The 144,179-nt window shown below is 36.1% G+C and overlaps 2 protein-coding genes across 2 annotated transcripts; one reads left to right on the forward strand and one right to left on the reverse strand.

The window, feature by feature from the left end:
• Positions 1–6,116: 6,116 nt before the first annotated feature.
• MICU3 (mitochondrial calcium uptake family member 3) lies at positions 6,117–58,486 on the reverse strand. The gene is made up of 14 exons (XM_039699955.1): positions 58,348–58,486; positions 45,144–45,297; positions 41,452–41,483; positions 40,574–40,652; positions 37,079–37,126; positions 35,673–35,755; positions 30,658–30,729; positions 29,282–29,320; positions 26,721–26,816; positions 21,572–21,672; positions 21,091–21,262; positions 17,081–17,189; positions 15,965–16,122; positions 6,117–7,797 (listed from the first exon to the last, which is right to left on the reverse strand). Exons 2-14 carry the CDS (start codon positions 45,190–45,192, stop codon positions 7,687–7,689), a joined length of 1,149 nt encoding a protein of 382 aa, XP_039555889.1. The 5' UTR covers positions 45,193–45,297; positions 58,348–58,486; the 3' UTR covers positions 6,117–7,686.
• A 5,262-nt stretch (positions 58,487–63,748) lies between these two features.
• Positions 63,749–68,422, forward strand: FGF20 (fibroblast growth factor 20). Its single transcript, XM_039700133.1, has 3 exons — positions 63,749–64,328; positions 66,527–66,630; positions 67,343–68,422. The coding sequence occupies exons 1-3, from the start codon at positions 63,803–63,805 to the stop codon at positions 67,586–67,588; spliced, it is 876 nt and encodes a 291-aa protein (XP_039556067.1). The 5' UTR covers positions 63,749–63,802; the 3' UTR covers positions 67,589–68,422.
• Positions 68,423–144,179: the final 75,757 nt, after the last annotated feature.

Here is a 144,179-nt window from a genome sequence, read left to right on the forward strand (position 1 = left end):
CCTTAATTAATTGTCCAAGTCATCGCTGAAGCCAGCATTTTAACAGAACAGTTAAAGGATTTTGCTTTACTATGTTTTAATGAAAACATCTGTGATTATTCAACACAGATTTTAAAAGCAGAAGGAATAAGATTGCCACTGCCTGAAGGCAAGCCCCATGCTCTGCTGGAAAAAGTTAAAAGAAATGAAGGCAATTAAATTCATTTGATGGCTTTTTGCACTTATTTGGAAATACGTGACAGTGACCTCTCTCAGGTACCAAGGATAATGCATCTGTTGTAGTCTGTGTTTCCAGGGAGACATGTCTGTACCTTGAGAAGTTTGCAGCTAGATGCTGTGTATGTAAGGATGAAGTAGGTTTTGCATTGTCTTAGAGGCTATGAAAAGAATTCTCCTGTAAACCATTTTAAAATGCTGTATGTGACATGGGGCTTATTAACAACACATGCCAGGAAAACACAGTAAACACTAGAGAAAACGTCATAATATAGTCATTTATTCTTTGGGATCATAGTTATTATAAAATATTATGCATATAGAGAGGTGTTAGTTTGCCAGGAGTGTGGGAATAAAAAGATGATGTGTTACAAAGACCTTAAATTATATCATACAAATTCTGTTCAGAAGCTTTTCATTATCCCTTCATGGAAATGGGCTTGTGTAGTTCAGCATTCTACCTTTTCCATGGCCACTACCACCCTCTGCTCACTGCTCAACTTTCACAATAATCAGAATTCTCTTATTTCCTATGCTAGTAATTACATTAATAATTGCTATAGTGTATGCTCTACCATAGCTCCAAAATCATGGTTGTCTGGTTCAAAATTAGTGAAATAAACAGGCAAACTCATTTCAATTTAGATGGAACAAAACAGCTTGCCCTGATTAATACTCTGAATTACCTTGGAGCATCCTTTGGTCAGAGACCTGTAAAAAATCCCTCTCTCCTTTCCTTGTGTCTTTTCCCCATGGACACGGGTTCTCTAGCTCTCCCTCATGTCCACAGTTACCTTCCATTCCTTCCATGACTCTCAGCACTCTCCAGCTGGGTCATGAGACATCCTTTCCACCATGCTTTTCCTCCTCTTCCTCCCTCTGTGGTATGACCTGCAGAAATTTTAGGTAACACAGAAAAACTCAAGAACAAGCATATTCAAAGGAGCATTGTGTTATGGCAGAAGTAAGTCTTGGGATAGTCCAAGCCATTGGGTATTAATGGAGAGGTTTCCCAAATCAGTGTACTTGGGCTTTGTCTCTACAGTGAGAGAGGTTATTTGGTGCACAGTTTATTGCTGCTTGTATGACATGTTCGAAAGAAAAAGAGAGAGGAAATGAAGGTAATTTTCTTGTCAGGAGCTGGGCTGAAGGAAGCTCGGGTTTGAGGAGGCAGCTTGAGTGTTTGGCAAATTGAAATAAAATGTTCTTGTCATAAGTGGTACCACTCAGGCTTTCCCCTCAGGCAAGGTATATGCAAATTATTGCTGGTAGATTTTTTAAAATGTGTCTCTCCTGGCATACATTTGGGTATTTCTAGCATTGCTGCTTCTGACAATTCTCTGTACCCAGTTGTGCAAAGGGATGTTAAAGGAAGGGGTTGCCACCCATAGATCTGGGGCTGGGCATCCTTCTCCCTGCTGGACCCGTGTGGGGGCCTGGTGTCTCTGTCCCAGGCTGGTGAAAGTGGCTGCTGCTTTCCTGCTCAACCAGCAGCAACTTCAACAGCACCTCTGCCCAGGGCTCACTCAAGTACCAACAAACAGCCTTTCCCTTTCTCCCCTTGGCTGTCAAGGCTGAGGGTCACTACTGAAAACACACATGCCTCCCTCCTCTACCCTCACAAGCAAATGCATTGTTGCAGATCCCCAAGTACAGGCATGGCCTCTCTGGTTTTCTGACAGCCCTGCCCAGATCCTCAACCTTCTTACCTGCCCCATGGTCCCAAATCACCAGCTGAACAGCTTGGTGCTCACTGCATTCTGAAACAAGCATCCTCCCTCTCCACATACCCTTGCCACGTACTCTGGCTGACCAGATCTGTCCCTGTTGTTGTCTCTGTGAGTGTTGTTCAGGTACATTGTACATCTCTGTGTTTGGCTTCCTCCCTTTGTCATTCCGCTTGATAAGGTCCTTGATTAGATGACATTAATGAAGCAGGTACTCCCTCCTTCCATTTGCTCTGACAGGTAGATTCCAGCTGGGTTCAGATACAGAATGGGGAGTGAAAACTGCCTCTTTCTGAAGCAAGGCATCTTGATACCCTTAGCATGCAGTCCTAATTAAAAACTACTTCTTTAATTAAAAACTACTCCTTTGCACGTCTAGGGGGCTCTTCTCCTCTCTCTAAGCAATCTGATACAGTGGAATACTTCCTCCCCCACCAGGTCCCATGTATTCAGTGGAGGAGGAGGGACAGTAGGACAGGAAAACACATATTTACTCCTACACAAGTGCAATACACAGAGCAGCAGCTCAAAGCAGGAATACACACAGACAGACTGACAGGCACGCAGCACCCACTGGGTGAACCAGCAGCCCTGCAGGGATGCTCGTGGCCTTCCTGACAGTGACTGTGCTGCTTGCATCTCTCCAGAATGTTTGGGTGTGGGACCACACTTACCACACACAGGAAAAGAAATCTCTGCAACATTTCTGGTGTAAGATATCACCTGGAAAATGTATCCCAGCTGGAGTTAGGGACCATCTGTGTATAGTTCGTAGCTCCTGGCTACATGAAAACAAGCAGTTAAGTAGCCTCCCCAGTCTCAGGCTAGTTGTCAAATGTATTTTAATTGAAGGGCTGGCCCAGATGTGTTCAACTCCTTGCTCACCATCTCATCCCGGCTTGCTACTTAATTATTTGCAACTGTTTATGTGCCCAAATCTAACTGTTGTATGATTTTTTTTCTTAAATTTTTGTGGCAATTTTCCTGGTTCCCCACAGGAGAGGCCCATTTAGCTCCTTTCCAATTCCTTCCTCAAATCTTGATTTCTACCTCTGTATTGATACAATACTGTATTTGTCAGAGTCTGCCTCCAGGGAAGTTTTTTCAAGTCCTATTTGGGCTTATTATCCACCCACTCTTCTGTCACTTTCAGTGGTAATTTTTTTCATTGCATTGTTTTGTTTTTTTTTCCCCAGATGCATTCATCTGGGAATTTTCATTCCCTTGCTGCTTTTCCCTTTGTCACTTCAGGTGGGAAACATGGGAAAAAAAGAAACCAGTTCCAATCAGTACTAGCTCTTGTGCAATGGAGCTCTGTACAGTGCCCTAAAGCAGGTCTCTGCTTAGGCAAAAATCAAAACCCCTGCAGCAGAAAACCCTTCAAGAGCTGTATGTGAGAAACCTTATCCCATGCTGTGTGCACCATTCCAGTGCTTTCTGCCCTTTGGAGTAGAAGTTATGTGATTTAATGGCTGACTCCAAAACCAGACATCTAAATTTAAAATGAGCAATCTGATAACCTCATTTTTCTTTTTTCCCCCCAATTCATCCAGACAGGGTAATTTAAAACTTGCTTTTACAGCTTATGCCCTGAAATGCCTTGACAGACTTGAGCCACTCCATGCCTTGGTCATACACCTAGGTTTGGCTGTTGTCCAAGGATTACATACCTGGCTACGTTCGTACTTTTTGTTGCTGGGGACCCTCAGAGTATGTCTGCCCAAAATTCAGCAAGAGACACATTTTCCTTCTTTCCATTTCCCATGGAAATATTTTAACTGCCAAACTGCAAGCCAGTTTTGGTAGTTTGTCCCCTGTCTTCACAAAATGATAAAAAGGCTGCAGGACAGAGAAAGTAGATGCTTCAGCAGCCTCTTAGGGCATCTGCCCGAAAGAGCAGAGACTTCTGGAATCACTGTTGCTCCTTGTAGTGGGTTTTGTCACACAGTTTCCAAGTGTAAGGATATTTTTTGTAAAACTTAGGTAACTAACTTCAGACTCAGTATTTTATTGCAGAGATTAGAATACCTGAAAGTTTATTTTTACAGGGTCATAGTCTTTTGAATCTAGGTTATAGCTTCTGAATCAGGGTTAGAGTTAAAAAACCCCACAAGTAATAAATTGGTTTTTTACTGTATATTTGTATGTATAAAATTACATATTTTAATTAAAAAATTCAAGTGGGTACTAGTATCTTTATAGAATGCTATTAGCTAATTATAATGTTCATCTGTGGGAGGAATTTGTAGTCAAACTAGTGATGAAAATTAACATTACTCATTCAAGACTAAAGCACAGCCTTGTATTAAATTGTATATATAAGAAAATAAATGCAGTATGTCCAAGGGCACTGTCTGCTGACAGGTTCAGGATGCCAAATGCTTTCATGGATTCTCAGACATAGGGAAGAATACTGTGCATTCAGACCTCACACATATTAAAAATAGTCATATAAGTTTTGGCTTGATTTTAAGGACAAGTCTAACTTGGTATTGCTACAAATTAGTTCCAGATCCATTTTTGAATAGTGAACTTTTGGTCTGATTCTTTTCCTTCTGCAAGAATGAGTCTCAAGTTCTTTTCCTAAACACTGTCTTGACTATATCCTAAGTGGGACAAGAGGGCAAGACACAGCATTAGGTAATGATCATCATATCACATAATGCTGCATCCAAGTGAAAAATTTCTGTATCATTTTTCCCCCTTTACTTCAATACATTTATATCCTGATATTTAGTTGGAAGAGGTCAAATAACTACAGAAACCAGGCAGTGTGACTAACAAAATGCTGAAATTCACTGTCCAATAGTTTGGGTTTTTGTTCCTTCAAACATTGATAATATTGTGTGTCATACAAAGCCAGAATCTACAGTCTATCCACTTACTGCTAAAATGTGCAAGGAGGGAAACTGCCACTGGGATCTTAAACACCAGCAGATTATCAGGGAGCAGCCTGTACCACAGAATATTCTGCCAGGAGCTAGGGGTTCACCACAGCTCAGGCAAAAGCTGAGGTTTGCTAGTTCTCATTTTATCTGAGCTGGTCTGGGCATCTGTAGGCAGTTCCTAAACATCCTCTGAATATTTACTTACATTATTGCAGTTTTCTCAACTTACAGAGCAGAACAAGAGCTGTTTTTAAACAAAGCCTTAATTTATGCAACTTTTTCACACAATTTAGTTGCAGCATACACATCTTCTGTGCTGCCAGGAATTTTGCAGATTTTTAGTAAGGTTTTATTGAGCCCAGTGACTGTTGCTTATCCAAGGGGTGCCTCTACAGCAGATGGCATGTGCCATTACTGTGCCTTGCTTTCACCTGTCCTGTCATTTTCAGGTCTTTTATGCAGAATTCTGTGGCTGAAAAGCGAAGCTATCTAAAGAGATGACTAAAAGAAGAAAACAAGCCTATTTTTTTGTCATGGCAAGATGCTCTATTTCAAAGTGCTTACACATTCACGTTACCAAAAAAAAAAAGAAAAAAGATTATTACGACAAAAGAATTTGAATTATATACACTGCAAAGAAAATTAGTTTCAAGTGCATTTATTTTGAAATAAACAAGAATATTATATGTATATATTCATATTTATATTAAATATTATTAAACATGAAGAAAAAATAGTCTTAAAAACTAATCTGACACTTTCACATTCTATTTTATATTAAGTAACTATAGATAGGAAATATATAGAAAAATGCTAAAAGTGCTTCAAGCCAGCCACAAAAGCAAAGTGCACTATTGCCCAGGGCAGTGGAGCAGCAAAATGATGATGGTACAGCTGCTTCCTCCAAGGGGAGGTCACTGTGAGTGGCAGTCATGAATGAAAAGGAAGGATGGGAACCCCTTCTGTGACTCCCAGTGTTTTCTTCTCTCTTCTTTGTCCTTCACCACTGAAGTAGCAAACTGGGTTTTCCATATGCCGACAAGAAGCAGTGAGACAGTTTTGCGTACCGAGACGATACATTGAATACCGCTGATTCCCTAAAGGATCACACAGGGACTGCAGCTCATCTGTGTTCTGCTGTGTCAATCCAAGAACATTTATCTCAATTTATTTCATTTATTTCTTTCTGTCAATAGTTTAAGGACACCAAGGTGGAAATTTTGAATTTATTTATCATGAATATTAACTGAAGTATCATCCTTTGATAGTTTTCTGAACTGGCCTGTTTTGTTTTTTTTTTGTGGGTGTTTTTTTTCTGTTGTTTTTTTTTTTGTTTTTTTTTTCAGATAAAAGCCACATTTAGCACATATTTTTCCTACAATTCCCAGTGTGGAATTTCTTACAAAAAGCTTCTTTCTCATTTTGTTTTGAATTTTCTACCAGAAATATATGTTACTATAAATTAAGCATTTCAAAACTTAGGTGCACTGTTACACAGACACCATACATCTATTCACATGATATTTAAGATGGTAACATGTGCAACTGAATAAAATTGTAGAAAGTTTTATTTCATGATTTGGAGTAGTAAGATATCTAAAAACATTATTTTAGTTCTGTTTTGATTGTCTGATTACCAAATATTTCTGCTTCTGATGACAATTTATTGACATTAGTTCAAGTGTGTGCGTATTCAGCTGGAATTATTTCATGGCACAGTCTTTTCCGAAACAGATACAGATTTATTCATTATCCAGTAAATCTTTTTTTAGAAGAAGGGTGTAAAAAATATGTGTTCTTGACTTAATTCCTACTACGTAACAATAATGTTAATAGGGAGTAAGGAAATATGCTGTTGCTGAATAGCAAACAAGTAATATTCAAATAACATTACTTAGTGTTGTTCTGTATTGTGCATGCATTCATGTTGGGTTTTTTTTGTTTTTTATTTTTTGGGTGGGGTTTTTTTGTTTGACACAAACACAAGCTATTTATCTAGTTTTCAGATACGGCATTCCAGAGTAGCAAATTAGACAACTATAATTTCTACTCAGTGCCACTTCATATAAAAGTGCACTATTCACAAGAAACACATGAATTTGTACTCTACCAGAAACATACCAGTGTATGGCAATAAAATTTATAATAAATATTACAAAGTGTGTGCTACATGAATTTGAACATTTTGACTTTTCTTTAACACACTGCTTGTAAGACATTTTAAAATCTGTACTATTTTTTAAAGGATAAATTCATAAACGTAATAATAAGACTTGAAGAATCTGAACATTGTAGTTCATACAGTACTTTTCCTAGGTAAATACCTATCATTCACATTATGACCATAACAGCTTTACTCCTTGTAAAATAACACCCTTTAAGAGTTTAATTTGTCCATTCAACTCATATGTAATTGTTATGCTACTTAACGTAGTCTCATTTTCAGTTTAGCACAAACTTTTAATAGTGCTCATCTGAAAGTGAATTCACAGTCTAAACTGATGCAGGCAGTTTCTCTTCACTGCCAAACATCTTCCTGCCCAGGTGTAAGACTTATTTTTGTTTCCTTTTAAATGACAAATTTATCTCAAAATAATAAAAAATAATATTCAAAAGGTGCTCTTACAAAAGAAGGCTTCTCCCACTCACATGGCATAGTTAGTTCATCAATTAAATAGAATACATACTGAAAAGCAGTTTTAAGAGTTGATGATCACTATACTAAGTGGAAAAGAAGTCCTGTGTTTTCTACTGCAGCTGGAATATTCACCATTCACCTGGGTTAGTTTGTTCTTCATTAAGAATTCATGGGAATAAATAATTTTAGCCAGTGCAGAAAATCCTGCTTTCTTCCTTTATCTCAGCATATCTCGTCTCCGAAATTGCTTCCATAGATCTCTGAGATGCTCACTGGTTACAGTCATCACACAAGAGTAATATTCATTCCAACCATACTTCGGAGTCTCCTGTGAAAAGTAAAAAACATACAATTAGAAAAAAGATACCATTCACTAAATTCATTAATTCTACCTTAAATTTTATTCAGACTCATACTAGATGGATGTTTTAATATTAAAATAATGAGAGATTAAATTTACTTCTATAAAATGAGAGTTATAAATCCATACGTAGGTTAAGTATTCAAAAGGCATCCTCACCTCATAGCACACAATTAGCATTCAACAAATACCCTATTTATATTAAAAGATGCAGCAAAGTATTTCCTCTTTATTCAGGTATGTCCAGCTCCCTCTCTAGTTTTGTTCCTTGCTTCTTTATATTGACACTGTACTAAAAAGTTCACCTAAGACACCAAAAAAAAAAGAGCACAGAATATTATTGATGTTCATTAAACTGAGGCACTAAAAGCCAAATACCATATGGGCAGATAACATGAAAGCTTCTATATATTAAATTAACTTAATCCTAAATTGTAGTTCTGCAACAGGAATAGTTATCCATTGAATGGAGAGGAAAACTGGCCAAGGGTTGGCTTGGGAGATTCACTGCTCTGTGCTCTATGCTCTCTGCAGTTATCATTGGATATCATTATTTCTTCTACTGTTCCTAACTCCCCAAGTCTATTTTCATAGTAAGTGTAAAAAATAGATGGAGGGATACTAAGAATTAGAGCAACTGGTGAAACAAACCACTTTCCTCTTAGTTTATATGCTGAGCATATGCCACATGGTGTGGAATATCCCTTGGGCCAGTTGGGGTCAGTTGTCCTGGCTGTGTCCCCTCCCAAACCCTTGTGCACACCCACCCTCCTTGCAGGTGGGGTGGGGGGAAGAGCTGAGAAGTCCTTGACTCTGTGTAAGTGCTGCTCATGGCAACCAGGACATCAGTGTGTCATCAATAGTATTCTCATCCTATATTTAAAACACAGCACTGTAGCAGATACTAGGACTCAGTCTTAGCTAAAACCAGGACACATGGTGAGACTGTCCAATACCTTGTTTTGGTTGAACTGAGTAAAGATGTTAAAGAAATTGCCACACTGCAGTATATTAAAATCCACCATTAGACACTGAAGCCTACATCTGTTTATTCTTATCCCTCATCTTGTTTAATTGAAAAGCACATTAGTTTATAAAGAAGTTGTTGATATTCAGAATACAATTTAATCCACAGTACCATATGATGACGTTAAATGAAATCTTGGAAACCATACTTACATGAATGCATAATTTAGCTGATATTTATAGTCAATCTCATAAAAAATGCCTAACTTGCAAATTGCAGTGCATTATTTAACAAAAGCATATTCAGTTTATTAATCTGTGCTTTGAGATACACATTTATTTTTTATTTTATTAAACCAGTTCAGATAATGTTCATGAAAGTCATTAAAAGAAATGCTGAAATACACTGACTGTTCATCTACTTATTTCTAATGTATGCACTGTTGTTGTATCTACCAAATCCCCAGAAGGAACAGCTTGTCCACACGTTCTGCAGTGCTTTTGTGTTTCACTGGAACATTCTCCTCCCACTGTATCCAGGTACGTTTTTAAGCTTCTTGTTAGGTTTAGGATCAAAAGCCCAAGTTCTGCAATTTCCAATTACTTTTGTAAGATGAGTCAGGAAGGTGTGCCTAATCACTCACTTCTCACCTTTCTGCTTTAGAGAAGAGGTAAGCAAAAGTCCCTTCAAACAGTAAGCAACAGCCTCTTTCATTTTTTAAAGCTGTCTTTTACACTAGATGTATTCAATTACTGTGTTTTATGGAAGTATAGAAATAAAAAAAACTTTAAAAATTAGCTACATGAAAAATTTAATCTCACTTGACAGAATTAAGTGTTCATAGAAGACAGCAGTTTATAGTTGAAATGACTAGAAATGAGGTTCTGAATGCATGCTTCAGTTTTTAATGTCTTTTTCAAAATAAATTTCCTTCCTCACTCAGTCTCAAGGTACTATTTTCAGCTATTAACCATTACCTCCTAAAAGCTTTTAATCAGAAATTTTGAAAACCCACAATATTTAGAACACCTTCAATTGTTTCAATAAAAAAAATCTTCTTAAGATTCATTATTTCAGTAGTCAATAAAATCAGAGTTATGGCCTAAGTATCTATGATAGTTACTGAGCACATGAAGAGTTTAGCAAACAGTACATTAGATGGACTTGAATCCCTTCATAAGTTGGTCTCGAAGAGTTTAGCAAACAGTACATTAGATGGACTTGAATCCCTTCATAAGTTCATAATGTAGCATCCCTTTTTGGAAATTAACTTTGAAAGGGCTTTATTAGAAATTTCCTAGCTAATCCTTCCACAAGACATCCAAAGCAGAGCTTTCCTCTGTGCTCTGTCAGGCAGTTCCCTACAAACATGTATTTTCAGTTCTCCCTGCAGTGTATGCAAAGCAGTACCTGCCAATGCCCAGTCAGGCTGTGCGCCCTGCAGGGACCACACACAGCTTGTACACTGGTTCCCCAAGGACAAATTTGCATTATTTATTATAAGGGTACAACATTTTTTACACTGTGGAGTAATGGCACTAGTGCATTTTAGAGATATGTGATGTACAGCACAATGTGCTGTTTATTGCTTGTCAGAGTGCAGATTCACAGTAGGGTATAATCTATGGCAAGCATGCCAAGTATCTTAATCTCCTTCACCAGAGTTCTACATTTGCCATAGAAAAGCACAGTGTTTCAAACCACAATGAACTCTATATTTACAATTGGAAAAACAGTAAAATTAATAGTAGTTGTACTGCACCTAACTGTGGGATGTAGTTGATTTTTGTATTTTATGTACATTTAAGTGCTTCATTGGACATCAGACTGAAATTTAATTACCTGTTGAAATTGTCCAAATTCAAATCTTAAATTATTCAATTTTTATTATCTTTTCAATTTATAAAATAAATGGAAAATAATGATTTTTAGAATTATGCAGAACCCACTTTCACTCCAGAATGTATGGCAAAGGCAGAACTATCTGTCTCTACTCTATCCCACACTACTTTTGATAAATCCCTTCACATGCCTCAGCTAAAGGTTCCATTTCCATTAGTAGAACTTTACAACAAATCTAAAGAAATATTATGAGTTATGCAATGTTTTGCACCAGCCAACAGCTGGTTAAATCACTGTAATGCCTGGGCTTGATCTCAGAGGTCTTTTCTGACCTTAACAATTTTGTGATTCTGACTTGTGATAAGAGACAAGAAACAGCTGCTCAAGTGGAGAGCAGTAGCAAACTAATGTGTCGGGAGGGAAGAGAGAATTTTATATATACAAGGCTTATATTGTATTCTACAGTGCACAGGCAGCAGGTATTTGATACAGACCTACTACTGAAGCAAACTTGATTACAGTAAGAATTTTTGTTACATCCAGGAGCTCCAGGTGGGAAGAAGAGCAGGGTAAATACCTAACAGCCTCTACATTAACTCACTGATGTTGCCTGTAGCCAAGTCCATGCCCTGAAAACTAACCTGGTTTCTTGTCTCCAAATGGGTAGTGTAGATGTACTATAATTAAATTTTTTTGAGAATGACTTTATATAGAATGAACAACATCTCTGGAGATTTATAAAACGCTTTACAAATCTCCATGGTACATTTCTTCCCAGTTTACATCATCTCAGCATACGAATTAATTAATTTAGTGCCTGAATTCAGATCTGACAAGGTGTTGATGTATGTATACTTGATGCTTTTACCAGTCTCTCTTTCTGTCACCAAAATTATTTTATTAGGTTTGTTGATTAGATACTGGATTCCTTTGTGTCACTGCATTTTCCTCCACTTGGTCACATACCCTTCGCTGAAATTATTAGGGAAGCATCATGACTGTGTAGCATTTTTCCAGTTTCCTGTAAGAGCTGTTTCATATCTTGAAAAGTTTACAGTTTAAATAATACTAAACATGAAACAACAATATGGGTTTTGACAAAAAGACAAAGTATTCCTAATAACTATTTTAAAAAATACATGAGAAAAGAAAAAAGGAATCTTTGAAAGTCAAAAGTTTCAAAGATATAAAGTGACATAAGATTAAACTAAAGCCATGACTTCCTCTCATGTGACTAGTGACTTGGATTACTGAAATACTAAATTTTAAAAAGTTTAAACTACTTTATTAGTCATTTACACTTCCCATTATTAATGTGGAGAAACCAGACACTTTGTGAAGATCAAATTTCCTCTTCTGTCCCTCACATATTAGTAAAATGCTTCAGTATTAGGGTACAGTATTGAACAAAAAGCCTTAGGTTAATATTGTGCCTCAGAATTAAAACCAGCAGGGGAATGACAGTCAAACCCTCCTGGCTCAGGAGCATGAGATGTGCTGGACTCCTCACAGGGTCACTCAGAGCAGACCCCTGGCCATGGCCCCTTGCTTGTCATGGTGTACATCTCTCCTCGCTCCTGTCCTCTGTAAAAAAACCTCTGGGAGCCAACAGCCTTCAGAACTCCTGCAAAACCTTTACAGGGAAACAGGAAAACCCCTTAAGCTGTAAAGGAACAAACTCTTCCTTTTTATAAGAGGAGAGAAATGTCTACTAGTGCAGTGTCTATGTCCCCTGTGTGACAAACGGCTACAGCATATGCACACAGCATATGCACGCCCCAGTTCTGACACTGAAATCCACAGTACAACTGAACTGTACAAATGGATATTCATGGAGTGGATATGTGAAAAGGGCCATGCTGATTATGTGTGGACACAATGCTGATTTTTCAAGATTGCTGGTACAGTATTAATTGAGGCAAAAATACATGATTGCTTTCAAGAATGTAGCAGTATAAATCAAAGCAGAATCAAGTCACTGTAAGTCAGGAAAATCTGCCTCTACAATCTTCCTTGGTAAATACTTATTAGCTATAGGTACCTGAGAAATTACTTAAAAAGAGGTAGTGGGACAGACAGAAAACAGCAACAGAAACTAAGAAAAAATACTTTTCCTAATTTCAAACACAATACAAAATCACAGCTGGCTCACAGAACAGTGACAGTGTGAGTCAGTCATTACCAACCAGGATAAAATTTTATTGCTTCAGTCAAAAACACAACATGATGCCTTGAGCTACTAAGTAGCTTGCAGCCATACAACCTATTCCTGAGTTTTGGAACAGGAAACAAAGCAGTGACAGTTCAACAGTCAGCCATTCCTGCAGGCATGCCAGCACACTCAGACTGGTGAAGAAGCTAACACATACCGTCATTTATCTGCTATACAGCTCCTTCCTCACGCAGGATTTGAAAGTAGTATACCTCTGTATAGGTTTGTAGCCCTGTGGAGCAGAAGATGGAGAAGTGTGCAGATGCAGACAACACGTGAAGGCAGCCAGGGATAAGCATAAGACAACAGTATCATGAAAATACAAAAAAATGGCTTTAATTGACAAATACCTAGGAGATACTTTACAGTATGTGTTATGCAAAATGTTTAGCATTTAGGCATTGATTCCCAAGTCTTCTGGTTTAGAAATGGAATTTGTAAAGGAAAGGGAATCTTCTGATATATTTTTACATTTGAAAAAGAAAGGGAAATATTTATTTTAACTAAACAGTGTGCAAAAAACCCCAAACTTTTCATGTTTAAACATTTTTAGTAAGTTGATAGCAATACTCTGACCGACCACTTGATGGCAGCTTAACATACGAGTTTGCGTCAAACTACTGAAAAACAAGGTTTCAGGCTGTGCTACAAAATTGCAGAAAAAGAGAAATATCATTTGGTGAAGTCTTTACTATATTTACTTTTCCAAAATCGTATCTAAAATTTGTATTAAAATGAACATTTATTGTGTTCCTATAAGAGGCAGTACCTGACCCTCGTGAAGTTTTTAAGTTTAAGGCTAAGCTTTTAAATAGGACAAACCTGCTACATACTGACTGATGTTTCAGAACTGCATTTTCATTGGACTTGTGTGACTCTTTGCTCTTAAACAGGTTCACTTTAGTCTGACTAAATAACCACAAAATGCCCTTTTCTAAAATACATAGTCCCAGAACCAAATCCTGTAGTGACCTCAAGATTGTGGGCAAACATAATTAGTGAAACAACTTTTAAAAAGGTAGAATTGCTAAGTACAAGATGTTAATTGTGAAATCGTACTTCACATCACAACTGATTTGAAGGCCTAACTGAGTTTCAGGCCAGACTGAAACTGTTGTTTTTGGATGTTTTTGACAGATAATCAGATGCTACGTTATTTGGCAGACATTAATTGTGGAATACTTAAAATTAAAATCAGGCATTTATACTTCATAAAGAAGTACAGATTTCTATGTTGCCACAAAATACTGAATAAGCTGAAGCTGTTCTGATATTTTATCTCTATAATGAAACTGACCAAATTTTCATTTGGATTCAAAACACAGTTATTGATAAAGAAAAAGTTAGTAATTTGTTAGTTTTGATTTAGCACAAGACAACATTTGAGCCCTCCACATTGTAGGAGCAAGAGGGCAAAGTTTTACTTGTTTTAGACACATTAAATACTCTGCAATTTGTAACATACAAACACTGGGAAGAAATTAATGACATTTTCCACCAGTTTGTTCTGGGAAAAAGGTTCTTAAGCATTTTCTACTTTTCATTCTAAACCAAGGCTGCAGTGAGTGGAGGGTGTTTATTAAGGCAAAACTTTTGCAGAATTTTTTTTTAATGAAGGCAAATTTTTGCATGATTTTTACTATTATCCACTCTTGGAAAAAACTGGTTTGTGTGACACTTATGAAAACTTACTGGAAATTGGAATTCTTCCGTTTTCTATTGTCATTGTCTTGGAATATTACTGATTAGTGAAGAGAATGCATTTAACTGAATTACAGGACCAAATCACAATTGTCCCCAGTCCAGCAGATGTCTAATACTTAAATTAGAATGATAATTTATGAAAGACTGTGTTATTCTTCTGAATATTGGCTATTCTTTATAGTTCTTTTACTGTCCACTGGAATATTTTATAGTGGTTCAGGGAAAAGCAAGATACATACATAGGACTGAATAGTGCTGGATGATATAGATTCTTAAAATTATATATGATTTCTGTCATGCATTTTGTGAAATAGGAACATGTGATAAATACAAGAATTACTTAGTAAGCAGACTGTTTGCTAGTTAAATTAACATACACTGCACATTTACAGTTAGTAAACAAACATATAGCTGAACAGCTTGAAACAATTGTGAAACAATCATCATTACCACACCATAATAAAAGAAATTGAGGACCAACAAGGAAATAAGTTTGTTACAAATACAGGGGTTGTTATCCACATTTTATGTTTGAAAATGTACAGAAATAACAAGTAAACTATTAGACTCAACACCACTTCACAGAAAGTTCTAAAATTACGATTAGGAAGCTAACTAAAATTAATTAAAATTACAGAAATAACATTTTGAAATGTGACTTTAGGAACCATAATACAGTTTAAGATTTATGTCTAAGCAATAAAGTAATAAGGTTGTTAATTAGAACACCACTTTATATTTAGTTAAAAATATTAACACTTGTCATATGAAGAAATAAAAATGACTGCAAGTAATTTCCTGTCCTCTATCTTATTATAATTGAATATTAGATACAGGGTTTAATTATTAAAATCAGCTCTGAACAAGCACACAGCATTGTTCAGCACCACTTCACTAATTTTAATTTGAAAATTAAAACTACCTTCTGCTGCAACTCTTTCTAACTGTCATGAGCACTTGGCATTTTATATAATGTTTTAGAAGAGTTGACCTTTAACTAAACTTCTTGAGCTTGCGAGAGACAAAGTCTCTTTTCTCAGCATGCAATACAGACATAATTACTGCCATTATTAAAATTCTTAATGCTAATCTATTAATTGCACAATACAGAAAAAATGACTGCATACAGGGGATTTCTCATCTCCTATTTGGTTAGCACATTATAAAGGTATACCACATCCTGTAAATATTGCTTTCTAACAAAAAACCACCAAACAAGAATTTAAGAAGGATTTTATCTTACAGATTGCTTCAGTATTTCTATAAATGTATGTCTTAAAATATATGTCATAAAATGTATGTCTTTAAACATATGCACTGCTGATTTGAAATCTGCAGGTGCTACAGATGCTAAAGTAGTGGTAAGTAGCAGAGTCCACTAACATTACTATAACAATTAGAATTCTTACCCTAAACCCTCGATTGAGTCTGTCTTTCATAATGCCGATAAATTCTTTATAACTCAGCTGGTCATCTCTGTCGACATCAAAAATCTTGAACACTGTGTTCACCAAATGAGGTGAGAGCTTCACACCTGTGGCTACATACACAGCACGCTTGAATTCATCTGCATAAGGAGAACACCAGAAAAAAAAATTTAAAAAGTGAATTTAAGGGTACTTTGTGAACAGCATATTATGAAATATAAGTAAACTTTTAACCTGAGTTTTCACATTTAACTACTCAAAAATATGAAAAAGCTAAAATTAGGACTGAATTTCACAGTTCTAAACCAAGTAGTTCTTAACTGATATAAATGAAACTGCTGAATTGGTGCCAATTATTTTATAAAAAAGATAATAATCCATATATACTATACTGTGGGCAATAACAAAATTAGAAAATCATATTATAATTAAACCTATGTTACATATATGGCATTTACTTATTTAATACAGCACCCAAGAAATAGAGCACAGAGAAAATGATAAATTCCTTGGTAATGCCACATGAGGTAGGACCATACTGGTGTTAGGGAGTCAGACCCATCAAGAGGCTACTTGAAGATAGCACACAAGTCTGACCACTTTGCATATTGCTCACCTTGTGTTCCCCAGACATCACAACTCCTTTATTAAGGACTGTTGTAGGTACATACATGCCTGGTTCTTTAAGTACCCACTTAGTAATTTGTTAAAAATCTGTCTGATCTCTCTTTGGACCTTCTGTCACTGTTTTCTACAGCCTTTGTAGAAGGCCAAGTTTCAGATGCTCACTGTGTAAAGAAATGCTATTGTTTACTTTAATCTGATCTCTCATTGGTGTCATCTAGTGCCTCTTAACTCTTGTATTGTAGGAGTTGATGGATAGCTATTCTGCATTCAGCTTGTCCACTACTTATATGACTTATATGCCTGCTATCTCTTGTGATATGACCAAGCCTTTTCCTCTCAAAGCTGGAGTCCTAGCATTTTTAGCCTTTTACTGGAAACATTAAAACTACAAACTAGGAAATTAAAAAATGCACTTTTGTTAGCAATTCTATATGGATATCAATGGATTGTTATAAGAATATTGATACTTACCTTGACCTATGGAACGACTTGCAAAATTATACATTTGCATTGCAATTGTGAAGTCCTCTAGATTGTTCAAGAATTGAAAAAATGATCTAAATTCTTCAAATGTGATACCCTAAAAACCAGGAGAACAATATGCACTGTAGCAATTATCAGTAGTAATAATAACTGAATAAACAAACCTTGCAATTATATATGTCAACTTCATTTAAGAGCAGATACCACACCCATTTAAAAAAAAGGGATTTGTAGTAAAAGTCAATAAAGTAGAGAGCTAGGGTTTCTTGAGGAATGCAATAATATGTCTTTTCTATCTGTGACTGCAATAATGCAGAAATTCTCACCAGAGCAGTTGAAAATACTGTTCTATTGCTGAGGGCAATTTTTAAGAATTCCAGAATTATTACAATATGATAGTCAATACTGAGAATAAAAAGTCTAGGTTTGGATGAACACTGGAGTATATTTACTACTGAAAACCTGAAAACCACTATTATATATATGTGAGTGTATGTGCTCATATAAATACATTGAATGAATTCATAAATATACATTATGATCTACCTTAAACTTGTACTTGAGGGTGAATTTTTCATATATCCAGATATAGACACACAAGTCTCTTCAGCTGAGGGTTTGCAAGTACTGCAGGGTTTGTCCAGCTTTTAAAAAATCAATTGCATTTTGACCAGACTTTAGACTACCTTCTGTGAAAGTTTCACTAAATTGGTCTTGTTAAAAGAGTTTATCTTCATTCCTTGTAATTCCTTCTTTTCTCATCTTAGTTAGAGATCTATACATCTGATAAACTATCTCTAAATCAATTCTGAGAGGACCTGAAGATGAGACTTTGAACTAAGCCAGGACCATTGCCTATATCAAATTCCCTCTGGTCTCAGCCATTCTGAACATGGAATCGCATTCTGTGTCAAACCTTGATCTCCCTGGACTCCTTTAACTATAATTCCTGCCTATTTTTCCATTTGCTTTTATTCTTTGATTCTATTTAAGTACTTGTCTCTGAAAATATATTGAAAGCAATAATAAGGCCTGTGAGCCTTTATGTTCAAACTAAAACATTGATCTATGTCTCTGCTCAAACATATACATAGTCTTTATAGTATGGTGGAACACAGGAAACATGCAGATATAAGTTTGTGCCAGAAGATGGCAGAGGTTGGATGCTAACCCATATAAAACAGCAAGGACTGTGGAAAATGTGGAGAGCAGCATAATATTGTTATAATAGAAGAATTTAATAGGTCTCCATACACTTGAGATGTAAACCCTTGCTTAAGTGATCCTACCTAACCACTAGCTAAGATTTATAAACTCTTTGGAGAGCTTGGCCCATCTCCATCATGAATTGCTTTTCTCAACAAGCAGATCCTTCGCAACTGGGAGGAACCCCTCACATATACAACTAAAACTACCACCTAATTTAAATTTTTATATTAAAAACTGAATTTAATATTATCAATACTGTCTTTTTGTTTCATTGCATTTGACATTATTAGTTTATGTGTCCAAGTTCTAGTTCTTGCATTGTGTTTAGACTGAAAACTCTATGGGAGTGGAATAACTGCCATGCATTTGTGAAATTCCTAGATCAGTGAAAATTTCTCAGTTAGGAGCCTCAGGTACAACAATAAAACAGCAATCATAGAGAACATCCACCCAAGTCTTGAGCTGATATTTTTAGGATCGCAAATCCTTAATGTGCACCAATTTTTCTGCAAAAATTCTGAATGCAAAAAATAAGTGTAAGAGGTTAAGCTACTGCAAAAATCTTGTTTGTGTGGATGACGTTTGCTTTTCCTAATAAACTGCTCTTTCTCATGCCTCAAGTTTTCTGGCTTTTACCATTCAAATTCTTTCCCTGATCCTGTTGGTGGAGGAGTGAGCAAATGGCTGCATGGGGCTTGGTCAATGGCTGGGATTAAACCATGACAAAAAAGTAAGCTAACTTTTTAATTTAGATAGACAGATTTTATTGTACTATAGCAAAGAAAACTCAGATTAATGTACCAACGCTGCTAAAAATGCACAGATTTTCTTCAGGAGCTGATATCCATAGTAATTCAGGATGACAGCTTACATGAATCACTGCTTGGCATCAAGTTAGTAAAAGGAGGAAGACATCCTGTGAGCAGGCAGCAGGCCAGCTGAACATTTTAACATGATTAAAATATGACAAAAGATCATCATGCTGCTTTAGGGTCTTCTTTGTACAGCACCATGAAAGATGAACATCGCCGCTGTGAGAGTACGGGAATACTACTTTACAGACTTGACTAGTTTTTCTTCTGAATGGAATGCTCTGGTTAGTATTAGAATTGCAGCATATCACTGTCATGAAATAAAGAGCAAATGTTGTAATTTTCAAATTATAGTGTTATGACAAGAGCCAAAAAAATGTGACAACATTTGAGCAACACATGAACGCCACCTCCATGGCAGTAAGAGTCAAAGTCCTATTCTTAAAAGCCTGTGGCCAGCACAAGGGATATAGTGACAGCACATTTACCAAGCCAATAATACAAAGTTATGGAAAAAAAAAAGTCTTGTTTCACTTAATAGAGGTTTAGCATATGACATACCTCAAATATCCAAATATATGGCACCTGTCCAGTGTCAGGATATTGCCAGATCACAGCATAAAAGCAATTTTGTAACTGAATGACAAAGCTTTCTACATGGAGGTTTTCCTTAACTGTTGGTCTTGCCAGAGACCAAGAGGAGGAAACTACAGTGGAATACTTGCTATGACATTGGAAGACTTAGATATGAACTTCAAAGACTACCTTGTGTTCAAAAGAAAGTGTCTGTATATTTACTTAACTTCACCTTTGACATTCAAAGTATTTCTCTATAACTACAACTGTTATTAATTTTTAGTTTCCAAGTGATAATTACATTATTGTTTCTAAACAAGACCTGAAGTGAGTGGGTTTTTTTGGTTTTTATGGTTTGTTTGGGTTTTTTTGTTTGTTTGTTTGTTTGGGTTTTTTTAATTTATTTTAGATTTCCATCTAGAACCATCCAGTTATAGCAGTTCTGTTGCACTGTCTTGGCTCTGAATATGAAAGTTGTACAGACCTTTTACAGCAGTTTGGTCTGAGCACCTCAGTTCCTACAACAGGAACTTGGAAAGGGTGACTGAGCAGGAACTCTGATCCCAATCTTACCACGTCACCTGACACCTAATCTGGTCAAAAGAGACAGCCCTGCTTTCCCAGCTATATTTAGCACTCAGTGGCCCTAACTGCTGTACAACCACAGGAAGAATCAGATAATCCAGGTATCTGAGCAGAAAACTGTAGATTTTTGGAGTGTGCTTCTATCAGGTCAGTTGACTGATCCTACTTACTGTGAAGACTGAAATTAAAATGTCATTCCTCAAATAAAAACAAAAGCTAAACAAACTGTTGAAACTGATTTATTACTTTTCTTTGCAAGCTCTGCTGTCAATGCTATTAAAAAATATAGCTATTGAGAGAGGTAGATTTCTAGGATAGATTAATCTGATCTTCTTCTGTAAACACAAATAGAAGAAGTATATCCAAAACATCTCTTGTTTGAAGGGCTACTTTTAAAATTATCCTATAGATTATCACTGATGCATAGCTGCTACTACATTTCTCTCAAGATACATTTCTGACAATGTATTTGTTGTTAAACGAATAGGAAGGAAGGAAGGAAGGAAGGAAGGAGTTTTTTGATAATTCATTGCTAGAAAATTTTTATTTTTAATGTCTTAAGGTTTTTGCAATTTAACCTGTTCTATCTATCTGTTACGTTCTATCTAAACGTCAAGGATACTACTAGCTAAATCCTATGGATATAATTCTATGCTATTTACTCTTCTACATTTTATTCAGCAAGTAATCTGAAAAACCAGGCATGCAGTTCATGATCGAAGTAAAATCCTAGTGCTAAGTAATTCAGTCCAAAAAAACTGTTTTCATGTTAATGACACTGGGACTGCATGCTGTGGTGCACTGCTAAGCAATTACCTTTTCTTCAGGAATACTGCCACGCATGTTTTCCAGGTAACTTGATGTATTTTCCACATTTGTATACCTCAAGAGAATGTGGGCAAAGTCTTCCTCACTGATGGTATTCATCCCATTAGAATAAGAAAGGAATTCTATCTCTAGAACCTCAGTTTGCAGGTTATCCATAAATCTAAAGCACAAAAAAATGTGAAGAAATTGTCATATTTTATATTTCTGCTGTTCATGTCCTTAAATCAGGACAGGGCTGGGGTATAACATTTCCACCCCAAACTAAAATTTGCAGCACCATTGGAAGAGGACTTTTTACTATTGGGCCACTAATTGTTTTATTTTGCTCTTTGTGTATATAACACACACAAAGGGAACACAAACCATATAAACATACCTGCCTAAGCTGTGTGTTTAGTAATATAGTACACATTAATTAGAATAACTATACAAATATTTTTTACAAGGAATTAATGAAGTAGAGACTCACCTATAAAAATCTTCGAAGTTCAGTTCTGCTTTTCCTTTCTTGCCAAAAAAGTGTACAAGCAGTGTCGTATCTGACAGTGAACTTGTAATATCATCAGCACGCTTAAACATTAGAATAAAAAAAAAATTAAAGGCCATGATTGGATCAGATACAGAAGTATAATCTGAGAATGCCTATCATCATAATAGACTTTTCTATTAAAAGAGTTTGTATTTCATGTTTATAGTCTTTAAGAAGATTTTAATATTGCAATCCATTACATTAATTTTGCCATGCAATCTTCACACAAAATAGCAGTAGCTGTTAATTGCATTTAGTAGAATGTAGTTAAGCTAACAGAATGATGTAATGGAAGCTGCAATGAAGGGAGAAAAGGTATGAAAAATAAAACCAGAAACTTGTGAGGAAAAAAAAAAGTCTCATCAGCTAAGGTAAACCATAAAATGTAACTCCCTTTGTACACAATCTTGCTTCCCTTCTACTATGAAACTACAAAGAAATTACAGTACATTAGTTCATATACTCTTATTCCATATTTCAAAAGTAAGCATGGGGTTGTGTTCCAAAATCACATCAGTTAGATGTAGTTTACATGATTCTTTTCTGTAAGCTGCAGATAGCTATGTCTTAAATGTTATTGCCCCAACACATTTAAAACACCAGAATTAGGAAATATTTTGAAATAATGAAGCAATATTTGGATTACTTCTCTTAAGACTGTTCCTCAGGTACTGGGTTGTGTTCTCTGCACAGGACTGGAATCTTTGAATATATATTCATACTTTTTCCTTAAATAAATAACTAAGGTTTTGAAGGCCAGAATTAGAAGGGAAAGCCAACTAATTTTGATCACTTGTAATAGCAAAAGTTGTAAAGAGGAATCCAAACATTAGTAACTGTGATCTGTGGATAGCGATTGCATAATATTCTACTTTTTTACTACATATTCACTGCCCATAACTATTGTACATATGCATTGATTTTACTTCTTTGAAACAGAAGCTCTTGATACACTGAAGAGCTGAACAATAATTCAGTAATATAAGGCTCTTGAATAAGCCACAGTAGCCCAACATGATACTGTCCTCCTGGTATTAACATGCTTCTGCCAACATTAGAAATTTAAAAAGTAATGTATTTAATCTCCTTACTGTGCCTGCTTAGGGATTACCTCCTGTCCAAGCTGTCATCTTACAAAGACAAGACTTTATGAAAAGAACAGAGTAGGAGGGCAGTGTCTGCTCTTCCTAGGCAAACTACCACCCATTAGGAAGTTTGTCTGCAGACTCTAGTGTTACAGTACAAAACAAGGCAGAGTACAGAAACCTAGCAAATATTTGGGAGATGTAACAGTGATAATTTATCACCATAACAATACATTATAAACCTGGGATCTACCATAGGTACAGAAAACTGTTTATACAGCTCTGTAAAGATCTACACATATAAAACTGCAAGCCACACTCAAGAGTCCTTTAAGTCTGACTCTATTTCTTCAGTGAAGGGGCTATAAATTTTTAACAGACTAAGAAACTCTAAATGAAGAAGCCAGGAAAAATTTTTGAACAATATGCAATAGTTCAACATCATGATAAACCATGTACCATGAAAAAGCATTTCACGTCTACATTCTCTAAAATACACTATATTATTTTCAGATTTACATACTGATTTGTAAAAAACGTAAAGTGCAATATTCATTAAGAGTATTTATATATCAACAACAAGGGAAAACACAAGGCAGTAACAACACAAATCCCTTTCAACATCCAATCTAAAGAAATGAGAGGGACTTTTCTGTTCTTTAGTATAATCAGTCTAGGATTCTCAAGATTGCATTTCATGTACTCTAGCTTGGTCTTTATTCTCATATTCTTCTCCAGGGAGAAATAAGATGACATAGTGTATATAGAGGTAGAGATATTTCATGCCCTTCAATTAAGACAGCTCTGCTCTTCATGTGAGCAAACTACTTCAGAAAAGTAATCACTATTTGTCTTTTAATATTGTTATCCTCCACTACAGGACACAATATAGTGAAATGCAGATACCCTGATTTCTTATGTCTTTTAAGCAATTAAATCCCCGAGCACATTCAAACAATTTCCCTCAAGTACACTGAAAAGATATCAAATGTTAAATTACAGCCTTTCATCTTGCAAAAACATTTCAAAACCTTAGACTTAGGTTGCATTTACCCATATCTAAAGAACCATTAAAAAAAACTACAATCTGTAAGTCTTTTCACAATTCCCACTTGGTTGGCCTCACTAAATGAAAAAACCCCAAACAAAAACTTCACTGCAGAAACTCAACCCAGTATGCTTCTCTGAAGAACTGCAGGCAACTGACCACTATTCCCGTGCTCCTTCTGCACTGATAGTATTAAATAAATTCTCTTTTACATGGTAAAGGATAAAACTAGAAACTTTAATCATTTAAAGCTATTATTTTTCATTATAAAATTAATTTTACTTTAGATCAGTGAAATTAGATTGCCTCACCTGTTTCCATGTACAAATACAAGCCTCAATTTTGATCAAATATATTTTGCAGTCATTTAAATGTGAATAAAATCCTTCTCATTTCTCTTTCCCTTTACAGTAGCTGAAATACAAATGCCAGTGAAGAGACAAACTGAAGACAAGTGTTTCAGTCACTTGATTGACTTGCTGCATAATGGCAATATGTTTTTCTTTCTATTTTCTAGACTGAAAGGCATAAAGTCTATTCATTTTGTATTCTGCAAAATTAGTTTCAGTTCTTGGTTAACAAGGGTTGACTAAAAGTAGGTAATGCTTATAAGCTTTGATTCCACTTTTACCAAAATATTCCAATAATTAAGTATGTATATTTATTTGATTTAATAAGAGCTTTCTTACTGAAAACTCTTGATTTTTCCAACTGTGATAACTAAGCCACTGATTTCCAATTTCACTTAGTAATTTAAGAATAAACCCCAAAACTGAATTTAGTGATAAGTGAAATATTTCAAGAGGACAGTGGAATTGCTAAATTAGTAAGCACAGAAGCAGTATTATACACTGATCCTAGAGAAAACTAGTTGTGATAAATAATTTTATTCTCTAAAGAGACCTTTTGATTCCCATAGCAACAAACCTTATTTACTCTCATTTTCCACTTACATATAGCGCTCTCAAAAGCCAATGAAACAACACAGACCCCAGTGTCACCTTGCTTTATGCCACTTTCTCACTACAAATAGCTATAATATTATTCAGATGCAAGAGTACCTGGGAGAGATAAGAATATGGATGAAAGCCAGCTGGCCCAAACCAAGGAAGATAAAGATAATTACAGTGAGAAGTAGGAAATTGTCAGTGGAGAAAATGCAGAACATGATTTTTCTTCATAAAATGATTTACAAGTGAGCAGACAGGCTTTTTGTACACTTTCCAGAGAATTTAAATCACTACTAAGTATAGCTGCTATTAAGCTTCAATTACAGCATAGTTACAGATATTAGACTGAGGCATAGGATATTAAAAAACCCCTCTCTCTCCAAATTAACTGTGCGTAGAGATTACCAAACTTAAATCCATCCATACTAGGGACTGAATTCATGCCAGCTAACTGTACATTAAGATGACATTTCATTCAGAAAACTCAATGCCCCAAGGTTCTTGAATAATCAGTGAAATTCATCTCTCCCCTCTATGTCGCCTTATCTGACTAGACAAAAGCACTGATATTCTGGATTTTAAAATTTGGTGGAATAAATTAGGATTAATAACTGGATTAACAATTCAGAAGCCCATCAATGTAGAAGCAAGGGAAGATAGGCTGGGTCTATGGCTTTATTGCAGGATTACTATGTATATACTATTACTATGGATATTGCTATAAATATTATAAAACTCAATTCTGTAACACTACATTTTGTTTTGTTGAAGGGCAAGTGAACACAAGCTGAGAGAAATACAGAAAAGGCTTATCTGATACCTAGGAAATGTAGATTCTACCTTAAAAGAAAAATAAAAAACCTTATTTTGTTTGGCCCTTAATTAAAATTCAAATAAATTTAAACAGAGGGCTATGACTGCATTTATAAACACAACCAAGAGTCTGAAGATTAACACTAAAGAAGAAAAATACCTATGAAAATTAATGAACAGCAGAGTGATATAAAAGGACTAGGAGTAAATTAAGCCTGGAAATTAGAAACAAGCCCATTGAAGTCCTCAGGTTATTCAATAGCTTCTGCAGAGGAAGAGCAGAGACAAAACACTAATTACTTTTAGTATGAAGCACACATTGCTTCCAAACCAAGGAAAAAGACTGTTTTACTCTGGAAGTCAGTTTTGGTTTCTTGTTCTTTTGTCATTATGATCCTGCTTAGGAAACATGGAACTCTGAGACCAGAGTTCAGAGTTGCTGAATGTTCTTAACGCCACTACCAGCAGAGCAATCGCTCTCACTGTGTGGGGCACAGAAATGTATAAATGATCTAGTCTTCTGACCCTCTGAAATGATAAATACAAAGAAATATCCTACTCAATTATCTAGAAGCAGATCATGAAACAAGAATTACTAGAATTTAAAGCATTATGGAAATTAATTTGACAGCTCAATGGTATTTCTATACCTCCATAATGATTGTGTAATATTAAAAAAAATGGACCAATGTTTTGGTTACCTTAAAACATTCCTAGTTTTCTCCAGTAATTAAAAGAATCTTTTTATCATACTTTTTGTGAAGATTGATTCTGATAATATAAATAAAAAGCACATTAAGGACATAGATTAAAAGCTTAAAGGGCTACAACTCTCAGTAAATTTGTCATTTTACTGGACCACACCTAAATGACAAAGGTTTCCTGAATTACTTCTCTAACTGTGAACTGCCATGACAATTAGTGTTAGAAAATACTTCTGAAGGACTGAAGAAGACTTCATCTTCCAACCCTTTTAAAAGGTAACTTTGCTTTTTTTCTTGGAAATGACAACCTTCAATTATCACATTGTAGAGAACCAAATGCCTTTGATCTGAGAACTTTGAGGTTTAAAACAAAAAAGTAATTAAAAAGAAAAGAAGAAACAAAGTGCATAATGTCAGAAAGCAATCAGAACAGAATAAATAAAATAACAGTCTGTTTATGGAGCAGAGACCAGAGAGGCTGTTTTATACCTCCGCAAGGTCTGAAAAGAGTGCTTGGCTTGTGCTACGTCTCAAAGTATCCCAATAGCTTCTGGGGACAAGGTCCTCTCCTTCTGTTTTAAGAACCTGCAGTTTCAAGAAGCACAGTTGTTTGAAAAACAAAAAACAATGGAACAACCATTTATAAACTTTAAAATATTTTCTAACTGATCTTCAAAAGCAGGGCTTGGTTCTCTTGCTTCTAAACAGTGACATTTTAACCAGTTACATGAGACTTTGTAAATGAAAGGAAGACTGGTCTATTACAGCTATTTACTTAATGCTCTTGGCTGCACCAAAAGTATCACTGGACTCCATCTTCCCAAACAAAATAAATTCAAGAAAGCAGAAGTGAAAATATTTACTAAAAGTATGTATCAAAATGGCCATTTAAACTCAGCATTTTGCCAGTGTTTTTTTTCTATCAATTCTGTTTTCCAGAAAATATTAATTAATATACTTATGAAATTAATTTTTTCATTGGTAAAATAAAAAAAAATCACCATATAACTAGTTATATAAAGTAATTTGCTATCAATTCTGTTTTCCAGAAAATATTAATTAATATACTTATGAAATTTATTTTTTCATTGGTAAAATAAAAAAAAAATCACCATATAAATAGTTATATAAAGTAATTTAATCTACTATTTATGACATCATTGCACCAACAAAGAAAGGCAAAAAACAAGCCTAGTAAGTTCAACTTCATCTGTAACATACTTATCAGGAAAAACTATCCACATCTGATGATCAAACTTACCTTGTCATGAGAATGAACACCACATTCTTTTATGCATACAATTCTATAATTATCTATTTTAAGGATTAATTGAATTTGTTTTCTTACTGGAGTTACTTCAGTCAATTGAATTAGTACTTCTGGCTGTGCACATTTCATTTCCATTACATGCATCACATCACAGTTATCATGTTCTGGTTGGCATTTGGCCAGTGAAAGCACTCATGCAGTACATGCCAAAGCAGTCTCAGACACAAATGCAGTATGCACCAGAACATGACTTGAAAGATTTAACTTAAGCAAATGAAAATACTGAAATATTTAACCCATTTAAAACATGACCATATGCTTTTTATGGCCTATGGACCTCAACGCATTTAAAAAAATTAGAACTGATTGGTCAGATGAAGTGAGGAGAAGGGCCTCATGCATGAGACAGCATGTTGGACTATCCCAGACATTTTAGGGTTGCCTCTCCTTGGAACCTGGGTATCTTCAGCTCCTGAGGACATCAAAGGAAACAAAAGACTGCTACACTTCTTGTTTAAGTAGGAGAAATGGAACCCCAAAATATCTGTTTCTGGAGATGAGGGATTTCTTGAATTGCTATACACCTGGGTATCCTTTGTATGGAGATCTCCATTTACATAGTGGGAGGGCAAAAAATATGGCACACACCCAGGCCTTATCTTGATAAAGTGCTTGGACATAGCTGCAGTCCAGAAGGAGATGTTTTTACTGCAGCTGAAAATTACATAAAGAGAATACCTAACTAGCATGGTTTCAGTTTGAAACAGGAGGAAGCATGGGAATATTGCAATCACTGTCCAGCAAGTTTTGCTACAGTAAAGCCTGATCTGAAATCTATTGAATCATAAGGCCTTGCATATTCTACTTTTTTTCTCATCATTGCAGTATGCACATCATGTCAACTGCACATTTTAATTCAACAGACTTCCTTCCTGCATATTGCTCCAATGGTAGGTGCCAAGTTCACAATAAATAAATTTGTGCATTTCTGAATAATTATATAACTAAACAAATTTTAAAACTGGAATTTCACTAGTTATCTAACTCTCCTGGAGCTGATCTCCTCACTTGGAATACCACAATAATGCCAACAAGACGAATTCTTCTATTTAAACATAAAATCAGTCTCTTGTTTAAAAACTGTTTTACTTCTGCCATGATCCAGAAATTAATCAGGTCATGATGAAGACATTAAAAACATCAGATGATCTTTTTCTGCTTCCTTTTCAGCCCTCAAAAATTATTGTAAAGAAGTTTACTGTCACATAAGTAATACAGGGAATATTTTCTGTAAAATCCTTTCCTAGTTCAGCATTGAAAGTTCTTATGTATTTGTTCTGTAGGTGAAGCATAAAAATAGGAAAGTTCTCTCCAGGTTTCTTTATGGAGGCAACAAAGAGGTGAAGGATACAATTGACTAATTATTCACACTATACACAAGGAAACAAATAGATGGATCAAATGACTCATGCAGGATGACTTAATTTCACACATTAATTAAAAATATGTCTACAGTTTATTGAAATGCATTTTCTACTTTCCCTTAAAATATTGTCTCCTCTGTTTCATATAAATAGAGAGCAACCTTTCCTCCTGATAGGCTTGCATGTTCAGCATGCATGCAATAATCTTTTATTCAGGTCAAGAATCCTCACATTTTTACTGATTAGCAGAAATAATTTACTTGATGAAAAAAATAAATACAATAGATTTTCTTATAGCATATTATTTCATCTCACTGGTGAAGACTGCATCAATTGAAAATAATTAGAGTACATACACTGTTAGTAGGAGTATGATATCCATAAAGTTGAAGACGCTGACATACAGCAAATATGGGCCAAGCCAAGTATCACATGTCAGAATGAAGACAAAAGAAGGGGGAAAAAAAGAATAGGTTAAGACAAGCAAACTTTACTTTATATATATTATTATTGCTTTTATTTGTTTTCAAAATGACAGTGAAGAAAAAAAGGATTCATTTTCAGTCTTACTCTTCACATTTTCAAAAGAGAAGTACAGGTCTTTAGAGATTACCCTCAGGAGTTACGTGCCATTTTGCCATCTTTACGTTCTCCAAAAGCTCATCCTTTAGGTATAAGTTTCCTTTGTTCAAAATAAACAGTCTCTGAGAGATTCAACAACTGACCTACAGTTTTGAAAAGCTGAGCAGAATAGGTCTGTCTGGGTGGGAAGAAAAAAATTCTTCTTTTTTTTCTCAGCGAAGGTTTAAGAAGTAATAAATCTTGAAAATCATACTTCCTGTGGTTTCAGGGACAAAGAACTGACACTCAGCATTGATGTTGGCAAAAGTATAACGGACACTGAGAAGCTCTGCTGATATGTCAAAACGTTTCTTATAATAAGGCATTTTTTCCATAAATATGCAAATTCCAAATGAACATAGGTTTTTTGTTTTTTGGGGTTTTTTTCTGCTCTCTGCTTGGCATAGATGTGTCCCTGATATTTACTTTTCCAACAGTAAAAGAATACCTGTTACCACTGCCATCCCTCAGACAAACCACCACAGACTCATTTATTTCTGACTTACCTTTATATTTGTTTGCACGAAATGCAAATCTGACATTATGCGAGTACCCAATATTCCACAAAAATCCATTTAGTTTAATGTATTTTGCATTGGTCATAAGAATTATTTAGTAAGAATTTAAATTTGAATATAAAATCAAAGTTTAATTGTAACATTTCATAATCTATTTCAAAACTACTATGTGGATAACAAGCACCAGGATCAGAAGGTCTACATGAACAGCTTAGTTAGTTCTGAAAGCAAGTGTGTAACTTGGTCTTCCCACTGAGATCTCTCAGTTATAGACAGTAACACTGGCTCATTACTATTCACTTTTCCCTACATTTCTAAACTCCACATGGAAGCAATTCTACTGTCATAACATCTACTACAGTATTCAAACACTATTTTTTCTTCATATAAATCACTTACTCTTTTTTTCCAGTAACTGCAGTTTAGGCTAAATATTGCTTTTTTTCTACATATAAAGTTACGCCTATTCTTTTAACAATATGGATTTAGTATTTAAAAAAAGTGATCAGTGAAATATATACACACACAATTTTGTACTACATAAAAAAAACCCCAAAGGAAATACCAGATGCAACTTTTCTGATTTTACTTACCAGCATTGCACGTTTTTCTTCATCTCCTTTTTTTTCTCTCTTCTCATTTTTTTTCCTGAAGATCTCTTGGAGCTAAAAACCAAACCATTTTGTTCATCTTTAGTGTTCAGCCTGTTTTCACATACATAACAATAGCCTTCATCATAAGGAACATTACAAACAGTATTAAAATGCAGTTCTTTACTGAAATATCAGTTTCAATGATACTTTATTGTTCATACTCATACCTTCATGTTCCTTCTGTGACTTAAACTATCACACAGAAATGGAAAAAGGAAATATTTTTTCCCACAAAGTAAGGGTAACAATTCTACTTGAGAGCACAGTACTAAGAATGCCATATTTAGCCAACCTGGCCAAAATAAAAAGGGGAAGTTTCACCCTTTTCACCACCTCCAGGCACATCCTTTCGTGTCAGGTTCTAATTAGTATCTCTGTGGTTATGTAGTCAGCTGGATCAATCTTTTTTTTCACATTAGTTTCCAACCTGATCAGTTCTTACTCCTGCTGGCATAAGGGAGGGGTAGAAACACCTGGTGGGGGTGAAACATTCCCCTTCAGCAGCAACAAACAACAAACTACTACTCAAGAGTAATTTATCAAGTACCCTTTCTTTTCAAGTCTGTTCAAAGAATACCTTCAGGTCTTGTAAAATACCCCTTTCACAACTATCTCAACATGAAGAGCTTTAAACATTACTTCTGAGAAAACCTCAAATACAAGATTTCAAACAGACAGAAATAAGCATATTTATTTTTGTAAAGTCTTCAGAGTAACAGCTGGATTATACTTATCTTTCTCTGCAAGTATCTGTTTTATTTAGGTATTTTTATCTATAGTAATACCAATTAATGTTCCCAAACCATTAGAAAAAGGTCTCATGGTGTTTAGCAATAGAAGAAAGCATTAACTATGATACCATCTAGGTCTCTACTGGACCTTCAGCTTTTAAAAAACTGCATGTGAAAATACTGTAGTGACTCATGTAGCATTTGTTATCCTCCAAGTGGGCTGGAAAAGGAATAAACCCTGATCTGAGAAACTTGCCCAACCTAGAATATGTATGTTCAGAACCAAACACCTTGGCATACAGACACAATTGTGGCAGTCCTTTCAAAGGAGCAATTTTACCTACCAGAAGTCTGGTAAAACTTGATAATGTAATGGCATGTACACAGAGCTCCACAGGGATTGGAATGTGAAACATAAAGTGTATGTGATAAATTTTACAAGGAAATTTTCCAAACTAAATTTCAGAATATCTTTATTTCAGAAAAAGCAGATGACTAAGACAAAGGAATCAGCAAGCTTTACTGCAGGGGTACGAAAACATTGAAATGAAGGAATTAAAACTTTAGTGATTAAGTAGCAAACACTATATTTATAAACAAAACTAATTTATAAACAACATTTTATGAATTTCCAAAATTGACTACTGAGTTCTGGAATTTCCTACCAGGCAAATACAGACCAGAACATTTTGTGTATCACAATACCTGTTTTGGATATGGGATAAATTGATGGATCTTGGTAAATTTTTTCAAATTTTTTTTGCAAACCTACAGGCACAAATTACTATAACTTATGCCAACAAGGAAAGAGTCTTGAAAGGATAGAGTACTACAAAGTGTGCAACCCAGAACAATGCAAAGAAAAAAGTTAAATGAACACAGAGAAACAGAAAGAAAATCCCTTGTGAAAAGTGAAGTGACAAGCCATCAAGCAGGAGAGAAGAGTGGCAGTAATTGAAAAACCAAAAAAGATCAGTAAAAAGCAAGGCATCCTTGGATGTATTTCCCCTGCCACAGAGGCAAAAGAGGTAGGATTCTGTTGCATGCATTATTAAAGCCCTTGCTAAACTTCTGGAAATGGATCTTTTGTTCAGAAAGAGTGCTATAGGATACCATTGACTGAAAAAAAGTGAATGCAAAAAGGGTCTAGGAGTACTTTCATAGGAACATTGTTTGAAACAGGATAATGAGATTGACTGCTGAAGGCAGCAAATACAAGATCTCCAGTAACAAGGGAACACAATCCTTCTGTTCCCTGACCTCACCCCTATGACATAAGCAAAGAGAAAAGCACAAACACCATGAAATTAGTTTACAAAAACAATACAGCTGTTATCAGAAAAATTAGGTATTTTTCAACTCTTCACTACACACCCTGTTTCCTCAAGAATCACATAACACATGAACCATGCTCCTCAAAGTCTCTTTATTTGTAAAACTGAATAGCATTTATTACCATTTTTGCAATAGCTGCCTCTAATTGATGGATAAATATTTTGCAAATGTTGGGGTAGCTCAAATGGCAACTTTTGAACAGTCTCCTTCTTTCAGGCATACAGGATATGATACATCATATTCAAGCAAGGCGAGTAAAGATGTCAAATATATGTTCTAGGGCCAGTTCTATCTTATCTGCAGTATCACTGAATCAACTTCTATTTTCATTTATACTTTCATTACACAAAAATCTATCTACCTATCTATTTTAGTCTTTTTCACTTCAGATCTCATATTCTGACTTAAGGGTTCTGATTAAATTTTTGAAGGATGGCCAGTACCTAATGAAGCAGAGTTGCACTCAAGTTTAATCTATACAAATTTGTTAAATACAAGAATCCCCTACAATAGGTATGAGACAGTATATCTAATGTTTAAAAAATCTACTTTCTTTCTTTTATCCACCAAGTCTGCTAACAGAAATAAGGAGAAACTTTAGTCAGGTATCATGACAGAAAACAAATACATAGCAGGATGTGAAGAGCGATAATTAGAAAGAAATATGTAAAATCCATAGTTAAATATTATCCTTGTTTCCCACTTTGCATGCTGATTTTATTTCATTTTTAGCATCAGTTTCTGAAAGACAAAGCCTCTTACTTCAATTTCCTCCCATTTATCTGTTGTAATGGGAGCTCTTTTTTCTTTTAGAACAAACTTGTCAGTCTATTCCACCACATTCTGTTTAATTGAAAGATGCTTCCGTTTTCTTCTTTTCCTCTATTTTTTCCTTTTGTTAATTAATCCAATGTTTGCTGGTTTGTTCCTCCAACTGGAGAAGATGCTTATTAAGAATTAGCACTTACAAGGATGTATACAGTTAATAACAAATACAAAAAAATGACCAGCATGCCACAATTTGCAAGCGGTATCACCTTCCAAAATAAATTTGGAATTTAAGCAGACACCTTTTCTGCTTAAGCTATGTCACCAGAACAAGCCCTCAGAACTCAGATCTCACTTCCCTGAAAAGGAGAATTGAGGCAATTTCAGCACATTAAGGAGAGTTTCTTCCATATTTCTATTTTCTTAAGGATAGCATAGTTTATTTGAATCAATTAAGAAACCACACACAGGAAACTAGGGTGTCTTTATTTTAAATAAATTTGGCTTGGACACTTAACTACATTCCATGTGTCTGTTTCATTTTTTGTATTTTGCTCCAACTTCTTCAATAGGTCAATGGGCTTTTGCTCATGTGTACTCACTGTATTTCTTTATAAGCTCAACTACATAAAAATCTATGGAGATAAAATGTATGTCTTTTACATACATTTTTCCAACACCTGATTAAATTCTTATAAATGTTTTATTGCATTAATCATCTGTACTTGTTCAGTAGAAAATTAAGGCCTTGTGTAGTCTTCACAAAGCTTGTCTACACCACTAACCCACATAATTTTAAATGTTAATTTCTAAAGAAATGTCAAAATCTATGTTCACCATAACTGAGTGCTTCAGTGTAATCCCAGACTGCTGCTGCCTAAGGACACTAACAATTTAGAGATCTCTGGTTTATGGTTCATTTTTTTTAGCATAAAGCCACACAATTATTGTAAATTCAGAGTGGTCAATTTTCTGCATTTCCTTTTTTTTTTAATGATCAGTCACTGGCATTTATTTAGAATGGCATTAATTATTCCTCCTATTTCTTTTAAAATCGGAAAATAAATTAAATGAACATAAATATAAAATAGCCCTCTTCTTACTGCAAGATCATTCTCCTGAACTTAGTGCATCCTACTACCTGAAAACTTATGAAATATTCAAATTTTAATTTGAATTATTATTGAATTGAATATTGAATATTTATCATGATAAAAATGAATATCTAGTGGACGATTTAGGATTTTCAAAGATTTTTCCTCAAGTGCCAAATTAGTCTTCATTTTCAAATCTCCCCAAGATGTGAATTTTTCTTCTGAAGTCTAGGCTTTTTAAAACTGTTCATATTTCTTACCTGAACAAAATAAACTCTGCTTAAATAATTAGTAAGATGAATTTACAAAATTGCTTTTTCCAAGCTGTAAACAGAGCAAAGCTCTAATTTGAAAAATACTGTAATTCAAATTAGTAATGCAACAAAACCTTGGATGCAACCAAACTACTGCCAAGTTCTAGGTATCCTGCCATCTGTTCCCAAGCATGTGGTCAAAGTCAGTTTCCCCTGTAGGAATATTCTCTGTAAAAAGAACTCACTGAAGCCCAGCTTAGCAAATTGCTTCAGAATATGGATTTATGGGCTAAACTAGATATATGTACAGTATGTTTTATTTCATTACAGATCTTGTCCAAAACAGATGATAGTGTCACATTAGGTCAGTCAATATTTTCAGGTCACTTGCGATTATCAGCAGAATAAATGGCAATGTGAGGTGATCTCTCAGCAAAAGATTCTTTTACAGGTCCTTTCATCATTAGAGCAATTAAATAACTCTGCTAACCATTAAAACATTTCTATTACTTTAATAGCCTATCTGTCACTTACAGTAGCAAGTAGAAGATCCAGAACAAAAACCAGAATTAAACTTCAAAAATAATTATATACAAGACTCCTGTGCACTCTAAGAAGGAGCTTCTATTTTCAGTTTACATTAAAATAACCCTTAATACTAAATCAGGCAAATAAACACTACATTCAGTGAAGAATAGCAGATAATATTCTCACGACTACTGACATCATCACATTAGTTTCAAGATTACATCCAAAACTGAAAATATACATACCACTAAGAATTCTTTTTTGTCCACCATTTCATTGCCATCAGTATCGAACATGTTGAAAGCAATTCGAAAACCTGCATGTGGCTCTGACAAAAAAGAGCCAAATATTCAATTATCATTTCCTTGGAAAGAAAGCAAGTATAATACTGTAAGAAATTGTATGGTGTCCCTTCATAAAAGCTAGAACCTCAACAAATTTAAACCAGGATGTTTGTGTACATACTAAACGCAAATCATAACATCTGTAAAACAGTACAACCCTTGTTATTCAAATAGAAGGCATGCTCGCAAAATTAGAAATAAAACACAAAATATTTAAGAATAATATAGAAGAGTGTTAGTTCATTGATAGAGTCCATTTTATATTACAAACACAAATATATAGCAAATAAATTTTCTATGGAAACGCAGTGTTCTAAAAGACACTTTAAAAGATTTTGAAAAAAAGGTACAGGATGCAACTTCAGGTCAAAGTAAATGATATGCTTAAAGACACTCAGTATTTTCTTGTTTACATGCTTAGAGCCATTTCAATTTGAGATCAGGTCAGAACTTCAAATTATTTCTGAAACATGGCCACTTTGAAGGTAACTGTAAGTAAAGCCTTTAGGCAACATTTTGGGGATACCCAGTGATTTGCAATATGAATGAATCATGGCCATAAGTTAATTCAGATAACAAACAATTCTTCTCTTTATGGAAGAATCATTGATGCAATAGTGGAAGATACTAAGGGTTCAGGGTAAAGTTCCAGCTCTGATTCATAATAGAAATCCAGTTCATGTCCAAAAAAACCCAACTAATGAATTCAATAGAAGTTATTTAATTACATGTAAGTGACAGACAAGTAAAAGTCTTTGCCTCTTCCCAGAAAACACCTATTAAAATATTAAAATAAGTCTGTATCAGGCTTAGTTTACGCTATTTAACTTCAATTTTATGGGACATAAAAGAAGAAATTAGTTAGTGTTTCTGATATAAATACTTTATATTTTACCACTGACTCTTTGATTTTGCCCATTATGCACTAATTGATGAAACAAACCAGCAATAAAGTGTTTCTTCTGTTCTCCCTATATTCAGTGTCTCTTATGAACTTCAGCATATTTAACTACAGATTTTGTAGGAATTTTGAACAAGAAAATAAATTTAAGCTCTTAACTGAGGTTTAGCTGGAGCGTATGGCACAGCTTCCTCAACAGCCACTGAAAGGTATTCTGGATAATAATGCATTTAAATAAAGCATAACACAAGATTCCAGAAGGGCAAAAGAGGTTCAGAGGGACATAGAGATGTATGGTGTAGCTTTTCATATGTAGGAATGGGAAGTGTAATTTAACACACAACAACACATTCAGAGCTTTGAAACTGCAAGGAATCTTTTAGACTTTTTCTCCAAAAATACTTACTTGTTAAAATACATAAGAGGAATAAATATTCTGTGTAAGATATCACACCTGAAGACAAAAAAAAAAACAACAAACAACAAAACAAAACAAAAAAACCAAACAAAATCAGAAAACAAAAAGAAAACAACAAAACAAAACAAAAAAACCAACCAAACAAAATCAGAAAACGAAAAGAAAAGAAAAAAGATGCCATGTTAGTTTCATCTTGTCTTCACATCCTAAACTTGAAAACACTAAATCTGTATATAAGGAGAATTTTTGTACATGTGAATATGTACATATGCATATTCATACTTGTACTTGTATGCATGTAACTATATTTGGTCAATAAGTTATGGGTCTACAATATTCATCTATGGCTTGGGGCTTTTTGTTTGGGCTTGTATTTTAAGGGAAGAGTACATTAAACATGGCAAGTAAATTGACATTCAGTGGAGCACGGCTCATTAAACAGAATCTGGATAGACTCTTAAAAGCTAATATAAATGATTTATTCAATTTTCTTTCTAAAAACCCCACCAGTAATTAATGATAATATTCTCTAACAGTATGAAAACATTTACTTTCAGAATATTCATAGTGCTTCCTCCTGATACACGCCATTTGAATACAGTTCTTGACTTTATTAAGTGTTTTTTAAGTGCATGTACTATATTAACTGAAAACTTGATCTCATAATCTTTTTTTTGCAAGATTACAAAAGGGAACCACACTGTGCAATGGCACTTCCTTTTCTCTTCAGACGTGATTAAGGCAAAATTTAAATTGGAGATGAAGTCAATACCCAAATTGTATGTCTTGTACCATAAGCTGTACTTGTTCCTTTCTAGCTCTGGAGTAAGGGGTAAAGAGAACCTCACAGAATGTTCAGAGCAGTAATGAAGAGAAGCATCTCATAGTTTAACAAGAACAGAAAACAACAGCTTGCAGCTCTCCCAAAAGCCTTTAGTTCCAATGACCTTTGAGGCTGAACTAGGGAAACTTGTTCCTGATTTCTAGCAAATTGGTTTTGTCTATCCACTGAAATCAGAAGTGTAAGTCAGCCCACAATCTTAGATTATTTCAAAAGAGTGAATAAAGAACTATTTAGATGCCTGAGAGTAAAGATGTCTATCAGCTAGGATTTTCAAAAGTTGCTGTCTGTCTCCTTGATTTCAGTCCAAGTCAGGTGCAAAAGTTTTTCCAAAAACAACTGCATCTTTGGATGTTTAAATATCTTTTAAAATCTGATTTAACTGAAAATGTGACAAACTAGGTAAGCAGTCATCTGAATTTTTTTTCACTGAAAAACCTGTACAATTAAAATTAAAAAAACATGTGTCATTCATGTGGATTTTACTTCCATTATACTTCACATCCCATCTTTTGATTCAAGAGCAAATTTAAGTCTTCAGAACCAGTATTTTATTACTGTTAGTAGATCTAGTTAGGAAAGCTACTATGATTTTTTTAATACCACCTACTCTTTTTCTCAATTTACACATTATTGAAGATTAGCAATGATTAAATACGGGCATTTGAGTAACACATGCTCTATGCTTTATCTTCTTGATTTTATACAGAAGCTTTCAGAAATTAAGTTTTCAAAGGCCTGATTGAATCTGTTTGGACAAGCACCTATCAAGAAATCAGATACCTCAAAGGCTCTCATTCACTGATGGAAAACATTCTTTAATAGCCAGTCAATAAATGTAAATATATTTTTTAGTTTTTTGATGGCACCATCTTTGTTGTAAAACAGGAAGAAAGTGCAATTGTCAAGTAGTCCATCACAGGTATGAAGAAAGCAATAGAAACGGCCTTGAAAGCCTTCTCTCCTTTTGTTTGTACTGGCATATTGTAGCTGCAGACAGATAGTTCTGGTTGATTGCTCTGAATGTTATAGGAGAGAGGCTCTGAAATGATGATTGAAGGGGAAGAAAAACTTACGCTAGGATAAGAAAGAAGAGAAGGAGGGCACTCAAAGGAAAAACATAATAAAAACTTAAGGTCAGTGGGCATAAATTGGAGTGCCTCAACTGAATGACGTAAATCCATGGCAAAATAAATGGACATAGGCTTTTGCTAATTGCTTCATATGTGCATGTTAAAAAAAAAAAGAGTAAGAAACAAAAAAGTAAAGACTACGTTATAACTAAGGAGACCTGAATTCTATTTCCATTTCTTTAACCAATTTTATGCTATCAGTCATAAGACCCATCATATTCTCTTATATTTTTTATAAAACTAGGCAATATAACTCACTTTTTCAAAAACATGCTGAAAAGATATCCAACTACTGAAGTCTAATACTAATTTTACCATCTTAATTTGAGAGTTTGGGTCCTACCAATTCCATTAACTGGCAGAAAACTGGAATAAGATACTGTTGAATCAAGACTACGCATGTTGCAGACATTTTATTACAGACTTAATAAGCAACATCTAGATACATTTATAAACTGATATTGTACTGATTTACCAGATTCTGAGGCTGAATTTTTATGCAATTAATATTTCAAAAGTCAACTATATAGAAAGCAGCCTAGAGCAAAGAAGTACACTGAAATACAATGAAAAGATGTGCCAATTTCTGCCTCTCTGTGAGTGTTGGCTGTAGACTCAGGAAAAAAAAGTGAGTGCCTCCATGCACTAGAGAGCCTCCTTTGAGAGTATATCCATACTACTTACTCCTTGAATAAATTTGAGCTGCATTTGAGTTATATTAACCAATTACATGCATACACTTAATTGGAATTCTGTTGCTGGTGTGCTTATTTTAAACTCCCATAAAGTGTCCTTCTTTTATAACAAGCACTTGTGTCTGCTTTTGAAAACATTTCAAATGCACCACCACACCTTTGCCACTCTGAATATAAGCAAAGAAATATGTGGATTATTTATTATAAATAGCTTTTAAGTGTCTTTAAAGCCATCTTTGTTTTATTTCCCTATGATTTTTTGTTGTGAAGTGATAGAGCTTATTAAGAAAGAAAAAAATACAACAGAGGGGACCAGGAGTGACTGTTACTAATAGTGTGAGTTTTAAAAGCTATCAAAGCCCTCACCTGCAGAGTTTAAAGGAATATATAACATTTCTGAAACTGTCTCTTTGTGTTGTGTTCAAAACGCTTTTACAGTGATATAAGATACACTACTGTCTTTAGAAATAATCACATTATTGAACCTATTGAAAAGAAGTAAATAGATATTGTTTCTTTACTGGAATATTCTATCTATAGTGCAGAGATCATTCATGGCAACAAACTGAACCTGAAATATTCAACAGAAGCTTAACAAACTCTGAGTCCCCCATCACTTAAAGAGGGTAGCTGGAAGATGGCATCATTAAAACACTGTAGAGTTTACATGGAACTTTTCCATGCTGTAAAATGCAGAAAGCAACAGCAAGCAATTTCTTTATTTTTGAAAATTGGACTTAGATTGAAATACACCATCACAAAAAAGTTAATAGAATGGTAATTTGGTTCAGGAAAATAAACTCTCCTCAATCACCTTTCTCATTAAGATTACGGAAAAGTTTGGATGATCCTTTCCAAACTGGTGGTGTCTCCATAAGAATCTGATTCAGCTCCTAAAAAATAAGGTTTAAAAATTTTTAAAACATATATTTCAGTATTTAATGAAGTACTTAATAGATTATTATTAAATTCTAGGATATCAATATAAAAGACAAGGATGTGCATGCAAATCTACCAGTTAATTGAACATCAGTTACCACAATGATTGGAAGTACTCAAGCGCTCCGTAAATTTTTGCACACACAATTCTGCAGGAATTACTCATCTGCATGAATACTAAGTGTGTGCTCAGCTGGAGAGAGACATGCAACATATCTGTGGCTGAAATAACTCACCACTGCTCCCATTGACTTAAGCCAAGGATAAGTCCCCCTGGACTTCAGTAAGGTTTTCATACAAAATCTGAGCAACTGTTCTTTTAAAACACTCGACCTGAACTAAAGCAAACTTCACCCAAGAACATGAATGTACTTAAAATACAGGGAAACAGACAGAGTCCTTTTGCACTTATACAAATGAAAAAAAAGAAAAAAAAAACAAGAGGCACTTAAACACCACAAAAAGGAGAGAGTGGCATAACTATTTCAGACAGTTTGGATACACCTATTACACCTAGACATTAAGAAATGCAGTCAGATATAGACTGAGGGAGAAACTGACAGATGCTTGAGAAAGTCAGTAAGTTCAACAAAACAGGCACCGCAGCTAAAGTATCTGTAATTCTAGATTCAGTTGAGTGTGATGTGACAAAAATAAAGAAAATAAACTCTCCTGTGCCTCTAGATTTAGATCACAAACAAAATCAACTACCAAAATGTATGGTTATAAGACAAAACAGGAATTATTGCTCACCTGCTTTGAAAGGGATCGCCACTTTTTAGCATCTGCAAAAAAAGAAATTGTTATGAATGCACAAGAATTTAATTATGCCAGTGTGGTGTCATAAAAATTGGGCTACATCTATACTGCATTTTCTACACAAAGAATTATTTGCCTCACTTCATGAGTGCAATTGTCTTTATGTTATTAAAAAAGCCTTTAACTTAATACATACCTAAAGTCCTAACTTTAAAGAACCAATTCAGATGTATTTTTTAATTCAACTCTGCTTCAATGAGGGTAAAGACCTTCAACCTCCAAAAATACATCCTTAAAACACCTAACAGGAAATACAGGTTCTAACCCCTAGTAACAATATTCTGAAATGATTATTTAGTAGCAGTAGTATTAAAATGCAAATTGCAAGGAGACCTGGATTATGACCCTTGCTTCATCGACCACTGATACTTTCTAACGCAAATACAGAAAAAAAGCTCTTGAAACTACACCAAGTGCTAAGACACCCTTCATCCCTTCCTACTAACTCAGATTTCTTTTCCAGCCTCTGTCAGGCTCAATTCTTTGGTAGCTGTAATTGAACAAGAGCTGTCCATAATCATTCAAGAATTCAAAACTTGAGGCTCATCACCACCTTCTCAAGAAAAGCATTTGTACAGATTCAATATTATAAGACATTGTGAATACCAGAATTCACAAAGGTCCAGAAAGTAGCATTTCATGGGGTCAAATTCATAAGAAATTTTTGGTGGGTAAAGGCTTCTTTTTGTAGAGCAAAAGACGCTTTGTTATTAGAAATCCTCTTCTTATAATGAACTTCATGCTCCATTAAATAATTAAAACAATACACAAGCTACCCACTATGGTCTTTCATCAATTCATGGTTAGAAACTGACTGAAATTTTAATTTTACATCTTGGTAAAGGTTTACACCAAGACTGTTGACAAATCCCACTCTAACTATGGTGAAGTTATATCATGCAACATCATAACATGAACTAACAGATTTTCATAAGCTTTTCATTTAATAATCCCCTAAAGCTATCTCAATTGCCATATAAATTGGTGTATGTTTATGCCTACCATAAAAAAAATTGGAAAATAAATATATCTAATTATTCAATCAGATAGTTTCCCAGTCTCACCACGTCATGTACATATTTTCTTCCTAGATAAGTCAGTGAAGATTTATATGTGTGTGTATGTATATATATATATATAGGTATATTTCTTACAGTTCAGTATTAAGCTAAATTTACCACTGTTACCACAAAGGGGAAAAAATATATTTAACCTTCCCTTAATTTGCTTTCTCAATATATAAACATATATTCAGATTATAAAAATGTATCAATAACAATTCTTAAAAATAATGTACATTCTCAAATGAAAGCCTGAAGGCTGAAACAAGTTAAAGAAAGCATTTATTTTATATTTTTGTAATAAATACCTGGATTAAAATGTTACATTTTATAAAAGAAAATATACTCTTACCATATTAGTTAGTGTTTAAGCAAAAAAGGAAGTGAACACCCTCTTGACTTTTGTAGGGTTTACATGATTCCCAAAGTAAATCAATCACAATAGACACATTCACTCCATCACAAATATCATTCAGGACTAATATTATTAGCTTTTCTATAAAGCAGACATAAGAGCTTCTATTATTATACTTCAAAGGGCATTTTTGCTTTTTGACAAAACTCAAGACCTTTCTACTCTTCATTCATAAAAACCTCAGGTATACATTCTTTTTTTATTATGCAAAATAAAAAAAAGACGGTCTAGTATGTCAGCCTCAATGGACCCAATTATATACAACTTGCATGCTATTTATAAAATTACCCCAAAAATAAAAAAAAAATGTTTAGAATGTATGATTACAAAAATTCCTTCCTTAAATGTACTACTTTCAACAGAGCAAGACAAAAAATTGACTTGCCTAAGAAGACAAATGGTACTTTGGCAATACTGCAGTACAAAGGTTAAAATTGTCATAGTCAGAGACAAGAAGCTGGATGTGGTAATCTGTGGGTCATCTATTTCAGCTGTTACTTCCTATTTATCAGACTCCTGTCTCAATTTCCCAGACAACATGACCTGCACTAGAATGAAGTGATCCACTTCTACTTAACTGAAATCCATTAAAAATAGTTATGTCAGCCATGTAACCTCTGATACCATGAAACCTAAAAGACACACAGGTTACTTTTGTTTTTGGTCTCAGATGTGAACTGGATGAACAGAGAGGATTTTGACAGAAACAAGGTTTGCTACACTGAATTCAGAAGGATGCCTGAGTGTTCAACTCCAGATCTCTTCTCCTTTTCCATGAGATAAACAGAATATCCTTATGCACTTAATGATTTTGGTTTGGTTTTTAAAATCTGAATACTTGCTTTATGAGAGGAGGAAGCAGAAATTCATTAGCATGGAAAAATCTTAATAGCAAACCATACATAGAGTGTGCTCTAGCCAATCAAAATGTCATAAAACAGAGTTAAACCAAAATGTTTTAACAATGTCCAGTATATACAGCACAAATGCTTCATAAACATACACAGTGAAACCCAACTCCACACTAACAAAAAAGGGAAGAATTGAAGGTCTGAGCAGAGGAAATAGATAAAAAGTGCTGATGTGTATTTGTATATTTGTATTAACTTGTGTGATAAGTAATCTGCTTCCTCTCTTTTAACTGCAAAGCAAAAAAAAAAAAAAAAGATTTGCTTTCTGGTAAGAGTTTCAAAGTTTTGCAAGTTTTCACCATCTAAGCTCTATCTTCTGTCTTCACTGTTACAATGAGATTATATCTTTATTCAAAAGTTGTTACAGAAGTTTTGATCACTGATATGCCATGACTGAATTCTTTCCTCATTTCATTACTGTTAACAGAACAAAGGGGGAAAATCAAACATCTGCACAGAATTTTCTTCCTCTGCCTGTTTTAGCACTGCATTTGACTGTTCTCTATAGTAGCTTTGTGGTGTAGACTGAATTAAGGAAAACTTAGGGTGGGGGATTATACATGTCACACCTGAGCAAAGATATTCCCGTTCTCCAGAAGGTGTGTGGTGCTACCAATGCACTGCAAGCCTGAGGGCCAGGAAATCAAACTAGAGCAGAAAGGGATCACCTTACTATTTAGTCACTCTTTGATACTTAAAGCAAAGATTTTGCAATAAATGACCTAAAGTTGATAGTTAATTTTTCATTAATTAACACATAGTACTAACACTGGCAACATTTAAGTGTAGAAAGTTGATTCCCTGGGGGACTAAAACTCTGACTCAAAGCATGTTATTTAGAAAGCCATGATACAGTTATACGTTATATCTTATCTTTAGTTTTTTAGAGAATGTGTATGCTGCCTGCTTACAGAGAAACCATACCAAAGAGAAAGCAAGAACTGTATAGCAATACAGGCCTGCTCAGAAAGAAATTGTGTCAATGCAAATGGCACAAATTAACTTGTCATCTTTCATCACGATTGAGCTGTTTGCAACCTTTAAGACAAGAATGTTTAACCAGCATACAGATGTTTACAATCTAGTAACAATAAGGATACTGCTTGTATGCATTTGAACACATTAAAATTCTTTTTACTACAATCCGAAACAGAAGTAGGAATCAAAAGCAAATGGGAAAATAACATGGACCACGGACATTTTCCCTAGCAGTTTTAGCATGGTAAAGCTCCTGCTTACGTTTGGGTTCATCACTTGTAACAGCCTGGATGAAGTCGTGTGGAGTCATGTATAGCTGTCCTTCAAATTCTAGACTGGCAAACCTACGAAACCGTTGCTCCCGCGGAGTTGCATAAAGGTGTAAATCTTCGAAGTCTGATCTGTTGTCTGTAACCTTCAAAGACAGAAGAACAGAGTTTCAATCTATGAAAATGGTTTTGATTTACAACTGTCACATTCACCATAAAGAAACTGTAACCATAATACTGGTAATTCATAAACTCAAACATATCCGAGTATTTTTCTGTGGTAAGAGCTGAAACTACCATTCGGACTTCACTGCTATCATTTTCAGTCTTCTATAACTTTAGCAAAAATCTCTATGTATTGAAATTGGTAGTACTACCCAACCTCAGAACAAAAAATTAAAGAGAATTTTGGCTCCTGAATCATCAAGGGGAACTTTAACTCAAGGAAGCCATTGTAACTTCAGCAGGCAGACTTTAACCAACTCTGCCAAAACTATTTCAGTTTTCTGATAATTCCAGAAGAGAACAGAGTAATACTTTTCCTATATTGCTTCTTAATATAGAGTGCAGCTGTTGATAGTAATATACCTTCATAATATACTTCAGTGTAAAGCTTCCATATCTGTGAGAACTGAAGAAGAGAAGAGCATAATTATAATTCCAGAGTTACAAAAGTATAATACAGCATTAAGTTCAAATATCACGAGAGTCTGTGTCAGGAGTTTCTGGTATATTTCCCATCCAGCTGATTTAAATATAAACTTGGCAGTACAAAACTGTAAATATTCTAAATTCTCACATCTTTCTATGGCACTGCCAAACCTTTAACAGAAAATATGCTGCTGCTATCTGAAAACTCTTTTTAGACCATAATGAGGCAAGCTCCTCTGTGGAATCATTATCTTGAAGAAAATGTAAGTATCAACATTTTTTCAAAGATGAAGAAACCAACTGATTCCTAGAAGGAAAAGCAATCATATAGGTAACTTCTCCCATTATGTTGAAATAGGAATGCAGCATCTTATCAATGAAATCTCCCAACTTGCTCATTATTCCTGTCATTTAATACAGTATTCCTAAAATTCTCCATCTGTCTAACTAAGGAACACACAATTTAACTAATATTATATTTTCTTTTAACAACTAAGAAAAGATAAATGCACTTTTTTTTTCAGAGAGGCATCTAAACCCAAACATAAGTTGTAAGATGTCTGCAGTGGCTGTCCACTAAGAGATAACTGTCCTCAAATAGAAACACAAATTTTTTTTCCAAAATCCTTCTAAGAACAGATTACAGATTTTAGCAATTAGAAGCAAAAACACATTTATACTGAGTAGTCAAACATCTGGGCTCACTTTTCTTCAGCTTTTCAAACAACATCCTTAAAAACCAAAACATTGGTGAGACTACGGCAGTCAAAATTTTATGGCCTCAGTTGTAATCAGGAGATTAAATTAGATTTGTAGAAGAGAAACATCAAAAATTAATGTGCCTAGAGGAGGTCAAACACGTTCTATTTGGAAAAAAAAACCAAAAAAAGATGTTTTAAAGGGGAGTCTTACTACTTAATACCTTATCCAGGACATTTGAGCCAGCCTTCTATAGAGACAAAAGACTATTGACTGTGTATTTCTCTTTCTGGACTGTCTCTAGTTCTTTTGAAATCATTGTTCCATGTGTGTATGTGGGAAAATGTTTTGTTTCAAGAGACAAATCTGTCATAGAAAGTAAAATTAAGAGAAAGGTCAATACAATCATTTAATTTTCAGTAGACTGCTAACAAATATTCTGCACTCCTGCCTGAGAAGCAGCTCTAAACCAGGACTTCATGTTTTTTATAACTGTCAAATGATTTTATAAAATTCTCCCAAATTAAATATAAGGAGAAAAAAATAGTCTAATAGCCAGACCTACAAAGTCATCTTAAAATGACACAAAGAAGCAGAATTCTTTTCTAACATACCTATATGCAAGACGAAATATTTCTGTCCTATCTCACTGTTTGAATATTTTGGTCTTACTGATCCTTCAGCAGTCCAGTGGCATTCAAGCTATGCCTTCAAGTGGGAAGTACACAAGTCATTTGTTTTGATAGAACTCGTAGTGACACAACTGATTATCCCTGTATTTGAAGTTTAATAATCTATCTTTTTTTTGAAATGTATGTTATTTTATCACTATCAGAAACATGCTCGTGAATACAGTCAGGTTGTAAACACAAGTAATAAAGCAATATTTCTGCTTTATAAAGCAGAAATAAGCAGTAATAAAGTCAATTTTCAGAAAAGAAACAGCTTCAAGGCTGCATTACACACACTGTATGTATAATAAATTGTGATCAGTCATAATCAATCATACACAATCATGGAAATCTCTAGACAATGTAATTCTCAAATATCATTTTAGTTTTGATCACTGTCAGTATTTAGAGAGCATGTTGAGATTCTTTGCTCTCAAGAAATTCTCACTGTCTCAGGTACTACTGCTTAATATTTCATTTGAGACGCTCAGAAAAATATTTGCTAAATTCTCAGACACATATTTCAATATTATCTTAAGGACTCTATGCTCCTACAAGTATAAAACAACATGCTGCAAACATGGAATTTTGAAGACATGCTTAAAATTTATGCATGTTACTACTCAGGTCTGCAAAGCCTTAATTTCTGCCTCATTTTTCAATCTAGTTACTCTCTGACTATATAGCAATGCCAATATTTCATGCTCTGGCTCAAAATCATGGTAACCTGATATGAATACAGCCTGCCCCCATAAAGAGGAGTATCTCCCTAAAGGCCCAATACCTGCATGACCTTGCTCTGGTGCTTCGTGTTCACTTTTCCAAGCATCAAACTGGAGAAGGGAACTGCTCTGACTGAGAACTTTTCTATTGGTGGTGTTATTTTTGAGCCAGATAGATGCCTGGGTCTACCCCACAAAAACCCAGGCCACAGGAGCTTACAGACTATGAAAAAAGGAAATTCCACCTGTTCCAGCAGCAAGCTCCACCTACACCAAGTGAGGGAAAATGGTGGGCTTAAGCATTATTTTATTCCAACAAGCTCCACCTACACCAAGTGAGGGAAAACGGTGGGAGTAAAACCACCACTTTATTTTGAACTTGGTGGTTTGATCTGAAAGAATCAAAACAACTTCTTGCAGTTATTGATCCAATATGAATTTAAATAAACAAAACCAAGGTTTAATATGTATTGCATCACCGATTATTACACTGAATGCCTAAATAAAAGCAAAGTTTGGCTACAGAAGACTCCAGACACACAATCAGCAAACTGACAAACAAAACTTTCTTTGGAAATAATATTATTTTTAACCAAATTTCTTTTCAGAGCTTTATTGCTTATATTATGCTTAATAATTTATGTATCATACAGAACATTTTTTCTTGTATAAAAGCCATAATTACTGCGAAGTAACAAATATTCTAATTAAAAACCAGGACACTCTAAAGTATTACCTCAATTTGCACTTCTTCAGGCATTTATTTAAGAAAATAATCTCAACACATAACAATGAAGCATCTTCTGTTTTCTCCAACATTTGCAAATGATAATGCAGTGAGCCAAGTATGAAAATCTTAGTGACACCACCAATTGGTCTTGATCAATTTATTTCACATTTATGCCCATCTTGGGCAATCTTACTGTAGCAATGGAAACAACGGGCTCATCTCCATTGAGGACAAGCTGAAAGAGTTGGAATTGTTCAGCCTGAAAGAAGTCAGGGAGACCTCAGAGCATCCTACCAGGACCTACAAGGGGTCTGCAAGAGAGCTGGAAATTACTTTTTACATGGGCAGATAGAGATGGGACAAGGGAGAATGGCTTTAAACTGAAAGAGGGTCGAATAACATTAGAACCTAGGAAGATATTCTGTACTGAGAAGAAAAGAATGGTGGTCAGACTCTGGCACAGGTTGCCCAGAGAAGCTGTGGATGCCCTGGAAGTGTTCCAGGCCAGGTTGGACAGTGCTCTGAGCAAGCAATGGAAACAACGGGCTCATCTCCACTGAGGACAGGCTGAAAGAGTTGGAATTGTTCAGCCTGAAAGAAGTCAGGGAGACCTTAGAGCATCCTACCAGGACCTACAAGGGGTCTGCAAGAGAGCTGGAAATTACTTTTTACATGGGCAGATAGAGATGGGACAAGGGAGAATGGCTTTAAACTGAAAGAGGGTCGAATAACATTAGAACCTAGGAAGATATTCTGTACTGAGAAGAAAAGAATGGTGGTCAGACTCTGGCACAGGTTGCCCAGAGAAGCTGTGGATGCCCTGGAAGTGTTCCAGGCCAGGTTGTCAGCACTCTGAGCAAACTGGTCTAGTGGAAACTGTCCCTGTCCATGGCGGGGGGGCTGGGAACTAGATGATCTTCAAGGTCCCTTTCACACCATTCTATGATTCTGTGAACAAGACACAGAAAGTAGGTATTGAATACCTCAGGGAAGGTAGTGTTGGTGAAGGAGTGAACAAGATTCTCTAAGTTTCCGATTTCTATTTGAAGTTTCAAGAGCTTATCCAGACTAAATCTCTCTGTGATTAGCAAGTATTTTCAAAAACTTTCTTGAAAGCACATCTCTCTGACAAATAAATGAAGGTAGATTTTTTTATGCTACATGTTTACTAATCCTCTTGGCAATCATGCCTACTAATTACTATGATCTTGTATCATGTTACAATTCTATGTCTTTTAAAAAAAAGACACCCATTTCCATCACACAGAAAGTCACAAATCTCCTAACAGCAGTTTTACCTTAATTATAGGCATAGCTGCTTATCTCTGGTTTACCTGCACATGTGCACTGACCTGCTTTGTTACTAGAAATATAGGAGGGAAAAGTCCACAGCTGAAACCAAGAATCTAGCCGGTAGACAAACCTTCCATCCTTTCAACTTCACAACTCGACAAGTAAACAGAAAGAGGCAAGACTGAAGCTTATAAGAACTCACAAAATATATATCATCTTTTCCCTATTCTCAAAAAACTTTAAGTGTTAACAGTTGTAATCAAACAACTTATTGTTATCATCCTTCTGTCCTTCTTTCCTCAAACTCTTACACCTTGTTGCTCCACATTTCACCCCATCCTCCTTTGCCACACTCTTGCAGAAGGACTGCAGAGAGAACACAGCACCTGTTTGGGGTGTTTAAATCAGCTGAAGAGAAAAAATTCTCTTGGCCTATATTCCTGCTGATCCCCAACACAGAATTGTGTATACACACCTCTACTTCTCCCATAGAGGATATTTCAAAGTCCTTCCTAAAATGGATTAAATAGATTCAACAATTACATACACTTGGGCAAAGGAAACAGAGGGAAACATTTTTTATTGAAACAAGGCAATTAAAAATGAAATTGAAAACCAAACAGAAATTTGGCAGGGTACTTCTCTAACGGGAGAGTATCATTCTTTGATTGGGTGTGATGTCGTTGTCAATCTATGCTACAACCATATTACAAATAGCCTCAAATATCTGGGAAAGCCCTCAAAAGTTTCAAATTATTATGCAAATGAAAATATGAGGACAATGCTTTCTCAATAACATGTTTCAATGACTTAACATATTTACTAAAAACTCTTTTTTGCAAGTATCGTATTTAAAGAGGGCCACCTAAAGCTCTACTTGTAATAGCACCACCACACGTGTCACAAAGCAGTAGTCCTTTAGATTTAGGTTTTTGTTATGGACAATTGGCATTTTTAAGTCAATCAACTTTGAAAGCATTCCTTACAGAACCTCTTCAGAGTGAGACTCCACAGAATTTTCTCCCACTATTCACAGCCAAAATTTGAATGAAGAAAATTTAGACTTTTTATCAAGCACATTAATCGTTCAAAACCCATTCCCATTTTTTCATGTGCTGTGTCTATCAATAAGACAAGACAAAATGCCCTGAAAATCTGGTGTTCTCACCGAAGGTCTCCATGTACTCTTTGAAGCATGGGCTAATCTCAATTTCTGGTCCCACGTGCCATGTTCATTTTACTGGCTGACTTACCTCAGAAACATTTCCTTGCAGAATTTGGTATAACATGAATTAACTTCTATGGCCTTCCAGTGAAATCCATGCAATAACTTTATATTGTCATAACACAATGCAAGGCCAAACACAGGGCACAAGACCACAGTGACACTGAAACAGCTAGAATTTGCAGTAGTTATAACACTGAACTATCTGAAAATATAAAAAAATGGCAATGATATGGCCCAAATTCACTGGGAGTAAACTGCAGAAGATAAAGCAGTACCTCATTACTGTTTTTATTACAAAAACACAAAAGAAATGTTCTTTGTCAAGTGTGAGCCTTGTGTAACAGAAGGTCCGTAATAAGTAAGTTTTATTGTGTGACAAAATATCTAGTTTTCTCATAGAGATAAGCTTAAATGACAGACACAGGATTTTTTGAAATTAAAAATTTGATGCCTACAAGCTCTGCAGAAGTAATCTACAAGAATCCATTGTCAAAACACAGAGTAATACTCCAATTACCAGATTCTGAGAATATCCAGAAAAAATGCAACGTGTTTTACAGAATAGTTGAAAATGTACATTCTGTGTGTGTATGTGAGGGAAAAACTCCAACAGCATCACATAAAATCTCACAACTTAATTCCAAGTCAAATCAGTGTTCTCTTGCTTTTCCAACTGAGATAAAGGAGAGTCTATTTTAGCTGAAGAAGCCAACGTTTACTACTAAAGATACATTTTGCTTGCAGTCAAAAATATGTTCGCTACAGTAGTTTAATTTATTTCAAGTGAGTAGCTTTCTTTGAATTTTTGTTTGCAAAGTAATCTGTCTTCCATCAATGAGAATCTGTGCAAATTATTAAAATAAAAAGATTTTCAAAGCAACGTTGTTCCTAACTTCCTTCGTTTATATTTGACTTCAGGCTTATTTAATATGCTCCCATGTAGATAAAAGTAGCACAATTCTGTTTTCATGCTGGGTGGCCAAAAGGTTAACCGTCAGGTTCCCAGTGTGGGAAAATCCCAAAGCAGACAAAATTGTTTTGATGCTTACTGAAGTTGTATTTCTAGCAGACTACTTAGATGTAGCACAGCCAACAATTCTGTTAGTTGATCCCGCTTCACTCAGATAAGGACATTATTATATTAAAGTACTCACAAGCATAGGAAGCTGGAATGTCTTTAAAATGCTGTAAAAAGGGCCACGTTCAGATGTAACTCTGGCACAGGAAATCATTGGGGTAACAATGTAACTGATGTATCAGTCCTGCTTGCATTAGTTTCACAAGGGACCCATTTCACCTATAGCAGTTCTTCCAGAAGCCTTAGTCAGTATGTATACCCAGCCCCATATGTTAATATGTTTCACTGCATGCCACACCAAAACACACTAGTAGCTGGATCTGTCCATCCCAAACATGCACCATCCTTTTCTAACATCATAAGGAACACAGAAATAATGACAAAAGGTAAATCTTCCTTGTCATGCTGTCTTGCCAGCATGGCTCTCACCACAGTTGGCAAGCAGTATTCTTCTCAGGATTATGCTGATAAGGAGCTTCGGATGTGATCAGCCAAAGAGCAAACCATCTTCATTTGGCAACTGCCCTATGGCATGAAATGCACAGTACTTATGAAATAGCACTTGCTGCAAGTGGCTTTTGGAAAAGTGATGCTTATGCATCTTTTGGAACAGCATCCTCTTTGAGCAGGGAGGAAAGCCTCCTCCCTAGGGGAGCATCCCTTACTTTTTGGAGGTAAAGTCTTGTTCTTCATTTCACAGAGATGGGAGTACCTGATGTAATGCACTTAGAAATGTGCTGCTACGAAAACACTTGACCCTTTGATTATTTTCACAAAGTGGGAGTTTGACAGTACTGCTGAGATAGTAGGAAAAATCCCTTTGGAAACACCCTAGGTGTTTCCAAACACCCAGCTTTCCTCTGGCAATTAATGCACCTTGAAGAAATGTGAAGTACGCAGTCCATGTCTGTCCCTCCTTGCCCTTCCTTAGATTTTAAAATAATCTCTGAAGGAAGTGATTCACAGACCATATACCCAAAAATTAAGTAAGATGCCTGGAGTTCACTACCTTTACATAATGACAACATGACTACATAGAAGGCTCTTAGGAGGACAAAGATGCATCATTGGTATTTCCAAGACTATTTTAGCAAGTTTTGCTAATGACACTGAACTTCTGGAAGTAAGGAACTAGGAGACAAGTATTAACGCCTCTGAGCAACTCTGTCACTCTGTCAGAACAACAGTTCTTTCAAACAGATACTTGCTCTGCATAACATCTCCAAAACTTTAAAGGCGCTGTCTCTGCTAGCAGAACTCTCCCTATCTTCACTGAGACCTTCAGACACAAAATTAGGAGCTCTGAGTATGGAATTTTACTTTGGTTCTTTGGTTACAAGGTGGCAACACCCTTGGAATTAAAACTGCTAGTTTATTATACTGTCCAAGACTTCACTCCAAGTAATCATATACAAAGCCCTAGGGTCCAGAATTATTCTCAGAAAGCATCTGGGAAAAGATAATTCTGTAGGGAGCTTAGTTTCATATTGCTTCTGCAACAAATCTTACTTTCCACCAGAACACCACAAGTGTTATGCTTGGTCAAGCAAGCATACTTCTGCACTAAGCCTATGATCTTTGTCTGATCAAATAGTCTGCCACACCACAGACCCCATGCTGGTGACACACTTCAGAGCTTACTTGACTTTTGGCAAACAGCATTTTCTTACTCATCTGTACATAAACTCACAAATCATCAAGTTTCATACTTCAACAATGTCACAGAACACAGAGACAGACAGTCTGCACTAAGCCTATGATCTTTGTCTGATCAAATAGTCTGCCACACCACAGACCCCATGCTGGTGACACACTTCAGAGCTTACTTGACTTTTGGCAAACAGCATTTTCTTACTCATCTGTACATAAACTCACAAATCATCAAGTTTCATACTTCAACAATGTCATAGAACACAGAGACAGACAGACCATTTTGACACTTTTGACATTGCTTCTCTACAAGTCTCATAGTGTCACATTTTATCCCCAGTTAGTTTCAAATTATATGCCTCATTTCTGAATTGGTTAAAAAGGTTTCACATCAACATCTGTGTAAAAATCACTATTAGTCCCAGAATATAAAATCCCTTTTAAAATTTCCTGGCTCATAAATCCTAGAAGACAGTAGTAGGACAAAGCAACCAACTATCAAGATACATATTATACCTTTATATACTTAAATATTCTGTCACTACTACCAAACAGTATTTCAACTCAGTGACAGAATCTGAAGAAAAGTCAGCTGTAGGGATAGTAACTGGGACTAGTGCAACTCTCAAAATACTTTCACAGGCCATATAAACATTATGTGGAAGCAGGTGGCCTGCCAGGAAAGAAAGTTGTTCTTTGAGAGCTAAAACATAAATTAGGTTTATCCCTGTGTTTTAGTATTTGGGAGTATCAGAAAACTATTCTGCTGTCCACTGGAGCTGCCTGGATGAAACAAGAAGGCCACTTCACTTATTACATTTTTACAAAAATTCCTCTGAGGAAGTCAAAAAGCCATATGGGAGTTCAATACCAGGCACAGTACTGATTTTGGCTGGGATAGTTAACTTTACAGCAGACAGTAGAGTGCTATGTTCTGGATTTGTGACCAAAAGTGTGGATAACACAGAGATGTTTCAGCTGTTGCTGAGCAGTGCTGGCACAGTGTCATGGCTAATCCTGCTTCTCACATTGTCCCACCACTGAGTCGTCTGGAGGCGCACAAGAAGCTGGGAGGGGACACAGATGGGACAGCTGACCCCAGCTTACCAAAGGGAGATTCCACACCATACAACAATTGTGCTTGCTAATAAAAGCTTTGGGGAAGACAGAGGAAATGGACACACACATTCAGTGCATTTGTCTCCCCAGGTCTCCATTACATGTAATGGAGCCCTGTTTGCCTGGGGACAGCTGGGCACCTGCCTGCCCACAGGAAGCAGTGAATCAATTCCTTGTTTGGCTTTATTTGCATGGCTTATTTTCCTTTGCTTGTGTGGCCTTTACTCTGCTTGTTAACCTGTCTCTATCTCAACCCACAAGTTTTCTCACTTTTACACTTGCAAGTCTCTTTCCCATCCCACAGCTGGAGGATGAGGGAGTGGCTTTGTGGTGCCTGCTGGCCAAGGTTAACCACAGCGCTAGAGGTGAGACAGCTGTAACTACCCCGAGTATGTGAATACTTTACACTGTGATGCTGTCTTCAGTTTATAACTGTGTTAACCTTTAAAAATGAAACTATCCATCCTCAATTAAAGTTTCAGAATGGATTAAAAAAAAACAAAAACAAAACAAAAAAAACCCAGAAAATCTATGGGAGGAGATAGATTTTCTCCCCAGAACATTTACAAAAATTTTAAGACTCTCTGTCAAGAGAGTTTATACAAATCCATATTATGGCTGTCTTAAAAGGAAAGAATTTCAGGTTTTGAAAGGGCTGATCCCTTTACTGTCAGTACCAGGGTCTTTTTTAGTGGTTTTTCTGTCCCCCAGGGGTGATGTAAGAAACATTTGGTGTAATTGCTTCAACCAGCTGCTGTAGATCTCTATACCAAGACACTGACATTAGACACATCACTTCCTGCTCCTAGTGATCTAAGTAAATAGTGTTTGGGAAAAGCATTCTGTTAGAGGAATGATTAAGGAAGACACATGCAAATGCAAATATTAGGATGAAGTAGAAGAGTGTGGCTTGAATGGAGGGAGGAAAAAGAAAAGCCATTGCATGATTCACTTTGGTGGAATGAAAAGCAGCCTGAGATTGGAAATGAAACAGGGAACTAGCGAAATTTTAGAAACTAGAAAACCCCAGAAAGCAGCACCAGACTTTATGCATCAGGAATAAAGAAACAACCAAAAGCAGCTGGAGAGGATTTCAAGATACATGAGCCTCATCATTCTTTGCTGGTCAGTACCTGATAAAACTGTAAAAATATCCTAGTAAAACACGTATCAGTTCCATCAAACTCATCTATACAGAATCTGCAGATTACCATTCTCCAATGATTACTCTAAACACATTTGACAGTAGATCCAAGAGCTCCAACCTTAATCCTAGTAAGACTGACACCTTTATGACTTTTCATGACAGAATTTTCAAAGTTACTTTCAAAGTTATTAGACTTCTTAAACTCTTACACACTACTAAAGTTGAAAGCTCAGCACTCAAAATCAGGAATTAAAACATTACTGCACCTCAGGCAACACTAAATCAGCCTTCTAACAAAGGATGTTACAATACAATACTATTGCAGAATACCATGAATATCATTCAATGCAATTTGAACACAATATTTGCATCCTTTTTTCTATCTCTGGAGACATTTTAGAAATCTGTAGTGAAAGAGTTGATACTCATCACAGGTCTAGAGGGCAATTATATTGCAGAATACCATGAATATCATTCAATGCAATTTGAACACAATATCTGCATCCTTTTTTCTATCTCTGGAGACGTTTTAGAATCTGTAGTGAAAGAGTTGGTGCTCATCACAGGTCTAGAGGGCAATTTAAATGGATAACAGACAGAGCTTATGGTCAAACTACTCATGGTAGTTTCCTGTCTAGATTCACTTACAAACTATTGTCTTTCCCCACAAGCCATTCTGTGGAACAAGAGTCAATAATAAAAAAAAGCACAGGAACCCATGACCTCAGACCAAAAATGCCACAGCTATTTAATCCTCATTTTTAGGGGGCTTAAACTGAAAGGATATTTTTTCAGGAATCCTGAAAAAACACAGGCATGCAATAAAAAAAGACATAGGCATGCAACTGGAAATCAATTAGACCAATCATTCAAAAATAAAAACCTGCAACGTAAAACTAATATTCTCAGATGTCAGTCTGGATTTAGTCCACACAATCTGAGTGGACATATTTCAAGTCAATATTTCAAATTTTCTGCTATGCAAATAAAAAGCCAAATTAGTTAATAGCCCTCTGCCATACAGGAGTAAGGTGTTTCAAGACAGTTACTGCCTGTACCTACATATACCTATTCTTTTAAAAACTAGGTATACATAGGTATTATATTTTCTCATAATTTTTTAGTTTTACATTAATTAAAATATAAACTTAGTTCTTGATTTTCAACCTCAATGCTTTTATAGTGATGTGTGTGAAAATTCATAATCATACATCAAAGTAAATTCACTGACTTTCAAAGGTACAACAGCAATATGTCCCTTTAAAGAAAACTGACCATTAAGACTGGCTAAGTAAAACAATGTAAAGTTCTGTCAAATCAAAACACTATGAAAAACTGAAACAGATTGTCTTCAGTCCTCAGTGCCACAGTAACACACTCCAGGTACGAGACCATGAATAATCAAAAATAACCAATTCAACTTCCTTTCATAAGGGATGCTGCCAACAGGATCTGCCTTTGAGCTACCAACGCAGGGCAAAAGGGCGAACAACATTCATACCTAGGCACACGGCATCCACTGCAAAAATGTAGAAGCTGTTCTCAAAGACAGTATAAAATAAACTCGGTATAGAGAAGACAGGCCATTTGCACCACTGACTTCCAGTCTTAGCAGATGCCACTGTGACAAACTGCCTAATCACAGCTCTTGACATTTTCAAATGAAAAAAGCCCCATCCCCATGATTACCACATATTACACAGGCTGCAGTGCAGGAGCTCGTCCTTATCACAGGAAACTTCATTTTCCAAGTTAATGTGTTTCTTGTTACCCCTGGTTACTCAACCGGTGTTTTCGCTGAATTAGTGGAACTGAACCGTTATTTGTCACAATGCTGTCACTTCTCATGAAATTCAGTGTAAACCTTTCACTCTGCAGGAAATTTTATATTAGAAAGGTAACAGTCCTAAGTACAAATCGAAAGTCAGGGCTTGCGCTGCCAGGAGCTGTTCCATTTGCAAACCAGCGTTTTCTACTAAAGAAAGATTCGACCAGGACAGCACCGGAGGCGAAACGCAGCCGAGGCGCGCCAGTGCCCGCGGCCGCGCTCCGGTGACAGCGCGTCCCTCCCGATGGCCGACAGCTCCTGCTGGGGCCCTGCTCGCCTCCCGGCCCGGGCTGCCCCCACGCAGGGTCACCTCTGCGCCCCAGCCCGGAGAGCGGCCCCGGCAGAGCCGGCTCCCTGCGAAGGGGCGCGCACACACCTACCGTCACCGTCTCCTTGGCAGCGGCCGCCACGGGGATGGGGAGCAGCGCCCGGGCCCCGCCCGGCTCGGCGGCTGCCGGCTCCCGGGAGGGCTCCCGCCGCCGCTCGGACAGCCGGTACCCCGCGAACCCGGCGGGCGGAGCGCCGGGCGCGGGCCCCAGGCGGCGGCGCCAGCGCAGCAGGGAGCGCAGGGCGGCCATAGCCCCGCTCCGCCCCAGCGCCCGGCGCACCGAGCCCCCGGTGCCGGCAGAAGCCTCGCGAGAAGCGGGGAAGGGGGTGGGGAGCCGAGCGGGCCCTGCAGTCCCCGCCCCGCGCCGCCGCCGGGCTGCCCGCGGGCGCTGCTCCGCGCTCCCGGCTCCCGGGACAGGCGGCGGGACGGGCTGTGCCACAGGCGGGGCGCGGCCAAGTTAGCGGAGATACGAGGTGGCCAGAGCGAGCGCGGGGATCCGGCACGGAGCTGGACCGCGCAGCGTGAGCCAAAGTGCCGGGGCAGGGCGGTGCGTGCGCCTCGCTGCACACTGCGGGGCCGCGTGTGCCCAGCAGCCAGCCCCAGACCTCGCTCCCGGGGCACTGTGCCGCACGACGCCGCGATGTGTGCTTGCCATGTCAGCAGCCTCTCCTCTGATAAATATTCTGGGCGACAGGTAGCTTCCTTAGCATAATCAAGAACTCGTTAAAGACCAGTTGTGAAAGTTGAGCATGGTCTTCCGTCCCTGCTTGATATTGATGGGCAATAAATCTTGTCAGGCATTTCATGTTAGGGCATTCTTCCATGGTACAACCTGCATCACAACCTACATTAACTTGAAACTTTATGAACTGCACACAAACATTTAAAGACAAGTACACCATATGGCTCTTTTTATTTATTTTTTTTTTTGCAATGTTACAGTCTCAGTCTTTTTCTTCTTTAAGTAAGTACATTTTCCCCAAGTTTCAGCCACTTATCCTTTCCCCCCTTCCCCCTCGCCCAATCTCTAATGACTTTACATTATTATGTACAAGATTTTGGAAAATACAGAAATGATATCTTGATACCTTTTAAGACACTCTCATATGTTACATTCAGTGGTTATGATATCTGTCGAGTAAGTGTGGCCATGTTTGTCAACTCAGTCTGTCAGATCACGCAACTGTAAGCATGGCCAATGTTGAGTTACCTCAGAGCTATGGCTGGAAAGGCAGGTATCTGGGCTGAGTGATGGATTTCCTGCATTTCTTTCAAAATTTTAGAATACTATAAGCCAATTCATTAATCAAGTAATTCCCTTGACTTCATTATTCCCAACTGTCAGAAACTATTTTGGTGGTTTTTTTTTTTTTTTTTTTGTTTTTTTTGGTTTTTTTTTTTTAATGATCTACTGCTTTATTTTATAAATACTTTAAATGTATGACTGCCAGCAAAATCCTTGTCTGCAAGTCTGAGTTACATCTCTGTACTAAATGACTAAAGGCAAATATGGAGACCAGCATTTAGGAGTCAAGGCAATCATTTCTGATGCTTAGCATGACTGAAACACGAGTACTTGCAAGTAAATGACTAAGCATCCAGTCTGGAAAATTTTGTAGAATGTGGCTCTTGGATCTTATCAGTTCTGGCTGCCTCATTAGGAGACATCATTCACCAATACAATTACCTTTTTCAAATAGTCTACCTTTTTGGTTTGACTGGGAGAGAAACCACTTTTGGCCAGTGTGGTGTCCCAAAGTAAACCTGTCAAGAGCTCATCAGTCACCTGAACTGTAGTCATGAACCATGAGTTATCTCCCTGTTCACACTGTTTCCCTGAAATTAGTTAGCCACATTTTACTGACTTTTCAATAACACCTTTAGGCTAAAATTTCTTTTACTTCAAAAATGCAATTCACATCTGCAACTGCTTACACCCAGGTAATTTTAGGCAGAACTTCCCTGGTGAAGAGTTTGCTTAGGAACAAGGGCAAAATTTATTTGTGCAGCAAGTCTAAAAACATACACTGTCTGAACATCTTGTATGCAGAGATTCAGAAAGCATGTCATTTAAATAAATTAAGGTTGTTTTAATCCAATGATTCACTTACAGGACTAATAAAAAAGCTGCCAAATGAGGTATTTGAATATTGATATATGGAAACAGTCTATTCTCACTGGATGTGGCCATGTAAATGTGTGCTCATTGCAATAGCTTCTTTGTTGTGCTCTGCATATATAGCGGTTATTCAGGTGTGTCCACAAAAACATGGACAGTAAGATCATGAATCTTAAAAAGCTCTATGAATTTTTGTCTTCAATTAAAGAAATAAAACAAAGCATGAAGGTGTAAGAACTTCCTTCTCATAGGAAAAAAAATTTCATTGTTGCTTTTTCCCCATCTGAGTTTTTTAAATAGTTAAATATAAATATACATGTATGTATACATACATGCTACTGTATCTAATCAGAAGAAAAATTTTTAATGTTTTTAAAATCTGCATGTATTGCATTTTAAATGTCATCAGATTATGGCCTAATTTGTACATGAAGCCTTGGAAATGTTCTGTTCTTTTCTTCCTAGTGAATTCTGCACAAAAATATGTCTTTTTCACTCAGACTTGCAGTGCTTAGAAAGGCTCTCATTGTAAATTGTGCATGTTCTGCTCACCTTCCTGAAAGCAGAAAACCATATTTTTGTGTCCAAATCTGGGAAGAATCTGAAACTGGCCATGATACATAGGTGTCTCCAACTGGACATATCTCTTTGTGTGCTTCTCCATGGTTTTTGTTCCACCAAACGTTTGCTTTCTTATGTATTCATGAACCCTCCCTTTCCAATATTTTATTATATCATTAAAAAATTATGGCTGGCACAGAACTGTTGTGAGGGAGTTCTAAAATTAACGAAGGTGCAATAAATTGTAGGACCTAAAGTTTTATAGCTGACAAGAGTTTTATAGATATGTAGATCGATCTGTCTCTCCATATATGTACAGACTATCTATGAAAAATTTCAGTCATTACATTCTCCACTCCTTTGGTAGCCAGTAGGTTCTGCTTATGACAACATGCTATTCTTAGAAAATATACAGTAATTGTATTGTCTACAGAAGTCCTAACTACTTGCTATGGAAATAAAAACTTGACCACATATATATTTGTTCAATGACACTGAGAGTGCCGTCTCTAGGAAGTATAAGTAGAGTCGATTAGATTGTACTGTATACTTTAAGTTGAATTATGTACTCTTGTAAAAAAACTCTTCAAAATTATTTAACTTCCCATGGTATAGTTTCAGAAGGTGCAAAAAAAAATCTTTAGCGTTATCTTTTCCTGTCACATGACTAGTGCAAACACACACACACAAAATCTTATCTTTTTGTTTCTTTTCTGGTACTTTATAAAACAGCATAACCGGTTTAGTTCCCAGACATTAAAGACTCCACTCAGAAAAGATCAGTGTTATGTATTCCGCTCTACTTTAAATGTTTCCATTATATAACAGGAAAGATTTAGCTATAAGGGTCTTTCAGTGTGTGATTGCTGAAGACTTTTTTTGTTCAAAATAACCCCAACCCCTCTCTACGGGAGACAGTGAACGTTATCTGAACTGTAGACCCCTCTACTGTTTGTGGGAGTCAAGGGTGCTGCTTGGACCCAGGAACAGTATGTATATGGGAGCATCTTTAGGCTTAGAACAACACACCTCCTACCATCCTGGTGCATGTCCTGCAACTTAACAGCTGTGATGAGCAGTTTGATCTTGACCTGCCAATCATGTCAATAAAAATACTTGATGTTTGTTTCAAACGTTTTTGGTGTATTTGAGTAATCAGTGAACAGGCTATTTGAGAAATGGGTGCCATATAGATTATTCAACTTTGATCTATTTCTTTGATTTAGCACTACAATTAAGTAGATTTGCTTCAAAGAGAAAGCTCATTGGTTGATGTTTTACACTGATGTGATAATGTTTACACAGATGTGCTTTGAAATCTCGATTATGGTGGATTTTTGGGTCCCACCACATGACAGACTCCTGTTATCTGAAAGGTAAAATAATATAACATCTATCTGTAACTGCCTTCAGAACAGGTCTGCCTGTGCTCTCCTCTGAGGTGATTTATCTGATCATTGTATTTAGCATTAATTTTTTCAGTTTTAAATCCCTCCACAGTAAATCACTTGCTTTAAAGCAGCCTTTTTGTAATTCAGGTGCATACAGGGGCAGTACTTAGGACTGCAATGATGAAAAGGTGTCACATTACCTGCTTTAAAGCACCTGCCAATTAATTAGCCCTATACTCTCCATAGCAAATAAAGGTAAGCAGTCAAATCCATTTGATCTCTCAGATTTAGACTGTGACTGAAAAGACCATGAAGCAAGACAGGAGAACTAATCTCTCATGATTCTCTGCAACTTTTTTGTTTAAATGAAACCTTAAACCACCAAGTGATTCTCTTGAACTTTTGAAAGAATTAACTATGAAAGATCTTTACATTTTATACTCTAATACCATGTTTTAACATTGGCAAAGAACCGCATATCTTAGATGCTGAGATAGGTCATGCCATTTAAGCCCTAAAATTCGTTAGACTTTACAGAAAAGGCAGGAAAGATGGCAAAAGTCAAACTCTTAGATTTAATGTAGCATTGTTTTACCATTGGTGAATATCTTTTCCACCAAAATATATTTTCCTGTGTGAACCATTCTACACATGAAAACAGTGCATATGCTCCTCTGGAACAGGACAACAAAGTCCCAAACAGATTCAAAACATTGTAGAACTACAACAAGGATCTTTTGGTAGATAATATTGCTAATTTATTATGCTCACAGACCTTGGCTACAGGCCTAATGAAAAACCCCAAAGAAGATGGGTTAGATGAGCCACAATCTTTCTTCTTCTCTGCAAAAGTTTTGAAAATATTTTCCTGAAAGATGGGGCTGTCCATTTATGTTTTTAAGACCTCCTGTCAATACCCAAATACTATAGATCAGTTTAGTGTCACATTAATGATAAATGTGAGGGAGAATTTGCAGAGGGGAAAGCACCTCCCTGACTATGCCAATTTCTTTAGAAATTCCCCTCCTTGTAGTTGAAGCGATAAAAGGGAAGCGTAATGCATGTACATTTTATTAGCGTTTTAGAAACAGGGAGTAAAACTGTCAGATCTTCGGGTTTTTTCTTTCATGTGTGTCTGGGCAGGTCTAACCCTCAGGTAACGCCCTTTCTCCTTCTTCCCTCCTGCCTCTCCTTGCACCTGTCCACGTAATGCTCCGGCAGCTCCCGCCCGTCCCCCGCCGCCCGCTCCGCTCCGCTCCGCGCAGGGGCCGCGCCCGCGCCCCCGCCCCCGCCGCGCGTGTGCGCGCCCGGCAGCGCGCGGGGGCGCGCCCGGAGCCCCCTCCCCGCCGTCACCGCAGATCAGAGGAAGGTGCGAGCGGAGGGGGAGCCGGTTTACAATTTCAAACGCGGCCTCCCCGCAGCGGCTTCATTAGCATATGTCAGGGGACCGCCGTATATATATACACACGCGCGGGGCTGATGAGCAGCACCCCGCCGCCCGGCTCACACCCTCTCGGATCAGCACGGCTCGGCCCCGTTCCGCTCCTCTCGGCCCTGCCGGCTCCCCATGCTTGGGGCTCCGCCGCGCACCCCCACATGCCCACCGGGACCGGCCGGCAGCCGCTCTCCGCCGCCGCCGCGCCCTAGCCCGCTCGCCCCGCGCCCGCATGGCTCCGCTGGCCGAGGTGGGCGGCTTCCTGGGCAGCCTGGACGGCCTGGGGCAGCCGGTGGGCGCCCACTTCTTGCTGCCGCCCGCCGGGGAGCGCCCGGCGCTGCTCGGGGACCGCCGCGCCCCGGCGGAGCGGGGAGACCGCCGCGCCCCGGCCGCGGCAGCGGCGGCGGAGCTGGCGCACTTGCAGGGCATCCTGCGGCGGCGGCAGCTCTACTGCCGCACCGGCTTCCACCTGCAGATCCTGCCCGACGGCAGCGTGCGTGGCACCCGCCAGGACCACAGCCTCTTCGGTAGGCGGCTGCGGCGCGGCCCCGCGTGTGCGTGTGTGGGTGTGTGCGTGAGCGCCTCTGTGTGCACCTGGGCGGGAGCAGTCTGCTCTTGGGAGGGAGATGTGATGCTGGTGATGCCGAGGCAGGTGGATGAGTCCTCAGAACCGAAAGGCTTCACCCTCCGGCGTTTGGCCATGGGGTCTGCGCCAGGGCAGGGTAGTGAGGGAGGGCTGTGCATCCCAGGTGACTCAGGAGGCAGGAACTGCTCAGCCTGTGCTGGGGGTCCATAAGCACAGGAATACACCAGTAGGTTTAGTGGGAATGGTGAGGAGTCAGACTGATCCTTTTTGTATTCACTATTGGTGTTGGAGCTTCTTGGGCCTCTGTAAAACAGTATAGGTCACAGGCTTGGGTGTGCTGATCCTTAGGCTGCACTAGACTGCTTTGCTTCACAGAAGGACATAAAGCTGAAGCAGAAGAGCCTAAAATGCCTCTTTGATTAAGTGCTTAAAATGCTCCCCAGCCAGCTTTCTGTGTCAATAAACCCAAAGGAGGTGAAGACAACCTGTGATATGAGAGTAAATCCCAAATAGTAGTTGTAGTTGTAGAGGCTGGACATCTGAACAAACCTGCTGTTGTCAACTATATGTGAGTTTTGGTGTGTATTGGTTTAGCAGTCATAAAAAGGTGATTAAAGAGTTTCCTATCATCCTCCCCATAGTCAAAACAATCTGCTGGAATGGCTCTTAATTGCTTTTATAACACATGGGTGTTTTAAGAAGTAGAAGAGCAGTAGTCAGACAGTTCTTCTCACAAGGAAGATTTCCTACAGCATGTAAACATGAAATAATTGTTTGCTTTAAAGGGAAAATCAAGTTAGCCAGAGATCTAACATTTAGCAGGCTTTTTAGAATTGTACTACCTTTATTCTACCACTACTCTTGGCAGGTTTGTCTGATGTGGTTTCTTTGTGGGTTGTATCACCTGCTTATTATGCTTTCGGAAAAGAGTGGCTTTGAAAATGATATCAGAAAGACAAAATGCCTCCAAACCTTTTATGGAACTCTGTGCTTTATGAACTTGAAAACTAGGATGATTTATGTATGATACAGTTTTTAATGCTTACTCTTTGTAAAGGATTTATTTTCTTTGCTGTTTGTTAATACAACTAAGAAACCTGCTGAAGCTCAATTAAAATTTAAAAAAATTAAATTATTGGATAGTCCAGATAGTCCATCTGTCTGAGACTGAAAATTGTCCTGAAATCATAAATAGTAAGCAGACAAAAAGTCATAATCAGCTGCACTATTTAAAACGACTTAGATTCAGGGATTTTTAAAAACATTTTGTGGTTTTGCTGCTGAACAGCAATATCTTAGATATGATTCTGGCACTTCTTTTTGAGGCTTTGTTTATGTTGTTAACAACTTCCAAAAAGCCAGTTCACACGTTCCTTTTCTTTCATGTTTTGGATGTGCTGTAATCTGTGCATATCAATTGGTTAAGTATGTTGGCTTACCTTTGCCAAATTCAGGCTTCAAATAGTACCTCATGTCTCAAATACTTTATTAATATATATTACATTTTTGGGCCAATGTAATATAAATAATGTTATAATCCAAACAGTAGCAAAAAAAGCAGCATATTTTATTTACTTTAAAAGCCTGTACTAAAGACAGCAAGTTGTGTCAAGAGGTGTGGGCCCATATGCTAGATAAGATGTCTGGCAAATACTTTTCTTTTTCTGTGGGTAGATTCTGTTATATAAAATTCCCATCTGTACTTTGATTTCCATTCAAATGACCTAATAATGGATGTGTTTTTTTAAGATAACTCTGTAGAAGTAGTAAAGCATATTTTCAGGTAATTCAAACCAATCTTCCAATATTTGAGTAGGCAGTTTAGCAAATAGTGTACAATCATTAAAGATTCCAACAGCATGGTAGTAATGGCTTTAGTCTCAGTGTTGAATAAAATCCTTTCATATTCAACATTTTGAAAAAGTTTCTTAAATGGTGAAGGATTCATGTTCCTAGATGAGGCTTCTCAGACTGCTTTTCTGTGAACGTTGTGTGCATTTTCACATAGTATTTGAAATTTCAGAGAAACTAGGCCACATTGACTATAATACATGCTTTTTCTACTTGTTTTCAACTGAGCTTTTGGATGCTATGTGTTTTATGGTTACAAAATTAATTAAAGCAATTTTCTTTTCCCAGGTATCCTTGAATTCATCAGTGTGGCAGTGGGACTGGTCAGTATTAGAGGCGTGGACAGTGGCCTTTACCTTGGAATGAACGAGAAGGGAGAACTCTATGGCTCTGTAAGTACCACTTTTATATCAGCTCATACATGTTTAGGTTTTTCATTTGCTTTCTAACACAATGCAACCCCCTCAAGGAGTTAATCTCAGCTTTCAAAACGCTAACATCTTTTCCTGTAGAAATGTGTAATGTATTTTTGAAGTACACAATGTAGCCTTGGATATTTCAACAAAATAGAATTGATTTTTACATAGCTATGAGAGTAATACCAGTCCTACTCTACTTTCAAGTTTTCAAAACATCTTAAGATAAAATATTTTGCTTTTCTACTTCCTTTGGTTGTGGTCATTCCAATTTAAAATGTGAGAAGTGATGCACACCACAAAGAAATACTTCCTGCTCTGTTACATTGCATTTGAGTCCCTCTACCAAATCTCATTTCTAGGATAGTAGTTAGCCCAAGACAGAACTCTACATAATACAATTTATTCCAAGATTAATTTAAAATAAATCATAAATAAGTAATGTTTTCTTACAGTAAATGTTAAATAATTAATTCTTTAAATACAACATTTTAGGTGTACAGGTCCAAGTTTACAAACTCATTGTCAGGTCTGCATACTCTTCTTGGGTTTGGTTTGTTGACATTTAAATGAACAGTAAAACTACACAAAGCCTAAAGCATTTTATTTATTTTTATAATATCTTTTTCATGTCTTCAAATATCTAGTGGCAACTTAACTTATTTTTCTTTTCTCTTTCTTTCTGTAGGAGAAACTAACTTCTGAGTGCATCTTCAGGGAACAATTTGAGGAAAACTGGTACAACACTTACTCATCCAATGTCTACAAACATGGGGATTCGGGGCGGAGGTACTTTGTAGCACTTAATAAAGACGGTACTCCCAGAGATGGGGCAAGGTCCAAAAGACATCAGAAATTCACCCATTTCTTGCCCCGGCCTGTGGATCCTGAAAGAGTTCCAGAACTGTACAAAGATGTGTTAGGATACAGCTGAGCAAAGAGGCAGCTTTGGCAAATAGGCAAACTGGAGCTGTTGCCCATGCTTTCGTGGCCGTGCCAGCATGAGGAACCTGCAGTGGTCTAAGATGCTGGATGTGAAGAATCCACTTGGTGAAAGGCAAGCCTCTGTTTTCTAACCACTGGATTTAGGAGACAAAGCCTTGAAGCTGAGTGCGGACCAGCCTCCTCAAGACTTGCTGAATGGTTTGGTAGCCAGTCACCAGGGGGAAGTGGGACTTCTTAAAACATAACCAACTCCTGGCAATTCCGTCTGGATTACTGTGGCCTGTAGATTAGCAAGGAACCATCTACATCATATGGATGAGACAATGCTGGAAGAAATAGAAAGAAATGGACTATAAAATAGTAATAAATCCTGAGAACTGTGTGTGAAGTTTTACAGGCTCCACTTTAGTGATGGACATTAGATGTCAATACATAGTAGTCAAAACTGGAACTTTTCTTCAGGATGGACCTATTTATATATCTCCAGATAGCATATATTTATTTTATATATTTATTTATTAAAGAGTTTATTTTTTACTGGGATATGAAGAGAATACAAGTTCCTAACCCCAATGAGAAATCATTTACAGTGCCAATATTTACTCTGAGTAGTGTCATGATACAGAAATGACATTACCTTGCAATGCATCCAAAACCTGAACGTTTGTGTTTCATTGTTTATCAGTTACAGATAAGTTTATATTTTATGTGCATATCATTGCCTTGTAACTGTCCTTATTTGGAAAAGAATGTTTAATTTTTTTTTTACTTATGAGAGTGCCTTACAGATTGTATTAAATTCAAATGCACATTTAAAAAGGGAATTAAAAGTTACTTCACTTACCTTGGTTTACTGTTATTTTTAAACTCTTAGCACACTATGTACAACATTTCACACCTGCCACAGTTGTGAAGTGTGTATTGCAGTTATCTTGAAAGAAAAACTAATATTAACTCTTGAAATCTTGGTTCAAATCACAACATGCTTGATGGTTTTTGGCCAAAGAATTCCTACTATCTTTACTAACATACAAATAGCTATTCTCTGTAAAATTTTTATGCAGTATTCTCATGATTTATTGTTTTTATCGATATGGTTAAGGGGAAACAAGTTCAAAGTGCAAAGTTTCAATACTGCTGTATGAAAAGATTTTGAGTGAGAGTTGTTTCTCTGCTGAGTACAGAGAAGCCTAAGAAGGCAACTTTCTTACCTTAATGCCTCATCTAGGCAATATTTTCAGCATAAGATGTTCTGTGAAAGCTGTCAGAACAAAGATGAGCTGTCTCTGTTAGTTACAGCTATAAAACTGGCAGATCATACTAATTTAATTCAGAACTGTCAGTTATGAAGCACAAACTCATCTGAATATTAACTGATCGGGAAGTCTGCTCTGCAGGAATACAAAGGGTAATGACAGATTTATGATTTAGACCTAAACCGACTGAAGCTTGCTGTCACATGATTGCCACCTGCGTGGACAAGGCTGGCCCAGGAAAACTGCAGGAAGGCAGTTCAGGAGGGGGCACCAGAGGTGGTCTCGTGTTTCAGATGCCAATGCTCCCAGTGGGCTCCTGCTCAAGATACTCATTTACATTCAGTTTTATGCAGTTGTATATAGTCAAGTACTGCACATGCATAATTTATATAAAATCAAGGTATCAATGGAAAGCATTTTCCAGCATATAGCACACTTGCTATAACCTTCTCTGTGCCAGAGCTGCTTCTGCTCTATATTGAGGAGTGGATGCGCATAGGTTACTGATGGATTGTTGACAAAATCATTTTACTTTCTGCCAAATAGAAATCAAAGGCAGATACACAAAAGCATGCTTCAGCACTTTGTGGCCAGCAATGTGTAACTTACTGAGATAAAAGGTTTCATTTAAATTTTCTGGAAAATCAGAAGTGAAAGATCTATAGTACACTGAAGACATCTTAGTAAAATAACATTGTAATGCACTCTAGTTTACCATAAAATACTGATTTTGTGGGTGACATTGAGTCCCATTAGTAATAGATCAATAGCTGAAGATAAAAGTAAATGCTTTTAATAGAAAAATTCTTCCTCTGCATCTTAAAATATAGTTTATTCCATATAAATTGTGTCAAAAAGAAGTAGCTGCTGCTTAGGATATAATTCCCATGCATTTCTGGCAAACACATTCAGTGTTTAAACTATATCAGGAAGAATTCTCTCTCTTTGGATTGCCAGTTTACTGTTTATCTTCAAAAGTACATTGAAGATGTCAAGGGCTGTAATCAACCTTGTTATTATCATTGTGCACCTTTATTTCACAGATATAATACAGCCTATAACAGTAACTGAGGATACCTCTAAATGCTAAATCATCATCTGAAACTTCTGGATCCAAACACATACCCAACATCTAAGTGAAGAAGAAGAGTGATACATGGTTGTCCCATTACCATTTTTGATATATGCAAATAAACCTTGAACAAAATATAATGGAGCAGGTACAGTGGTGATGAATGACGGTACAAAACCTCCAGAGCATTGAAAAGCTGTCACAGCCTCTTTTTTAGATTCTGATGGATTGCCATTGAAGAAATACATAGAGGTTCCTTTTTCATTTTGCTTGCAGCATTTATGTACTCTCTGTTACCTCCTGTCCATTGTGATCTTCAGATGCAGTTAATGTTTTTCTAGTTTGAGAATGGTGGATACAAAAGTTACACCTCAAAAGGGCAAAATTTAGATGTTATTAAACTAATAACTTTAATTGTCAGAGGTTGGGGGGGTTTTGTGTGTGATTTTCACTCCCACTTCAAAAAGCCCAACCACACAGAGGGAGGGGTTTGTTCTGTTTAACCAGTAGAATAAATGATCTAGTTTAACTCTCATTATATTTTAATAACTGTATAAATCTGAAAGATGTGGGCTGCTCTGATACTATGAAGAGAGTAATCTGAAGGAGGTGACAATGTTCAAAGTTCAGAGGAAATCTCTGAAGGCAGAGAAAATGCCACATCTTCAAATAAATTCCTGCGTAATTGACTGCCCTATTTTTGCCTTTCCTCATTTATTGTTTTTCCCAGGGAAGAAGAATCATTCAAGACAGTTAATTCAGTTTGTGCAGCAGTTGCAGGTCCACTTTATGCTTCCTATGGATTCTCCTAAAAGCTGTAAAATTTGGCCCTTTGATCTCAGAGCTAGCTTGAAACTAAGTGCTCCATGCCAGTTCTGTATTTCTTAATATATTTTGGGTTTTGCTACTCTGTTTTTCAAGTTGTGTCAGAAATAGCATACTGGTCATACAAAATATTTTCTGAAAGCCAGGAGGAACCTTGACTTCTCAGCACATTTGAAGTGAAATTTTTACTTCTATTAATCTTTGTGCACTTAATTGGACTGCAGAAAATAGCATTCCTAAGTCCTCTCTGGAAGTTTTACAGGCATAATAGTTACCAGATATAGCAGAACTCAAATTCCTCTGAAAATGGGTATTTCTTAAATAGACAAGCTGATATAATCACCAAAAGTGGACAGTTAGTCTATAAGGTCAGAAAACCTGGACAGCTAGTCTATAAGGGTCTTTTCTGTGTCATTTGTGTTTGCATGGAGCAGTTTGATCCTGTCCATATCTTCAAGTTGCTATCACAAGCATATTGATGTTATCTTTCATACTCAGGTGTGACAGCCAGCTTCATGGCTTCTGTCTGAGAATTGAAATCCCTGGTATGGCCATGCACTCTGGTAGCACTTCAGGGTTGGGCAGAGTTTACTTTCTGACATGTGAGAGTCATTTAACAAGTTCACTTTCATCATAGCTTTCATTTCCAGCTACCTTCATTTCTTGAGGTTCTTTGTTTGCTCTTTTTTTCATAGGCATCTAATCTAGCTTCAGTAACCTTGTGAAGTTCACCTAAACATAGGCCTTTACCAGCAGCTATAAGAGCAGTGGGTGCAATTTAGTTATTTTTGCTGCTTATATAGTCTTTATAGGACTGCTGTGCTATGGCTCTAGTTACACCATTGCAAATTAGGTTTACCATACTACTTTTTCTATGCAGCAAAGAACTAAACAGAGGTAAGGCAATTTTATACACCATAAATGTCTCTTGATTATTGCCCTCATATACTGGACCAAGCCTGTGTCATATACTGAGAACATGGTGGTAGGATGCTTAAGTTTTGCTCCTTTTGCTCCATGCTGCATGGAGAAGCTATTGGTAAGGAGACATTTTGGAGATCTTTACTGCATTTTCTCCTTTCACTTTTAATGTGAGCAAAACTATTGACTTCACCACTACTCCAATCTCTGCAAGTAAATGGTACTTTTTTAATAGCAGATCCATCTGAAGACTCAAACATTGTATGCAAATAACAACAGCTGCATGAGATAAGACACTACCACCTTGGGGGAGAGAGTACTTCACACTGGAAGGAGTGTAAGACATACATTCTAGAGATTCTCTATCAGTTCTTCTCTGGGCTATTTCTTTTTATCAGGAAGAAAAGAGCAACAAAGATTTCATAATGTTGAAAAATATGGTGGTGGAATTCTTCACTTTCTGGATAATTGCATAAATGTACACTTTATCAGACATTTCTCTTAAGAAAATTTCCTTTGCAGGTGTGTGTTCAGCAGCTGTGGTGGGATTGTTGCTGTTACTGTACCTGGTGTCAGTGCTTGTCTCAGTACATGGCAATAAATATATTGCTAGAAAGGGAAAGAGAACAGAACATTCTGAAGTTGTTATATGCCATTAAATGGTAATCTGGGAAGTTTGGATTATGGAATTAGTTTTAACTCAGTTTTTGATACACAGCCTTGCATAAGTTTTGACAATCCTTTATGATTTCTTAACATTCAGAGATTCAAGGGCAGAAAACCAGAAAGTTGTAAAAGTTCCTCAGGTGGACTATACTTAACCATGACATCTTTATCAATAAGTTGTGCACAAATAATAAGAAAAAAAAATCCAAACAGGGAAGAGGTCAAACAGTTACTTCTATTGCCTGTTGGAGAGAGATTAAGTTTCAAACAGAAATTGGTTGGCAGCTTGCCAAAATAGCTGTTTAATCTGCAACATGATCAGTCACTAGAATCATTCTGGAAGTGCAGGAAAAAGAGAAAACACTGAATTAAAACACTGGTGACAGTAGCTCTCTGTATTTTGAACATATCCAAAAATGCTGTTCTCTCATTATAGCGAGCCTCTCATAAGGCAGTTTATGGGGAAAAAGAGTAAAAGTGTTAGAAAGGCAGTCTTTTGAACAGTGAACTTAGTAAAACTCTTCCTGTGGTAAGGTCCTGGTTTATATATTTTGAATAATTACAGCAAAATTTAATCATGTTTTATTTCACTTCAAATATCACAAACCATGTATTACTTTCATGCATATCTTCAAGTCAGGAGTGGTATCTGATTTACAAATAGAACCCATTTAAATACATTAGTCACTTTTGACTCCCAAATGTAAACTTTAAAATATCTATATCTATAGTCTCTATAGATATATAGATATACCTATAGTCTATACAGATATATAATATATCTCTAGCATATATTTATGAAATTTTCAAATTACTTTCAAGTGTTTCTGTTGTTCCTGACAAAGACAGTCTCAGTAGCTGATAGAGTGGGAGAAATGTTTGTTTCTTTATTGTTGCTCTAAGATCATCCATTCACCTCTAATTCCAGTGACTATAAAGTGCAATAGACATGAACATGGGTCTCAAGACAAATAGGTTTGTCTTAGGGTGATTTCATCTGTAGGTGGCTGAGATATCAGAAGGTGATGATAGGCAACTATGCTTACACTAAGGAGTTTTTAGCACTTGACACCTATTGTGCTGAAGTATCTGGATAAAAACATTAAGTGATATTAGATACAAGTCATCAATGTTCTGCTAATGCTGATTTTATGTTTTCTAGTCTGCTGAAGACAGAAAATATTATTTCCTTTTCTGGTAGAGATATGGATGGAAGCTTGGTATAAATATGATGAAGGTGAAATGATAGAAAGAGAATATTCTCAAGACTTTTTTGCAAACTCTGAGATGATCTTCACAATTATTAAATTTTCCTTACTTCTCTGATCAGGTGGGTTATCAAGTTTTGAACTCCAAAAAAACTCTTTTTATTTTTAGGTGGACAAAGGCTGTATGTTCATCTCTTAGATTTAGCACTACTTTGGCCACCTACTCTTTCTGAAAACTAACATAATCCAATGACATAATGAAAACTCATAGCTGCCTTCTCCTCTTTGTTCTGCCTTTTCCTTTAGCTATTCAAACTTGGGCCTACCTATTTAAGTCTTTATATTTTAATTTCACACCTATCAGGTGACAAGATGTCTAATTAATCATTAAACTAAACAAATGCTGAAAAGTCTTATAAGACAGATAACTGTATACTTTGTCAAGAATATTAACCTGTTCCAGAATGGGCCTGTTAAAATGATCTATACCTTTGGCAACTTTCAACACAAAGATGAGTACATGATTGTAACCTAATGTATTCCAGCTTTTATTTAGAGCAGATTTTGATTTTTAAAATGTCAGCTGGTAGCTTTTCCCGTTCAGGAAACTCTTTGTCATGGTTGTACAAAGCTATGCTGTCTTTCTGGCCCTCCAGTCAAACTTTCACAATCATAGTTCTTACCTGCTGAGATTTCGTGTAGTGATCTGGATATCTGGGTTTTTTCTTATTTTATTCTAATTTTTCTTATTGATCACTTTACAGTTAATCCAAAGGAATCCCTACTCTTACTAGAATGGTATACCTTTTTGTACAAACAGTAGATTTTTGCTGTGAGAGGTTTGCTTTGTCTAAACTTTCCTCGGTGATCTAGAATTCAGTACTTAACAGTCACCAAATGATGAGCAAATGCTCTTAATTCTATGCTGTTATCTTTATGTATAAAGGAGAAACTGTGAACATTGAGCTCTGTGTGGCACAGTACCTAGTGACTCACAATGTTTTTTTTAGGTCATGGTGCCATGGGTATCCTTTCCAAAAAGAAAGTCTCCTGAGGTGAGTGTTGTGCTTGTAAATGCTGAACATTTTAAGGTGCAGTATGAAGTTATCTCATATGTTATGAAGTTCTCATCTGAGACATTTCTCATGGCTGTATCCAAGTACATGGCTGTATTGCAAACACCATATTACATTTGATTTATTATGAAAAATTGTGCTCAAGATACTCACATTTGCATAGTGGTTGTGGTTTTGTGGCTTATAACCTCAGTTAACTTCTCCAGTTGATTGTAATGAGGAGGTAAATTCTTTTATCTAGGAATGTGTCTGCTAATCTTAACTATGTAAAGTGTTCTCTATTCTGTGATGGTGCTGGGCATTCAGCTACAAAAAGACATTAATGTAGTTTTTCTTCATGGCATATACACCTTGAAAAGCTGAAGATATTTAATTCTAGGTTATTAGCAGTGTTTGCCTTAATCTGTTCCATTTGCTCTCACCTTCTTTAGGTCACTCTTTAGGATGCATTTCCTATCCCTAAGCATCCCTGAGAAAGATCTCTTGCAGCTCAGCAATGCTTTTTCAAAGACTGTCTCAAGTGAGCAAAAATCAAGTGCATCTCATATCCAGGTATTTTGTATGCATTTTTAATATTTTTTCTTGCTGCCTTTGGCTATTAGTGCATTCAGGATCAAACTCCAGACCTTTCTTTGCTGTGCAGGGTAGTAGCCCTTGCTACCTTTGCATATTTAGGCAGCCCCTTGACAGTGTTTCAAATGAAAAGTTGACAGATGATGAATGACACACAGCACTCTCATATGTTTTCATATTAAAAAAAAAGGTACTATTGTTTCAAAACAGCAAAATGCTTTTATCTCATGAAGAAACTTCAATAACTCTATGAAAGTTTTGGTTTCTTAAAGAGTTGGTGAGTGTGCCCATATGTTTTTGTATGATTCTTTTATGAAGCTGGCCAGTGATGATGAAATTAGCATGTTTTGATCTATATACAAGCTGTTCATAAAGAACTTGAAAGGAGTAGTTAGGAAAATCCAAGTGCTGAAACATTTAAGATATACTTTCTGGTCTCACTTTTGTGTGATTGTCAGCCAGGGACTATCATGATTAAGGTAGCTTGCCAATTGCCTGCCACAGATACAATATTTATTGCTGTAGTGGGGATTTCCTATCAGAGATCTGAAGACAGACTTTTATACATTGTTTCTGCTAGGTAACTTATTCAAATCAGCAGGAGAAATCTGATAGTAAGATAAAAATAACCAAGAAAAATGTAATTTTGGTCATAGGGCTCATTTGAACTTCATTTTTTTTGTTCAGGTTTTCCTTCACATGGCTGAAAAAAGGTGAAGGAAATTGGCTGATGTTCCTCTTTTCTATACAAAATTAATAATTGTTTAATGATGTTAAAATTAATGTATTTTGCTACTGACTTAGGAGGTATAAGATTTATTTTTTTCATGCTATTAGAAGGTAGATTATACAGTTTTGCAGGAAATTAATCTCTTTTGAGGCTGTTGGAAATATATGGGAATACTCATCTAATCAAATATAGTTGGCTAACATTTCTGCTTCTCTTTTCCTAAGACAGAAATAGACAGTGTTTTAAAGCACTAAGAATGACAGGATGGGGTTAACATATTGTGAACTATTCCCAGTCCCATGGCCCTACTATTCACAGAAACTGTGCTCTCCAAGCAATTGAATCCCTCCAAAGGTTGATCAGTTAGTCATTAATTTTTATTCTGTGTACATAACCTCCTGTTTCCCTTCGTAGGCACATTCACCTCCATGAGCAGATCAGGTCTTCCTAATTATGCATTTTTACATTTTTTTAGAAACTATAGCCTTAATTCCTTGTTCAACCAGCATCTCCCATTTCATTGGAGAGACCTGGACTCTTCTCATGAAGGTTATGCTCCTGTTGCTTGTATTGTTTAGTATTTACTGTCAGAGACAGCTCTGGATTTTGGATTTTAAACAGCTGCTCTCCCACTTTTACATCTTCCTACACCAAGGGAAGGCATCGTCTTGCCTCCCAAGGCATGCCAAATCCCTCACCCAGGGGGGCTACCTTCACCTGCAGCACTAACACTGCTCCTGTGCAAAGAGGAGCAGCTGAGGCAGGTGCAGGAGCAGGGCAGGGACACGGAGAGCCTGAGCACAAGCCCAGTGCTGAGGGGTGAGGACAGCAAAGCCGTGCGTGCAGGGAGGGAGGCAAAGGCAGCCAGAGATAAAACTGCTGGCCTAGTGTTTAGCCCTTGGTTATAGAGCTGGGAAGTAGGATCAGAAACTGTCTGTTTTTAGAGATCTGACACAGATCTCATTGGCTGTCTATCCTTAAAAGGCAGATGATATTTTTCCTTTGAAGAGCATTCAGTAGAATCTCACTTTCCATATTCTCTGAGCTATAGCACCCGAGGCCTGTTTGGGTGCAGGTTTCCATAGCGCTGTTTTTATTTGCCAGATAAACAGTGAAAGAGGTGATTGGCAAACATAATGGTGTTTTTCTCACACTCTACTAACTATATGGGGAACAAGTTTATTTGATAGGGCATGCTGATCAAACCAAACTTTTATAGTAATGGGGTTCTTTTGTCATCAATGTCTTATTATACAAAAACCTAAAGACTTTGGACTATATAGTCACTTCTGGTCTGGCACATTCACTCATAGATCAAAGAGACCATCAGAATTATTAACCTCTATAATTTTTCATGTCTACAATTTAAATTTAAAATTTCCCAAATCCCTTTGGTGGCTCTCTAGCACATTAAAGTTTTTCAAATATTACAACCAAAAGTTTCAATAAATTATTATTTTATTTTGAAGCATGAATATCTTAGTAAACACAAATGTGAGAATATTTTGTTTCAAGTCTGAGTTATTATCTCATTGTGTCCAATGAGAAGAGAAATTTTGCCAGAAGCTATTTTACCAGAAAGGCATGAAAAGACACACTGCAGAGCCATTAGCAAGAGTTTCAGTGGGAGCTTCACTGGGAATTTTAGCCACCTCTGATGCATCATTGCAAACTCACAAACCATGATCTGCAATGTCTTTTTCCTTTAATCATCATCATCATCATCCTCCTGGCTTTCAGCTTTTTAAAGACCTCGGTTTAAAAGTTATATTTCTGCTAGCCAGATGAAAGATATCATGGTAGAAAAAGAAAAGTTCTTAGCCGTGTAGATCAGAAATAACAGGAAAAGATTGGAAAAAATATTTTTCATGTACTATAATTACTAAAATAACTATTTTCTTCCTTTACCTGCATGCTTTCTATCTATTTTAGTGCATTTACATCATCTCATCACATTATGCATAGTCTTAGTGCTCTCAAAGGGCCAATAATAGTGTCAATCTGCTGCTTTCTAATTTCCTGGAATGGAGTATCTTGCCAATAAAGTGAAGCAGAAAATCAAATTAAGAGACTCCTGTATTTTAATGAAGTTTGAAAAGAAAAGTAGTGGGCAAAAAATAATGCCATTATAAAAAGAGAAAAGACCAAGAGGGCATAAAAGAGATAGTTTGTGTCTCACAAAAGAGACACAAACTTGTGGCCAAATCTGTGATATTCCTCTACTGGTGCACAACACTGGTAATTAAGGGAAAAAAAAAAAAAAGGGAAACATGCTAATTTCACACAGGTGGGAAAAACCAATCAGCTCAGATAGGGTACAAAAATAACAAGTAGCCTGAGGTAGGGCTTTGTAGCACATCTGCTGTAATTCTGTACTACTCAGAGCTCCACCTTTCACAGAAATGCTTTCCCAGCCTTCAGGGTAAATGCCAGTAAAGGACATGGCATTTTGATAACATGCCTTTCCAGAGGAATAGATGGAATTCTAAAGAACCAGAGATTCTTAAAATGCTTGTCTCATCAGCCGTTATTTGAAAAATAGAAATCCCTTCAGGAATATTGTGAGACAAAAGCAGTCCTAAAGTGGACTGCTTTTGTGCACACTGCCTGAGTGTTCTGTACATGGAAGGACAGCACAACATTAAGGAGGGTGCTGTCTCTTATCAGGCACCTGCAGTATTAGCCCTGTAACCTTGAGAAGTACAATCCAAAGGAACACAACATCAGTAGCCATGTTGGCATCATGTACACTGCAAAGAGACAGAGAGAGAGAGAGAGAGAAATAAACCACATTTTTAAACTGACAATTATTTCTTCATGGTTTAAGTGCTGCTGAAAGCCTATTGACAGAAAGTATAAAAGTATAGATCTGCATGGATGGAATGACTAAAATGATGAACAGGTTTTTTAGCTGGAAATTAAGTTTGTATGCTTTGGTGGTAGAATTTATTCCCAGACAAAAAAAAAAAAACAACAAAACAACAAACCAAACCAAAAGCAAACAAATAAACAAAGAACAACAAAGAAAACCCACAAAGAAAAGCCCCCAAACCCCCCTCAAAACAAAAACCCAACAACAACAAAAACAACCAAACCAAAAACACAAAAAAAGGCAGCATCTGAGGCATTTGAGAGCAATCTTTATCCTGAAGAGAAGCCTACATATCATGAATAATTTTTTGTTAGTAGTTTTCCTTATGAACAGTGGTACAAGATTGAATGAAAGGGTCTGCCCATCAATCTCAATATCCTACACAGTGTCCAGTGCCAAATGTGAAGGACAGAAGATTTGACCAGGACAAGTATACAATTTCTCAGTACAATTCTTTCATCCTCCAACTTTTTGCTTTACTTCACTATCAGTCATAACAAATATTTTGTTGTTATCTTAGATTTAGTGTTCTTTACCACAAAAGTATTTTTTTTCTATTTTAATACTCCTTCTTCCTCCTTGATAGATATATCAAGGGAGGAAAGGAATATAAGGAGATTAGGAAAGAAGAGAAAATCTTAGATATGCTTTCAGTTCTAGAAAAATAAATTTTCTCAAAAGTAAGATAGCAAGTCTTTGCTCTATGGATTCAGATTTTAGTGTAGCAAAGGGGCAGCATAGATATCCATGATACAAGAGAAATAACTTATCACTCTTGGCATTGTAAAAGCTCTTTACAGTAATTTATTAAAGCAGTTTCAAACTTTTGTTTGGAGTTGACTTGATTCTTAGTTGTCCTAAGGATCAAGAAAACATAAAGATTATTTAAAATCATAATTTCTCTGACTACACTGATTTCTGGAATACAGATTTCTTGAATAGATCCTAGGAGTTAAAGATGATGGTCAATAATATTTTATTTATTAGTGGTATAACATTTAGCAAGTAGAATAATATATTGATTCAGTTAGCAACACTTAGCATTTAATTTTAAGATACACTTCCAGATGTAAGACTTGAACATTCCAATGTCTGTATACACATCTATAGTTTATCGTGTAATGTAAGATTAACTGCTTTTCTTGGTGAATACAAAAAAATATGTATAAAATAAAAAAACACTTGTTTTTGAATGTAACACTGCCATCTAATGAAATAACTGTAAATTACATGAAAGCATTTCATAGTTTTATTACCTGTTTTTGGAGATATAATACAGGATATAACTTGATTATTAATAGCATTTTAACAATCAGAAAATAATGGATTTATCAATTATTTATTTATATATAATTGTTATTCATGTTCATAATGATTAGTATTAATTATTATATTCTAAAATTAAAATGAACTGATTGTATTTCAAGCAGCTGGGAAAAAAACCTCTCATCATACAGCTGATATTTCAATAAAAATCTTTGAACTAAATAAAGAAAATGAATGAATAAGGTTTTCTCTGAAGATCATAAATAAAAACCCCAAATTAAGTGAAACTTCATTTCACATGTCATAATAGATTTATTTTCTGGGTGATATATAATCCTAAGCACAGTATTTACAGTGCCAGAAGTTGTTTTTGCCATAAGGTCCTAAACAAATTTTGGGGATGAAGATACAGGGAGTAGCGTCTCGTGGCTCTGTTTGCAGATGTGCAGTGTAGTCCTTGAATGCACTTGAGCAGTCACTGAGGGAAACTCCTGCCCCACATCCCTCTGCATAAAATTACTCACGCACAGCAGCAGTGCTGTGTGGATGCTGAAGCAGGACAGGGGCTTGAGGGTTCATAGTGCTTCATTTTCTGGGACTGTTGGAGGCCAGCTGGGATCCAGCCTTGTTTGGTGATTCTGGGGGTCTTAGGAAGCTTCTAAGCAGCTTGGTGGCAGCTCTGGATGCAGGGCTGAGCATCTCAGCATGGAAAGACTGCGCGTGAGTCTGCTGTGCACTGTGCTGGGGACTTAGGGCAAGTGGGCTTTCAGCCTCACTTTAATTTCTAATTATGAACTCAGTTAAAAATAATCCCTTTCTTGCTCCAATCCCAACTATGGCAATGCTAATTGGAAGCAACCTTGTTAGGTACCATGTTTGTTTAACAAACCCCACTGAAGAACACCTGGAGACATCAAAACACTTAATTATAGACAAATAAACAACATTTCCAACACTACGGTGTGTTTTACTGCAGAGTGCAACCATCAGTATTTAATTTACAGTCTCAGTTGATATTTTGCTAACATGGCCAGGTCATAATATAGTCGTATAGCATGATATTTTATTTTAACATGATTATGTCATAACAGTAAAGGCATTTGATATTTCAATAGTGTTTGTGAGCTCATTTTGCAGCTGAAATTTGACAAAGGGAGAAAGGCATATACACTAGCAAGTAGTATAGTCTCACCAATCACCAAGTCTGTGATCTGTCTTTTCAGTGGATGAGAGCATCTTGTTGATTTTATGGAACATGAGGATCCTCACACAAGGAAGATCAAAAGGCTGCATTACGTTTCAGTACATAAGTTTATGGGACAGATGGAATCCACTCAGAGAGACCCATGACACTCAGGGCCAGATTATCAAAAGTTTCAGACACTAAAACCTATTAGTGTGTTCAAACCTTTATTCCAGCAGTGTCAGCACTTTTAAGCTCTATTTAAAGCATCAGTCTACAATTTAACTACTGCCAAAGTTCAAATGGAGGTTAAAAGGATGGGCTAAAGGAGGTGGCAAGTCAAAAGAAATTCTGAGTTGTCTTTTCTTTGTTTCCACACACATATTGTCAAACTTTTGGATATAATTTTGTATAGCAAGGGAGAATTGAATATTCACGTGAAGCCTAACAAAATATCTTTGGTGAGGTAATAAATATGAAAATGCTGCATGTCCTTGCCTCTGTGATCTTGAAACATGAAAAACACTTTTGTTATATCAATGTTGAAAACATTTCAGGAGTTTCTATCAAATACACTCAGGAAAAAAGGAGGGGTGAACTCTCCATCTTAATAGCAGTCTGTCAGATTCCTAAAACTCCATATTTGCCCATGTTTTGCTTGATAATGGACTCTAGTGCTCTGGTAAACTCATCTCTTTTGAGGGGGACTCTAGTTAGGATTCCTGCTTTGTGTCTTCAAGTGTCAGAGGCCATACTCTGGAGTTACCTTTCAGTGGGTTTTGACTCTGGACACTTAGTTCCTCAGTGCCCAATATTGCTTCATATGCCCAGTATTGTGCAGATTGTGATTTCATGGAGAAAAAGACACGAAGCTAAGTTGGCTGTTTTACAGTATCTAGCACAAGAATACACAAACCCAGATCATATAAAAACAATAAGGGTGTTCAGCCTCAGGTTCCTCATGATTTTTGAACGCTCCTGAAGTCCTGTTTAGAGACTGTTGTTTTCTGCTCTTCATTCAGATGACTTCTTTTATGGAACAGTCAGTCTTTCTTAAATTTCTATTGAGAAACCCTCTGTATTGAGGACTTTTTGTGATTTGTTTCCTGTCCCATATGAAAATTCATCCTCAGGGTTTTAATTTCTTAATTTATTCCCTTCTGGCATTCTGACTTGAAAATAATGTTACCTTCAATGATAGCCAGCTCTTCATTGAATTGAAGTGTCCTTTGAATCAAGAACAACTGAAGACCTCTTGCTGAGTAGTTCTGTACGTGATTTTTTTTACATGGAGGCAAAGATGAAAAAAATACAAATAAGTTTCACATTCAAACCCAGTAGAGTTCCTGGTATTACATGTTTAAAAATTCTTCATTTTTAAACATGAAGAATTTCTACCAATGCTTCCAACAAAATCACAGGTCCTGTTGCTGCTTCTTTGGTGTGATCATTCTTTAGTATAATTTAAGTGTGGGTAAAATGCATAGTTTGCAGAGCTATAGTTGTACTTAGTTGAGTCCACCTGTTCCACCTCAACCCTTCTTACTGCTGTGAGAAGTAGAATGGTCTCCCATATGCAATATCCCAAGTTATTCCAGTGTGCAGTGATAGGTTTTGAATTCATTTGGAACTTTCCAAGCAGTAATGGAAGGCACTAGAAGATATTTTTTACAAGGAATAGTGAAGGAAGTAGAAAGTGACATCAACTTAAAATGACACATTACCTGCAGAAGTTTTCAGTTAGGCAAACTGCTTTTATTGACAATGGCAATTACCCTATGTGGATTATCTTAAAGGTGACTGAGGACCTAAAAATATGAACCTCATCCTTAATATTAATTACAACAGAAGAAAAACCATCAAATATTCTTCTTTTTGAAGGACGGGGGAATATTGAAATGTAAGAATTTCTGCAATATGAGCCCTTGTTCATTCATTTGTGGCTTTAATCATAAGCCCTCTGCACATCAGCACGTGCACTCAGTGCTTACGGACTGCCAAAGCAGACCCAGTAGACACCTGGACTCAGCTTTGGCTGGATGGTCTTTGATTATAAGATTGCAGCCTCTGAAAAGCAAGGAGAATGATTAGATTCCTCCTGGCTTTTTGCAGCATCTGCCTGGTCAGATAAAACCATGTGATAATACAAACATGCTAGACACAGAAAACAGTTCCACACAGCCTGTATGATTTTTTTCCCATAAATCTCTAGCCATAAATAATCCTTTCCAGTGTTACTAAAAAACCTGTCAGGCTAGATAGCCCTTCAATACAAATAAAACAGTATTTGATACATTTTGACAAGAAGTAAGAATATAGTTTCTGTTTTAAAACTGTGTTTTAAAATCTCTTTTGTTGCATCATTCTGTTACAATCCTCTCCAATTATAAGCAAGGCACTTGAGAATGAAGATGAAAGGGTTAAAAACCATCAAGCAGGTGTGTTGGTTAGCAAAGGCTTTAGCTTACTTCTTGGCCCTCACACAGTGCAGGTGTTAAACATCAGCATTTTCAACCTGTTTGATATCTAGGCTTTTGTGTTTGTCATCTGGGGACTTTTACATTAAATCTGTAGGAAAACCCCCATTGCTTTGTTGTTTTGGCTGAATAGGATAAAACAGAATTTATTTCTCACTAGTCTTAAGTTAAAAAAGACTAGCACAGCTATGCCTGTCAATCTAGAGAAGTGGAGGGTTTTTTTAACTTGATAGTTTATGTTACTGTGTGTCATCCCCTATACAACAACAACTACTAAGAGGTAAAGAATGAAAATGAAAATTAATGAAATCTGTAATTACTGATAAGTAAGCAGAAAAATGTGTCTAAGAAATGCATTCATTTGATTCTTGCTTTGTATATCATCTTATAAATCTCATAGATGTGCTAGCAAAATGAAAAACATTTTGGCTTTATGATAAAAATTCACATCTAATTGAATTCTGTGTGTGATGTTAAAGAATAAATAATGAGGGATATAAGAAGCTCATGTAACTTTAAAATCCATTACATACGCAAAACACTTTTTATATGTCTTCATATGCAGATTTAAGAGCCTTCAATGTCAATAGAATCTGCACAGTAATTTCTTTTCCTATCCAAGTAACTCTTAAGACATACTAAACCTACCACTGCTCTAACGTCTGTAAAGTGATGAAAAAAGGATAATAAGGCCTCCTGAATAATTATAAATCTTAATCAGCAACAGGTTTAGTCCCTTCTTCTTAAGAGTGTGAAACTAATTTTGAATAGCTGATTTCTCATGCAGTTGTTGTTCATGACTGACTTTGTTCTGCATGGAGACCATTCAGAATAGAAACCTAGAGTAAATTTAAGACGTGTTTACTTTCTCTCAGGGATTTCCCTCAAATTGCTTAAACCAGTCTGATAATTAAAATTGTTAGAAAGAAAGTACAACCCTTCCACTTGTTCCCAAACTTAGTTTTACAAAGACTTTCCAATTTGTACTACAGTCACTGGCTTGGTGTGGAAGCGTTTTTCAGGATACCATCCTTGTATTCCTGGATGACATAGCAGTATGAAAAGTGGGGAACTGCTTCACTTCTTCTCAGACACTAGGACTAAAGATTTCAATCTGCCTCTGTGAAAATTATGGATTCCTCTTTTTCTGAGTAATTTCCAAATAGCTGATATATTTTGACCTCAGATATCCATCAAAACCTCTCAAAATGTTATGAAGTATTTACAACTATCTATATATAATGTATATATAGATAAAATTGTATTACATAAACACATACATATTTTAGCAGCGAGAAGAAAATAGTGATAATGTGCTGCCATTTATTCTTTTTGTAAACACCCAGATACATCCCCTTCTAAAATCCCAAATAATGCTTTTAGTAATACAGAATAAAGTTTTGGGAACTAGTTCATACAACTGGCTTTGCCTTTTTTTCCCTCATCAAATGCTGTTTTAAATGTATGCAAAGATAATGTACTGATGCATTTAACAATAATAGACAAGAAATTAATGGTGTCAGTGTGTTTCCACACTGTTAGTGCAATACACAGGAAAATATTCTTATGTGAGGTCACATTCTATAATTTCCTCTCTGTATCACTGAACCAAATTGAAAACTGTGTCATATATCTTACTGGCAATCTATAAAGCAATGCATTTGCTCCTTGAAAATCAATTATGTAGTCTTGACAAATCATCACACCAGAAGTTACTTTGTATGTGGAAGATTTTATCAGCTGTATCATAAGCTCAAAGCACTTAGAGGGGTTAAACTTGACTTTCTGTCATTTTATTGAGATGTTTACTGCATTATCTCATCATGCCAATACTTGGCTTGGAGAGAAGAAATTTTATTTATGATTCAGTTCCCTTAAATCTTTTTAGCAGTTACGGTAATTCTGTGTTTCCATAACACACTTCACAGCTTCAGTGAAGATGCATTTTATCATATCAGTGACACTGAAAGAATCAGTCTTTAAAACAAAGAAGCTCTCTTGGTATATCAGTGACTGCCTAGAACCTGTCCAGATGTCAGTGCTACTTCATTATTCATTTTGGTAATGATAACCAGCTGCCAGTTTAATGCCTGATAGAGGAGTCCATTTGGAATCATCCCTCTCCTCAGATAATCAGGCAAGTTGAGCAATTGTTCTATATTAGCAAACTCATTTACTGCCCTGTGAAACCTAAACTGAAAGTTGCAAGTGTGGTGTTTTGAATCACTTTCATGTCTGAACATGACTGACACAGAATGACTTCATTAACTTTCAGTAAAATGCACTAGAAAAAAAATTTAAGACAGAGTTCAGGTGCCAAAAGGGGTGTACTCTTTATTGTTAGAATAGACCCAGTTTTTCTGTTGACAGACATAAATATTGCTATTTTATTAGACTTGTTAATTTGATAAAAAAAGTTTAAAAATATGTTGATTATTTTTGATCTTGAACATTTAGGAATACTTTCTGAATTGCTGAAGTTGAGAAACAGCTAAGAAGAAAGAGACAGTGGATTCAAAGTCTGGAGAAAATTCAGTATTTGAAAATAATAGGAAATTCAGGATTGAAAAACAGCAGAAAGTAAAACTTGTGTAGTATTAAAATGGTCTGATAATTACTAATTCAACCTTTGCTTATCCACATAGGAAGAAAAATATTAAGGTACAACAATAATTATTTTAAACACTATTTCTTCAAAAAGTGAATATCAAAGAATGAGAAACTTTTCACTTAGGAAGGCTTTAAGAAATATTCAAATGTAGGGTTATCATACACTAATCCTCAGAATCTATCTTCTTCCTTCCCACTTCTCCCAGCAATATCCTGAAATCAGTTATAAACTCTAAAACAACTTTATTCACAAGTCATATATATTCATATCACAAGTGCTGAAGAAAAAATATTAAAGACAAGCAGATTAATGCTTTTAGTTACTGTGCCAAAAGAGAAGGTGGCTGCTGCAGTTTATTCTCAGGATGCCTGTAAAATATATATGAGTTCAAAAATCAGGGAATATAATACTGTTTGTACAAGTACACAAGATGACGCATAAACCAGCTGTGAATAACTGCAAATGAGACCTTCTCACCTTCTACCCTTCCCTCGTCTTCTTTGAAGATATATATTGTGCATCCCCACATCTTCAGTATGTTGTGTGATCTGGTAGATTGTAATCTAGCTTCAGGTTTTTCATATGCAGTCAAAGGTGGTTAATCTGGTTCTAATGAGCGTTGTATTGAACATAAGCTAATAAAGGGACACTTGACATGACCAAATGTTTTTCCACATTATGAAATTGAACCAATTGATCTGTTTAACAGATCTAATAGTGAGAACATACTGTAAATATTTTTTTACAGCCTTTTTGTGTGTGTATTAGATGGGAAACCTGTTTTCTTACTTTGAAAAAGATGGTCAGTATTCTTTTTTTGGCAGCTGCCATAGTGCTATAAAAATCACTGACTTTGCATGGCCAAGCTCTGGTTGTGGGGGTGCTACAGGGGTGGATTCTGTGAGAAGCTTGTGGCAGCTTCCTCCATGTCCTCCAGCAGAGCCAACCCCTGGGTGCTGGTCAAGGGTGGGCCAGTTGGAAACAGTGGCAATGCCTCTGTGATAACATATTTAAGAAGAGGAAAACATGGTATTGCACAGATGTAATTGCAGCCAGAGAAGAGCGAGGTGAGAATAAGCTAGAGGAACAGCTCTGCAGACCCCGGGGTCAGTGGAGAAGGAGGGTCAGGAGGTGCTCCTGGTGCCAGAGCTGAGATTCCCCTGCAGCCCGGAGCAGACCATGGTGAGTGAGGCAGCTGCTCCCTGCAGCCCATGGAGATCCGTGGGGATGCAGAGATCCACACTGGAGTGGGTGAATGCCTGAGAGGAGGCTGCCCCCATGGGAGAGCTGGGGAGAGAGGACCCCATACTGGATCAGCCTGTCCATGAAGGACTGCACTCCATGGAAAGGTGATCCACGCTGCAGATGTTTTGGGAGAACTGGTGCCCATGGGATGGCCTCATATTGGAGAAGTCCATGAATGGACCCTGTGCTGGAGTAGAAGAAGGACTCCTCTCCCGTAGCAGCAGGAGAAAGAATTGTGTGAGGAACTGACCATAACCCTCATTCCTTGTCTCCCTGCACTGCTAGGGGAGTAGGTGGAGCTGGAAAGGAGGAAGGGGTAGGTGTAAGGTGTTTTGAAGGTTATATTTTAATTCTCATTATCCTCCTCTGATCTTTTTGTATTAAATTCAATTAATATCTCTAATTCTAGAAATTTTTGCCCATAGTGGTATTTGGTGAGTGATTTTTCCTGTTCCTTATCTGAACTCATGAAACCTTCATTATATTTTCACTCCCCTGTCCAGCTGAGGAAGTGAGTGATTGGCTTTTGTGGGTGCCTGGCACCCAGCCAGCATCAACCCACTGCAGGTGAGATATTTATGGCTACCAATCATACAAGAGGTGTTAATTTATTAAAAGAAAGAAAGAAATTAAGAAGTAGAGGAAAGCTACACAGTAACTAAAGGTTTAATGAAGAGAAAACAGCAAATAGGATTTGTTCTAAAATTCCCCCAAAGAAGTTATTTTGATCCAGCTTGCTAAAGGAAGAATGTACCTAGTTTTCCCAAAGCCAAGGATGAGAATGAATTATCTGCCTTCCTGAGAAGGTACTGGTTTTGTGTTAATTGAAATCAAATCTGTAACCTATTAGATCATCTGCTTAAGCCCAGTTTTACTTGGTTCAGGTGTAGAAAAATTATTCCTTTTTGTCAAATTTGCCACAGCATAGGCTTTATATATTTGACATTGCTGTGACATAACAAATATTCAACTTGGCTTATAGTTAGAAGCACACAGGCATATGGTACCCGGTCCAGAATAACATCTCTTAGGAGAAATACACCCATTCACACTTTCTAAGGAATCAGTCTGAGAGAAGGAACTTAAATGACACCTTCTGTGTCATAGGCTAGCAACATTTCTGGTTCTGTGGATGGTATCCTAAACCTGGGTTCACATTTGCACTGCACTCCAACATTAAAAGAGCTGTTTGGTTGTCTGAATCAATAGATGCCTCAGCAAAAAAAGGAGGACAACTGTCTTAGGCAAAAATTCTTCACTGTGACAGTGGTGAGGCACTGGACCAGGTTGCCTGGAGAAGTTGTGAACCCCTGGAAATGTTCAAGACAATGTTGAATGGAGCTCTGAACAACCTCATCCAGTGGAAAGTGGCAGTGGATTGGAAATAGATGATCTTCAGGTCCTTTCAACCCAGACCATTCTATAATTTGGTGATTTTTTTGAGATTAAGTGTTCCTACGTAGTAGTGCATCACTCATGGTATTGACACAAGAAAGATAGCTCTCATTAGGGAATAAATATTCTGTCTTTTCTTATTTTCAACATTAATGAAGCTTAACTTTATATTCAGAGGGAATACAATTTTGATTAATTTTGAGGAATGTAGGGAAATAAGATTTTGCAGAGCAAATTTTGCAAGGTGTTGTCTTGACATCATTCAAATAAATGTGCTTGGATTTTCAGTATGTGATTTATATTGTATTTATCTTGGTCCAAGAGCTACTTCGATGCCAGTAATCAAGTAGCACAGATGGACTGGAAAAGTTTTCTGCAGATTTTCCTGCATGTACTCTGATATTCATTATAAAAATGACAGTGGCAAAGTATTTGAAAGCCAAGAAAATTCTCAGAAAGTTTATCTGGTTTCTATTGGACTGAGAAGATCAAAGAGCAAATGGTAAGAAAACACAGAGGGTAAAGAGGATTTCAGTTATCTAAGAATGCTGGTGAGCAGCAGGTTTCTCAGTGTTTATGGTCTGATGTGTTTTGCAATTCTTTGATAAAATATAATGGAGAAGAGAAACACATGCAACATGTAATTTCAATATGATATTGAAGTAGTAGCAGGCAACTTCAGCTGTACATTACTGTTCTGGACCAGGTTTTTTTTGTAGAATAATATTATTTTGTCTTTTAAAATGCATAACTAAACAGTTCTTGCTTACAATGCTGATATTAATTTCAATACTTAGAAAAAATTCCCTTTCCTAGCCCTATAAAAAATTCGCAAATGCTTCTTTATTCTAACATGGCATTTGAAATAGTAGATCTAAAATTTTAAAAGTCAGGAAAGAAGGACAGACAGGAATGAACATTTCTCGCTCAACCTTATTATTTAATCCCCTTGTGCATATGTGTCATGATATAATCTTTAATTACACAGTTGCACACAGCTTTTCTCCCAGGAGACCTCTGTCTTACAAAGTGAGTAATAGCTATCCAACATTTCTTTTTATCTTGTTCACTATGTGGTTTAGCCTCAGGCCTTATTTATGCTACATCATCCAAAATCTTGACTGCAGAATTATTAATTTCTTTTCCTGGGAATTTCTTTGGTTCTCTTATCACATCAGCTAATTGCTTCATGGCTGCTCCTAAACCTATCTTTATTTTCCCTTTGAAAATATATTATCAGTGTCCCATTTTTTGCAGCTATGGAACTGAAGCACAATGAGATTAAAGCCAGATTTACCGTGTCCAATTTTGTGTGCCAAAAATGAGAAATGAAGAATGATTCTTCTAAGAATATCTGAGTTTTTGAAAGCAATATGTACATAATTGCAGTGCTCACTAACTTTATTTGCTATCACAAATACTAGATGACTCATTGGGATTTTTCATTGGGTATCTAACTGCATCATCTAAAACCTGAGTGGATTCAACTTAATTAGTGCTCTTCATTTTCCTGAAATCTCTCCTCTTTTAATTCATACTTTCTGATGAAAGAAATTAGGTTTTCCTCATGTTCCTCCTCTGTATGTGTCTTTCCCAGCGTCCTGGCTTTTTGGCATCTTTCTGAACTCCAGATATTTGTGTTTTCTGAAGCCTCATTTATGTCTCCCATATTTCCCTAACTCTGCAGCTCCTTCCTCACTTTTCTGCTGGCTTGCAAGCTGCATCTTCACACCTGCCACTCTTCTGCTGTCAAGATAGGCAGTGTCCTCTTGCATTGTGTGGGAGCCTGCTGAAAGGTACTTGAGGATGGGAGAAATGCACATTTTGCTTTCAGCTCCAGGGTCGCGTGTCACAGAATTTAGCTATTAGTTGGAGCAATCATAAAGAGGTCCTGTTGCAGCCTTGCATCTCCTGGCACCAGTGTGCTCAGGGCAGGCGCGATCATGGAAAGTTTGACTGCCCAGGTGTAACCAGTGGTCTTTGAAAGGCTTATAATCCAACCTCAATAAAGACAATTTTTCAGAGACAGAAAATAGTGCATGTCATATCATGGACACTGCCAAGACAACTTCTGGATTTCTACTCTTGATGATAAAAGCATGGAGATTTTCAGTGGAAGATTTTTTTAACAGCCAAAGTATCATTCACAGAAAAGGCTGTGCTGTTGCAGCTGAAAGCTTCCCCTAACAGTTCATCCTAAGAAAGACAAATGAAAGTCTGACAAGAGATATAAAGTAGCTTCAAATCCAAACCTAAGAGTGAATAATGACAGTTTTATGAGACTAGCAGACTATAAAAATAACCTTTTCCCATTATATATGCTTAGTCTATAGCAGCCAGTACATTTTAATGAGTTATGGAACTTCACAGTCAAAGAATTTAAGAAATGTTTTTTAGAATAAAATAAAAAAAATGTTTCTAAGGCTATATTTCACTGACATAATGTCCTGGATCCATAATGACGTTATGTCAAACAAACAGTAATCTCATTATTATTATCATTATCATGAACTTTTTTTTCTCATCCTATTGTTCTGATCATTATAGGTTTTTCTCTTCTGTCAGGATTTCATGTTCAAGATCCAATTTAACATCCGAAAAGCATCTCCATCTCCTTGCTGTTGCTATTGACTCTGGTATTCTTGTGTTTTTCTTTCCTTCCCCTTCTGAGTCTTTCTAGAACCTGGAAAGATATTTAGGTTTTGGCCACTTTGGACCCCTCAATATACAGTAGGGTTATTATAGACTTACCATGTGGTTATTAGAAATTGCTAAATAATAGTTTGCAAGTGAGGCTTTCTGTTCATGTATTTATTCACATTGATTTACAGGTGCTAATGCATTGTGTTCTGGAGTGATTGGTGCACATTTACAAGGCATAAGTCTGCCTGGTTTAAATGTGCAGAAGGAGTTCACATTCAAAATAAATAAAAATTAACATTTTTGTTGAAAATGTTGGAAAGTTGAAAATAAACTTCCATAAAGAAATAAACTATCTGAAAATGCAGCAAAAATATAAATATTTATAAAGCAACTGAGAAGAACATGATAAATCCATTATTTTGAGATAGCTGATTAGCTTTTTTTTTTATATTACAGGTTAATAAAACCAAATTGGATGCAAAAGATAAACAATGCTCATTAGAAGGCATGGTTTAAACCATTTTGATATTGTCAGTTGATTTCTTATATAGGTGGGGAAGCATGCCAAGATGACAGTGCAAGTAACACTTCCCAACAAGTAGAGGCACAAAGGAATTTGAGATGATATCCCTAATGAAACCCAGAGCTGCAGCACTGTGAGAAAATTAAAGCTTGGGCCAAGAATCAAAGAGAAACTCAAAATGCTTCAGAAGGCTTTTTATAGTCTAGGATCAAGGAGGTTTCAGCTTTTAGTGTGGAAAGGGCTAATAATGATCTGCTAATCTGTGTGCAGCATTTATATTGTTTTCCTTGTAATTTCTAACAGTCTATCAAAGCCTCCAAGTAAGGGTTTGCATGTTGGGAATCAGATGTGCCTGTAGGTCCAGTGCATATAATACCACATTGGCTTATGTGATGTGCAGGAGGATGTGGAATGCTTTTAGGACTGTCTAAAGGTTAAAGACTTTAAATGCTGCTACTCACTTCAGTCACATTCTGGGAGCAGAGAGGAGACAGAGAGCAGAACAGAAGCACCTGGAGTGTATTTGCCTAAAAACAAGACTCCAGCAAGCAGCTAAATAGACACCAGATCTATAGAATTTGTATTTCACTTTATCCCAAACTTTTAAGTAAACTTCCGAAAGACCCAAGATGATAGAATTCAGAGAACTTTGAAAATTTTTTTTTAATTTGTGCTTATCAGAATAAGAAAAGTTTGTGGTTCTTGAACCTTTTAAATTTTTTGTTGTATTTCAGTCCACTGAAATAGACACTCTTTATATCCTTAAATATGCAAATTCTTCTAAAGTAGGTAAAGTTTTGACCCAAATGAAACTGATATTTTTCTGTTTATTTCTGTGTTGTAGGCCTCTGCCTCTGGTTTTAAGTTTTAGTAGTAACCCTCAAAGTTTTTAATTTTTTGAAGAATCCCTGTTGGTAGATTGTAAACACTAAAACATCTGAAGGAAAACATAGAGGAAAAATCTATGAGAATTGGGAAACAAACACTTATTTGGGTATCTCATGAATCAATGAGATACATAGGACCCAATACAGTAAGTGTTCATTGTTAGTTTTTCAGCCCACACAGAGTAAGCATCCATATTTTTATAATGTAAATTCTGAAAGCAAATGCCTAATATATTTAATTTTATGTTGTTTCTAACCAGTTGTTTTCATGGTTGATCCCTTCAAATTATTCTTGGCAGTCCTTTTGTAATACATGCTGAAAATCCTTGCTATTTCTTTGTGGCACTTCAATGAGATTCAAATATCCACAGAAAATGATAACATTTAGAAAAATCCTCAAATATGTTTGATAGCCTTCATTGCTACATAGATGATTGCAAACTTAATATAGATATGCATTTGTGAGTAAATACCATTGAGTGTACTGAAAGACCCTACTCTTTCAAACAATTTTGAATCTGGGTTAGAGGTGTAAAAAATCTATGAATTTTCATGAAAGCAGACAGAAGATGGAGAGGCTATAATAATTCAACTCCTACACAAAAAGAAAATGTAATCTATAATGTTCCTCATCATTAAAAAAGTCACATTGGAAGGGGAAATGTGGGACAGGGTTGTGGAGGGAGGCAGAAGATTAGGAAGAGAATGAAAAATAAGAGAGGCTCTGAACATCTTGTTTTCTTGAGAATTAACTTATTAGACACCAAAAAATCCAGTATTTTAACTGAGGATTGGATTCTCCACTGTTTAAAAAGGCATGATATAAATTTTTCAGACCATGAAGTGGGATATGTCTCTCCATGTGGCTTGTCTGCTTTCTCCTAATGGTTGAGCTCACATTTACTTTAATTCATTTTAAATGTCTGTCAATCATGAAACAAATTCACAGGAAACATTGAGACAGATATACGAATTTCTAATGCTTTTCACACTTGTCAAGTCATTCCATCTTAACCTGGCTTGTCAATTATTTACTTTCAGATTTTACAGCCATATTTAGAGACAGGTTGTAGAACTCATCAAGTGAAATGTGGCCTGCTCAGGTCTATTGGAGATTACTGCTGACTTCAAAGCAGGAATTTGCCCATATTGTTCCCATTCACATTCTGGAATGTCATGTTTACTGGATGAAATACCTTGTGCACTGGCTTTGATTTTCTATTCAAATCACAACTGGTAGGACATGTTTTGCTAGAAAAAGAATTGTTATCTAAGTAAGGCAAATTAATCTGCTATGGCTGTTGAATTGTTAGAAGAGAGATTAAATATAAAACTTTTATGTTAGAGAAAATTAACCCACGAAAACAATGGTATTTTTTAAATCAAAGCAATAATTTGTTTTACTAGACAAGCTACTTTCTAATTTTTTTTCTGTAGAACGCAGAGGTAAGAAGACACCTGAATAATTTCATGTTTTGTGATATATCACTTGGCATGGTGAAAGTCCTCTTTAATGAAGTAATCAAACACTACCTATGAATTTTATGAATGATGATGGGATTTGAAGTGGGATGCAGGGGCTCTCTAGTGCCTTAATAACCTGGAACTAATTTCTTGTTGGCTTGATAGACCAATGTGGCAGTGGTAGACAAACACCTCCTACAAAACAGAACCTAAGCTTAGGTCTACACTCATGTAGCAGCTGAAAAGAGGACCAGAAGCACAGATACCAAAGGAATAAAATTTCCAAGAAAACTCCCTGAAGACAGAAAGAAACCATGCTGTCATTTCTAAAATGAGAACAAATGAACGTAAAATGATACTCCTTAAAGACTATCTGAAATTTCCTGTAGTCTCCCATTTTCTAGGTTCTGCAGAAATTTGAGAAAGAAAAAAAAGGTTTAAGTACTTGAATGTCCTGTGTTTTATACTAAATTCTTTCCAAAATAGTTTATTACGCATATTGTTTGGGGCACTAAAAATAAAATTGATGCCATATAGTGGGAGCTATGGGGAATTTCACCACATGAATAAATAGTCTTGGTAAAGGCAAGAAAAACATGAATCACAGTCACTTTAGTGATGGTCTACCCCATTTGAAGGAATAAAAACACACCCTAAATACCCTTTGATACTAGAAAAGGAGAAAAAGTTAATCTCAGACTTGATTTATAACTAAAAGTTATACCTGCTGTACTCATGTATAAAAGACCTTCTGTATGAGGATAATTAATTATTATGGAGAAATTGAAAGAAAAAAGTGTTATCATGTCAGCTTCTATTAATAAAAGCAGGAATACGTCCTCAGTTTGCTACAGAAAAAAACAAGCCATCCATCTGGCATTAGGCTAATTCTTTATTTCTGTGGTAAGGAAGAGACCAACTAATTGTCCTTTTGTTACTAGCATGTTTTCGGTGTGAAAGGCACTATCTTAGAAGTAAAGGAATTATTGTCAAAAGTACATGTTAGGTAACAGTCTGGCTCGCAGGAATATGTAGTAGAAGTAGGAGTTTAATGGAATGAGCAGTCTTTGTCAGATTTTCAAAGTGTTTGCTACACAAGTAGGAAATGCCACAGTGCTTAAGAGTAAATGAAGTATTATTTTGGAGTATGAACAGGCAGGACCTTGAAGCAAAGAAACATAAGCAACTTGGGCTTGTTGCTGAAACTCATCATTTTAGAGTCCAAGGGTACTCTAAAACACAGCTGTTGTGGCACAGGCACAGAACTGGTGCAAGAAAGTGGCAGATTTAGAGCCCAGCCTCACCTTCCCTCCTGTGCAGCACCCCTATTTCTGCCTCCTGGCACCTCCTCCAAGTATACTAGAGAGAGCCCACACAGCCAAGTGCCTGAGGTTTTGGTTTTATCAGTTACGATACCAGAATAATTCCACGAAGATCAGAGATAATCTCTGGTATTGCTCTCACTGTGAATAGGTAGACAGTCAGAGCTGCTAAATAATAGCATATATAAACATTACATGCTGGTGATTAAATGTAAAAATGCCTTAACCTTGATACAGAGGATATGCCACACAGCATAAAAGAAATTTTATAAAAGACTATAAAATACATTATTGCATGTATTTACTTAATGTTTAGGAAAAAGAGAAAACAACAAGAAAAATTGCACTCTACTCTGGCTTGGATAAGCACTAATAGTTTTCCCAATGTTTTTCCTTATACCTGTGCAATAAATTCCAATTTTTATATGTCACCTTCTTCCCATCCCTCAACACAACAACCCTATTGACAAAATTCATCTAGAAGACAGAAATTCTGAAATAAATAATTTTTGTTTGATTCTCTATGTACCCTGTTTAATGTCTCATTCTTTAAACATATTCATTAGTAAAGGGATGGAAATTGCATATAAGATCCTTCTGTAGTGGCAGTGTCATCATTCTGAAAAAGGAACTGTGTCAGATATATAAATGTACTTAGGAATATAACTGCCTTTGGAAAGAGTAGGGGTAAATGATGTAATAACTTTTAGGTACCTTTACCTCTTAAGGCATATTTATATGTTATATTTACTGTAATAACATTGTTGATCTTGGTTGACTGTCAATTTGTTTTGATTGAAAAGACACTGCAGCAAATGGGAACGTTCTTGAAACAGCAAGAAAAATTTTGTAAGGAGACATTTACATGGTCTTTAATATATAAGATAATCAGTGCTGCAAACAGTAGTGCAAATGGCAGGATAGAAGATTTCCTGAGCTGGTCAGCTAGTAGGGCTCTGTGGGTAAGAATGGCAAACATAGCAGTTGTTTTCCCTTCTACTTCTGACAATTGAAAAAATTTTCAAGTTTGAGATCTTGAATTGTTACATTATGTTTGCAGTTAGTTTTTTTTTTTTTCTTCTGAGGGAAGGATGATCATCCTTGTTAGTAGTGTCATAATGAAAACTTCAGAGAAAATAACCACGTAAAAAAGCCAGGAAAGCCTCAGAAATATTTCCTACCTAAAACTTTTCCACTGAAACAGAAGAATCAGTAAGCCCCATAAATGAAATAACTTCTTGCCCTCTAGAGAGAGTGTGATTCCTAGAGGTCAAAACAGGGGTTACTGGTAGGTCAGCTGAGACAGCCATTACTGCAGCTATCTGCACAGTGTTTAGGCTTTAAGTAAACCAGAGATGTTATAATGTGGAACTGCTGCTTCTTGGTTGGCTTTCCTAAGGTCATTAAGAAAAAGACAGCTTATTAAGCCTGAAACCATTAAGGAAAAATATTAAACCCTGTCTCTAAACAGAAGTTATATAAGGTTAAGTAAACCTGGTTTTGGTGTTGTAGTTAGAGTATGACAAATCTGTTCAGACACTATTACCATTCAGTGCCATAATTTAACTACTTTCTTGACCTAGTAATTGATATTATTTATTTCTATCATATTCCACTTGATATTTTCATTATCATAGTATATTCAAGCCAGTGCTGTGTTCAGGTATGAAATTAATTAATTGAAAGCACAAATATTTGTGTTATGAAAATAAATGGCCACTAAAATCAAAGTGAGATTGGTTCATTAAAACTTCTATATATGTTGTACAATCTAGTGTGAATGCTCCTAAAACAACATACCACTTTACTTTTTTTGTATAAAAAATTAAAATATATTAATTCAATTAATATCTTTGGTACATCCTCCTTCAGTAAAACTATATGCAAATTGTGCTATAAAGGGAATTGAAAACTGAAGAAAATAATGGATTGTTTTGTTTTGTTTTCAGGCTCACTTCCGAGAAACAGGCAAAGAAAGGATATAATAATATATATGACAGCTTCAGAAGAGTCTTCTTCTAGAAAAAGTCTGTTGTAAATTTTGAGAACTTCGTGAACTATATTTTAATTTTTATGTGAAAGGTATTCACACCTTAACTTCAGATGAGATACACCACACTACCTTCTGAATTTCATGAATGAAACCACAATTATGCTCCCAAACAGGAGCTGCAGAATACTCTAAACTATGCCTGACCTGGACATTTGGAGGAACATAGCTCCCGGAGAAATGAAAGCATGCCCCAGCATGTAATATTCAGCCTGGAAGAAGAATGTGGATCTGTGTGCTTGTTCTGAAATTTAGCTTACCTCAGTGCTCAATAGATTCCCAACCCAGACAGGTCTTTGCTCCACTTATCATGTGTTTTGGCTTTTTATTTTGATGAGTTACCAGAATTCTATTTTATATAGCAACTCTCAACCTCAGTTCTCTTGAGTTGATTGCTTCTTTATTATATATCACATAAACTGCTACCAAGAAAATACAAAATAACAACTGCCAAGAAGCAATGATACTATCAGGACCCTGGAAACACCCCTTTGGTTCTCTGCTATTTTATGTTAAGCTGCAAAACTGCCTATGTCTTGTTAGGGAACTCGGTGTTTGATGGGGAATGTCTTTCTAACCCTTAACTTGCCCTCTCTTTTCTTAATCAGACAAAACCTTCTAAAATCCATACCTTTTCTTTTCACAGATGTCTCTAAAATTCTGCACAGCACAGGGCCATTTTTCAAGTTAAAAGAATAGAAACTTTGGCTGACTTGTTTTCTTTGTCAACCATTCACAGAACAGACCCAAAAGAATAGGAGGTAAAATGTCTACAGAATTATTGTAAAAATAACAGCAAAAAGTCCTAATTTGAGACCGTGTGGATAAAAAGATGAAAGGTCTCTTAGTTAATTTCTGTAATTTCCACTTCTATCTCAGAAGTCACAGGAAATGATTCAGGAAAGACACAGTTTTTTGTTTAGGGAAAGCTACAGTCACTTGCTCATTTAAAGTTAGGTCTCTTTCCTCTTCTCTTCACATTCCTGTCAATTACATCCTTGATATTGAAGAAAACTTTCCTCACTCAGAAGAATTAACATTTCTGCTGAAGTACATGAAAACAAACCTCTGAATCACAAGTTCAATACAAATGTGAATTCTCAGGAAACTATTGGGATGATCTCTTGAGTACTGACATTACTGTCAGTAATGCAACTATCACAAATCAGAATATGATAGAAATTCTATTCTAGAGAAATACCTCACTTCTGGCTCTGTGGGTTGAATAATAGTATTACAGTTTGAAATTGTGCTTGCAATTCTCCCACATTAATATAATCATGACCTCACTGATACATAACATTTAATTTCTATTTCATGAGGTCATTTTTCCAGATACTGCCTCTTGTAATCAAATCAGTATTTTCTGTATATAGAAGATAGTAAGACTACAAATGAGATATAATGAGGAGTTAATATACTAGGTAGTACAAATTTAGAACTCTGTTTTTAAAGAATGTCTTAAAAGTTGTAAAAATGCCTATGATTAAGTAATTTTTAGTTAAGCTTCTTTGATTTCAGGCAAATTAAAAAAAAAAAAAGGAAAAAACCAAACTAGACATCCAAAACATGAAACATTCTGTACATTATGTTTATTCAGAGTAATTCACAAGTTCTAACTGGACTTCTCCAGAAGAGTGTCTAGGTTTTGCTACCCTATTACAACTGAACACAATTACAATTATCTAATTAAAAAGTCATAAAATTGGTAATTATAATTTTCCAGCCTATCTATCTTTCTTGTGGATTAGATTATGATTTTCTTTTGTGTGATCTGTCAAAGAGGTGTAGAAGGTGAATAGCTATGCCCACACGCCACTTTCTAGAGCCATATGGGTAAACCCATAGGCAAGCTCTGGTTTGTTTCTGTTGTATATATCTGAATATAATTTAAAAAGAATTTCAGTGAGGATATTTCATCTGTTCAGGTAGGATCCAGCTTTTTTCCATTGGTATCACAATCATATTAGGATTAGTACTACTTTGTTATATTCACGAACAAATAAAAGAATTATACACGAATTTTCATGGGATTAAAGACTCATTTTACTCTGCAAACAATGAATTTTGATTCATTGTTCAATTTGATGAAGGATCCAACTCAACAGGTAGACTGAGAACTCTGAATGCTAATATATGGGCAAGAAGTCACCCCACCTGTGAAACTGCATTTTAGCATAAAACATCACAGAAGTATTCTCTCCCTTGAGATATGATTTGTTGTATGCATGGGCTAAGACTAATGTATTCCTAAGTATTTTTTTTTTTAAGGATATTAAGGAATTTTAAAACATCTTATTAACTTCACTGATCAAAAATCAAACAAACCAAATAACAACCCCATTGTTCTTAATGTTGCTATCACTAATAACTGAAAAAAACCCCTTAATCAGTTATCAGAAAGGTACACACTGCTTGAATTTTTGTTACTATACAGTTTTTAAACTGCTGTATCTGCATCATGAGTATTCGTGAAATTAATTAGGAAAAATAAGCTTACATCTGTCAGTTTATTTTTTTCCTCTGGAGTTGTAATAGAAAAGAAAGAATGTTGCACTTCTGCCTTCCTGCTTCTTGCTCCCACAAGGTGGAAACAATGCCTACATATATGTGTATGTTAGGACTATGAGGTCTGATGTAGCAAAATACCCCGTGTATATGTGTCAAATTACTGGAACAGAAGGGTTTGCAGCAGTCCCATCTGGGTATCCAAACACCGAGTCATATGGAATTAGAGGATACCTAAAACATTTGTATTTTCCTTAACCTACCTGATTAATTTCCTCTCCCTTTAAAACTAGGGTATTTCATTCCTCAGACTCACAAGATATTGTTCGATAAAAATAGGAAACATCAGGAAAAATTTTGAGGATCTCAGATAAGCTATGATACACATTTGCAAGCTCATGACACACATTTGCAAGCTGACATGAAATAAATTATTAGTAAAGGTACTGCAGTATCACTTTCAAAAATTAAGAACTAGCAATATATTCACAAGAGAAGTATAAATTCCATGAATGTGCTTTGATAGATCATTTTTCTGAAGTTACGAAAAGACCATGGGCAGGATTTAGTTAAACTCATCTCTAGTAAAATGCCTGAAATTAGTAGTTTTATATAGATATAAGGCCAGATCCCATCTCTATACAAACCCTAAACAAATATTTTGAAGTCATTGAGACTGTTTGGATGCAAGTTAAAACTCTGCGTTGTTAAAACAATATAGTTAAAACTATACTGTATTTTTTATAGAGTTTTCAGTGGTAAGAGCTAGATACTGTTCATGAACTGTGGAAATGCTATACCTGGAGGACATACAGAAAATTGCAATGCTTTTTAATGAAGTAACAGACACCTTGTGGAAAATATCTCAGTAAATTCTAGAATTTCTTTTGAATTTTGATATCTTTGTATTGAGTAAACTCTATATTTTTATATATATGTATTTACTTATTTATTTAATAAAAAATATTAACTGCAGCCACAAAACTCTTCTCCAAAAAAAAAAGAACTTTTGAGGATTCTGCTCAGCCTCTGGTGAAAGGAAACTGTGTGAAACTTATGTTCTGAGATAGACACAGTACAAATGATGCTTGATTTAAGAGAAAAAAATATATAGGTCTATTATATTGTTCTGGTACAACAAATATTTTCTAAGTTTAAACATTTTCCATTTTTAAAACTGAATGGTATGTCCCTGATTTGATGCTACTTGCTGACCTTCAACAACTATTAAATAAAATGATACATCTGAAGTGCTTCAGATGAAGATATATCTGAAATGCTACATCTCTTCAATATAAATATTCCCAACTAAGTAACAGGGATGGAAAAATGTGATGAGATCATATCAGTTCAAAATTCGAAAAAATTAATAACGATTAACAGAGTAATAAATCCATGTTAAATGAAAAGTTCTACTACACTGTAAAAGTTGACATCACCAGGCAGATGAATGACACACGGGTGCAATAGTGACGCCCCATGGTCTGGCTGCAGAGCAATCCCCACACTGAGGACCTAGAAGTAATGTGTGCGTATCCATGGCCTGGGCTATCCTGCTTCTCTTCTGGGGATTTCATCCTGTGATTTGCAGAAAATTTTCTCTGGCATTTAGCTATTCAGTGAAGAAACTCATCAACCCGTGTGCTTTGCCAGCACCCTGTCTCCAGCACCCAGAGCCCGGCCCGGCCGAGGCTCCCGATGGGTGCATCCTTCCTGCGGTCCGACCTGGCTGCCCGCTGGAGATGTCAGGAGCCCGTGGCTGGGTACTCCAGCTGCTCTGCTCCTCTCTGTTCGTCTGGCCAGGTGCTGCTCAGCCAGCCAGGTGCCAGGTGGGCCCCAGCTCCCTGTCCCGGAGGCAGCAGCCGCTGGCACTGTGCCCTGGAGCCGGCCCCAGCTCCTCTGGAGCCACGGGAGGGGAGCTGGGGCAGGGATGGAGCTCGCTCGCCCTCCTCCCGGGTTCCTGGCACCGGTGTTGGCCTCACGCTCCCTGACCGGCCTCCTCTGCAGCTGGGCAAGAGCAGGGAGCTCCTTTCCTCAGTTTGCAGAACAGCTTCTAATCTGCAGTGATTAGAGAGATGATGGTCATTTAAGGGTGTGAAAACGGAATGTGAATACCGGTAGAATAATAGAGTAGCATGAATCGTTTTGCTAACCAAGAAAATGAATGTAAACCTTTTGACTTGGTTCATAGTGTACAAATGACATCCCTTTTGAAAAGGAATAACAGTTCTTACCTGGCTTTTGTTGCATAAACCCTAGTCATTTCCTGGTGAAATGAAAGAGCTGCCCAGGAAATGGAATCATACCAATTAGCCTTCACTTTCTTTTTCTGCAAAACCTCCCATGGATTGTAGTAAGAGAAATAGAGAGGCAGGGTTTAAAAAAATTACATGTACAAATAAGCAAGCCAAAGGAAATGAAAAGGAATTTAAATAGTACACATACAAACCAGTGTTTTGAACAGAACTAGGCAGAGAACATTAGTAAAAATTACCATAACATTTAGGAACAGGGAAAATGCAGACTAAATTAGTTTGAAAGAGATTTAGATTTCATCTATGATTGTAGACAATTAACTTTGGAGCTTGTGGTATGTTTATGTTCATGAATGTTTCTCTGGGATAAGAAAACAAAGTTGTAGTGTAAAATCCATAGAAATACCATTAGCTGCTAAAAGAAAAGGCAGCTTTTCTTTTTATTGCAGCATATATGTTTCAATTTGTAGCACTTTTGACCGTACACCAATATTCTTTGCTAATGCATTAAAGCTCAGGCTCACGAGGTCAGCAGCATTCCCTTCCGCCACCTTTTCTACAGTATCTAAATCAGAAATCAGAATCAGTTATTTGGACTCTGCTCAATGATGAACACTGTATGGGTAGAAGTATATTTTTAACTACTCCCATGATGACGTCTTCATTGTAAATTCTGTTTCGTAAGCCTCAGCCTGTAAACTATGACTGATAGAGAGCAGAATGATTGGAGCATATCCTGTGCAGTAGGCAATAATCAGTACAAACACAGCACCATATGGGCTACTGTGAAGAAAATTAATTTCATCCTAACCAGAACCAGTACACTCCTCAGCCAAGTCTCGTGGAAAATTCAACCACAGAACAGCTCAATTTTCTAAATAAATATTATCTTGCCTAATTAAAGAGCTGCTAAAGAATCACTAAATTATTCTCATAGGTATGTTCTTTTGAAAGAGAGGAAAAATACTTGTATTGTTCATTTATCTCTGAAGAATTATTTCAAATCCATGGCAGCTTTTGTATTTGTGGAGTGAAAATTGTGAACAAAAGGTAGATTTTCAAGTAACAGGTGATTTTGGCTTAATTAAGAACTCTTGTATCTTGACAGATCACAAATTATGTGTGAGCAATTTTATTTTATATTTGAGTTTAGCAACAGAATCATTGTTTTGAATGAAGGCAAATCTCTGAGTTGCTGGAATAAGGTTTGTTTGTTACTGTAAATCTGAAGTATTCTGTAATTTGTTATCCAGAAACTTCTCCAGCTGGATTTTAATACATATTTGATAACGTGGTGCAGAGGTTTTCTCTGCGTAAATTAGTCTATAAGTATCCACACCTTTATATTCTTGTTAAGCAGCTGTTAGTGGTCAGTTTTAGAGATGAAAGCAAATTGGATAGTTCCTCTAGTTTAATTACTGTGGCCAAATCTTTTAAAGGCAGAAATGTGGAAAAGCATTAACACATGAATTGGAGATAACACTACTATCCCTTTTCTGTCCTTTATGAATCTGTTACTTTTTATTGTTGTTCAATGAATTGTGACAACTTGGAGAAGGATAATGGAAAAGTGATAAAATATAAGAGCACATTGATGCTACAAAATGAAAGCAGAGAAGTAGAAATATACTGCTGAAACCTGGCTAAAAGAATTTGTCCATGTGTGTGTGTAAAACCTACCTCCAGAAAACAGAGAATGAGAAAATCTCCTACAACTTGAGGGAAAAACTGCTTTCCAATGGCAATAATAGAGTAGAAATACAGTAGATTGTAAACTGTAATCCTAGAATTAGTATATAAACTCTTTATTGCTGTCTTGCATTTCCAAAATTATTGCACAAAAAAGAGTAAGAGATACTAACCACAAAAGTCTCCAAATCAGCATAGTTGCTTTCTCTGGTAGTCTATCTAAGGGGCTTAGAAAGATAAATACAGCTAGAATTCTTACCTTGTGTTATCACTACAATGATAAAAGAGGTGCTATTTGCTTGAGTGCTTGTGAAGGCAATTTTTATATTTTATATTTTATATTTTATATTTTATATTTTATATTTTATATTTTATATTTTATATTTTATATTTTATATTTTATATTTTATATACTTTATTATATTAATTTAATCCTTTTGCAAGAAGGATTAATATTTTCTTTATGGCAAGTGTTATATTGCATAGAGGTAAGTTAGAGATTTTTGTACTTTTAACTTTAACTCTGCAAGCATTTCTGTAAAGAAAGGGGATGCATGTGTACACTTCCTGGTGAAGTTGCTGTAAAGCCAAAGAGAGCCCAAATATGCTTGAGGATTCAAGAAAACTTCCACCTGACAGGGCCTCACAGAGATCAAAGAAGAATGGTTAACCATTTAGACAGTACAGGAGCTCAAGCTAAAGCCCTGGAAGTGCAAAACTATTGAGACGCACAAAATTTACCTGCCAACATTTGAAATGGAGGCGAATTGCAAGTTGATAGGGTTACAAAAAAACTTATTAACCTCAAAACTGTTTCACTGACAACTCTAAGTCTTCAGTAGATTTACATATATTTCTCTTCAAAGGAAGGGGTTGTAAAACACTAGAGCTAAGCCAAATTATTAGCATTGCAGTAGTATTTCCTTTCTTGTAAGCTGCTTTTCATAGAAATCTGATAGGTCATAAAAGTTGTAAAAGCGAGTAAGGTGAATATTTTCTCCAGAAGGTTGTATGCAAATTAAAAGCCCAGTTTGATAGTGAAATGAATGAAAGAAACAAAGCAGCGAGCATATGTTGTTTCTTCTCTGTATTGAGCACATGAATGTAGCTTTTCTTACAAAGACTTTCTCCTACAGAACGGGGTACAGAGATTGATGCACACCCTTCTGGATAGTTTTGAGCTTTTAGCCTAGAAGAACAAAGTGTATCACCTGAAGGTTGCAAAATGCAGAATGATGTTTATGTGGTGGTGCAAGAGATGAAAGAAATATGCTTTTGCCCATGGGTCTAATCAGAAATATTTTTAAATCACATATTTAGAGACAAAGCTAGAAAATGTGGCCAGGGTACAATTAGCCAGAAGCCAATTATCTCTCCTTTTTACTTCTTTCTTGGGCTGAAATGTGACTTTTTTTTTTTCCTGTAAAATGAATTAATACTATTTCCTTATTATAACTGAAAGCTTCTCAGGATGTAAGAATAGTCTAATTGAAGTGTCATTTCTGTATTCCAATATCCCTATTTTCCCTGGCTTTAATTTTGTAGACAAAATCACAAATATTAAAGGCTAAAAAACTGTGTCTTTCTAGGGGAGTTATAAACAGGATTATATTCCCATGAGGGCAGATGTTCTATAAATTATTATTTATGGTTTTTAATAAATTTTAAAAAGTGTTGTATCTCTTGGAAAATTCAAATGTTGAAAGATGAGATGCAAAATATTAATGAAAAATAAAGACATACACATCATCAGTCTGTTAAAAGAAACTGTGGTAATTTCCTGAGCTTTATAGCAACTAGTTCTCTGTGTATATTTAGCACTTACTAAGTTTCTTGGAATATTTAATGTTTAGATGAACCGAGATTTCTTTCGAACATCAACAGGGCCATACTTATTCAAAGATGCTACAAGCACCTAGAAAATTACAAGAGTAAGACTTGTAGCAATCACCAGTTTAAGTACAAACAATTTTAAAAACATTTTTTCTTATTTCCTTGCAATTTTTTCTGACATTCATTATCTAGGCAAAAATAGATAATAAATGTTTTATTTGCATTTCCTTGCAAACTGAGAACGTAAGTTCATTGTACTGGTAACTTGCTAAAATCACCCTGAAGTGTCTTCAAATGTCAATTAATTATCTGCTATTCTTCCAAACAGGTGTCTCTTTCTTATTGCTAGCTACATGTTGACACCTCACTCCCTACAGCAGTTTCAGAAGGGCACATCTTTGATGTTTGCTGTCTGTATCAATATGAATCAATTAATTGGAGTCATGTTCATAGGATGAACTAGTTACCTTGCTGATAGAAAGCCAGTTTTTTCAGTGGTTTGTTCCAGTTGATGATTTATCAGTTTATGAAATTGATCAGTTGATTTCTATCAAATCAATCAGTTGAGCTGAAACATCCTGAAGCCACACAGCCAGTAATGCAAAGAAATGGGCTGGAGCACACTAATGGAGACAGAAATGAGGAGCAGAAAGCCCCTTTTGGTGGCCATGAGATTGGATTTCACCCAGTTTGAATCTGCCCTCTCTGACAGCCAAAACTGCAAGAAGACTGCTTCTCTCATACCACACATCACAGAACTTGCTGCTCCTAAGCAGCAGAAGACAAATTTATTTCTCTGCATTTCATTCACTAGATCTGGAGTGAAAATAGCGTGTGCCAGAGGGACAGTCTAACTAATCTGCTTTTTGCCCTGTAGATATGTAACAGTCAAATGACAAGAGGAAAGGCTCCATTAGGAGCTGGTCCATCCATTCAGATGGTGTATTACAAAAGAGACATTGTCAGGCAGGATTACTAAAAGCCTGTATTAATTGGAAATTTTCTCCCAAATTCTATTAGCAGATGATTATCTTTTTTGTACAGCTGAAGGAGAATTTTTCTCCCACCTACCATTCCCATGTATCGTTGTGGCTGATATTGCCAGCTTTATGTTTCCAATATTTTAATGAACATTACAAAATTCATGATCTGAGATATGTAATGTGGCAATTAATAAGAAGGGTTAGTTAGTGTTAACATTAAATGAGTTAAAAGATAAATCCACTAATTGCTATAGAAAACCTCCTGAGCACCTGTAGGCCAGGCATCAAAAGTAAGCAAATCCAGCAATAAGCAGTTTGCAAGCTGGGAGAAAACAACAGCAGCCAGGGAGGAAAAATACATAGCAGTTTGCATGGGTAATCAGTTTTTTTGGAAAACAACAGGAAGAGGATGGGAAATAAATACCCTGTAAGCAAAAGCATCGTACTTCTAACTACATGATCACTGTAGGATAACACAGGAAGGTTCTTCACTGAGACTGTTTGTTATTGAAATGTTCCACAGAGGACTCCATTGCAGAGCTTAAGTAACTACAGCTATCTAAGGACTTTAATTAATGTAACAGATGCAGAAGCCATTTATCGCTTCACAGAACTGTGAAAGTTTTATAAATTCTATCTATATTTGCTGGTAAATGAAGCTAATTATCATAAGTTCAGAAAGCATCTTTCAAAAGTGCTTTCTTGATAACTACATTTTATAGCCTCTCTAGCTTGTCAGGATAAATATAATCAAATACTAAATATTGCTAGCAGTAAGTGCTAGCCTTAACTACCTAATGACCTGTGTCTACCTTCTGTTTCTCATGTGGCTGAGGTCAAGATGAGTACACTGCTGTTCTGAGCTGATAGCATTACACACCATGCATTGTACCATCCTCTGCACAAAATAGGCAAAGCAGTGATGAGCAGGAACTTATGCTTAGCCTGCAGCTAAGAAATACATGCAATAATCTTTAAGAGCACCTCACCACATTTTCCTGACACAGAGGTTAATATTATGTTCAGAATATATTACATTAAAAGTTATTTATTTCATTTTATTTAGGAACCCAGTTGATAGTTTGTATTTAACCACAACTTACATCTCAAGTGCTTTTGCATGATGTGCCCTTTAATTCAGAGCATACACACCTGCATGGGTGGAGCTCAGAAGGGTGTAAATTAGATAAAGTGCTTAATGCTGTGTGTATTAGTTATGTCCTTTGTGTTCCTTCTCATTTCTTTCTGCCATGTGGGAGGAGTCCCTAGACTTTTGAGTGCTGTTTTGAAGTTGATACAGTAATTCCATGGCAGTGCTTGTCTAAGGAGTTCTGTGGTCAGGTAAGACTTTGAGATGGGTGTACAAAAATATTTGCTTTATAGAGCATTCCTGATTTTAAAAGCCTCTAAGTGTTTTCACTTAGAGGGTCAGTTTTAATTAAAATGATGAGAATAACTGAATCTTTCAGTAGGAAGGGACACCCAGACAGACTAGAAATAAAGGTGGCTTATCCTTAACTTTCTTCCTGATAACTGTATTTTTGATAGGCAGTATGTTTCTGCTTCAGTAGTTGTGGGGCATTTACAGTTTCATCAAATGATGTGCAACACTTTTTGCTGCAAGTACACTTGGTCTAGTAAGGCCTATTGCCTGCTTCTCTTACACTATGTCTGGAGTAAGAAGCAGCAAAGCAGAAACAGTTCTAGAGAGAAAACCAATTGTTTCTGAGCACCCACAGCCCATCTTGTGCATGTATTGGATGTTTTATTTCAGGCTATGTCTAGTCTGGTCCCTGTGCTTCTATGCCAATTAGTGGTTGGAGCACTCTGACCAAGTTTATGTTGGCATTATCAAGGTGCACATATCCTAGTTCACATAAAGGGATCGATTTTATGTGGTCTGAGACAACTCTGGTGCAAATAAAAGCATGTTAACTGAGGAAAGTAAAGATATTTACATTGAAAGGGCATTTGTAATTAAAGCCAATATGCAAATATGCCAATGCAGACTCGCTGTCTGTGAGTTACAGAGTCTCATCTCCTTGAGCTCTCATTTATTCATTTATTATATCTGTGGCTGGATGTTTGCTTTCTCTTGAGAATGAAGACAGTTGTTCTTCAGAGTAATGTTTTTCTCTTTCTAGAGGGTTCTGCCTTGTAGAGAAATTAATAACAGAATGTGTTTCACAGGGAATTTCTTCCACAGCCCAAATGAGTTAGAGGTGATGAGGCAGCCCCATCTTGTAAGGAGATCAAAAGAGTATATGAAATGGGAAAAAGTAATTATGAAAACCTTTCCTGCAGCAGTTAGAGGGGATCAAGCCAAGGGAAATGGGCAGTGTTGGGTTTCTCATTAGGTGTTAGAATAAAGAAAAACAGATGAATAGTGTTTTGCAAGTGTAAGGCAATTACCTGGATATTTTTGTGGAAAAGCATAAAGCAAAATGAAACCATTCAATCTACTGTTATGTTCGTAAAGAGACGAGATATGGCTTACACACTTAATGCTATTTAAAAATATTTTGAAATCTATATTGTTTATTTCAAGACCTTAAATATGAAGCTGCAATTTTTCTTCACCTGAGCAAGAAAAGTTTCATTTGGTGAAAAATCTTCCACAAGGGAAAGGAAAAAACCCAACCTCAGGCCAGTCTGGAGAGAAGCTTGTTGTATTGCCTTATACATTTTATTCTGGGCACCTGAGCAGGGAACAATGCACCACTTTTCAGTAGAACAAAAGATTCCTTCATTGCCCAAATGCTGGGAAAGATGACAGCTGCAAAACTGGAGCCTCAGAGGACAGGTAGCTTGCATGAGTCCTAATAGGAAACTGACTATTCATGCAGACTTTAATGTCTAACCCTATCTACTTCAAACTGAAGTAAGATTAGCCCCCTTTAAAAACATGTACATGTTTAGTGGTAATCCTAGATGATTTTGGTTGTGAGAAATCTGATACAAACACAGAGAAAACAATGTGTCATACATTGGTGTATATGAGAAATTTTTAAGTTCTAATATCCTAAAAATATATATTGTAATTCCCTTTATATGTGAATTTGTGCTTTTTCTACTCAGACTATCTCAAATAAGTTCTATGAAACAAAGGATGTTAACAATATGTCAGTACAATTTAATTTTGTAGTTGTAGACCTTATATAATTTAAAAATAACACTCAGGACAAATGTTACTTATTTACTCTCATATTAAATAGAAGCCAGTAAATTATTTTTTTTTAATTAAATCAGAAATATGTAATTAAGCTGTAGCTCTATTTCAGGCCTCCTCACTGTTGTAGTGGAACAAGGGGACATAAAGGGATAATGAATGCCAATTAGACACTAAATTGCACATACTGAGAGTGTTCAAAGGGGAGGGTCTGACATTTGCGCTTGACATTGACCAAGGATATAGTCAGGTTTGCTATTGTTTTACTCTCCCCATGTCCATGAGACATGCAATGATGGTAACACCAATGGTTGTGAGAAAAATAGCAAGGGCTATTCCTGCTCAGTTTTATAATTCTTTTTTCCCCAGTAGTTTACTTTTTATAATTTGAAGCTGAAGTTTGAAAATTGTTTTGGAAGGTTTCCAGGAAAATGCATAACAACAGATTATGCCAGATTCTGTAAATTCTGAAGAATTTCAGGTAAGGTAATGGTTTTATGTTAGATTTACAGAAATTTAACTACAAAGAGGTTTGCTTTTCATGAAAACCTCCTTTCTTTACTGGTAATCTCTTTGCTAAAGAGATTAAGAAATTGGGTCCACAAATTTCCATTCCTCTTTTTCATGTTTTGTAAGGTATACATGCAGAGATTTTTTGTGACTACAGTGTTTACAATATTGCTGCCAAACAATTCAAAAAAAGGAGAGATGAACTGTTTTAGTCACCACCTTGGCTTCTGCCTGTTAGTGTGGGCACATTTTTATATACACTGTTTCGCTTTAGACTGCAGTTGCTGTAAAGGGAATTGTATTCATGTGTATAAAACAGGTGGAAAATGCAAGCTATCAGTTTTGGAGCTGATCTTCCTGTATGTGAGCAGTGTCCCAACACCTTATGAAAGGGGATGAAACCACAGGTGAAAGAGGGAATCAAAAGAGAAGAAATATTTCAACAGTCCAAGGATAGGCAAAAGTAAATCTGTACAGTAGATATGAATTGCAGCAGTGTTTATCAAATGCAAAACATCTAAACACACTCTATTTCCACTCCCTCTCACTGTCCTGTAATTTCTGATGGAACAAGGATGTAGGCTGATCTAGAAAGAGTAATAATGTGTGAACAGATGGAGCAGCATGATGCTAGGAAACATCAGCCTGAAGGTTTTTTTGTGAGGAGTAAACATCAGCCTGAAGGTCTTTTTGTGGGGAGTTAGAGTTGTAATTAAATAAAACGAATGTGTGATGGAGGTAAACAGAGCGGGGCAAACAAGGATGAAAAAGTGTGAAGTTGAAATAAAGGGGGAAAGGCCAAATGCTTAGTTTCAAAATACAGATATTGTTCTGTCATGTATTCTCAGTTAAGCTGTTCCTGTTCATGCTGTTACTCTATTAAACAGACTGAGTCTCAATGGTTTGATATGATTTTTGTTTTACTGTATACTGTTTTCTCAGTTATGAGTGACAGAGGAGTTTTATCTGCAGACACTTTAGCCTAAAAGGAGCAAGGTGTCGACAGGCAGCTCATTGTGTGCGGTCCCTTTGCTCTGGCTTTCAGTCGGCTATTTGATCTGATAAGGGATGATGCAAGAATTGTCTGTTTTCTGGGTTGTGAAGGTGTTGGTAGACCCATACCCTAAAAGACATTACTATCAAAGTCAGTATTCTGACAGAAGGAGCGTAGGAATTTCGTAATAATGGCCAGATGGCTTTGTACAGTCACTGAATTACAGATTTTACAATGTTCTTGAAAGTTTTGTCTGTGGTTGATATAAAAATAGGGGAAGCTGTGAAAGCTGACAGACTTTCTTCACAAATTCTAATGTAGTCTTTACCAAAAGTCCATGAATTATTTCTCTTACAAGATTCTTAATAAATTAATTCTTTACAGTAGCCCTTTCAAAAAAGGGATGAACAGTCTACTAAGAAAACATGACTGTGGGAACCTTTCCACAGGAAGAATAAACATTCTTCTTTCAGTCATAGATTCTTCTGTATTTTAATAACGTACTTATTTTATTAAAGAAATGTGAGGAATGCTGGTTCTGCATGATGTTCAATTTCCTAAGTATGTGATCATCATCACATAGAGCTTTTCTCCTGAGGCTTATACAATCAAGAATGTAAGGATTACACAGAGTATATCATGTACATTGTACAACTTCCTGACAGTCTAAAATATCACAGAGCACAATAGTAGTGCCTCTCTTAGGATGACTGTTGACTTTCTTTTGTCAGACCCACGAAGATAAATCACATAAGCTTCTTAAAGTTGGAATAATAATCTTTGGTGATTAAAACAGCTGATGAAAGCTTTAGAAGTTGGCTTGTTGCCGCATGCTGATTTCCTGTCATGCCAGGTAATGTTGTTTGACCAGTTACTAGCAAAGTTTCCTTCTCAGAACCTTGCTTTTTTGACCTTTTTTTTTTTTTTTTTTTTAAATAACAAGCCTCAAAGCTCCAAACTTAATGAACCTATGAGCTATATTCAATCCCTTCTTAGCTGCAATGGTAAATTTAATTTTAAATTGAATGAAATCCCAATTTATTGCAGTGTTCTTAAAGACAAAGTAATTGTCTCAAAGATTTAGAGCCAGAGCTTTACAGTAAACCTGCATTTTTGTAATATTCTTCATTGTCTGTGATGAAGCAGTACACAGTATTGGTATCATTCTTATTTTTACAGCATTATTATATCTTGTAAGTCAAAGAATAGAAATTATTATTGATGTCAGTGCTGTATGGTTAATGTTGGTGAATGGTGAAAGGCATGCCTGTTCTGTGTTTGGATTCAGTATCATAATTAAGATTTAACTATAAATACTATAAAAAATCTGGAGACTTGACATCCATTTTGGGGAAAAAGTTTTGAAATGAAACATGGAATAAAACATCTTTGGAGTAGCCCTTACATTACTTAGTTTGATGTCTATTTTACCTTATAAGCCTCATTCCTTCAAGATCTTTCAAGTATTAAAATAGTTTTATTTGACAAAAAAAGTCAAGCTAAGGCTTTGAAAGTCTCGGGGTGGGGCAAAAATTTTCACCCATGGACAATCCAGAATGCACTCTGCACCCTCTGGTCACAGATGGAGACAAGGCTGCCAGAGCTGAATGGGAAGTAGCAGCAAAAGTATTTGTGTGATTTGCTTGATAACTGCACTGAGCTATTTGAAGCAAATTCTTATTCAGTAAATATCAGGTTTCAAAAACAAGATATAATGAAAACAAGGGTGATTTCCAAGTCTGTGTTTTAAGCACATAGCCAGTTTAACAGAAACTTACAGCTGTAGATCTCTACCCTTCAAGTTCAGGGTAGAGCTTGAAGGATAAATGCTTATCAAATTATAGATACTAACTGAGCAAATCCCCGAATGTTTAAGTTTGCATTCGGAGCTTTGGCCATAAATGCAGTTTTACTTTCAAGGGCATGAAAATGTAACAGCAGATCTGGCATTTAGCTAGAAATGCTGATGGTAATGCTAGCAATACAAATTTCAGTCTGAAATGGTTTAATAGGGCCCTGGTTAGTTGAATTGACTGTTTTGAGTTGCTACTGTTTGAGTGATTTACCATATGCTTCACTGTCACTAATTCTAACTGTGCCAGTCAGACCCATCTGTTTTATGGCACATGCTATAAAATACATAATTTACCAAGTGTAAATCTGTTTTATAAACATCATCTTTCAAATAATTGAGAAAAAGACTGCAGGCAGCAATTCAGCTTGATCATACTACCAACTTCAGCATTTTGGCTTTAACAGTCTTGCAGACTAGACAAACAAAAGTGGCATGACCAGAAAAAAGAGAATGCATAGAGAATTTGCAAGAAAACCCCGAACTTATCCCTTTGGTCACAACAAATTATTTGCTTAATTTTTTTTGTCTGTGCTAGAAGTTATGATCACTCATTTTGGCTATCTTTAGCATTTGATGAATACTTGAGAGTATGTTGCATGGAATATATGAAAGAGATGAGTCTTAACTGATAAAATGAAAATCTGATTTATATAGTACAACTTCTATAAGAAATGATAAGTCCTACTTAAGAGAGGATGAAGATCTACCTGTATTTTCTATATTCCTCTACAGCAAGCCATCAGTAAACCTATTGATAATAGGAAAAATTAAAAGGTCAGTAACACTACATCAGGACTATAGAATTTCTCAGACTGTTTTAGCTAAATATTTTATTACTAGGTGTATCACAATAAGCAACATTGAATGTTAGGAATAACCTGGTATAGCAAAAAATAAATTTAGAAAGTGAAATCAAGTTATCAAAAGCAGGCAGCTAAGATAACTTAATGCTGGAGGGCATGAGGACTTGTGCACAGCAAGGAAAAAGAAGCAAAGAGATTTAGCTTATTGCCAGAAAAGTTTGAACAGAGAGGGAAAGAAACTACAGGGTTGTCAGTGATTAGTGTCTGCTGAAAGAAATGTGGAAGTTAAAATAAGAAATATAAATTAGCTCAAGATGACTCTTAACAGCTATTTTCAGTGATCATGTGGCAATAAAAATGGATAGAAAAGTATCTGGATTTAATATTATAGAGCTGTCTATTGTCAAAAACCTTCAAGAATAGGTCACCTCTAAGTGAAATATTTTGTTTCACACTAAATGTCTCTGGACTGAGAGCAGTTCGAGCTGTCTAGAATAGATCCACAATTCATAAGATCACTTATAACATTCTTCATTAATTTTTGTATTCCAGTTATGATCTCTTAAAAAATGCATTTGAACCTAAAATATGCTGGTTTTAAAATAACAGATTTAAGACCATCCAATATGGAGAAATGTTTTGGAACTGGCTTTGCTCTGTTTTTGTATAAGCTGGAGGATAAGCTTGTACTTTTATTTATCCTGCTGTCTAAGTACATTAAATAAGTGGCTTGCCAGGAATTGGTGAACCTATTGTGCTGCCAATTCAGTAAATCAAAATTCAGCTAGAATTCATGGCATAAATTAACTGCTTTGTTTCATTTATGAAAAGGAACTGCTTTGACAATGTTTAACTTCCCTTTTAGGTTTCTTATAAAAGTCCTAGGTCTATGCCCTAAGCGGCATGTAGATAATTTTTTTTCTCTTTCTGCCTTTGTGCCTTGTAGATAGATAAAATGTAGGAGAATAGAGATAGTGGTGAAGGTAATCTGGCCCCTAAGGAGTTACAGCTGTGCCAATTATCAAGCATTAAGAACAAGCCTGCCCTTAATAGGCCACAGCTGGATCAAATTAAGAGGGGTATTGTAAAAGAGCAGGTTGGCTGGTGGAGATGTAAGATGGAGTTTGTTTGGCTGTGCAGAGGAGAAGGAGTCAGTGCTGTGGCTGTGAGGAGCTGCTCATGAAAATCACCAAGAAGGTATGAAACCTTTGCAACAAAATGGCAACAGTGCCCGAGTTATATTTACCATGTAACTTTCTTCTGGGTCTAGCCATTGTCACAGAGGAGATATGGCAAAGACATGAGGAATCTCTTGCTCCTGGTGGTTTCTGCCTCTGGCAGATGTGCTTGGAATTGAAGGAAGACACAGAACCATTGGAGGAGGTAAAGAGCAAATTCTGTGTTTATGCCCTTTTAAGTGGTTTCTTTTCTCTCCATCCTGAGCAGTAACAAATATCCCTCATTTGGGAATTACTATCCATTCTGTTCTGCTCTTTGAAATACCCTTTTGGGTAATTCGGGTCACTTCTCCTAGCTATGCTACTTCATGGCTTCTTGGGCACCTCCTCAGAGCATGAGACACTTAAAAGTCTGTGACTTGTATAAATGCTACTTGGCAACAACTGAAACATAAATGTGTTATCAATATTTTTTCATCCTAAACCCAAAACACAGCCTTTTGCCAGATACTCCAGATACTAGAAAGAAAATTAACTCAATCCTGGTCAAAACCAGGACATGACGAAACAATGTTCTTGAGTTAAAAAAGCAGACTTAGCCAAATCTTCATCTGAATGTCTGGCCACCTGCCTTTCTGAAATCCACAAAGTATTTGTTTCCCACGGTGTGTTATCAGTAAGTCTCCATCCTTTAATTTTCTTCCTTTTCTTTTTTTTCTCTGTCCTGTATGGCTTCTCATAAGGAAAAAATCTACTTACTGGTTTTGAGGGGTAACATATTTTTGAAAACTGGACCCCAGTTGCTGAGATTCCTACATCTCTAGAAAGAGTTTAGGTGTGATTATTTTTCCATGCAATATTTGCAAGTCCATTTTGCTCCAGGGAATTTGATCCAACACATATCTACTCCCTTTCTCTCATGATTGGACTTTAACATAATTAGGAGTTGCAATGTCTGGTAAATTAAGACATCCACAATTCTCTAGAAGATATGACACAATTTGCTGTAGGAAATATGAAAAATTATAACCTAAATGCTTTTTCTTGGCACGTTAGTAACTAAATTTTGTTATCTAGGCATGGCTCTTCATGAGTAGAGTGGAGAAAAGAGTATCTAATATTGTCAGCTGGACAATGATCTCAGTTCAAATTCCAACTAACTGTTAGATTATTTTTCATATTAATTTTTCCAGTCCTGCTTGTTCAGAATTGCCTACTTTTGGACTAAGATCCTAGGATCAAAAATTAGGAAATTTGGGTTCTAATTTCCATTGTATGGCACTCAGAAAATGAGTGTTGCGAGGAGCTCTGTGGAGAAGTGGTTGGGGTGCTGGTGGATGAAAAACAGGATGTGAGCTGGTTGTGTGTACTCACAACCTAGGAAGCCAGCCTTACCCTGGGCTACATCAAAAGCATGGCCAGCAGGTTGCCGTGGGTTTCTCCCTTTCTGCTCTGGAGTTTGTGTGGGTCCAGAGGAGCACCATGAAGGTGATCAAAGGGTGGGAAGCATCTCTGGAGAAGAGAAGGCTTTGGGAAAACTTGATTATGGCCTTTTAGGATTTAGAGAAACCGTTAAGTACTTATAAGCACTTATAAAAATGGTTTAGTACCCATTTGCTGGCCCTACATTTGTATAGAGACTATACTTTCCTTGGAGCAGGGCTTTCTTCTATTTTGTTTTTAGTTAATGTAACCTTGTGGTGTATTATTACTAGTATACAGGTCCAAGAACTCATAGAGGTGATGGTACTTCAAAAGGAATAAGAACACTATGCATATAGATTCTTTGCACATGAAGTTAGTTGTTTTGTCAATAGAATGTCAGTATTAAATAGTCAATATAGACTTTCAAAAAAACCAAAAAGCCACACCATTTTTGAAGTAAGATTGATGTGCTGCAAGAATAAAAGAACTGATCACAATCTTTGAAAGCTTACGATGTCAGGTGTTGGCATCACAGTGAAATGAAGGAATTTGGATTGCACTCTTTATCAAAGTTTGAATCTGGCTCTTAGGTGCCAGCTGTGCAAGAGGCCTCTGTGTGTAGTCATGATTTTTATCTTGTTTCCTTTTAAGTTTCTATCACTGCTTTCTTATATAATATCTTTTCTTATGCTCTAGATGTTGTTTGCTAGCAAACTGAGGCTGAATATAATGCACCTGCCTTTTTGGTTTCAGAAGCCACATTAAAAATGGAAAGCAGGAGAGAAAGATGTCACAATAACTTACTAAAATTACTATCTTTTTTTGTCATTGAGAATTTTTATTATCGGTATTACTTGAATAAGAAAAGGAGATGATTTTGCTGGTATTTTTGTTTCTTAAACAATACTTAACATCTGTCTCATTTTCACCTGTGAAATATTTTGGCCTTTTGTGGTTAAGTATTAGTGCAAACAGTGCTCTCATTGATCATTGATGGCTTAGGGAGACAGACAGACCTCAACTGCACTGTCCAGCCCTTACGAGAACCCATGGACTATTTTGGGCTTGGGCTTCAGCCCTTACCTGAGCCAAGGGCAGATCTGTGTCTTCTCTTTTCTTGTCCCTGCTCATGCTAAATGGCTTTTCTGGTCTGATCTCAGACCTTGCCTGTATTTTATAGTTACAACCCATGCCGTACTCAGGTCCTAGGACTGTGTCCTGACAGTGAGGACACTGTCCTGTCTTCTTCAGTGGCCTTTTCTTGTGGAACAGCTCCATTCTTGCTACATCTAACATGGCATACAATAAGGTATCTAATAATTATATCTTATTATTCTAGAAGGATGTGTAATTACTAAGAGAGTTGAAATAACACTCCCCTATCCATCAAGTGTTACATATTTGCTCACATTTTATAGGTGATATTAAAAGTCCTAAACTGTGGTGGTTTAAATAGGAGTCAAAATTTTATAAAAAAATTGATAAATTTTCAGTGTATTTCCCTATGTTGCCTGTGCAGGAGTGTGGATAGGCTCTTTTTCTTGCTTCAACCTGTAAGTGATGCAATGGGGAAAGGTAACTGGTCTAAGAAACCAATTTATATTACTGTACATATATTAAAGGAGCTGAGGCAGAAAATATGACAGTCCAGTCTTGGTTCTATCCTTTTGTATTGTGATGGAGTACTTATGCCATAGGACATATGGTTGGTGGAGCTGAGGCAGAAAATATGACAGTCCAGTCTTGGTTCTATCCTTTTGTATTGTGATGGAGTACTTATTCTTATGCCATAGGACATATGGTTGAGGGTAGTTGAAGCAAAATGCAGGCTGGTAAACTAGTAGAGAAACAGAATTAATTAAAAACTTTTCTATAGGATGATACTTGGAATAAGTAATTGCTTTGACTTCTCAGGTTTCATTGCAAATTTCATTATCCTAGACTTAGTGCATAATTTTAAAAATATAACCATCTTCCCGTGTTTTGTGAATGGGTCAAAGTAGAGATTGCTTAGCAACTTTTTACTGGGACTTATGGCAGTAAGGGGATTTGGGAATTTTTATGTTGGCACAGCAAATTTGGCACATTACTAGCAATTGGGTTTGAAATTACAGCCTTTTCACTTCAAGAGGAAATCTTTTAGCATACAAAACCTGCTGAAGTAGTGGATGTGAAATGAATCCTTCCTGTTGCACAATTCCGTCAGAAAGAAATAGTTAAAAGTTTCTACTGCACAGGCTCTGAGGCTCCTGAAAGAGGGCATATCACAGTATTTCTATCTGTATCCAACATAGGGAATAGAGGCCAGCTGTCCAATCTTTCCATCATCGCTGCCATCACTCACATTCTGAGATGAAACAAAACTAGAACAACGAAGAACAAGTATTAAAGACTTGAACTGCATTTGAGACTTATGTCAAAAATGTTTCAGTCCTCAGGTAATTTGCGCAGTTCTGGTTCTTTTCGTATTTACTTCAAAGCTTCAGTGAAAATGAAAGGATAGAAAATGGCATTTAGGTTTGCAGATGGCTGTAGTCACATTCTTGTGACTCGATCTGGCCTTGTTGAAGGGTGCCTTCCCCTTAAAAGTCCAGAGCTGTCTACACATCATGAGGAAATGTCTTCCATCAGGGCAAGTTGAGGATACAACAGACCTACTATGTCATGGCCTTATATCTGTTTTCCTATGCTCCACCTCACTGCCGATTAATGTAAATCAGTGTAAATTGGTAAAAGGTAGCATGCAGTCTTATCAGAAAATATTTTAACTGATAAAATAAAAACCTCATACACAAACTTAAAATCAGCAAAAAAAATCATAGAACTTGCAGGATGCATTAAATAAAGTTTCATGTTTTCTATGTTGTGTCAGTAATGTTAGTTTGTACACACAATTTTTTTCCAACACAGTGGAGACATGTCTAAGCGTGTAATTGGTTTTTAAGAGTGTATGAGTTGCAATATTCTGACATGAGATCACAGATGTGAAATGCAGAAAAAGACAACCCAAAATCTACATTTCCTACTGGCAACATGGGGTAACTTGTATCAGGATTTTACCTTCGGTTCAGTACAGAGTAGAAATCTTTTTAATTTCCTTGGTCTCATTTTTCATTTGTCTCTATTTCGTAGTCAGCAAGAATGGGTCACTTACTGGATTCAATGCTACTTTGTTGTATATAAGCTGGCATATTTAGCTCTCTTGCATAGCTTTCAAGTAGTGGCTGTAGCAGCTAAATGCTACTAAGTGTGTGTTGTGGATGAGCCAAATGATTTCTCTGGTCTTTTAAGTGGGCAAAATGCGGGGGAATTTTTCAGTGAGGTGACTAGAGAGATTTGCATGGCGTAAGGGGCACTTCCATGCAAGTTGCAGTTTGTGATGAAGTTCATAGATGACAGAGTATCTGAAAAAGATGTCATCTGCATGAGAAACAGAATTTTAAGTATGAGAAAGATACATAAGTGACTTTAAATATATATGTGTGTGTGTAGAAAGAGGGGGAAGAAAAAAGCATTGTTATATTATCATGATTGGTTGGCTTTAAATGATACAGTTGAGGTTTTACAGCAACCTAGGCAGGGGGTATTTTCTCAATTTTTTAAAGGAAAAAATGTTATTTTTTCTTTTAAAAATGGCAAATTTCCTTTAAAAATGGCAAATGTTATTTAATCTTTATTACTTGTCACTGTTTGCCATGAATTGCCTGGGGAATGTCCAAAGTATCAAATGGTGGCCAAACATTGAGTTGCATAAGAAAATGCTTTTTATTTTTTAAATTCCATTTTGGTTTAAAAGTTTATGGCTGCCCACACTCTAGAAGTTAGGTTAAAAGGGGCATTGATAAGAGTTAAAGTATTCTACTGTATAAATTTTTCTCTTACAGAATGTAATTGTTCTTGCTAACTCTACCACAATAACATTTTATTTATAAACAACCTCAATGCCTGTTCTTATCAAGCTAAATATTAAATAATTGAATTATGTGAGCCATAGGGGCTGCTTGTCATGGGAATCACTTGGTTAAATTTGTACGACAACATGCATCCTTTGTATCCATCACTTTGAACTGAAGGCAAAATGAAACTGTCTCACTCTTGGACTGAGGTAGACAGTTTTTTCTTTTTTACCATCCCTAAGACAAATTAAGAATGTAGAAAAGCTTTCACTCAGAACAAAACGATGATTATAGCAGGTAACAGGACCTCACATTAATCAGTGTTTTCAAAGAAAAGGCCTCGACCTGTGCCCTTTGTCTAGCCTAGTGGTAGGTATAGTTTTTTTCCTCCAGTTCCTTTCAGTGTCAGGGCATTCTCTTTCTGTGTAATACATCCTCTTGGAGAGTGTTTCTCTTTTCAGGCAGTCCTTCTGCATTGATCAAAACCCATCCAGAAAGCCACTGTAGAAATGTGAACTTATAAAGACGTTCTTTTATATTTTCTTACAATGAACAATGGCTCTCTCAATACTAATGGCAACAGTACATAGATGGAGGCAACAGTGCAAAGAGTTGGGGGTAAATAGCCATTATTTGCAAGACTTGCTGTTTCATGTCCTGGAAAAAAAAAAGAAATCCTGTCTTCTGCAGCCAAATCTTTACTACCTCTTGTTGAAAACATTCAAGGCCTTTGCAAACCAATGCTGAGATGGGGAAAGATAAGCATGGATTAACATTTTTCTTCTTTTTGGAAGAAAACATTAGTGACAATTAGATGGCAAAGGATCTTAGTTCTCCATCCCTCCTGAATAAGAAGAAAGAGCAAATATTCTGCTGGATAATCTTTTCTCGGTTTGCTGGCCTTGACCTTTAAATCAATTATCCCCCAAATACCAGGCTCCAGAGTAAATGACCTGAATGTGGCTCCATTGAATAAAAGACTCCCTCTGCTGCCTGAAATACACATCACCAGATGAAACAGAATGCTTGTTTCCAAAAGGGGCCACAAGCACAAAGCAAATATGTCATGGCTTTGCCAGTCTCATCAGTTTTTTCCCACTTAAAGTCTGTTGGTGGTGGTTTTCTTTTTTTTGGGGGGGGTGTGTGGGATTTGTTGTTGGTTTTTTGGTGTGGGTTTTTTTTTTTGTTTTGGTTGTTTTTTGTTTGCTTTAGGTTTTATTTTGTGTATAAAACATCTTGAGAAATTGCCTTGCATAAAAATTCAGTTATTATGAAATATATTAATTATATGAAGCAAGCAAATTTTGACTATTTTTATCTTGTGTGATTTGCACACTTGCATTCCATATTCCTACAAGCAAAAGAAATACAGACTTAGTAGAAAACTAAGATTCAGCTGTGATTCTGGAAATATTGTAAAATAACTCTAATTATGAAACAGTATTATGATGATAGCCAAAATAATTTCTAACAGTTCTTGTCTTCTCACTGACTCATTTTCACACAAAAGAGTTCTGTACTAATCCGAATTTGACTCCTCCCCTTCCATCCTTCCTTCATCCCCACAACAAACTCTGGAAAATGACATTGTGCTTATTTGTGGGTTAAACTTCAAAGAGACATGCTGGCCTCAATTTTCCTTGGACATATACCTAAGTGGGCTCTTAGGAACCTTTTCTGCACACGCACCCTTCTCTGAGAAATCAAAATCCCTTCTCATCCCATTTTCTTCTCCTTCTCTGTTGCTTTTGTTGCTGTTGTTCTTTCTGGACATCTTGCTGTCCCTGCCTCTGCTCTTTCTGCTTGCTTTCCATTTCTTTTGTGTTTGTATTCAGGAGAATTAAAATGACTCCGTTTACATGCAGTATGTGTTCTTGTATATAGTCATGGGTGTGGAAGTTATAAACGTTTCACTCCACCAGAGATTTGATTGCCATCGGCAGTTTGTTTTGGCTTCTATGTTTGTATTTTTACAAAATATTTTGGGTAATACCCCTTCAAAATAAGAAGGTGCTTTGAACTTGCACTCTGTTCAGGTAGCTGCCTATTCAGGTTTTATATATCTGCAAAGATCTGAAAGCAGGAAGAAGTTATGGACCAAGGCAAAGGGAAGGAGACTTGAGCTGAGATGAATTGCCAACCTTGCACAGATATATTTAGCATTTCCTATGGCAAGATGGATACTAGCTGAATTGCTAAATCAACTGTTTGATTGCTGCCTTATGGTTGTATGGATTTAGCATAAGCATATTTAGCAAATTGCTGATTTAACATTTAGCAGGCCATAAGGTAAATGCTGTGACAAACATTGCCGTTAAGACAGCTGCAGAGCAAGCACAAAGTGAGCAGTTATCCCTGGGTCAGCTTTGGAACTGACTGACCAGGAACAATGAACAGTCAGCCTGGACAGAGTGTGAAAGTACAAATGGCCACAGATCATGGTGATCTGAAAGGATTAAAAGGCACCTCAAAGATTAAGAGGTGAGATCAACAGAAGAGGACCAACACTGGAGACCTCAAGGATAACTGAATTTGAGCATCAACTGTTATTGGGACACACATCATTTCCCTGGCTGTCCTGTCACACCAGGTGGGATGTTTCTGCACTTTTGTACTGTGAACATAAACTCCAAAAGCCAAAGAAGGGATCTCACCTCTTTTGTTTTGCTGCAAATGAAATTATTCAATTTCAGGCAAATTAGTTCCCCAGAACAAAGTTATGCAGGATGTAGTAATGAAAACCAATATTCCCTTAAGCCTTGAAATCATCCAATTGAATAATAATCCATAGCATCATGCTGTATGATGAATTCATGTCTACAGAGAAAGCTGACTTTCCAATATTCTAATCATTCAACCTTTTTTTTTAATCTGCAAAATAACAAAGCTTAATGAGAATGCAAATGTGAATACTATGATCTTCTCCTCTACATTTATTAAACAATTTGTTTTTGATGTCGGGGCAAAACAACATAGCATAATAATTGCATTGATTTTCCTCTGATTTTTCCTGTAGGTCTTTAATGCTGTTTTTAATTTTCATAGACATTTACTATAATTTCTCCTTTGGGCCTTCAAAAAGTTAAGTTTTTTTTTTTTTCCAAAAAATCTTTAGCTGTGAATCAATGCAAGAATCATAAGCTAGCAAAGATAAAAATATCTTTCTCCACCTGTCGTGCCATTGAAAAATTTCATGGACTACAGGAGTTTTTTCTTATCATGTAGATTTCTCAACACACAACTTTGGAAATTCTTACTTTCTGTGGTGAGAGAAGATCAGAGAATGAAGTTCCTTCTATTAAAAAAATGAAGAAAATAGGATCATAACTGGGCTCAAGCCATGAATTAGAATCCAAATGTAAATATTTTTTACATTATATGTGTGTTTGATGGAAAAATTTTAAAATCAGTCTATCACATATTAAGGTCTCTTTTCCCCAGAGCTGTATTTATAAACTTCCACATACCTGCCTGCAAACACTGTTTGAGTCTCACACATGAAATACAAATCTGTGGAATCCATCAGATTATCCTGTTAGCTGTGATTTTTCAGAGTGCAGGATGCATTGTGCTTTGTATGACTTGATTCAGAAGCAGTTAATAAAGAACTGTTAGGAGGTCCAGTAGATGCTGTTGCCAGCCAGGTTTGATACCAAGGACAAGTTCTTGGGGAATAAAGCAAGTAAATTTGTGCCTCCAAAGACAGCATCTCTGACTAAACAGGTCCTTCTATAGTTATGGAGACTGAAGAATTCCCCTGGTTTACATGCAGTCCTTTGAAATGTCTTTAGCATTCTGGGAAAGACACAGCTTGAGTAGCTTTTTCCTTCATAGTATGTGATAACTTTGGAAAATTTTGCTTACATTTATTTTATATTTTAAAATAGAATGGCCAGGGAGAAAATGGCACATCCATAAGTCATAATCCTTTCAGGATTAACCCTGTTATTTGCAGTGTTACTGGATATTAAAACTATAGATTTTAAGTTTAGATTACTAAAGCTTAGCTTTTTTAACTGCTTTTGCATGCTTTGGAAGAATATGTGAGTCCAACAGGGTGTCATGTGACCATCATATCAACCAGCTTCTCATTGCCCTTATGTTTTTATTCAAAGGAGTCACATTTCTCATTCACAGGAAGAGAAAAATCATCCCTCAGGTAGTTGCTTTTAGTTAAAACATCCTTATTTTCTATACAGACAAAAATGGCAAAAAAAAAGTAGCTATGTTTAATAACTACCATTTCCAAAAAAACCTAAAGAATGCCTTATTGAACAAAGTAATAAGGTTATTTTCATCTATGGATGAACTATCTTTTTCTTTATTAAAATATTTTTGTTATTTTGTACTGTGATTGTATTAGGTGAAAGAACAAGATGAATAGTGTCAAAAAATTAGTTTCATTTATGGAAGTAAGTCTGGAAAACTTTTGTTCTGGTTGTAGCTTTAAAACCCTAACAAATACTTTAAAACCCTAACTTTTGTTCAGGTTATAGCTTTAAAACCCTAACAGTTCTTATTAGGTCTGGCTTTACCTTACACAGGGTTACATGATAACCTGATACTACTAAGGAGAATTATTCTGTAGGTATAGTTGCTTTCAAGAAAGTCTACATAATGAAAAACTTGTTTGTAAAATCTACATCTACAAAATATTTTATATATTTACCTGTAGAACATAGCTTTCCAAAATGAAGTGTAAATATTTTTTTTACCCCAAAGCAATTGTTGTTTCAGCTTTAAATTTTTAATAATATTAATAAGAAGAGAGTTTAAAAAATCCAGCCACAAGTAAATAGAATATGAAACTCAAGTAAAGATAAATAGTTTCATATTTGGTAATATATGCAGTTTAAAATCTGGATGACTTATCTGGATTCTAGTTTGTTATTTGGAATCATCCTATGGATAATCAAATGATTTGTAGCAAATGGACCAACCTGCATGGCAGACCATGCTGTGGGTACGAGATATCACCTTAAGAGCAGCATTATGAAATCAAAATTATGTCCAGTAGATCTTTTAAGAAGTTCTCTGATTGTAATATAATTAATATGAGGCCAAGAGAGCAGGTATAATGCTTTGCTATGGCCAGTTCTTAGTCACATTTTAATTTTAGTAATATTTTAATTTTTCTGACTTTATGACAAAACATTCTACCTTTTTTTCCCCAGACTTTATTTTTTTCTGCAGTTACTTCCCTTCAAGCTTAGTAATAGCTATTTTCAGCAGCTCTTGATTATGTTAGTAAGACTGCAACTACTCCTCATACATTAAAAAATATCACTAACATTCCCTGATGATTTAAAGCCAAAATGTGGTCTGTGGAAAGTGTACATTTTCTCCATTAGGGGGAATCCTTGCTCTATATTCTGAAGGTTTCATTTTCTTCCAAAGTACCTCATAGCTATTTTTTACATTAGGAATTGCTGAACTCTGTAGTTCTGATTCTGAAATCTCTGTTTGAAGTAGTGGTCAGATTACTGACACTTAGAGTCTATCATTTAGTGTGTGTGAGAGGAGGACTGACTTCTGTTGATCTGTGCAAAACATAGCATTCTTTGTTCTTCTGTACATTATTGGCTGTTGCATGAAAAGCATAGTCCTTGCAAAGAAACGTCAAACGGTTCAAAGACTGATCAGGAGACTCCTTTCAGAATATGTCACTTTTTGAAAGAGTCAGCATAGTGAAGAGTTCAGTGGCAACTCCCATAAAAGTTCTATCTTCTGCCAGCTTTAGTTTTTAGCCACCTCTGTCTCCATCACTTGAGCAGTTCAAAATATTATACAGAAAAGCAACATCTGTATGGAGTTGATTTGCTTAGCTAGTTGGAAAAAAAAAAGATCATTTAAAAAAAGTACTTTTTAAATTGCTGTGATTGTGATGAATCTTAGGAGGGGTGCTAAAATTTAGCCTTGACTAAAGATTTCCACCTTTTAAAAACCAGAGTTGTGGAAAACAACTGGGGCAAAATCAGTACTTTTGCATAACTTCAAGCTTTTTCCTTTTGTTCAAAATAGTAAAAGATCATTCACTGTTTTGTGAACTGGGAAACTATTACAGAACTAGAAAACCTTTCTGCAGTGTATGTTGTGTTGGGGTTTTTTTCCTGAATCTTGGAAGTTATTTGAGAATTAAATATCTCTTAGGGGAGCAAACTTTGATTTTATTAAGTAGGGCTGAGTGAGTAATAAAAGTAGGAGATAATCACACATTTGAAAGGGAGGTGCTGTCTTTTTGGAGATAGAATTATTTTTTTTTTCTTAGAAACAAGATAAAGAGGCAAAAGCAAATGAGAATAAAAATGCAATATATTTATTTCTCAGGTGAAAGGAAATTAAGTTATAGTTTTTCTTCTGGCAGAACAGGTGATAAGAACAAATTGATGCTGAGCATACAGCAAAGTAACAATAATTACTCTTCATAATTGTTATAGTCAGCATCTCCACATAGTTGCAGTCCTTGTACTTGAGGCTGAAAGGGCCAGAGAAGACTAGGTTTGACCTAAGCTATGCAGTTTCCACTTTGGGAGTATCCATCACAGGCTTATTTGAGGAAAAATTTTAGCATTTTTAGTATTATAGTTTAGCTGAAACTAAAATAGCTGTAGGAGGGAGGTACTGAGGAAATCTGGTTCTTGGAATCTGAAAGACTAAAGTGACAGATATCCAGTGATGCCAATGAAGATTTCAGAACATTTCTAATAAACAAAAAAGGTGTTGCAAAGCTTCAGTGAAGTGACAGAAAAAAGAAATCTTCAGCTAAGTTCTGAATTTTAAAAAAGTGCTTTAAGACCAGAGTTGCAAATGTTTAAATGGAGCAGAAGAATTCCACATGAGCAGCACCAAGCCTTAAGAATGGGCAGTTCTATCAAGCTCTCTAAGTACAGCAACAGCAGCACTCGGGGCCCCATAGCCTTCAGGCAGCATAAGTTTTCAAAACAAAAAATTACATTAAAAAAATCAAAGTCTTTTATTCTGTCTGCCTCTTGAGTACAAGTAATTTCAGACAAAATAGGAACTGACCCTACCTATGCTTTTACAGAAGTCAAATTATCCCCAAAGGACGACAGATAATATCAATACAGCAGTATTGTACCAGGCCATGATTTAATTAGCTGCCTTTGTCTTATGGGCAAAACTGGGATATGTGTGGCTGAGACAATAAATGGCCCAAAGTTTGAAGTAAATTCCTTAGTGATTTCTCTTTTATACCTCTTTAGCAACTGTGTATTCATGTAGCTCACATGACTTCTATACTGTAAGTGCGAAGAATATCTGTGTTTTGGGCTGTTATTTTATTTCCATGTTCTGATAACTGCATTAGTTCTTGTTTAGATATCATAACAATGGTGGCTTAATACAGCAGAATAAAAACAACATATTGAAAAACTCATGATAGCAGTGGCTATAATGTACTTCATTTTTCAGAGTATAAAGTGAAAAGAATAGTTATTCCCTTTATGTGAAAGATGCATGGCATAATTCCCAACCATATTTTTTTGTAATTATATGAAAATTTAAATGAAAAATGTAATTATTATACTCAAACCAACCTAGCTTCTGTGATTATAGAAAAAAAGGATAGTTGTATAATGTACTTAAGTGAATTGAACTGTGCATGGAAATCAACAGGAGATGATATTCAAAATTCCCACTGAATTCTTGAAGGGTACAGAGAGTGTCTGTGTTAGATCAGATTTAATCTTTACAAGAAATTGTAGAAATCTATGAATATCTACTACTTTACAGCTTGTTAATGAGCTTACTACTTGTTTCTTTTGCCTTGGAAAGACTTTTAAAAAGTAGTGCAGAGTACACAATTATAACTAAGGAAGTGTGGAAAAGAACTGACTTATTCAAAAAATGGACTTGACAGCTAACTTTGATGCTACTGTTTCCAATGCAATGTGTTTTACTGTAAGAGATAGAGGGTATAGATTGAGAAGCCAGAAATGTAATTCATAGAACTAAAGTGTTTCCCAGATAAATCCACAAAAACATTTTATTGGTGTTCTGTTTGTTGAGTTGATAAGGACCGAAGATTTCTGCCTCCTAAGGGAGGGCCCAGTTGGGATGTTAGAAAAGCAATTCCTGCTGACCTTGCTTCTAGCTATCAGGTGCTTTTTCATCTTTGTTTTCAGCACTACTTCTGCCATTGTTTGTGTGATACTTTTTTTTTAATAACAAAACAACAAAAGGGGCCAGAGGAGGCAGATCTTTGCAGAAGTTGTGGCCAGAGGCAGGAAGGAAACATGCAGGTAAGCAGCAATCATAATGAATGGAGTAGAGCGCATGGGTGAACAGGCAGGAGTTTATTGGAAATCTGGAAGTATTTAACAGAGGCAATGGCAGAAAGTAAAGGTGAGGGAAAAGTGAAGGCCAAGTAGTCTGCACAGAAAAAAAGACACAGTTTTGGTTTTTTTGTTATTGTTGTTTTTTTGTTGTTTTTTTTTTTTAACATAGGCATTTTTCATTTCAGAGCAGAAGCAGGAAGTTACATATAAAGAAAGTAGTGCTACTGTAAATTCTAAGAGCAACAACTGCTGCAGTTGGAGGGTTTGTGACATTTCTGTCTTCAAGGAAGACATCCAGGCTACTGAGAAAACAGCAATACCATTTCAGATAGGGCAGTGATAAAATTATTTGAACACAGCTATTATTTAAAAAAAAAACCAACCCAAACTTATAACTACATGGTGGCATAGTGATGCTTGAAGAGCTATAAACTAAATCTTGGCTGCATTATAAGCTATGTGATGTCAGCTTTTTCATGCTTATGTAGAGGAGTCCATATAAATTTTGTAATTACATTTTCAGAGGACTGAATGATCAACTGCATTAACAGCTTATATCTTCTCTTTTTACTGACAGATCTCTCCATCACTCATTAGTCTTTTTAAAACAAATAGATCTTTGGTAATTTGGTAGATGGAAATGTGCCCCTTTGTGTTAATATTGAATCACCTCTCCATGGGATGACGTGGTATCTGAATCTGGTTAATGACATGGCACACAAGTCAGTACTTAATTAATAAAAAATAATGATGTACACAGACAATATGCTGATGCAGAAGCACTGTGTGTAGCTCAGATGAGATGTATGAAATTGACGTCTTGCATTCTGTTAGACAAATCCTTGAGTTTGCAAACTGAAATATAGGCAGTGATCTATTCTCCCCCAGATTTTAGCGGCACTTGTCATTTTTCTCTGCTGTTAGAGGTACCAAAAGTTTAAAAGCCTGGACCTAAATATCTTTGAACTATTTAATCCCCTTTTCATTTTCTACTTCTCTGAATACTCTTAAAATAGAGATGAAGAATGTGTAGCCAATGCTAAGATTATATTTCAAAATTTTCTCACAATGTGTTTAATGGAGTCTTAAAAAGACATATATTGAAGTGATTACTGAAGCATTAGAGGAATTTATAGTAGCTTTAATAGACTTTAGTTTCAGCTGAAATCCCTAATTTCTTTTCCAGTTTCTGAATATTGTTTTAGAAAGTGGAGTGTACCCTTATGTTTCCTGTTGTGCTGTAATACTTTCTATGTATATATTTTGACTTTCTACACTCAGAAAACATCTCTGGGTGTTTTTTTTATCCGTGCATTTTATTCTGAACCCCCTTCTCGCTGGTGTCAGTCTTCTGGAGAGAAGAACAATCATTAGCTCTGCTATAAGTATCAAGGCTCTGCAAAAAGGGTAATGTTGCCTAGAGAAGAACTATTTAACTATTTGTTTAATAGGTTTAGAACTATTTAAGCTGGAAAGCAACAACAAATTTTCCTTATTTTAGATCCAGTGACAAACTACATATTGGTTTTGGCATTATGAAAACAATCAGCTACTGGGCAGGATACTCCATATTGCCTTGACTGATGACGAGCAATTCCACTGAGTAACATTTGAAGTATAGGGGCTTATTCAGGGCTAATCTCAAGGGAGGTTTCTGGAGTTAAAGATAGCTGACCTTTAGTATAGGCCATCTCCTTAGTAGTCAAACAAAATAACCTCAGTGACAATAGAGTGACTTAAAATTTAAAGCTCATATAAAAAGATATATTTGAATTGGAAGTATATTCATGAAGAGAAGGAGCTGACACATCCTTTGATGTTTGACAGTGCTTATTTTTAATGGCCTTAGTGTGAAACCCAGAGAAGAACTTCCTTGAGTTTCTAAAAAGTCAATTTACTTGTAACATGGGCTGAAACTTAGTCTGCTTCTTTCATTTAAATAGGAGGCCTTTCATTGTGTTGCTGTGGGTAATTGATTGGTAATGTTGAGATGGAAAACTCCCAAACAGGTACTACAATAAAAAGATTACTACAGCAAATAGCTCAATTTGTGTGCCTGTGTGACTCACCACATACACATAGTAGGTGTTTTTGTGAATTTTGTAGAGGTATAACTAATGTAGGCTTTCAGAATTTGATGATGTTGCTTTTTGAAGCATGCATGTGCTGCTGTTATGAAATGCAAGCCCTAATAAATGGGAAGGTTAATGATCAGGAAAACTATGTTTTCAGATTACTGATTTCCTGCCTTACTTTCTAGATTATTTTTTTCTTCCTCTGTTCTGCAGCTTTTGCAGAAGTGTATAGTAGCTTAGATATGAGCTCCTAATAGTGAAGTATGGTACTATTCATCAGAGGAACAAATTCCTCTGGACTGGTGACATATTTCCTCTTGACTTGTGTAGAGTTGCATTCACAATGTTTTTATGTAAAGAGTTATTACATCCCCTTGTAAAAGTGCTATATCTGATAATAAATACATATATATTTGAATGTAAAGTGTCTGTGAAGCATACGTATCTTGAATAAACATTTACATTCCCTTCTTTAGTCTCACTTTTTAACTGTTATTCATGACATTAAAGTCAGCCTGAATGGGTATTTGTTTGTCACATTATTATTTACAGAGCTGACTAAATGAACTTACAATTAGGTAACAGATACTGCAACTGAAATCTCTCTTAGAACTAAATTTTCTGTATAATACTTTATATAAGTACAAGTTACCAACCAGTATCAATATTCATGTAAGTAGTGACAGATGTGAACAATTCATCCTAAATTTTATACTCTTTCCCTAGACACAATTTTGCAGCTTGCAGCTAATGCAAAATTTAGAATGACTCGCATTTCTTATTTACCAAATACCCTTAAATATTAAGTAAATACATGTTTCAGATGGTGTGAACAAACTAGTATTGAAGATTTTTCAACTGAGAAAAGGAAATAATGAAGTTTATTTTTTGCTTTTTAAGTTTAGACTCTGCTGATTAAACATCTAGAAATCCTTAATTATAGTATCAAACATCAAACATGCTTCCAAATCTGGTTTCAGTAGGTCATGTCTTCATTCTACACTTTTATCTATTAAGGTGTTGTAATAATATACCGAAGTAGTTACTGATACTGAAAAGCATTTTGTCACCAGGAAAGTCTGTTTATATAGCTATGCAGGTGATAAAGTAGTACCTGCACAATAATGAAGTGATAATTGTGAAGAGACTTTTACTTTTAAGTTGCTTTTTGTAATTCCTAACCTTTTGTTACTTGCTGGCGTGGTATGTACGTACAGGAAGCACTTGGCTGCCTGTAAAAGATGCAGACCCATGCTTTTAGGAAATTGTGAGCATTGGTGGCTTCTGCCAGTGGGGGTCATCTGTGTTGTCTTCCTGACAATATAGTTTTTTCATTTTGCCCTGGCTTTGTTTTGCCAGATTGAGTTACTCTGAAGAAATGAGTTTCTTTTATCAGCACATTTTGTAAGTGCTGCATTGAGTTGCTCTGAAAGTCTCTGCTGGTAAAGAGCTGATCTAATTCACACAGGAGTTTATAATATTTGGATTAATAATAGAAGGTATATAGGAGGATATTAATTTCTACTTTTCAGCCCTTGATGAACAAATAAAAAATTACAAATGCAAAATTTTGGGTGAGCTCATCTTAATGAATCTAATTATGTACCAGATACGTGTTATGCACGTGTTAATAGCATTTTAATATCTGGCAGTAGTTAAGACTTTATTCAATGAGGCATAAATGTGACTTTGATTCAAAGAGCTGCCTTATCATGCTAATAAGTAAAATTATGGGCTGTGTAAATATAATCTCTGTGCAATATAGTCTTAACAGAGATGCTTTGCTTGAAATTTATCTGATACTTGAACCAGTAGCTGCATTCAAATGTAGAAAAAAAACCCACCTGAGTGCATTCTTGGTACACAATTCCCCATTGTTTGGCTACAGAAAAACAAAAAATCTGTACTTGGGGTTCAAACTGCTTTCCCATGATGGTTTATTTTGTGCTTTATTTAATTTTGCTCTGTGACTGTGGGGTTGTGTTGCTGTTTTTTTTTTTCTCCTGTATTTCTTCTGTTCCTCTATGACTTGAACTTCTTTGTATTTCTGAATCTGTCTAACCACTATCCTGTTGCTGGATTCAGTAATACTTTCATAGGGAGGGGAAACAGTGATGCATTTTTCACATGTTCTCTTTAGCCCTAAATACCATAATATTTTTTTGATCAGTTTTATAGTGAGTTGATTACCAAGGAGAAATTTTTATTTAAACATTTTTGAGTTTATTTGGGATCTGGGAAAGGAACACTATTTTAATCTTACATATCAAAATAGGAACTGTCCTTACTAGCTTAAACTTTTCTCTGTCTTTACCTCAGAGCACAGATGCTGTACTGTGCAACTATATATTCTATATTACTTCAAGGGATATTTCTGGCTTTTGAAAACCATGATCTTGATGCTGTTTCTCATCAAACAAGTTAATTTGAATAGATCTGTTATATGAGAATTTTAATTTTTGTTATCTTGACTCTTCTGGCAAGGTAATCAATAGCTATATTGATTACCTTGCCAGAATATATAGTAAAATATCTGAGTATATACTACATTTTGTCACTCTCCATCTAGACAGTGACAAAATGTAGTATATACTCAGATAAATTAAGATCTTGCACGTCATGAAAAATAGTTCAGCCTAAGCTCCAAGTTAGAACAGTCATAGATTTGCTTTCTAACTTGAGAATCTAGTTCCACAATTTTAACTTAGTTTGTTCATTTTGAAATATCTTGGTTTGAAGGATTTAAATTCAAAACTTGCTGAAATCAATGGAAGTTTGTCTCAATTTTTTTAGTGTTTCCTTTCAATTTCATTTACTCTGTATTAAAGTTTAGCAGGGTTGCTTCCTATGGTTTTGATTTTACTTGAATCAAATTTCTTTTGGGGTTTGTCTTTGATTCCTTTGAAGCTGGGATGCTTTTTAAAAACTGTTCAGTTGGACTCCAGTTCTAAATTGTACTGAAGGAGAAAGAGAGAATTAATGGAATTTTATTTTGTGTACAGATCTTCACCTGAAACATGCTTGCTACTGACAAGGTTAAAAACTGCTGAAACATAACAGCTGTCTATTCCTCTTTCCTTCCACATCCCCCGCCCCAGTCCTGTCTCATAAAGCAATCAAATCCTGTTTTTGGAGTCTACCTTGACATGCCAAGTGTGACACCTCCTCTTTGCTATATTGTCTACCTTACTCTGTGACATAATCTTCACATTCAAACACTTTAAAGTAAAGACTGAGAGAAACTGAAAAGCTTTGTTCTATTCTGCCTAAAAAGTGATAAAAACGCACTTTATGGGGTTTTCTTCCTTCTATGAATGGTGGTTGGTGTTTCCCCCAAAGAGGATGATGAATATGAACTCTAGTTCTCTGTTAAATGTAATGGTTTTGTGGATGGTTTTGGCTCTGCTAGCCACAGTTTCCAATTTGTAAGATAGTAATATGTTCACTTAGTTAGCTCTCACTGGTAATTCAATATTTAAGATTTTTGAGAAGATCAGGTGCAAATAATGCTGATCATTTTGGAAAAAATAAAAATAGAAAAAAAAAGTTACTGTGATTTCAGAGCAGGGAATGTGTGCAGCAATATGTTGAACCCACAGGCATGAAGTGCAGTAACTTGCTGCTGATTTCATTTGCATATTCAGTGAGGTGGGACAATATGTAGCCTTGCAAGTGATGCACCTCAGGTGTATTGGTGTACTCCACTTTTTGCAGCAAAATGTCTCCTTAGTGCCTTGGTTCTACTAAATTACCAATGAACTACTGTTACACTAGGATAGAGCCTCAGAACTATTTTGTCAGTTGCTACAAAAATTCATGCTGGATAGGCTAAGAAATATATCTACAGAGAAAGATTGAAGTTCAGGTACTTGGAATTCTCTCCAAGCTTGGGAATGGAGCTTTTGAACTTTGGAGATAATGGACTTTTCATTAATTTCCTTCCAGGAGGGTTGGATTTTTACAAATTCCTATATTTCAATCTAAGACATTGCTCTCATGCATTAGGTTTCCTGAGTACAAGATTTCTTACCAACTTTTAGCTAGAGCTAGTCCTGCCTTTCCCACATCCTTAATTTCATCTCTTCTGCCAGAAGGCACACAGCCTTGCTTTTCTCTCTCTTTTTTTTTTTTTTTTTTTTTTTTCCCAGCAACTGCTTTAACTCCAGTTATCCCTGTAGGGGATCTTTAGTCCTTTTAGTCCTTTTCCCAGCTTTCTCTAGATTTGTCTTTATCTCAGCCTTACTTCTCAGTTGCACTTACCCCGTTACTAAAGCTCTGCCAGGGATGATCTTTGCTCTTCTTAGCCCCTTTATTTGTAGGCAATAAAAATCCTCCCAAAGCTCCTTCTGTTTCTTTGCAGTACTAAAATGTAGGGAAGATTAACACGAAGTCAAATGCCACAGACCTGTTCACACATATTAGATCACTATGACTGCAGAGAATCATGAGTGAGAAAGCACTGATGCACAGAAAGCACTGGGAGGCCTGAATTGATTACTTGACTGTCCTGTTTGTTTGTTTTTTTTAAAAGCTTAAAGTGCAAAAATTGATATTATCAGTGATTTACTCAATCACATTTCCTTGTTGGAGGTATTTATTTTTTTCCCTGCTTCCTTATAAGATCAAAGCCAGTTCATGTCTTATATTTTCAGATATATTGGTGTGTTCATGAGCAGTGCTTTCTGCAGTGTCTAGTGTGTTCCTCAAGATTTGCTTCCCCATTGATACAGTCCAAGCCTATGTAAATTCCTTGAAATATGACATTCTATAGGCCACTTCTGAAAAATTTTTATTGCACATTTTCTTGCAATTGCATGGGTCATATGATCATGTTATCTCCATTTTTTAAAAAATTATCATCATAGCATAGTTGAACTTTTTAATCTCTTTTATTATGGTCAACATTGCTAGACATAAAAAATATGCTTTCTTCTGATGCAGAGACTGTTGGGTTCTTAGCCAATATTCAATTTTCCATATTTTTTAAAAGTTAGTAAATAACCTCCTGGAATTCTGATGACAAATTAAATGGAACATAAATCTATTTTCTGATTTGCAGACTTCACATACCATTAAGGAGCTCCCCAAAGAACACTAAAAGATTTACTGATAAATCAAAAATAGTTTCCACTCTATTCTTATTGACTTTAGGGTTTTTTTTGTTGTTTTTTAAGAACCAGTGCAGAATTCAATATCATAAACTGCAAATTTTCACATGATTGATTCATGAGCTGGAGATGCATCTCTTATATTTAAATGCCTGAGCTTGGATGAAAGAACTAATTTTCTTCAAATATTTTTTTTTTCCAATATAATCCATGAATATTTTTGCTGATGAGACCACTGCTATTTGTTGATCAAGTTTTTCAGGAAGATAAAGACTTTTACATCATGGGAAATAGCTCTGATACTGTATGTCCTATCATTAATATACCTTCTAAATATTAATCAATAAATACACTAATAATGCATATCTTTATATTTTAATAGCTGCTACCTTTTTGGGCTTCATTTTGGAGCGTGGGTCAAAAAACACAAACAGATTCAGATGCTGTTCTTTTGCAATTCTTTCTTCCAATACATTTCTCATATATGTGGGTATGTTCCACCTCACTTTCCAAAACAATCAGATATTGTAGTTTAAGTGCTCAAATATGGCTTCTTTCTTCCAGCCCCCGCCCCCATCTTTGAGAAGAGCTTACTCACTTGATTTTGCTTTTTCTTTTCCTTTTTATTAAGCAAAGGGTAGATAAAATGCTTGCATTTTATTGTTAAATTTAACCAGAGAAGGTCTACAATGATTAACAGCTTAAGGAAAGTAATAGTGACTAGAAATCTGTGAATGGTTAATCTGTCATGAAAATAAGTGATTTTTGAAATTTATAAAGTAAATGGTTCTACTCCATTAAGATTAACTTTTAAGAGATATCATTGCAGTAAACACAATGCAAAGTTTTAAAGTTTTAACTCACTGCTCACTTGAAATAGAATATTTTTTTTAAAAAAATTACTTAAAAAAACTCAATACCTGCCTAAAACTGTTTATTTTGGTATCCTGAGTATGGTTGGACTATTTGACATATCAGGCTTTATAACAAAACATCTACTGAATGCCATTGCACTTTCTAATGATCCATGAAGACCATAAAGAGACTGCTATAAATCACATAGGAAGGAAAAACAATGTTGTTCATATAGATGGAGAAAACAAAGGTTTAAATCCAACTATGTGATGCCCTCAGATAACTCTTCATCTTCTCAAGAAGATATGCTATGTTTGCTGATTCCTTCTGGTAAAACATGCTGTTTTGAAAACTTCACCATGACTGAAATCTTAAAAAATAAATAAATGAAGTTATGATTTGCTGTCTTTTGCCCAGAAGGCTTGTTAAAATACTTGAGGTATAAACATGTCCTTACAAGAGGAAAGGAAAATGTTCTTATGAGAACTCCCTGAGGACTTTGTGTTAGCCTTTGCACTCACATTGAGCATTGAACCAAGCCCCAGCAATGGGCTAAGTTTAGAATGGCTGCAGCTGTTGGCAGACTCCAGCCAGGGAGTAATTTGCTCACAATCTTTTACATTCAGTGTGCCTTCTCTCTGTCTGTATTCCAGTAAGCCTGTTTCCTGGAGATTTACAGCTCCTGTGCTACTTGAGCTTAGTGTGAGCTACCAGGAATAATAGCTGCATCTGCTTCTCTTAATGGTTTAGACTCTAACATGTGAGTAAAGAGGAAAAATATTACTCAGCCAATTTCCTGAAATTACTAAGTCCTTGTATTTATTGCATATGAGCTACAAATGACTGATAAATGGATTTTAGCTGATTTAAAAAAAAAATGTTGTAAAAGGATTTTAATAATATTTAAAGTTATTCTCACTCTGTTTTGAACATAGGACCAAGCCCTGATATACATGTACTTCCATGTGAAGTCTACTTAATTTCACTGGGGGACCTCCTTATAACAACACAAGTCAGCCTATTCAAGGTGCAGAAAGTAGTTTATGGTTCTTTGCCCTTCTAATGTATGCTGGAAGACTCAACATTTTCTGTGGTAAGTGCAAAAGACAAATAGCTAGGTATTGGCAAAGAGTGTTTTTAGACACCTCTGGGGGCAGGTTTTAGGCTTTTTAAGACCTTTCTAGCTTTAGATTCTGGAACAGGATTTTGGATTCTGTGCTCAAGTTTTATAAGCTGTTTATAATTTTATAACTTACTGTTTTTTAGCGTGGCCCAATGGAATGTAATACACTTAAATTAATCATATATTTTCTTTCCTTCTGTTGTCTCCACCAAAAATTGCTGAAAAACTTACGATATTTAAAGACAGTTCAGTTGCATAGGTATTTAAATATAACAAGCCCCTTTAAAAGTACTCTGAAACTGTTGAGAAATTGTGTTATTTGCAGTTCTGTGATTTGATTCAACTGTCTGTGTCTGGAGAAGCAACTTGGAATAATGATCTGGAGAATACTACATATGAGAATTGTAAATTAGCCCTTAGTGCTGGTCCACGCAGCAGAAGGTTGGGGAAAGTGGGACTCTGAGATCAGAGGGTCTGATGTCTGCAAGCAGTTTAATATGTATCCATGAGAAACAATGCCAGCAGCTATTTTCTGAGTGATTTTTACACAATTAAAAAGTGAACAGGACTTGGTGGTTTTTATTTCTGCCATCTGAAATGTTAAGGTTTGTTCTTAGGAGTTGACCTGGTATGTCTGGAAAGTAAGAACTTAAATGTTGGTCTGAGGTTTTGAATGAGCCAGAGTACATTTTGTGTGGACACAGCATAATTTAAAGCATTTTTTAAAATTTGAATGTTAGTTACGCTATCACAGAGAAATAGCCTTGATTACTCAGTGGAAGAAAATGGTTATCATAGATTATATGACTTAAGCAGCATATATCCATTTCGTAACAATCACAATGACATTCATTAAGCAGGTAAAATACTGACCTATAACACTATTGATAAAACTTTTCTAACTCAAAGTATCATTATCATGGACTGTTCCGCAAAGATAGTTAAGAGGAGATGAAAATGCATGTATTGTACTCAAGCCATGCTAACAGATATAAAATATTAATTAGTGCCCACTAAGATGCTGGTGCAGTGAATTGAATAACATGCAGCTAATTTCTCCAGTTGGAGATCTGATTTATGCTGGAAGCCAGTGCTGATCTGCCATATTCCTGAAGCAGTGGGATCTGTGCTACTAGCTGCCTTATAGAGATGATAATGAATTACTAGGGAAGAGAGAACTATGGCTAACTGTAAGAATTTCTGGCACTTACCCACACTCTTGTAATTTTCATTTTCTCTGCCTCCTGTAAGCAGAGAGGTTTCAAGACATTTTGTAAAAAAAGCAACTTACTACACTGCTGCTCTACCCAGATGAGTAATTATTGTAAATAAGATAAAATTGTTGAAAGTGAATAAAAATATATCCATGAAAATTTGTTGGGTAAGCCACAGACCAGAGATAAAATGAGAACAGATCTTAGTGATAAGATGGGATGAAAAGACAGAACCTAGGTGGAAAGACAAAGTCAAAACATGCAGGTGGAAGGCAGGAGGCACTGGTGTCTGAATCTGGGATGACTGGACAAAAACAGAAGCCTCTGATATGAAGGAACGAGGATGAAACCAAAGCTTTTTCATTAAAAGTCTTGCTTGAAGGTGGCTGCTTTTAACTGGGTGATCTCACACTGCAAATGAGCAAACCTGTCTAATGACACCACACAATATGGGATTATTCAGCTATATCATAATAACTTCCTTGCTTCATCTGCTACTCAAGGTTGCCCATTTATTTTCAAGTCTTAATGTCCTAGGCAGGGATATTACAAACTTTCAAGCTTATCTGAGAGCCTAATATGCCCTGCAACACCTTTGTGAGACATAATATGAGAGACTGAAAGAACTCGGCATGAAACAAATTGTATTTCATATGAACATCCACTAGTAGCTAATGAGCTTGGTTCCTACCTATTCCATTTCAGCAAGACATCCTGAACCTACCTGTATTTTTGTAGAGATGCTAAACTAACTTAACTCTTCAGTGGTTTTTTTTTTATTTTTTTAATTTAAAAGAAAAGTTTATTTGCCTTTAAAATTCAATGTGTGTGTTCATTTTGGGGGCCAATGGGTTTGCAGGTGTATTCCTTCTAAATTTGCATTTTGAAATAGAAACAAGGGGTTTTTCATTAGGTTGAAAAAAATTACATTCCATTTAATTTTAAAAGGCATGCTAGACATACTGTTATGATCGTTATGGTAATTTTCATAACTGAGACTGTTGGCCAGCAAGATTTTGATCCTGTAAAAATAATTTATATTGTAAATACAAAGTGAAAGATTTGTGTTAACTTGGAGGAAATGAATAGGTGATTGGGTGAAGGATGGCTGCATGAACATTTGGAAAGGATGCTTTTCTGTGAGAGAAGTTCTGGACATCGGTTGATGTTTTCAGTGCTTTTTACTTCATGATAGCAAACTTAGAACTTCATTACACCCTCCCCTTCCCCCCAGTTAGATTTACAGGAGGTGATCCCAAGTGCATTTTTACCCTTGAGGCAGACCTGGTGGACCTTTAAGGATATTTGATTAATGTGATTCTTTGCCTCTCTAAATGCTGAATGGACTAAATGAGAATTAAAGTGATGATACATTACTGTTCTTCATTTTCCAGCACTGAGCATGTACAAATACCATTCTAATAGCTCATTGCACAGCTGTAATTTAATATATTTTAATGAGCCTTTGATCTTTGATATTTGGGGTCTCCATATTGTGGAAATAGCTTATAAGTACTTTATTTCTTTTGGGAATGAAAGCCAAACATTTCTGCGCTGTACTTTCAAGGCCAGAAATGGTGATGTGCTGGTCACTTCTGCATCAGCATCTGCAAGTTTCATTTAGCAGGTAATTGATGTACACACAAGTCATATTGAAGCAAACAGAGGAACTCGGGTTTGGAAAAGAACTCATAAGTTAGTTGCAGTCTATTTTTCTGTGTAGATCTACATCATTACTGTGCTGAACATGGCATAAATAACAGTTCCTTTCATGGAATTGAAAAAAGACAGGTGCCTTAGACCACCTAGGATTTGCCTGAGCTAGTTTCTTTTATTATTAATGAGGAGTACTTAATATCTTTGAGTCCTAAAAATGTACCGATAATAACCTTTAGAGTCTTTTTTTTTTTTAGAGTTCTATCTTTTTCAACCTTGTTGAATATGAAATTCTTTCTTTCTTTATTCCTTGTCTCTAGTCACCAGAAAATTTTTGGCCAATCCCCCTTTCCTGTTGCAGGTGTACTTTGCATTGACTTATTATTCATAGGTACAACTTTTAGATATTTTTGACTATTGAACCTTAGTTCTTTCCCCTTGATTGACTGTACATAAACCTTGATGGCATGAGCTGGAATTTGCAAGAGACTTTAAGCATGTAGTATTCTTTGCAGATACCAGAATTATGTGTGTTTCCTGATATACATCCCTCATGACTCCTCTCCCATTAAACTCATCCTTAACAGATCCAAAATTCATCTCAATACTTAGAGAGTTTGTGTTTTCAGTAGGTATTTGGGCACTGTATTTGGCTAAAATAGTACACTTTTAATGACCTTGTGTAACTGCAGGCTTTTCTTCGGCATTATTTAGAGCTGCAAACTGTTCCTAGGGAAAAGTATCAGGCAGTCTAACATATTGACCCACAGAGGTTTTCTTCCATGTCATATACTGTAGTAACCATGAACCTTCCCAGATATCTTAAATGAGTGATTTATTCATATGCTAATTAATACCCTAGTTCTATTTTTTTATAATTTATTTATACTTTATTTCCATTTGCTTCAGGTTTGCAATCATGCTTTTTCATCATTCTTCTACAGTGATTAACTCACATGTGATTTGTGACTATGCTAATTTTAATTTGATTATAATGCAATGATAATGCTTCCTTTGTATTTTCATAGCTTGTTTAAACCATAAAAGCTATAATTATATGCTGACATGAAATGGGCCAGGACTTTCACTCTATAAATCTAATTAACTTATGAGAGTGCCACACTATTAATGTAAACCAAGGATGCTGTATTATGTTATAGCCATGCAAAGGATAGCTCTTGATGAACTATTCCACGCTTTCTCAAAATCTATAGAGTCTGTATCCATGTCATGGTTATATTCTGATGATATTCTTCAGTAGGCTGCTGAGTCTCACATTTCATAGCTCTAGTATTCATGAAATGCGTGTGCTTTGGTTTCCTATTTCACTTCATCTTCCTAGTCTGGAAGATATTACAGATAGCTAAGTTAGCATATTTCTTAGAATGAAGAAAGCCCATTACCCTTCTTTCACATTGAAAGCAAAAAGTTTTCTTGCACTCTGAAAATTTCTCAGTCGTAATCCTCACTAAAAATAAATGCAGTTTATAAACATACCTGCCTACCTTTTGTCTGGTGACATGTGAAATTCTGTTTGATGGATATGAATAAAAGTAGTCATGTTCTTAATGACTGCTCTACTCTACACATATTGGAAGGAACAAACGTTGTAGAAAAAGGGTGCCAGTAATAGTTTTTCAGGAGTGTCTTTCACTTCAGTAGGTCAAAAACGCCTTAGATTCAGTTGGTGAATAAAGGTAATTTCCCAAGGCATAGGAGCTACTTATTTCTCTCTTTTTTTTTTTTTTTTTTTTTTTTTTTTTAAGATTTGTTCCTGTATTTATTTTATTTGACAATCTCATCTTCCAGGTTTGTTGCCAAAGGCTAGAAGTGTCCTACCCTCTTCAGTGACAATTGCCACCACTCACTCCTGAAGGTCCTTGTGAGAAAGAATACCAAAAAGATCTCATGGCTTGTAGCAAAGAATGAAGTTACATCTCTAGTGAATTAAGTAGATGCAGGTGGGGATGTCTCTGATAGCTGTTTAGAGGTGAAATGAATCATATAAAAATATCAGGCAATTGAGCCAAAGATGTCTGCTGTAGTTTAAAAGATATGTACAGGTACACTGACTTTTAATTTAATCATGGCAGAATGCTTTTACACTTCTCCATAAAATAAGCAGCTTTTAAAAGTGATGTATCATGTTAAGTGAATGTCATGAAGTACTAACCCTTTGACTACAATAAACATTTAATCTGTTGGTATGAGAACTGCAAGTAACTGCCCATGTATCTCAGTTCTTGCTCTAATTCAGATTTGAGTATTTCTCATATGACACATAAGCTATTCCACTGCATAGTTAATAATTCTGTATTTCACAGAAAATGTCATAATAATTATGCTTATCTTTATGGATTGCTTTTAAAGTCTTTTGATTTCTTCCTTCACCAAGGTCTATGCTTTGCAGTATTCCATACTTTGTGCTTCCTTTTCTCTCTGCTCCTTCGTATTGTATCTTTGGTTGTAAGCTCCACTCACACTGTTGCTATACTTAGAAAAATAGCTTCTCTCTGGAGTCACCACTTTTGAACAGATTTTAAAATACAATAATCTTTACTGGCTACTAGTTATACTTGAAGTTGAATCTTAACAAAAAGGTATAAATAAATTAAAATATGACCTAGTAAAATGAAGGTCTTTGTTTGTTTGTTTAAAAAAAATTGTTTTCCATTTAATTTTCAAGCCACCTGACTAAAAAAAAAAATCTCATTTTGGCCTATATGTCAAACACAGTGTGCTTCCAGGTCTCTGTTTGCCTGATCAAGGAAGTTCCATCAATTTGATTTAAGAGAGATATTTCAAAATGTCAGATTAGCAGCTAAAAGTACATTTATAGGAATCAGATTTCTAATATTAGACATCTATATATCAGATGTTATATCATCT

The sequence above is a fragment of the Passer montanus genome, unplaced genomic scaffold, assembly GCF_014805655.1.
Source record: "Passer montanus isolate IOZ18808 unplaced genomic scaffold, ASM1480565v1 scaffold14, whole genome shotgun sequence".
NCBI classification, from domain to species: domain Eukaryota; kingdom Metazoa; phylum Chordata; class Aves; order Passeriformes; family Passeridae; genus Passer; species Passer montanus.

Excerpts from the sequence above, each read along its gene's own strand:
- MICU3 (XM_039699955.1), bottom strand. The coding sequence starts at position 45,192 with ATGACTCCACACGACTTCATCCAGGCTGTTACAAGTGATGAACCCAAA. Across the intron at positions 41,484-45,143 it reads TACAAGTGATGAACCCAAAC|ATGCTAAAAAGTGGCGATCC; the intron begins GTAAGCAGGAGC and ends CTTTTTTTGCAG. Across the intron at positions 30,730-35,672 it reads ACAAAAAAGAATTCTTAGTG|CTCCAAGAGATCTTCAGGAA; the intron begins GTATGTATATTT and ends TTTGGTTTTTAG.
- FGF20 (XM_039700133.1), top strand. The coding sequence starts at position 63,803 with ATGTCAGGGGACCGCCGTATATATATACACACGCGCGGGGCTGATGAG. Across the intron at positions 64,329-66,526 it reads CCAGGACCACAGCCTCTTCG|GTATCCTTGAATTCATCAGT; the intron begins GTAGGCGGCTGC and ends TTCTTTTCCCAG. Across the intron at positions 66,631-67,342 it reads AGGGAGAACTCTATGGCTCT|GAGAAACTAACTTCTGAGTG; the intron begins GTAAGTACCACT and ends TTCTTTCTGTAG.